At 40.5% G+C, this 144,179-nt stretch overlaps 3 protein-coding genes and 1 non-coding gene across 10 annotated transcripts; 1 reads left to right on the forward strand and 3 right to left on the reverse strand.

The window, feature by feature from the left end:
* Positions 1 to 4,473: 4,473 nt before the first annotated feature.
* On the reverse strand, positions 4,474 to 4,545 carry TRNAP-UGG (transfer RNA proline (anticodon UGG)). Its single transcript has one exon. It is a non-coding gene; the product is annotated as a tRNA-Pro (tRNA).
* Positions 4,546 to 8,749: 4,204 nt separating this feature from the next.
* On the forward strand, positions 8,750 to 10,889 carry LOC104609716 (LIM domain-containing protein WLIM1-like). Its single transcript, XM_010276087.3, has 5 exons — positions 8,750 to 9,207; positions 9,736 to 9,832; positions 9,946 to 9,989; positions 10,130 to 10,219; positions 10,343 to 10,889. Exons 1-5 carry the CDS (start codon positions 9,073 to 9,075, stop codon positions 10,535 to 10,537), a joined length of 561 nt encoding a protein of 186 aa, XP_010274389.1. The 5' UTR covers positions 8,750 to 9,072; the 3' UTR covers positions 10,538 to 10,889.
* Positions 10,890 to 13,460: 2,571 nt separating this feature from the next.
* MEE13 (myosin heavy chain-like protein) lies at positions 13,461 to 98,529 on the reverse strand. Of its 4 annotated transcripts, none has more exons than XM_010276089.3 (18): positions 98,012 to 98,529; positions 82,468 to 82,530; positions 70,015 to 70,108; positions 69,792 to 69,900; positions 69,661 to 69,699; positions 58,251 to 58,334; positions 58,027 to 58,088; positions 57,800 to 57,902; positions 56,215 to 56,364; positions 47,529 to 47,597; positions 47,382 to 47,438; positions 47,035 to 47,298; positions 29,732 to 29,815; positions 29,491 to 29,601; positions 18,893 to 18,963; positions 16,407 to 16,631; positions 14,672 to 14,765; positions 13,461 to 13,941 (listed from the first exon to the last, which is right to left on the reverse strand). In XM_010276089.3, exons 2-18 carry the CDS (start codon positions 82,526 to 82,528, stop codon positions 13,648 to 13,650), a joined length of 1,971 nt encoding a protein of 656 aa, XP_010274391.1. In that variant the 5' UTR covers positions 82,529 to 82,530; positions 98,012 to 98,529; the 3' UTR covers positions 13,461 to 13,647. The 4 variants fall into 4 exon arrangements, with proteins under 4 accessions (XP_010274391.1, XP_010274390.1, XP_010274392.1 ...); XM_010276088.3 differs by lacking the exon at positions 98,012 to 98,529 and adding an exon at positions 83,320 to 83,540; XM_010276090.2 differs by lacking the exon at positions 98,012 to 98,529 and adding an exon at positions 83,320 to 83,534 and having other exon boundaries at positions 69,792 to 69,881.
* Positions 98,530 to 113,454: 14,925 nt separating this feature from the next.
* On the reverse strand, positions 113,455 to 137,135 carry LOC104609718 (telomere repeat-binding factor 1-like). Of its 4 annotated transcripts, none has more exons than XM_010276092.2 (8): positions 136,520 to 137,135; positions 135,294 to 136,262; positions 134,289 to 134,484; positions 133,820 to 134,043; positions 124,625 to 124,709; positions 121,986 to 122,069; positions 117,757 to 118,107; positions 113,455 to 113,702 (listed from the first exon to the last, which is right to left on the reverse strand). In XM_010276092.2, the coding sequence occupies exons 3-8, from the start codon at positions 134,436 to 134,438 to the stop codon at positions 113,685 to 113,687; spliced, it is 912 nt and encodes a 303-aa protein (XP_010274394.1). In that variant the 5' UTR covers positions 134,439 to 134,484; positions 135,294 to 136,262; positions 136,520 to 137,135; the 3' UTR covers positions 113,455 to 113,684. The 4 variants fall into 4 exon arrangements, with proteins under 4 accessions (XP_010274394.1, XP_010274393.1, XP_088750274.1 ...); XM_010276091.3 differs by having other exon boundaries at positions 135,321 to 136,262; positions 136,520 to 137,134; XM_088894148.1 differs by lacking the exons at positions 135,294 to 136,262; positions 136,520 to 137,135 and adding an exon at positions 134,951 to 135,191.
* Positions 137,136 to 144,179: the final 7,044 nt, after the last annotated feature.

Below are 144,179 nucleotides of genomic sequence, written 5' to 3' on the forward strand. Positions count from 1 at the left end.
TAAAAGTATTATAAAATATAAATAATTAATTATTATTTAAAAATTTAGAAATATAAAACAATTGTATACTCTTATGAGTTTTATTGTTTAGCTTTCCTTAACAAATCTCGTACATTGCACGGGTCCCGCTAGTATGTATATAAAATTTGCATACATATTTATACACACACAAATATATATACATCAAATTACAGTGCTAAGCTTGAATTGGAAAGAGCAAACTTAATCTCGAGTTCCGTTGGATCAACCATAAACCCAACTCAACCTACTCGACTTACACCCCTAAATCATGTCATAGTCGAATGCAGGGATATCTTATCTCACCACTCCTCTTTCTCGGTACATCATGTCCTTTAGAAATCATGCTACTCAGCACGACATGGACTTACTTTGTCTTAGATTTGTACTTGATCTCAAATTCCAGATTTTTTTGACTCGGAACCTCTCGCACCCAAAGCGAGAATCATACCAGTAGGCCAAATGCCCATTCAATTAATTTTTTTTTTTTTTTTTATGTTGAGGATAATCTTAATTAACATACTGCATTTCTTTCCCTTTACGTTGACTTAGGCCTTAAATAATGAAATGAATTAAGATTATCCTTATGATTTAGTTAATTGAATAAGTACTATTTGATTGTTGTCTAACCATATTCGTACTGTTTGTGACAATTGACCAAGTCTTCCTTGTCACTAACGTATGTTAAATGGAAAAATGAAAAAGAGAATTTTACCTATTATTTTTTTTCAAATTTTCAAAATAAAACATCAATTTCAATAGATTAAAACCACTGTGATTTGAGAAAATGCTCAACACCCATATGAATCACCCAGGAGCATTCAACTCATCCGAAATCGCGGTCCCCGTGAGTGCCTCCGCAAACCCAACTACAAAAATCTTCCTGTTTAAAGAAATGTCCCAAACCAATCGAGCATGCTGTGTACACAAACAGATTGACAGACCTTCAACCCGCCAACGGCTTCACCCTCGTCAGATGCAGGTTAAAGTGCGGATCATCCCATCTGCAATGGGAGCTTCAGTAGATGCATTTGGGGATTTACAGCATGGCAACATCTAGCCAGTAGGGGGAGGTGGGATTTCCGACAATGGAAGCAGCTGTGGGATCTCTCAGCTTGTCATTGGGTTCTACTGGTATGAATAGCCGGTGGTATTTAGGAAAATACCAGAGAAGATATACAAAAGAAATCTCTCAAAATCTTAAAGGCGAAAGAGAAGAGTTAAACCAATGGATCTATGCGCTGGATGTTCAAATATCTTGGCTTAACCGGCGATGTTTGTGGGCGGCGAAATCTACTAATTTCTGGGCGGCGATGTTTTCTCCAGAGAAACAATCAATTTGACCTCAATGGCATGCGTAACCGGCACCGGTGTTCAGGTGCCTAGAAACCCAGAAATACTTACCGACACTGTAATCGGTCACCAAAAACCCACCAACGGGAGAGAGAGAGAGATTGGGTTGTGCGGGGTGTGTTGCACTCTGTTCATCAACAAAGTTGGCTTGCATGGAATGGATAACTTGATCACGATTGTTATATACACAGTAGCTGGTTGAATAAATGATCTTTGACCTGTTACGGACGGCGATGGCCCTCACTGTGTGACGCAAAAACTCGGTTTGAAGCCCGAAATGTTTGAGAACGTTGGATGGGTGAAGCCGGAAACTAAAGATAACCCTTTTAAACCCCAGCTCGGCGACTCCAGTGAGGATAAGGCGGGATCTGCTGGAAGAGTTCCATTGGGTGGTGACGAAACAGAGGAGAGGGAACGGAAGGGATGAGAGAGAGAGAGAGAGAAGCCGAAGGTGGAGACGGTGAAGAAGGTGGAGGGATGAAGGGAAAGGGAGAGGGAGAAGGGTAAATTTGGGTTTTTAAAGAAATTTACTGTCACCTGTGTACAGGTTTTGATGAAATATTAAGGGAGGTAACGGTTAGGGTAGAGTTAGTCGATTGTTAAAAATATTAAAGAGTCGTTTGATTGTACTTTTCAAAGGTGTGAATCTGAAAATGCTGCTTTTCAGATATCACCCTTGTTTAGTTTTACCTCTTAAACATAGGTGGCATTTGATAAATCTGAAAATTCATATTTGAAAAGTTAAAAAGATATTAAATGTGTCTGAAATCTAAAAGGAGGTATAGTTGCTTTTCTACATTTTAGAAGATCTAAATCCATGAGTTTGTTTGTTTTGGATCAACCTTTTACCATATGAAATTTATTGATTTTACTATTTTACCCCTAAAATATACAATTTGAAAATGTTGAATTCAATTTACATTATCTCATAAAAAATAATTTCCAACCTCAAAATAATATTGAAACAATATAAATAAAAAATAATAAATTAATAAATGAAACAATTAAAATTAAAAAATAAATAATGATTATAAAAATATTAAAATAATTAATACTAATTAATAATTTACACAAATAAAAATAAATGAAATAATTAAAAATTATTAGTTAATAAAAATAATTAATAATTAATAAATAACACAAGTAAATTTAAAAAAACTATTAAAATAATTAATAAAAACATTATTATTATTCACTGAAGCATTGAACCACCACTACTGCTTGTTGCAGCGGTGGTGGCGATGGTGGGAAGATAGGGGAGGGAGGGAGAGAGAGAGAGAGAGAGAGGGAGAGAGGGAGAGAAAGAGAAGATAGGGGGAGAGAGAGAGCTACTGTTGGGGGGAGAGAGAGAAGACAGCGGCGGTGGCAATGGTGGGGATACAGGGGAGAGAGAGAGAGAGAGCAAGCGAGCGAGAGAAGACAGGGAAGGAGAGAGAGAGAGAGAGGGAGGGAGGGAGAGCGAGAGAAAACGGGAGGGGAGAGAGCCGCGACTACAAGTTGCAGCGGCGGTGGCGGGAATACAAGGGGCGAAGAGAGAGAGAGATAAAGAGAGAGAGAGAGAGAGAGGCGAGAGAAGACATGGGAGAGAAAGCCGCCGCTACAAGTTGTGGTGGCGGTGGCGGGAATACAAGGGGCAAAGAGAGAGAGAGAGAGAGAGAGAGAGAAGACAAGGGAGAGAGAGAGCCATCGCTGCAATAGGAAGACAGGGCGGAGAGAGAGACCGAGAGAGAGAGAGAGAGGTTGAATGTTTTATATTTCTAGGTTTCGGGTATCAACGGTAACTCGGGTCGTTTACGAAAAATTGTAAGGATATTTTGGACATTAGGCCGGCTCTGATACACATCTGAACGCATTAAGAGCCAACCCAAGGTCTGTGATTTTCAGACCTGAAAATTAGTTTCAAACCCAGTTTAAGAGGTACAACCAAACAAGGGGTGAGGTCTAAAAAGTAGCATTTTTAGATTCAGACCTCTAAAAAGTGCAATCAAATGACACCATAGTCTGAATCTTATATTCAGATCTGAAAATAATAGACCTTGGGCCGGCTCTTAATGCGCTCAGATGCGTTTCAAAGCCGGTGCAAGGTCGAATCTACCCTTCTATTTTTTAGAAATGACGCATGTTACCCTTGATTATCCCCAAATCCAAAAAACCTAATCATTTTGCAAGGAGGAAGAATGCTTCTCTCACTCTCGCTCAAGGAGGAAGAACGCCTCTCTCTCTCTCTCTCAAAATTACCCCTCTTTCTCTCTCTCTCTCTCCCCTGTCTTCTCTCTCTCACTTTCTCTCTCTCTCTCTCCCTCCCCTGTGTTCCCACCACCGCTGCAAGTTGCAGCGGCAACTCTCTCTCTCCCCTATGTTTTCACCACCACTACAACATGCAGCAGTGGTGGTTCAATGAGTAAAAATATTTAATTATAAATTATTTTTATTAATTATTAATTATTTTAATATTTTTATTAAACATTAATTATTTTTTATTAAATTTACTTGTATTATTAATTATTTTTATTAAATAGTAAATTTTAATTATTTCATTAATTTTTATTTGTTAAATTATTAATTATTTTAATATTTTTATAGTCATTAATTTTTTTTTTAATTTTAATTGTTTCATTTATTAATTAGTAATTATTAATTTTTTATTTTTTATTTGTATTGTTTCAATATTATTTTGATGTTGAAAATTATTTTCTTTGAGATAATGCAAATTGAACTCAACATTTACAAATAGTACATTGTAAGGGTAAAATAGTAAAATCAGTAAATTTCAAATGGTAAAGGGTTGATCCAACACAAACAAACTTATGGATTCAGATCCTCTAAAAAGAAAAAAAGCATATATGCCTCTTTTCAGATTTCAGACACTTAATATCTCTTTTAACTTTTCATATCTGAATTTTAGATTTATCAAAATGCTACATTAATCAATTAATTAAACCATAAGAATAGTTTAAGAAATTTATTCAAGAATAGTTATGACCATCATGTCGTGCCCCATTGAAAAATTATAGTTTATATGAGAGGGCATTTGACAAATGGTTTGGTAGGAATAGTTGATGGGGAAGTAGATCCCAAGTGCATACAAACTCTCAACAAAAAGGGGCATTCCGAGAATCGAACTCGAGACCTCTCGCACCCAAAGCGAGAATCATACCACTAGACCAAATGCCCAGTTTATATGCAATGTTTTTATATCGTTATTAAGATGGGCTTAGGCTGACATCAAACCGATCAGCTCTTCATATCACTGGTTTAACGATTCAATTGACAAGTTAAACACTGATTACACAAATACATAAAGTTGGTCACACCTGGCAACCCTCGAGGATGAAGAGGTACAATCCGATCTGTCTTTTACTAAAACACCCCTTATGATTTCATGGATTTATTAAATAAAACCTACACTATTGTTTGTGTCTTACTAAAACACTCCTTATAGTTTGCAATTGATTTATTTAGGTCCCGTTTGGTTCGTAGGAATAGGGGTCCGGAATTGGAATCGAAATGGGCTATTCCGGTTCCAACTGTTTGGTTGGGTGGAATCAGAATCTCATTCCCATTCCTTCTGGAATGGCATTCTCCCATTTGAGGGAATGGCCATTCCCTACCCCTCCCTTGGGAATGAAATCTCTTTCTTGTTGATTTCAATTCTCATTCCCATTCTTGTCTGAAGTCAATAGACTATGGGAATAGACCATTCAAATTCCGATTCCAACTGCGAACCAAACTGACCCTTAATTGACCTTCTATTAGATAACAATGGAAAATGACAATTGTGACCTTAATGCCTATTTGAATAAAATTAATCGAAAGAAAATAAAAATAAAATACCATTTTTGCCCTTAATAAGACATAAGAAATCACTCTATTTGGTTCTATTTAGTCAATTTTGTTTTTTTGTATGAAGAAGTGTTAAGGGTGCTTTTGAAATAAATAATCATGGGTCCATGCCCTTGAACATTTTTTCACTCAGTTTAGGTGATTATACTTTTATTTTCAGATGGCAAAACAAACACTTCTTAGTAAAAGATCGATTAAGTAAATAGGTTGCAAAGTATAAGAGGTATTTTAGTAAAATAAAAAGTATAGGATAGATTTAGTAAATCTATGAAACTACAGGGGGCGTTTTAATAAATGACCCAATAAAGAATAATAATGTATCCTATCCATTAGTAAAATTAGTAATAATGGGAGTATAAATCAGGGTGTATCTAGTATTTGGGGCTAAGATTTAATGAATGTAACCTCTTATGTCACCTTAGCTTAATAATTCATAAATGAAAGAGAGTTCGAAAAGGATGTTTTTCATATAAAAGTACTGAAACATGATGGGCAAAACTGATGGATGCATCGGGAGTCTTCCGTGACATGTGGATACCATTTCACTTAAATGGAAAATTCTATAAAACAATATGAGCTTATTTTTTATGTATGGAGCTGAATGTTGGGCAATCAAAAAGTAGCATGTACAAAAGATGAATGTGGAGTAGAAATGGACCAGGTTCAATCCAATTCAATAAATATTTTGGACCGGTCTAATTCAATGTCTGGAGTTGGATCATCTAATTTGTTCAAAATTATTTTAATTTAGAGTAGTTCTGACCCAAACGGCCAAATCTGGTCCATTGACACCTATATATTCTTATGTTCTATCAATGGACCAGATGATATTGGCTCAATCCAACCCAATTCAATATAAATTCATTACAGATGGACCGGGTCCAATCCAATCCAATAAATACTTTGGAACATTAAGTCTGGACTGGTCCAATTCAATGTCTTTTTTTGGTCTGTTCAATCTGTCCAAATTGATTTTGGTTTGGATGGGGTCCAATCCAAAACCGGTCCATTGACACCCCTGCATATGGATGAGTGGTAAAAGTAGGAATGATGGGATTAAAAATGAAGTCATATGAAGAAACTTAGGAATAGCTCCAATGGATGATAAAATGAAAGTAAATTGAGATAGTTTGATCACATGCATAGATGACTATATACAACACCCGTTAGAAAAAGTGATATGCTATAAACCAATAAGGACTTAAGAAAAAAAATAAGAAATTATTTAAGTACAATTTAAGAATAAATATGACATTGAACATAATGGAATTGTGAATTGTGAATATGACATGATGATGATGATGATAGAGTAAATTTGATCTGAATGATGTACAAATTTACTAAAGCATCATAGCTTGGTCTCATAAAGTCATTTTCAAGCCATTATATTCATGATATACAATAACACTTTCATTATAAGTTTATTTTATTAATAACATAATATTCTGCTAATTATAGTTTAATTTATTATTGGTATTGGATATCCTGATCTGAACCCAATGGATATGTTTTGTATGAAAATATGAATTTTAATAAATAAAATTTAGATCCAGATATATCAATTCGATCTGAACTGTTTGTGGCCTTATCACTTCTAAGTCATTTCCCATATCCAGATTGAAGAATGACAAGCCACCAATCCACCATAAAAACCTAGAAACTCACTGCATGTGAATTTAGGGAAGGAGCGGACAGAGCTTCTCATTGGAAGGCAAATGGGACACAGGACTTAATCAAGTTTCCTCTAATCTCTTGGAGAAAAAAATGTTCTTTCTAATCCTCGTGGGTTTGATGTTTCAATGTCAATGTCAATAGTTGTACCACTTGGGCTCCCACAATCCCACTCTAGTTACCAACTCATATTCATGAGGTTCGAATCGGACTCAAAATAGGTAATCCAATCCAGAGTTTGGGTAAGGATTGGGCCTTGGATTTTATTGAAATTGAACATATTGAGCCCAACTTGTAATACATGCAATTGTTATGTCGGGGCTAATTGGGCCCACAAGATATGACCCATCTTGAGGAATTGACATTCGATTGGGCCATTGGACATGGACCATATTGTCCCCAACTTACCGATTCAATTTAGGCACATATGATGTTTGTGGGTCCCGCAACCGAGAGAGAGAGAGATGTGTGTGGCCCCAACATCACATGTGCGGTTATTAATTTGATTAAAACCGTTTTAACTACTGTTATCGTGAATAGTGAAAGGAATGGTCAGACCGTCCGGTCTGATTCCATTGCATATATAAATAAGGAAAAAATGGAGAGCGAGAAGAGTTTGAACTCAAAAGAAAAACGGTGGAAATTGAGAATTTGAGAGAGAGAGAGAGAGAGAGGGGGGGGGGGGGGGGGGGAGGGGGACAGGGGCGTTGATATCTTTTTTGTCTGAATTCTGAAAAGCAGGGGAATCCTGAATCCATTTGTGGTGATCCATAAGTTACGCGACAACACCAGCCATTTCCTCCAACCTTATTACATATTTGAATAAAATTACAAAGACCAGATAGATTATAGATACCCTCATTTTGGTTAAAATATCTTTATATCACATGATATGTTCAGTCTCTCATAACCTTTCTAATCATGTCATGTATTCATATCTTTTTAAGGACCAAACTGCTCTTTCTAATCAAATCTTCATACACTTCAATCTAGTATTTTACATTTTTAGTTTATTGGTGTCTATGACATTTTTTTTAAACTGACACTTAAGGTGATAAATTTCTTTTGATTGTTGGTCATTCTATTTTTTTTTTTTTTTTTTTTTTGGAGGGTGTTAGGCGAGGACAGACAGTGTCGGAGATATACAAATGGTGAAATGGGGGCATAATTATAACCGCATGAGGGAGCTATTATTTGAAGAATGAATATTCCGTATATACAATGTTTTAAAAATCGATCATGGAATCGTTTTGGCCATCAGTTTTTGGATTGATGGTTTAACCGTTCGGTTTTAACAAAAAAATTGTAAAAATTAAAAAAATAATTAAAATAAAAAATGATAAAAAACTGTTGAATGGGTCAATGATTTGACCATCTGAGTCAATGAATCGTTAACCAATTTAATTTAAAGGTTTTTAACTATGAACTGGATTTGAGGTAAAACAGAACCAATTGCCTAAATGATTCTCGGGCCTAACAGTTGGACTGTTCGAATCAACCACGAGTATATATATGTAAAATGTTGAGGGTACTTATGTCATTCTACATTTGTCATCAAGAGACTAAAAGTGTTGCCCAGAATTCTTGAGTTCATATATATAATTTCAGAGGCATTTGTATGATTTCTTTTCAGGCATGTGATTTTCTCTGATCAAACAGAAACAGGAACAGACAGGGCCTCTACAAACTACTCGGTCGTCATGCAAGTCTGAGTGAATCCTATTGACTTTGACTTGGCCAAAATTCCACGCTTACATCCTTGAACCGAAAATGCCAAATCCACGGTATCGGATGACTAAAAATCATTTGGTACGGTACATGGCGATGTACAAAGAGGGGAAGCCAACTAACCAGATATCAGAGATTAGAAGGGGAGGACTGAGGAGGGGGGGCTGCTGTAAATTCGGAAAGGACAAAATGATTGATGGATTTGTGAAATGTGAAGTGAAGTGGCGGTAGCTCCTTAAATTTATGATCTATAATTTCGCTTTGGTCGTCCGCAACTTTCTGCAACCCACGTTTCTCCTTGAGTTGGCTTTTTTTTCTTTTTCCTTAACCATCTATCTCCCTCTCTCTTTCCTCCGTTTTTTGTTGGAGACGGGAGAGTTAGAGAGTTGAGAGAGAGAGCGAGAGATCTGGTCGTGGGAAATTCGGTTGTTCTTGCTGTGTGTGGAGGATAGAAGCAGCATGTCGTTTGCAGGAACAACCCAGAAGTGCCAAGCCTGTAATAAAACAGTTCATCTGGTGGATCAGCTGACCGCTGATAACCGTATCTTCCATAAGTCCTGCTTCCGGTGTCATCACTGCAATGGCACCCTCAAGGTATATATATATATATATATATGTTTTTACCATAATTTCCTTCAGCTCAGTTTGGAAGGAGTACAAATGCAAATATGTAGAATGCAAAACCTTGTATTTTGTATTATTTTATATGTATTTGCATTCTAGATATTTGTATTTTCACTCCTTCCAAACTGAGCCGAATCTTTTCATTCCACCACTACTAGTGCAAATGCATCCTAGCTAACATCTGTTTCAATTCATTAATTTGTTCCTTTTCATTTTGTTGTTGTCTTTGTTGTTCAAAGAACATTATTTCAATCTATTTCTTCCTCAAGCGTCCCCATCAGCTAGTGTTAATTAATGTTGGGTCTCTGGTCTGTATTGTAGACCATGTATCTATCTATCTATCTATAAAAAATAATGATGGGTGAAATCTCTGGTTTCTACGTGCATTACGGTTCCTGAATTGAACATGTACAACTCCTCAGAAAAGTAGAAACAAAAAAAGCAAATCACCGTTAATGTTGCTATTAACTCTCATTTGTTGATTCTTAACTAATGCAGCTTGGCAACTTTAGTTCCTTTGAGGGGGTTCTGTATTGTAGACCGCATTATGATCAACTTTTCAAGAGAACCGGCAGGTTGGACAAGAGTTTTGAAGGTAATAGCCAGAAAACCTTGATATCAAAATGATCAACTCATTACGACCTCCATATTCCCATTTTCTAAGACTAGACCTTTTTTTTTTTTTTTTGTTTTTGAATGTTGTTTCAGGAGCACCAAAAGTTGCGAAATCAGAGAAACCTGTTGACAGCCAGGTAATCTACCTACAGTCTAGGGTGCATTATATGTACCAGTTCAACAGATGTTAATTAGTATAGATTTCCACGTTTAGAGTTGATTTGAGATAACAGTTTCCAAGTATCTTGACATATATATATTGGTTTGGCTTGAACAGAGTGTTGGCTCGAATAGGGTTTCAAATATGTTTGGAGGCACCCAAGAAAAATGTGTGGGGTGTAAGAAGACTGTATATCCGCTTGAAAAGGTAAATTAAGATATATAAGATAGTATTCCTTTTACCTTCAAATTAGTTGAAAGAGGTAGATATGACATTGCAATTGCATAGAATAAGAATAAGCAGGGTGTAGTTGTTTAATTCTACATACAGGTAACGGTGGATGGAAATGTCTACCATAAGATCTGTTTCAGATGCGTACGTGGAGGCTGTGTTCTTAGCACATCCAGCTACATTGCACACGAGGGTAAACTCTACTGCAGGCACCATCACACCCAGCTATTCAAGGAGAAAGGCAATTACAGCCAACTTGAAAATGACAAAGGCAGTAAGGAGCCAGCAACTTGAAAAGCAACATACAACTTCCGTTGAAGCTAGTCGCTGCTGAATCATCATCTTCTTTTCATTTAAGTCTCATTTTGGTCTCCCTTCTCCATTATTGCTTCACTCACTTAATCTTTTTCTTTCCCTATAGTCAAATGAATTTCAATTCTACGCTTATTTTCCTGTATTTGTTTTTTTTTTTTCTTTTATGTTTTCTCCTTGGGTTTCTTTCACAGTTTCACATTGTGGAAGCCAAGTTAAGAGATGGGTTTGGCCCATTTTCTTGTCATCATAATATGGAAAGTTTTATTATGAAATATTTCCATTAATTTCTTGACAGGTCTCTAGATTTTTAATAAAGATGAGTGGTCCGAAATGGCTTAATTTGTATAATCTCGTCCCCCCATCTTCTCGGTCTCTTCTATTCATTAGTTTGTTTCTTGGTAAAAATCAATGACCTGGGTCAATCAAGAACCATTTTTTGTCATTAATTAATACGATCAGAAATGATTTTGTTATCTTTAACTTATAGTAAATGACTAATTGCATAGAGATGAAAGCAAATGAAGGCAGCACAGTTGCTAGCTGATAACTCCCTGTACCAACCTTCAACTCTGCCCTCTATCCAAGGAAAACATCTTATAAGCACCTTAAACTACTTGCGGCTTGTGACTGGATTATGAATTGTTGCAAATACTACTACTAACTATCACTCCTGGGTAGAATAGCATGAATGGCATGGTTGGACTCAGTTTGGAAAGAGTACAAATACAAGTACTTATATACAGTGCGTACTGTATATGTTGTATTGTAAACCTTGTATTTGCACTGGGCATGTTTGTATTTGTACTCTTTCCAAATTAAGCCTAGGCTCAATATGAAAAGAGTACAAATACATATAATATAATTCTACTACAAGATTTTGCACTCTACATATTTATATTTATATTTATATTCCTTCAAAACTGAGCCTATAGTTACAGTTTATAAACCTACAACAACAAGATGCAACCGCTTTGAAGAATATGGGTATTTAGAATTTAGCTTATCGGAAAGGCTTCTGCTGGAAAACGATGGAGGTTTTATATTAGATGGTCGGAACGTATATCCATATTCGATACACAATTCTATTCGCTAGACTTTAGAATCGAGCTGCGATTAATTTTAGCTAGTCAATAATCTAAATTATATGGAACTTACCATATTGAAACATTATCCTAGTTGAGTCTAATAACTGCCAAGTTTATTGAAAAAATTTTGCTCCTCTTCAAGCTCTATTTTCATTCATGCAAACTTTTCTGCTCAATCACCTAAATTCTCTGACAAGTTCTTGGACTTGGAGGATTAGTAAAATGTTGATATTTTTAAAGAAAAAAGAGCCTTGACTTTACTTTTTTTCTTTCTTTTATAAATTTCAGAGAAATCATTATGAAGAAAAGTTTGAAGAGCTTTGATTTTATTATAGGCATAGCTCATGAATCTGATGACCTGACCAATAAGATATTAAGATTTGTGGGCCGCGCATACAACTAACAACTTGATTATATAGAAAATTCATTAGATGGAAATAGAATGGGACAAAGTTTTCCTTGTACCTATTAATAGAAATGCCTTGTAGCTAAATATGCTTTGCAGTCCAAAATGAACAATTGCAGTTTGGAACTCAGACTGAAGAGAAGTTTGAATTATTACTATAGGTCCGAATCTGAAGCCCTGCATGCCCAGGATCCTAGGCCAATTAGACAGAGAGCGTGGGAATTAATGGGACAAATCAGGATCTTTTAACAACCCAGTCATTTTTCGGGTAGCTGAACACTTTTTTCGTCTTGCACTTTTCCCATGCAGCTCTAGGATTTGTATTTCTTATGTTCCGTCAAAGGCAGTATTCTTGATATGGAAAAGATTGAGAAGAAGGGAGCAAAGACACTCCGGATTGTGTGCTATGCTCAACAAGCACAGAGACAGCAAACCATTTGTTTATACATTTCAATTATCTAAAATTTTTGGAATGCAAGTATGATTAACTGATTTACATGTGGAAGTTTCTTTCTCAGATATGCCGCACTTGTTTGCACTGTATTTGTCGTGCACTTCCATTCAGTCTGTGATAGGTGTGGTCTCAACTCTCATGTAAGGGGGTGCTCTATTTTCTTGTCTGTCCATTCACATGGCTTCAGTTCAGCCTTCAAGAAAATACCACACATTTCCTTTCTCAATTTGATAGTATTTTCGTGAGCTCTTACTCTTGATATATTGTCAGCAATTGAAAATTGAAAATGTCCAGTGCCTCGGTGTGTACGGGTACCGATCCTTCTATGATCACTCTTGGCCACACCATATATAGTAATGAAAATACAATATTTGTTAAAAAATAAATAAAAGTTTTGGAAGGTCCCATGAGCAACTAGAGCTCAGCTAGAGATAGCTGAAGAAAGGAGAATGGGTGGGGGGTCGTAGGGGAGGTCTTCTTCCTCGATGATTTGGGTTTCTCACCGCAATGATGTGGAAGGTCTGCACAAAGCTTCTGTACTTCCTAACTTATTAAAAAATGTTAAAAACTGTTTCTGTACAATAGTAGGGCGTTCTCCAGACTATGAGTCATGACACAGAGCAAGGACACATAATCACGATAATAAATGGGCAAGAGCATAAAGACTTGCAATTTTAACAGGAAGCAATGGCAACTGTGTTTGAATTACATGGCCCCATGAAATGAAAAAACCTGACTCTGCCCCTGCCAAATTATTCCTTTGCTCAGTTTGGAAGGATTACAAATACAAATGTGTAGAGCGCAAAACCTTGTATTTTGTATTATTATGTATATATTTGCATTATACATATTTGTATTTGTACACTTTCCAAACTGAGGCTCAAGTCGCCCTTATTTTCGTCAAATTACAAAGGTTAAGGAGGAAGGAAGAAAAGCTCATAGTGAATACACACGAGGGATAACTAATTTCCCCAATATTTTATTTAATACAAAGGTGTTATATACAAATATAAGACAACACTGAACCATTTACATTACTTTGTATTGATAATTACTAACTAGACATTTGATGTTGCTGATCCACAATAAAACAATGCTTAAAAGGCAGGATAGCTATATGGATCCTGATCATGAACCTGTCATATTAATCATTTCCGTTACTCTCCTTAAGATTCTGGCATGCCAGTATCAGGAGCTCCACCATCTCCAATCCAGCAGCAGAAACAGAATCAACCTTCTCACTCCAAGAGTCCCCAGAACCATCGCATGACACATCATTGCTATTTCCACCATGTGTTCCAGGGTCAGCATCAGCTGACCAGCTAATTGGAAGAGAGCTACTAAGAGCAGTCTTCATAAGTTTAGCCTCGGCAATAATTTCATCCAGGGCTTTAGGTGTACTGGTAACAGGATCTTGGAATGTTGCAGGGTCTTTAACCTAAAATGAATTTTGGAGGAACAAAACCTGTTAGTGAGCAGCAGCTTCTAAAGAGAAAATTATTAAAGTATGGCAAATATTTTGATCTCTAGTGAAGGATTAGCTAGTTGCTAGCTTGCAAACAGGGGAGACACCACAATAAAATTTATTCTAAAAACCAAGATGCTATAGTGTTAAGGTAGAACAAACCCAAAACCAAAATCGATTGGCAAATATTAGAGAACACAAAACTCAAAATAAAGGAACTCAAGAAAAGCACACAGATTTATGTGCTTCAGCTTATAGCCTATGCCCACGGGTGAAGGAGGAACAGAAATCCACCATGAAAACAGCAACAAAGAATACAAAATTGTGCAAGCACTCTCTCTCTTTCTCTCAAAAACCTAAACCCCTATACACATGAATTCTCTCTAACAGGCTTTTCCCCTCTATTTTCTCATGCAAGCCAGAGAGAGAAAAGAGAAAAGCCCCAACAACATAACATAACGTATTTGGGTCAGACTCATGCAGGTTGGGACATGGATCAAGCCACAACAAAGAAATCAAGGTTCAATTCAACATATAGCAATAGTAATAAAACAAGAGCTTATTGAGAATAATAAAAACACTGAACAGGATCCCGGAACAATGGGTCCTATAGGAGGATAAAACAATTTTACAATTTAATGAAGGGGAAGTAAAGGACCACTACCACTATCACCGAGTATTCTTAATAAGTGTAGAAGATGACCTTTAAAAGTGAGATACGGAGTCTGTGAATCAAAGAAGTCAGGTGATCCATACTTTCTAAGCTTTCTTTAAGGCTTGCATTTTCAACCTTGATCCTGTAACACGGACAACAGAGAATGAGCAAAACTAAGTTTTGCATGGAATTTTTTTTTTTCCTTTTGCTTCTTTCCTCCCTCGTAAATAATCAAGGAGTGCATGAAACAAACATATATTATCCTCATATTAAAAAGGTTGGGCACATTATTGGAGAAACCTTATAAAAAGGAGAGAAGTTAAATGATACAGGAATAATCCATGTTTAAAATGATTTTGGTTCTGAAATTCAGTGCCAAAGAATTGTTAAAAAAATAAAAAGCCTTGAGAAACAAGAAATAACAAAAGATTAGTGAAAAAACAATTTGCCCGAATGAACATAGACAAAAAGAAATGTTTGTACATGTGCTAGGCAACTGCATCAAAACGATCTTTTTTTTCTTAGTCTGATTATGATACTGGAAAGGCAGAATATCTAAAAAACTGACAACCAATCAACCTGTACCATAGAAGTGGTAAACAATCAGCATGTATGCATCAAAATTCTCCCACGAGGGGGGGGGGTCTGATTGGTCAAGTTCTTCCAGTATCATACCATTCTGGCATCATAGAAATTGCCCTAATATTTAATATACATCTTAAAATTTCCCTTTGATCAATCTTCTTTCTACCTCTTCTCTTACCTGCATAAAAGCAATAAGAGGACCTAGTATTGCTGTGGACTAGTGTTGAAAGGAAAACAAGGATATTGGGAAGAAAAGTAACAATGTTAGTATTTGGATTGATCTCACAGTGGTGAGAGTAGCATATTGGGACCATACATAGGAACTTAAGAGTTGATAAATAGATGCAGCTTGCAGGAAGGTGATTCTAGATTGTTTACAACCTGATAATGAAAGATAAAACTAAATTCTGTTGGCTGCTCTTCAGGTAATCCAGGGTCATCTGGTGTGAAAGGTGTATTTTAGAGATTGTAATGGATCCATTGTTACAGTTAACACCAGAGCAATAGGGGATGGAAATTCAGTAAGAGCTAGATCCTTTCTTTATTACAAGGCCTCATACTTCATCTGTTGCAGAGTGGAATATCTTAGAATTAGAAGGGGCCTTTAAAGTTCTTATTAGATGAATAATAACCAACTCTGAGGCCCCTTGGACCCTATGGCATCAGGAGTGAAAAATAAAAGCCCCAGGTGGCTGGGTATAAACCAACTCTGCGGACTCTATGGCATCACAGAGGTAAGTTTCAAGAACATTCAATGACACAAGGGAAGAGTAGGAAGACAATCCCTCGAGTGGAGCTCCAGGCCATCAAGCCCCAGGTATAACTTTATAAGCCAAAATGCTAGATTTAAAGTTTTCCATTAACTACAAGTCAGCATTTGCTGCTCTAGTTTCAGGTGTTCCCTAATGTTTTTCTTCCATCATTGATAGAATTGTTATGATCTTGTTTAAATAATTAAAAAAAAATTATGGAATAGGTTAAAGGACTTTTTATCAGATCAAATTCAACTCTCCTATATGAGATTGTTGATATCATCAACTATCAAGGTTTCAACATAGTTTTTATGTTTTGGTTTCAAAGTTCAAAGCTAAAAGAATGTTTTTTGAAAACAAGGAACTCTACACAAAAATTTGGTAATAATAACAACACATCATGCATTTTCTAGCAGCCATCATAAACCATTGATACTTCCCCAGACCTTGCAAAATCCACAGCTTGGTTAGATCTTTTATTGGTGAAAATGCCTTGATTATTTATGCTATCATCGGCTTCATTTCCACTTGCTTCAAGTCTACCAACCCAACGGCGCAGATATGTTTTCTTCAACAAGTTTCTCAATCTTCCATCTTTTTCATGAGTAGCAATGCTTCTGTGTCCAATGTTAGCCAAATGACTTCCCTGATTCATTTCATGACTGATGTTTCTGCATGAATGCATTACACAATAGAAGCATCACAAACAAAGGCAAGAACAGTAAACTCCATAGCTTACAAATGCAATGCTTATCATTCAAAATTTTAATGGAAGAATAAAATCATGAAAAAGAAAGAAAGAAATAGGGGGAAAAAAGAAGAAGTCCAAATATGCGAATAAAGATAGTATCTCAGAATGTAATTCTACCATGCAAGTTGGGGAGATATTTCATGTAAGATAAATAGGAAATGTTTAGAACAAAGAAACAGTTAATTTTGATTCCCACTACAAAGGATGGTATGATGGCAGACAGGGTCTTCTGTGAATTTTATGTTTTTACCAAGTAATTAGAAAGTATTCCTTAGCTTTGATGTCAGAATATGTAATACTTAACCTCCCAAATATAATGAGGAGGTTATCATTGTCATTCTGGTTTTTTGTCATTTCTCGCTCCTTTCTCCTCTCCAACTTCCTTTCAAGTCATCATCTCAGGGCAGGAAAAAAACAGAAGATGCTATCCATACATACAGGGGTGTCTGTGCACACGTAGAGATAGAAGGAAGACAGACAGATGTATCAACCAGCTACAGTTTCTCCTTTGTTTTAGGTACTCTACGACATCATGTTTCAAGCTATCTTTTTTTTTTTATACATAAAATTCACTTTTATTATCAATGAGAAATAAAAATTACAAGCAACCCATTGAGAGGCACAAGATTCTTCCTCTCCCTACAAGAAAGTTAAAACATTACATTTTAGCCCAATACAAACAAGTCCTAGTCACCCCTTGCTTAACTAAAGTATCCACCATCCCATTAGCTGATCTTCTCATCCATTGTATCCTCAAATTCATCCATCTAGTGAGCCATTTAAACTTTTTCATCTTATTCCTAAAGCACCAAATTATGGATTCTTGTATAAAGTTCATGCATGCATGACAATTTTATACAAAATCAGCAAGAGGTAATGGGCTGGGCCAGGCTGGGCTTTGGGCCTATAACTTCAACTATGAAATATTAAATGTATAATATAAAACATTGATATATTTGAAGTTACAAATAAAGTTTATGTTATACTTTATAATAATATGAAATAACACATACATATATATTATAATAATATAACAATAATTGTGGACCGGATGCCTAGACACAGAACCTAGGCCCAAGCCCAGAAACTTCTGAGTTGAGCTACAAATGATTACCCCTAGCAAGAGGCAATTAGTTGCATCCTGATTTCTCAAGGATAATCTTCCCCATTCAATTTAGTAGGATTTTTTTCTTGATTCTCCCCAATATCTTTGCCCTACAAGAAAATAATATATTAAGTAGCTGATTATCTTCAAAAAAAAATTGTGTTAAAAACTTTCCTTCAAGGTAATTACTACATTTAATGACATTATGTATAATGTTTTCCCATATCCACTCCTTTATTGAACCTTTAATAAGTGTATACTATGATTTAATATATAAATTTTCAAAACAAAAAGGATCCACATGCCGTACTCATGGAGAGCTTAAGATCCACTTGTTAAATTGATCTAATTTGATCTGTGATTATTTCAGTTCCACTTTGAAATTTGAACAGATGAAGGGGAAAAAGTTATAAAATAAATAAAAAAAACACTGTGGTCATTATGCTTGCAATTAAATAAAAAGGTCAACAGTGTCCCCATTGTGTCAGAAATATTCAGAGCCTTGTATTCAACTAGAAAACACCAAAGCCAATAAACACTTGGGGGAGGAAATCTTTTACGTCCATTTTTTTTTCACCTGGACTTGATTCAGTGAGAAAATCTCACTTAATCATGATAATGCAATTATTTAAGGAAACTCTCAAATAATCAATAAAATTTTGCTCAAATTTCCAAAAAATGTCATAATTGCAATTCAAAAAAGAAAGTCTCAGGTCTACTTGTCAAAGAAGAAATGAAAGAGAAAGCCTCAATTGAGCTGCATTGACTGTTTATAAGCATCCAAAAACTTGGAGAAGTTGAAGACAAAAATGCAGAGTTTAAAACAGTAGAATGACAAAATCAATCAAGGTAAGTTATTCATTGTTTTAAGTTCAATGACACAAATCATCCAAATCATGTTGTTGCTCTCTTCTTATGGTTATCAATTCATTTCAAATTATAACAGAATTTGTCAACACACATCACTTCTAGGAGCCACAAAGTTGTTTTGTTATAAAGATGAAAGGATTACAACTGGCTAATAGAACTAAACACATACAATAGTGTCATATTCCTAAACAGAAAAAGATACATACTCCTGAAGTAGTTGATATTCCTGCCTCAATTGAGCCAACTCCATAAGAGCCTTCACCTTCTCATTAGTCACCTGGATCAATCAATTAGGTGCTCATCAAATAGAAGATCCAGTTAACCAACTGGAAATGGTGGTTCTGTAGGGTTACATTTTTAACATCCAAGGCATAAGCAACAGGCAATTTGAACCTCTGTGCATAAAAATTACATAAATAGCATAAAGCAACTAACATGTTAAATGTGAAAAAGAACAAGACTAAACTTATTCATTTTTTGATTGGTAATTAAAAAGTTTCGTAGGAATGTAGGATAACCATAGGAATGATGAACAAAAAGAGGAAGAATAGTTATTATCTAAGTGATAATGTGATATACGATTTTATGAAATGTGACACAAAAATAAACAAAATATATCAATGCATCACTAGATCCTTCCTCCAACCTGTTGTGCTATCAATTTGAGACCTTGAATAACAGCCAACATTTCTGCTCTCAGAGAATTACCAACACATAAAGCTCCTGAAGAGCTTAGCAGAATGTCTCTTCCCTTGTCCCCACCATCCTTCCCATCTCCGAATCACCTGGGTTGCCCAAACAGCAACCATCAAAGTTGAACTTTTTTCTTCCAGCTTTTGGAGGTAGTCAATTTATGGCCACCAGAGGTTTCCAATTCAATACATTAGCCACAATATGCCACCCCCTTAACAGGTCACCATTTTGAATCCTTGAAACTCCTTACGCACCAACACCTAGTATGCAATTTTCACTTTAATCAGCTCAATTAATATTTCCACCTCAAGTTCTTTATTTTCAAACAACCTTGCATTTATTTGCCCATATTCTCTGTAGCAATGTTTTCAACCCGTCGTTGACCCAGTCGGTCGAACTGTTCGAACCGTCACCCGGTCAAGATTCCGGGTCCGATTCAGTCAAGACCCGCTAGACGGTCAAAAACTATTGACTTGGTCAAGAACCATTCAACCCGGCAGCTTCGACCGTTGACCCGTTCGACCCAATGACCAAGTCACGGGTTGCACACTCAATGCATGCAAACTTTCAGAGGCCATAACTTTGCACTCCAATGTCTAATTGGGGTGATTTTTTTTTTTTTATTTTGGGTAACTTTTCGAAGTCAATGCATCCCAAGGGGCCATAGACGCCTTACCCCACTGTTTTCATGAAAAAAAACCCTTTTTTTACCTCAAATTGCAATTTTAATATTTTTTATAAATAAAAAAATTAAAAGCTGAATTAAAAAACATAAATTAAATATAAAATAATACATACAACATATCTAAAACATATTTATACATTATTTATTGCTAAAACATATATTTATACACATATATACATATAATACACATATATATATGTATATAAATATATATACTTAATACATATATGCACTGACGTGGCACGGTCTGAACCATTCGACCTGGATAGTCGAACCGTTGACCTGTGACCTGGAGGAAAAAACGGTTCGACCTCCGGGTAGGTTTTTAAAACATTGCTTTGTAGAATCGCAGCCTTAGCACTATGCCATATGAAGTCATTTGTAGGAACCTAGGAGTAGATAGGTGATAAAATGAGAGAAAAATAGACTAAGATGAGCTGGTAACGTGCATAGAAGACCATCAATATCACCAGTTAGAAGAAGTGATTTGTTACAAGTTAAAGGGGCTAGAAGGGCTAGGGGTAGACCAAAAAGGACATGGGTATAAATAGTAAGCAATGATTTAAGCACTCATAATTTAACAGTAGATATGGCATTAAATAGAATGGATTGGTGAAACAAGATTCATATAGCCGACCCCAAATAGTTGGGATAAGGCATAGATGATGATGATAATGACGATGTTGATCTCAAAAAATCTTGTGAGAAGAGATCCACACCTAGCAAGAAGGGACAAGCTAGAAAAAGATGATTAGAACTTTCTCCACTCTGAAGACAAAGAACGTACACATGCAAGGATAGTACTATGACTTTATTTTCCTTTGGAGTCTGTCACAAGTATTGGTGATTTGCAAGGAGGCTTCCCAATAGAAAACCTTAACTTTCAAAGGTGAAGTACCAATCCAAATTGCTTACCATGGGAAAAGAAGAAAGAGAAGATTGAGAGTTGGTGAATTCTAGTTGTTTAAGGAATGAAGGAATTGAAAAAAGTGCCACTACGACAAGAAGCCCACAGCTTTTCATAACCCCAAAAAAGAAGGAAAATAGAGCTCAATTTTTGGATAAGGTCCATAGATTCAGATACTTCCCTCTCTTCCAAAACTCTCCTCAACCCAGGGTTCTAAGAAAGATTTCCATCAACTAAGGATACCAAGTCCACAATATATTCATTTTTAAGCAAGGAGAGATTGGACAATCTAGGATAGGATTGGAAAAAAGGTGAGTCTCCCCAATAAAGATCTTCTCAAAACTTCACCTTTCCCATTTGAGGATCATATCTAATGTGCCAAGAGAAAATAGTTAGATGCCCTTGGGAATCTAGAGATACCTAATTCCCAACTATTAGAATTCAAACCATAAATTTTCTTGATAACCAAATGCCACAAAGCAATGTTGGAAGACTTGGACTGAAAACAGAATCAGAAAACTTGGCAGGTCACAAAGTTGAACAGTTTGACCACAACTCATAAATAATATAATAATAAATTTTATGATTTTTACCATGTGTCTAAGAGGTGGTCAAATGGTTAAGGTGTTGTATTTTGATACAACTGCCCAAAAGGCATGTAGGACATTGGTAGTATATTAACTCACATGACCAAGAGGTTTCAAGTTCAAATCTTCCTATTGGCATTTTGAAGTTTGTAACAATTTAGTGACCCAAGCTGGAAAGCTCCTAGGTCTCACAGTTGGACTGACCAGTCCAATCCAAGTCTTACAACACTGCCATAGGTTTTTTTTCCCCTTGGGAGAATCTCATAATTCAATGTACATATGTTGTTATGCTGTCTGCAAGTAATACTTTCTAGTCCCCTATAAAACAGAGAGACCCACAATCCCCACATAGAAGTTAACCCTTCTATGCAACAACTTTCTAGCTTCATTCTTTGCTTGAACTAAAGCACCAATCAGCATTTGCCTCCTCAACAAAATTGGGGGGCGGGGTGATTAGAGGTAAGTTTGCATGCTTCTATAACTTGATAGGTCCAGAAATAGAACCAAGCAATAATGACTTCTGACCAATAACCTTAATCAGCAAGATGGAGGTTGTAGATGCAGCAGCAAAGTACGTTTAGTGGGGAAGATGGAGGTTGCACTGCATGTGAGAAAGATGGGGAAGATGGAGGAAAGAATGAACATGTTGAAGGCGAGCTTGGTTGGAAGAGTGGTTGGGAAAGACATGGAGGTGGTCCAAGCAAAGAAAGTTGGAAAACTGGGTGGTATTGGAGTGGGGGAAGGTAAAAAAATAATGGGGGTTAGGAAGCTGAGTGGAGGTCTACTGTTCATATTTCATAATGGACAATTGGAGTGGGTCTTAGAGTCAGAAACATCAAAGAATAGAGATATCAACCTAAGACTAGACTGGTGGTTCCTAGCAACAGGGGAAATTTCTGCTAGAAGGTGGAGGCATGCGGTTTGGATTGGGGTGGTTGGCATCCCTCTGCACGCATGGAGCATCTTAGCCTTTAAAGAAATTGAAAACCATTGCAATTGATTCCTAAAGTTTGACAAGAAAAACAGGACTTGGGAGAAGTTGGGCCTGGTGAGGATAATGATTGAGGTGGTGGAGACATCTACTACCCAAATGTGATGGTTCTGGTTTTTGCGAGGGAGAAATATATTTGAGGTGGTGGAGACATCTACTTCCTCAATTCCTCGATTTTATCAGGTATGAAGTTTGTTCTGGCAACTCTGTCCATTTTTAGGAGGATATTTGGGTAGGAGACACACCTTTAAAGGATCTGTTCCCTTCACTATTTTCTGTTTCTTTGTACAAAAAAGAGGTGGTCTCAAAATTTGTCTCACCTTTGGGAACACCCTTAGATCCTACTTGGGATTTTGGGTTTCGTAGAGGACTTAGGGATGATGAAATTGAATCTCTTTCTGTTTTGCTTGGTTGTCTTAAGCAGGTTTGTTTGGATCCCTCCAAGCCAGATAAGAGGGTTGGACTCCTAGACCCAATGGAACCTTCACTTGTGCTTCTTTCTTCAAGTCCATCTCTCAACTTTCTACTCACCAACCCTTTTTGTCAAAAGAAATTTGGTGCAGGCTAGTTCCCCAAAAAATTATGGCGTTTTGTTGGGAAGTATTCCATGAGAAAGTAAACACTCTAGATAACCTACAAAAGAGAAGACCTTTCCTTTGTATTTCTCCTAATTGGTGTATCCTCTGTAGAGCTCACGATGAGGATTGTTACCACCTATTAATATCTTGTCCCTTTTCTGCAGACCTTTGGGCTTGGCTACTTTCGTTGTTTGGGAGTAGTTGGAGTCTACCAGCAGAAATTTACATGCTCTTCAACCATTCTACTTTTTATTGGAGATGTGCTCGTGCTGCCTTGATTTGGACTCTTTGGGAAGAAAGGAATATTAGAATTTTTCAAGAAAAGGAAAGGAGCAGTCAAGAATTGAAAGACTGTGTGTTAAATAGGGCAATACCTTGGAAATCTTTCATCAATTCTCCTTTAATGACCTTTGGAGAAATTGGTCAGCAGTAGCGAGGTGTTCATCTCTAAAGGACAAATCAATTACAAGCTGGTCTCCTCCATCCGAAGGCTCACTAAAGTTGAACTTTGATGGAAGTAGCATGGGTAATCCAGGATTATCCGGAATGGGGGGTGCTTTGAGAAATGAGAAGGGAGAGATTTTGTTGCTCTACTCAGGTCCCTTGGGAATTGGAGACTCCATCAGGGCAGAACTTTTAGCTGCTGTACAAGGGGTGCAATTTGCAAACCAGCCAGGGGTACAACACCTAACAATCGAGGGGTGGGGAGATCAGCAAATACTTTGTCAGATGTGTTAGCTAAGCAAGGGGTAAATAGGGAAGAATTGTTTTGGGCTCAGTTGTGATTCTTGCTTTTCTTTCCTAGTTTACTTGTAAGATTCAAGGAGGGGCTGCAGCTCGCGCCTCTCCCTGGGATGTTGTATGAACTCTCTAAATCTGCTTCTGAATTAATAAATTTATTATCGTTCATCAAAAAAATATATTTGAGAATCATAATAGAAGGTGAAGATGGGGCATTTCCCTTTCGAGGAATGGAAGGGAGGATTGGAGTGGAGTCGGAGAAAAGGAGGACGAAGTAATAGGAAAGGAGGCAGTGGAGAGGAAGTCAAATAATTTTCGATGAAAGAAGAGGGTGAGGTGGCTGTTTTGAAGGGTGGAAAAGCTGACATGGAGGTAATTGGGTACAGTGGGTCAATGGATGGAAGGCATGTGGCAAATGATTTGGGTTTAGATTTGGAAGTTCAAGAGTCGGGTGAAGAGGTGGGGAAAAAAGATAGGGAACAAGTGTTAACCAATGATCTTAAAGAAAAGGGGAGGAGTGGGGTCCACTTTTTTAAGAATTTGTGCAAGGATTTTAAAGCGAGAAACCGATGAAGAAGGTTGTAAGTGGTAAAGGGCATTTTTGGAAAGTTGAAGCAAGGAGTAATGGGATCTAGAGTCCAAAGAGTTAGAAAGTTTTGAAAAAAGAGGGGAAGTTAAGAAGACCAATGGATATGGATTGTAACAAGGTCTGAGAAAGGATAAAAGATCTCAGTCATAGAAGAAAGAAGATCGAAGGTGCTTGCAGAGTTGCAGCTGCTTCCCCTCAAAGTGAAGATGTTCATCAGGTTGGAAACACAGACCCTGAGGCGGAGATGAGTTCATGGGCAGTTGGCAAGGAAGACCAAAATCAAGAACATAGTAAAGCAATCCAAGGTAGAATGTGAAAGACTTCCGCCTGGTGAAAAATCTCTCGAGATAGTTGCATAGCTGAATTCGTAGGTAAGTCCCAATCCTTCTCTTTCTTTGCCTTCCAACAAGGAGGGGAGGACAGGAGCAGGGGTGATGAAGAGAGCATTTTTTTTTTTAAGAATAAAAGTAAAATTTTATCAAAACAAAAACAGTTAACAAGCTGTACATGTGTCAAGATAACACCCTAAATCAAAGCAAACATACATCAAAAACTTCAGTTCAGATTGAACTGATTCACATTACAAGTTTGAATCTCTAAAATGTCCCAAATATTATCAGCAAAGTATGAAGGTCTGGTTTGCTCAAATTCTGGAAGAGAAATGACCCAGCTTGTCATGAGTTTGCCAACTGAAGCCACAATCTCTTCAGTGCTTCTTTCCTTTCTTTCAAACAGCCTCTTGTTTCTTTTTTTTTTTCTCTTTTGATTAGCAACACAAAAAGATTCATTAGATTAATGTGTACAACAAGAAGTTGTGGGTAGACATAAAGTCCACCTAAACCCCACTAATTACAATACAGACCCAAGCTTAACCCAACAAAGAAATTCATTAGTTACAAACAAGCCCCAAAAGGACCTAAGGGATATCCCACTAGCTACAACATAGCCCAGAACATAGATTGCCTTTGGACTCCTTGCTTAGCTAGACCATCAGCCATGCTATTAGTTGACCTCCTAATCCATCTTATGTGAATTTCCATATCTTTGGAAACCTGCTTAAAGCGCCTGAACTCATTTCTTAATCTCCAGATTGCTCCTTCCTGTTTTTTCAGCCAGTTTACAATGACTTTTGAGTCCCCTTCAATAATCAACCTGTCAATCCCCAACTCTTTAGCTTTCTCAACACCAAACACTGCTGCCTTCAATTTTGAATTCACCACATCACCATGTTGAGTAGGGCCTGAGAACATGGCAATGATATTTCCATTCTCCTACCTTATTACCCCACCAATTCCCAATGGGCCAGGGTTTCCCAAACAGCTCCCATCAAAGTTTAGTTTCTTTCACCCAACATCTGGAGGGGACCAAAATTCAGTTACCTTAGGACTTCTAGAAGCCATATTTGCAATTGTTCCACATGATCTGAAGAAATCTTCTGTCTTAAAATCTGCAAATATTTTTCAAAGTTTTCACTCAATGTGCCACCCTTATAGTTATCACTTCAATCACAGCATCTCTACCTCTTTCCTAATCATCAAATATCCTTAGATTTCTTTCCTCCCAGATTGTCCAGGCCACTGCTGCTCTAGTGCATTTTTCCATCACTTTTCCTCTCCTCTTAGAACACCTGAAAATGTTGGAGCTGAAAAGATCTTCTAGATTAGCAGGAGGATTCCAGCTGCAACCAAACAGAGAGGAAAACCACTCCCAAATAGAATTAGCAAAAGGTAGGAGATAAAGAGGTGAAGAGCAGTCTCACCATTCAGCTTACATAAGGAGCACCAGTTTGGGGACAAGCATCACTTTGGTCTTTCTCTCTGAAGCAAGTCATAAGTATTGATGGAACCATGGAATACTTCCCAACAGAAAGCACTGACTTTAAGAGGAATGGGCCAAAACCAAATCTCCTTAACAGGGAAAGAAGGAGAGGAGGTGGCAACAAGAGAGTTCAAGAAAGATTTGCAAGAAAAAGAACCTCACTCATTGAGGGCCCAAACTCTAGAATCTGAAACACTATCCCCCAAAATTACTGAATTCAACAGGTTAACCAAGGTAGAGACACTAGAGATTTCAGATTCTCTTAGATTTCTAATAAAGCCCAAATTCCAACTCAAGTTTGAAGAGGAAGAAGAAAAGCTGATAAAATCACTAATAGGTTTACCCTTGAGTCTGGAGAGAGCAAAGAGGGAAGGGAAGACCTCTGACAAGGGGGAGTCCCCAATCCAGATGTTCTCCCAGAATCTGATTTTCTGACCCAAGCCAAATCATACCTTATATGGGGAAGAAACAAAGGAAGAACGTCGTGGATGGCCTTCCAGGGTGCAGCCAAGGTAGCTCTCTGCAGGCAGCCCACATTCCAACCATTGCTTGATTGCCCATGGATACTTGGAATAACTCTAGTCCACAATTTCTCATTTTCTTTGGGGAACCTCCAGAACCACTTACTCAACAGAGCCACATTCTTCAGTTTTGCATTTCCAATTCCCAAACCCCCTTCTCCTTTCAATTGCTTCACCTTCTCCCACCTAATCAAATGATCCTTTTTCCCTTCCCCAGGCTCCCACAAAAAATCCCTCATAATTTTCTCAATTCTTCTTACCACAGCTTGGGGCATTCTAAAGACCAATATGTAGTAGACTGGAAGATTTGCCAAGGTGGATTTGATCAAAGTGATTCTCCCTCACAAAGAGATATAATTCCTCATCCAACTTGCCAATCTTTTTTCAAACCTTTCAACTACTGGATCCTAAAAACTGACTGATCGAGGGTTTCCACCAAGGGGCAATCCCAGATAGCACAAAGGCCAATCTCCAGTCTCACACCCCAACAATGCAGTCAAATCTCTCAACTCACTCTCTTCCAAATTGATGCCAACCACTAGACTCTTAGACTAGTTAATTCTCAAGTTGGAGATCCTTTCAAACAAGTTCACAACTAATTTTAGGTTTTCCACATCTTCACTGCTCTCCCCTTCATAGAAAATCAAGGTATCATCTGCAAACTGTAAATGTAAGACCAAAACTCTATCTCTCCCAACTGACCAACCTTTGATCAATTGCATAGAGTTAGCCTTTGAAATCAGTTTACTCAATACCTCAGCTACCAAAGTAAAAAGAAAGGGAGAGAGTGGGTCTCCTTGTCTAAGGTCTCTAGTCCCTTCAATGAAATCAACTCCAGTGCCATTCTTCTTAAAACGGTGCTCCCCTCTCTCATTTCCCAATACCAAGGAGACTTCATCCAAAATAGACAAATTATTGATCAAATTCTAATTACAAGTGAGTGTTTGGAGGCTCAAAAAAGGTTAAAGAGGAAGGGAGTGGCAATCAAATTGGACTTGGAAAAAGCCTATGATCTTGTAGACTGGGATTTTTTAATCACTATAATGAGAAGGTGTGTCTTTGGGGACTTATGGTGTAAGTGGACCAAAGGATGCCTGTAAACAAGTCACTACTCTGTTTTAGTGAATGGCACTGCAGCTGATTGGAGTTTTGAAGGGACTAGAGGCCTTTGCATGACCAAGATCTGGAGGAATGTGTTCTATTGCTGAACAGATTGGAGCAGACCAAAATTTCTAAGGGGCCTTCGTCCAAGATAGAGTTTTGGTCTATCTTGGAGACCCACTCTCCAAGATTCTAGTCTGCTCCAATCTGTTCAGCAATAGAACACATTCCTCCAGCTCTTGGTCATGCAAAAGTGCTCCAATCTGTTCAGCAATAGAACACATTCCTCTAGCTCTTGGTCATGCAAAAGTCTTCTAAACTTGGGAGTTAGGACTCCAAACCACCTTGTCACCACTAACTTCATAACATTGGGCCACAGAAACCTGATGATCTATCAGCCTAGATGATACGCTTGAGAGATAGCATAAAGTCGAAGAGGAAGACATCTGGCGAAGATGATAAGCTTGAGAGGTAGCATAGAGTTCATAACAAGAAGAGGAGGATTTCGATTCAGGGGAGTGGAGGGGGCTTGACAAGAAGAGGGGGAGAAAATAAGGGAGGAAGGGGAGACGACAAAGGGTCTTGAAGAAGGGGACTTGACAAATAGTGAGCACACTAGTGAGGGGAGAGTGAAAATTAAATAGCTAGTGGATAGGCAGGTGGAAGTTGGGAAATCACTTGGTTTATTTTTCCCGGGTGGGGAGAGTGTGGTTATAAGGGCAATTGAGCACTTTGAAAGGAGCAGGAGGGAAGAATATAATAAGAAGAAAGTTGCAGGGGAAGGGGGAGAGGTGTGGACACTAGTGAGGGGAGAGTGAAAATTGAACAGCTAGTGGATAGGCAGGTGGCGGTTGGGAAATCACTTGGTTTATTTTTCCTAGGTGGGGAGAGACTGGTTAGAAGGGCAATTGAGCACTTTGAAAGCAGCAAGAGGGAAGAATATGATAAGAATAAAAAGTTGCAGGGGAAGGGGGAGAGGTGTGGGAGGAAGGGGAAAGGCAAGAAGAAGCCTAGTAGAGGAGGAGTGAAGGGAGAAGTTCGAAGGTGCAAAGGGGGGGGGGGGTTGAATGCGAGGATGAAGTTGCCATCTTGGAACGTCGTCAAGGCTTTGAGAGAAGGAAGAAGTTTTGGCTGAGGAATATATTGAGAAAGTTTAATCCATATGTGGTGTTACCACAAGAAATGGAATTGGGATGGAGAGGCTGGTGGCAGTCATTGGCAAAGATTTACCAGATTGGGTCTTGGTTTTACCAGAACTTGATCAAGTCAATAAAGAGGACTTAGGGGACAGACTTGGGGAAATTGTAGGACTGCAAATTTGTAACTTGGATGATATGTTTTGATTTTCTCCTTGCTTATGTTATGTGTTACGTGTCAATACCTGACAAGATTGTTCCGCTTTTTTCCTTTTAATGAAATTCTTTTTAAATTTACTATAAAAAGTTAAAGTAGTTTAACTAAATAAAAGCATACCAAACCAAATCTCTGTTAAAAGATTTTTTATTAGCCAAAAATAAAAATTAAGACAAGAAGATATCCAGTGAGGATCTCTATGGAGTTGAAGTGCATAAGATAACAGTCAACTGAATTTACTTGTAATAAGTTTCTCTGAAGCTCCTCTATCTTCTTCTGGAGAGCTACATTTACATTCCTCTCCAATAAATGCCTTTCTTCCTGTTGAGATAGAAGCAATAGTGCAGCAACCTGATACAATGGGAATATAAAATCCACTGAAATTGGAATCTTTATATGTGCACAACCAAGCCATATGCATTAATTGTTGAACAAAACCAAGAGATAGCCAAACAGAAGGACAAGGAAAGGCATGTTAAACCTTCTCTCTAAGTGCCTGTGCAAGAGCATCTGAGGTATTAAGTGTCTCATCAGCTACAATGTTTGCTTCAACTAGACCTTTCTTCTGCAAAACACTAAGAATATCTAAAAAACTTAAAATAAAAAAGAAAGCTCAGTTTAAGAGCCAACTGAAGGGGAAAAAGAGTTCAGCTTCCTTCTGAAACAATTCCTCTTGTCAATGCTAGTTCATTGTTAATTTCATAACAGATATTATGAATACAGAATCATAAATGTACATGATAGAGGTATTAGACAATTGACGCAGTTTAAGATTTACTCTTTTATTGCAGTAATAACTGAATAATATCGTGATTGAATTATTTTTTGTAATAAATATGAAAATTTATTAATAGGAGAGACAAAGTACATCAAAAAAGGGTTATGAGAGATCACCAATATACAATCCAAGAACATGAGAAAAAAAGAAACAAAAAATCAGATACAAGACATCAGCTTCTTGAATCCAGATCAAATAGTGATCAAAAACCATTTCCAAATGCTTCTTTTGAAATCCCTTCAAATTCTGGTAAGATGATAATCCAATTGATAATCGTTCTTCCACAAGTCATAGCAATTTTGTTCCGTTCCTCTAGCTTTGACTTCAAAAGATTCTTCTTTTTCTCTCCTTCCAGACTTCCCAACAAATGGCAAAAGGTACACAACTCCACACAATCTTTGCCTTGGTATTCCCTCCTAATGTAGGTCAATGAGCAAAAATTCCTCCCAAGGATCTTAGTTCACAAATATCAATATCAAAGAGATGAAAAAAGAATCCTCAAATATACCTTGAGTAGCAACAACTAGACCTATTCATGGGCCAAGTAGCACAACACGCTCACCCGTCTTGGCCCGTTCTTTATCAGGTTTAGACAAAATTTTAGACCCACGAGCTCAGGCTTTCTCAAATAAGCCTGGCCCTTTCTTTTAATGAATTTAACTTATTCTTCAAAAAAAATAATATTATATATAATAAAAATATATTAATAATATACAATAAATATATAATATTAGTTTTATTAAATTATTACCAAACTAATATATTAGTAGTTTATTAAATTACATCATAGGTGTTTACATTCATCCTTGAAGAGTAGAATAAGAAGAGAAGAAAGGTTTGAAAGAAATGGATGGCTCAATCTAACCAATCCCTCAACTATCTTTTATATTAGGGCATTAAGAAAGAAAATACAATGACAAATCTGCCCTTGATTAGTAGGCAGCGGGCAAAATAAGAAATACAAATATAAACCCAAGCCCATTAGGCCCAATAAGGAAGAAATAGAGATAACTAACATAGTATAAACATAAGAGGGCCCAAGCCCATCATAATGTTAGTCTCCACAACATTCCCCCTCAGGTTGAGCATGGATATCTATCATGCCCATCTTGCACAACAGCTCCATAAATCTTGACTTCATAAGCAAGCCCTCTGTAGACCTGTTCATGGTCTGGGTAGCCCAACAGGCTGGCCCGATCTAAGTCGGGCTTGGACAGGATTTCAAGCCCATGGGCTAGGGCTCGGGCCTAAAATATCAGGCCTGGCCTTTTTTGGGCCAGGGTCATGCTTTCTCAAAAAAGCCCGGCCCGAGCCCAACTTGATAATGTATTATATAATAAAAAATAGGAAAATTGTCTAAAACTCACCATGAGTTTTCAACATTTCTCTTAAACTCACCACAATTTTTCAAAATGTCTAAAACTCACCATGTCAATAAGTTTTTATTTTCCAAAACTCAACTTTCGTGAGTGCACTGTTAATGCTTCTTAACAGAGGAATCCATGTCAGCATAAATAACAATTTTCATGACCAAATTACCCTTGAATGGTGAGTTAGAGGAAAAATGGTCTTTTTCAGTTTTCAATTTTCTTGTTTTCTTTGCATTTTTAGTGTTTTGTTATAATTTCTATTTTTTTACAATTTTTCTATTTTCTACAATCTATAAATTTTCCTGTATTTGTGTTATTTATTTACAATTTCTATGTTTTTCTATAATTTTTGGTGTTTTTCTACAATCTTTATTTTCTTATTTTGTTTTTTCAATTTCTATAGTTTCTATAATTTGAAAATAATTTTTTATTTTGTTTGCAATTTCTATAAAATTTTATACTTTTTGTAATTTCTATGTTTTTATGTATTTTATATTTGAAAATATTTTTTTTGAACTTTTTCCTTTTGTCATGTCTATATATTAAAATGGTAATATATTAACACCTGTTAATTTATTTTGTATATATTTTATATTTTTCTATGAAGGTTAAAATGGTAATATATTAACACTGTTAGTCTGTTTAACGTCAAATTAGTGACATGGTGAGTTTTAGACATTTTGAAAAGTTGTGGTGAATTTAAGTGAGAAGCTGAAAACTCATGGTGAGTTTTAGACAATATCTTTTATATAATAAAAAAGCATATATAAATATACATATATATAATATTTTTTTCTTTATTTTTCTTCTCTTTTTTCAAGTAATAATGAGATCTTTCATTATTTTTTTAGGTTTTGAGGTCTTTTAATATAAATAAAATAGTTTTTAATTGAATTAAAAAGGAAAAAAATCTTTTTCCCAAATTTCTAGTCGGGCTCGGGCTTAGGCCTGAGCATATTCTATTAGTGTATAGGCAAACCCCGCCTGGCCCGTGAACAGGTCTAGCCCTCTAGTGAAACCATCAACTAGTTGTCTTATTGATGGCACATAAGGGATATAGAGGTCTCCAGAGACAATCCTTTCATGTACAAAGTTTCTATCGATCTCGATATGTTTTGTCCTATTTGTAGTGTTGATTCAAACCTGATTGTCACAATAAATCTTTAGGGTCCAGTTACTTCTATAACCAACTCTCGTAGAAGAATCCTAAGCCAAAGTACTTCAGCAACTCTATGAACCATATCCCTATATTCAGATTCAGCACTTTTGCGAATTTGCCACATCTTTTTTTTTTCTTTTTCTTCTCCAAGTGACTAAATTACCACCCACAAAAGTGCAATATCTAGATGTAGACCTCCCATCTCCTCAGGAACTTGCCCAATCAACATTAGTGCATGCTTTAACCTCTATTTTGTCATGCTTCTTAAACAATAATCCCTTCCCTAGACATGAATTGAGATATATCAAGATTCTTTATACTGCTTTCATATGTGAAACTTGTGGAACATGCATAAATTGGCTAACTACATGGACAGAATATGCAGTGTCCGGTTTGGTGAGAGATAGATAGAGCAATTTTCCAACCGGCTACTAATATCTTTCTCTTTCAGGATAAGGCTCTTCATCACCTTCTAGCAATCCGTGGTTTTGTTCTATAGGAATGTCAATAGGTTTGGCCCCTTCTCTGTCTCCTTAAGCAAATCTAGGGCATACTTCCTCTAACAAATATAGATCCATTCTTTGGATCTAGCCACTTCTATTCCCAAAAAGTATCTTAGGGGTCCCAAATCCTTTATTTCAAAATTTGAGGCTAAGAAACCTTTCAACTCCATAATCTCCTTTGCATCATTTCCAATAACCACCATATCATCAACATAAACAATTAATGTTGTCAATTTTTCATCATTTCTTTTATAAAATAAGGTGTGATCAACACTACTCTGTCAATATCCTATAGCCTTCATTGCTCTGCATAATCTCTCAAACCATGCTCTTGGGGATTGTTTGAATCCATACAAGGCCCTTTTGAGTTTACACATCTTCCCTCTCATGTCATACCCTAGAGGAAAGTCCATATAAACTTCTCCCTGCAAGTCCCCATTTAGAAAGGCATTATTGGCATCCAATTGATGTAGTTCCCCAAAAAAGTTGGCTGCTAGAGATAGTAACACCCTAATAGTCTCTTTATAAAGCATTGTTTAGAAATCAGGTGGTGCCTAATTCAATCAAAGTTATTTGGGGGAAGCATGTTCTTCCAAGAGTGGAGGCATTTTCTTGGCTGATATCAATGGACTATATTCTCACTCAAGATAATTTGAAGAAAAGGAGCTTTCAATTCCCTAGTAGATGCATGTTGTAAAAGGGTGATGAGAACATGCATTTTCTGGTTCAATGTGGCTATGTAAGAGGTATTTGGGCCTACTTCAAGCTCTTCAATATGGCTGGGTGGGTGCCCAATGATTACGAGGAAATCTTTGGAAGCTAGCCAAGAGTGCATGGGAACACCAAAGCAAAAAATTATATGGAGTTATATTCCCTTTGTTGTGTGTTATCTTTGTGGAAAAAATGAAAAGCAATGAAGAGTTAGGCACATTGATCAGCTCAAGGATTATCAGCTGGGTGTTACTTCTAGAATTTGAAGCCCTTAATAAAGAAAATTTTGCAACTGACTTTTGGTGTACTTTGAATGCTTAATATTGGTAGTTGGATTTGTTTTAGTTGTTGGGATACAAATTGTATGTTGGTTGGTGACTCCTGGTCACCGAGGAGTTTCCTTGTAGTCAATACCTTCCTTTTGGGTAAACCCCTTCGCAATCAGCCTAGCTTTGTATCTTTCAATCAAACCCATCAGCTTTTTCTTTGATTATATACACCCACTTACACCCCATTGTGTTCTTCCTATCTAATAGACCCACTAGCTCCCAAGTATTTTCTTTCAATAATGCTCTCATTTCTTCATCTATAGCTTCCTTCCATTTGGGGTTAACACCAACCTCTGAGAACCTAAGAGTAGAGACAAAAGACAAAGCACAAACAAAAGAGTGATACCACAAAGCAATAACAAGATCCGAATCAAAACTAGAGGTAGTAGGAAAAGCCACACTTTGGTTGGCCTCAGGAGCACCCAATTAGTTGCAGTCATAAACTAACAAGCTTCTCTTTCTTTTCCTTCAATAAACACTAACATCATAACTAGTGATTTAAAAGGTGTGCCTAGGTGCACAAGCGAGGTGCATTTTAGGGTAGGCACCTTGCCCAGGTCCTAGGCCCAACCCTTTCAAAAGGCGCACGCCTGGTGCGCCTCAACCCAGGCTCCACTCCGGCTCGCTCGCTCACCTCCGCTTCAACAAGACCCCCCCCCCTTTTAACTAGTGATATGCATCTTCATTCTTCTTAATATAAAATATTTTTATTAAAAATAAAGAAAAATGAGATCCTTCTTCTTCCTCCTCATCCCCCCCCCCACCCTCCTTAAGTAGGCTTACGCCTCTTTGTGTTCGGGAGGCTTACGCCTCATGCCTCAAGGTAGTGGAACGCCTCGCATCATGCCTCCGCGTTTTAAAACATTGCTCTCAATTGACAAATGACCAAATATGCCATGCCAAAGATAGTAGCACTAGACTCCTTGCATTTGCATTCACCGCTATGACTTGTTGAAGCTTTAAGAGTTGAATTGATATCTTCATTGAGATAGTAGAGACCGCCGGCCTCAAGACCACTCCTTGAAGTTGTATTCATCTAATTACACATTTGTGATTTGAAGAATAGGAAAACTAGGGCTCTCCATGTTAAAGAAACCCTCACTTGATTGATTCTCTTTTAGAAGTTAACTGACTAGAATTCGAGGACATGATGCACTCTTGCTGACTTGAAACTCACCCAGGAACGGCAAATACAATCAGTACCTTTCGGCCTATAAGTTGGGAAACCACTCCCAAAAGACAGCTCGAGAATGTGAAGAAAAACTTGGGCCACAAGGCCTGCAACACTAATCAAACACCTAGTCTGCAACTCCTATACTACCAACAGCAATGCACTTCTTGACTTGCAAGTTGCAACCTGTTACAGTTCAGCCTCTAAATACTTTAAGAAATAGGTCAACAAGCAATCCTTCAACTTCAGCCATATAGAACTCAGCACAGGGGAAAACCCTAGGAAGAAACTAGCTTTGGAGTACAACGAGAAAAACTAGGGTTTCTTTGACAACCCTAAGCAGAAATAATAGAAACAAGAAGGATGAAACTGCAAAAGGATCAGCTTTTGAACCAGTAGAAATTATAGTATCAATGCTCTGGTACCATGTTTACATTCAGCCTTAAAACAAGAAGAAGAAGGTTTGAAGGAAATGGGTGGCTAAATCTAACCAGCCCCTCAACTATCTTTTATATATTAGGGCATTAAGAAAGAAAATACAATGACAAATCTACCCTTGATTAGTAGGCAGCAAGAAACTTAAGAAATACCCAGGCCCATTAGGCCCAATAAGGAAAACATAAGAGGGCCCAAGCCCAACATAATGTTAGGATCCACAACAGTAAGTAGGACTTTTTATGTCCAGACTAGGCTTCAAGATCGAGCTCAAGATCTAGGCCCAACGGTTGGGCCGGGCTTGGGTTCAGGCCTGGACATTTTCTGTTAATAAAGAGGCAAAGCCCAACCTGGCCCTACCTGTGAATAAGTCTAGCAGCAATCAAAGCAAAGATAACTCTCCACCTCTGTTTCCACCTACTTGTAGAGAAGACAGGGAGTCTCCACCTCCATTTCTGCCTACTCATAGAGAAGATAGGGAGCTTCGGAATCGAAAAAGAAGAGCATAGGAGCTCAACCATCAACTCTCTCTCTCATACACACACACATTAACTCTCACTCTCACTCTCACTCTCACACACACCTCTCTTGCACATGCACTGCCCTCATACAGCCATTACACCTAATCCAAATGAAACAAGTCTGATTTGAAATCAAATAAGCTGATATCCATTCAATAGCGAAAGATGGCTCTCACTTACACAACTACTGCTGTCATTGGTCAAATCTGCACAAAACCTAGCCAGGCCCCTCATCTCCAAATGCCATGTCGGACTAGCTGGATTAGATCCAACAATTGAATGTTGGGATTGAAGCTTGAACTCCCTTGACTCCCCGCCCAACACTATGTTCACACCATCTACGGCAGCACCAATCTCAAATACACCACCGTTTCATTGGCCCCAACATATTAGTCACATCAATGGAAAACGAGGGAGGCAACAAGGAAGAGGCTGTGTTTTGGCTACCCCATGTCTTGGAATTTCAGCCGATGTTCCATTTCCTGCCCCTGAAATTTGGTCTATAAGATCTGCTCGACAAGGTGGTGTTACTTTTGGAGCCCCACCACAACTTGACTTTCAGTAATGACCACAATGATGGTGTCATCAACATATGCTTGTGATCATGATGTTAGAATGCTCTATCAGTTTCTATATTTTTCTACAAATTTTGTTATTTTTGGGGTGCAACTTTTTTCTTTTTGAAATTTTTATGAAGTTTCCTTTTTTGCATTTTTTATTTCTCTAGCTGATATATATATATATATATATATCATTTTATGTGTTCTATGCAATTTGTGCTATCATTTTTTTCTGCATTTTCTATTTTTGTCTGAAATATATATTTTTGCAAAATTTATTATTTTCTGTGTTGGGTGCAAATTCAGCTATTTTCTGGCTGTAATATATATTTTTCTTTTGAAAATTTACGTTCTTCTGCAATTTCTGTTTTTTGGATGAAACATATAGAAAGTTTGTATCCTTTTCTATGTTTTTCACAATATCTTTTTTATATGAAATATATAAATTTATTTATTTTTTTAATCAATTTCTATGCTTTTCTGCAACTTTTGCTTTTTCTTTTTCTGAAATACGAATAATTTTGACTTTTTATCAATTCCTATGTTGGTCAATTTCGGGTTACAGGTTGACCCAACCCGGTTTTGCAACATGGCAGCCAGAAAAAGGGACAAAAAGCTTGTTCTCTCAAATCAGAATTTTTTGTGTAGAGAGACGGGGTCGAATGGGCCCCAGTGCATTATTACCTTGTTATTAGTGCTTCTTACATGTTTTGTTTGATAATGAGCCTTTTCTTTATGGGCCTGTTAATCTTTTTTTATTTCCTTGAAGTATGTTAATAAGCTGGCTGCCCACATAAGGGCAGACTTGAAATTAGTTCAGGTTAAGTGAGATTAATAAAAAGATAGAGAGGTAGGAAAGAAGTCATTGGACTCTCTTCTCCTCCTTCATCTTCTTCTTCCATTTCTGTTGTTTTCTTCTTCTCCTTTTCTCTTTTACTTGCTATAATCAGAGATTATTCGTCAGATTTGGTGTACTGAATCACATCTTTTTGGTATATGACTTGACCGAACCTGTCTGGTTATGGCATTTGAAATAAAAAAAAAGTAAAAAAATGTTGAGTGTGGGTAAGAGGGTCAAAATGGGTAGAGTGGGTTCCAACCCACTAATATGCAATTTGTCTGGATTGCAAATGGGTGTGGGTCATTAACAATGTTTAGAAACAGAACTAGACCGGCCGTTGTGCGTGACCTGAGACACTGGCCAATTTGGCCATGCCCTAGAAACCAAAATTGATAGAAAACCGGTCTAAACCAGCTGAGCGGCCGGTTAAATCAAAGAACAGTGAACTGATCCCGGTTTCATAAAACCACCCGGTCACTAAATGAGATGAAATTTCAAAATGGCAATGGCAAGACTTGAACCCATGATCTTTTAGTCATTGTATTGCCTTGTCACTTTTGATCCATTTCTTCATTTGTGTTCATTTATGCTTCTTTAATGGATATATTGCTTTCATTCACACATATTTTAAAAAAATGTAAGTGGAGAGGCTTGAACCCTAGTCATTTGCTTTAAAAATTAAGGAATTAGCCATCTATCTAATATCATTTGTAAAATTATTTATATAGAATATTCATGTGACCTACAAAATATACATGTATATGCCATATCACCACGGTTGAACCTCTCCCTTTTCCAATTCTATGCCTGGTCCAGTTCTCTAACATTGGTCATTAATGGGTGGATTGGTACTCAACCCGCACCCAACCCAACCCACCCATTTGCCACCCCAATTGTGTTTAATTAACCATCACAAAGAAATAAAACAAAGGCTGGAAAAGAAAAAGAAAATACAAGAAACAGCAAAAAAAAACATGGCGAAGACACCACAAACAAAAATCCCAAGTCCTAATAACCTTTATGCCTTATCTAATTAAGCCTAATACCCAAGAGCTGACCAACCACATCAAGACACCCAACCATAACCCCCCAAACCAAGGGAGCTAACCAGAAATACTGCAAAAAGATTCAAATAAACGTCTCTAGGTCCCAAACATTTATAGAAAGAAATTTCCTTCTAGTAATTTGTCCCTAGGTTCCTTTTATTTGCCTAGGGGAGCATAATGGTGGAAAAACTAATGATTTGATTCATAAAGAACATAACTCATAATGTCAGAGGGAGACTCTCAGATTGCCATTAACTGGATACAAAATTTTGAAAGGCATTCGCAGGCAAAGCTCATTCTGTAAGATGCACCTTTCCTGAACTTAGTGCACCTCAACTGCCTTGTTGCTATTTTTTGATGAACTAACCTTGCATCTGATATTGAATAAATAATTTATTACAATGCAGATACTATGACACTTGGAGTTTAAACTTTAAACAAAATAGCCTATGTAGGACTAGAATGTACCTTTGTGTTCACAACATGACACTTTAACCAATTGAGCTAATGGGCTTTTTGAAGTTCTTTCTTCAGAGTATAGATGCACATATTCTTGTATGTTAAGTTTTTTGATCAATAAGAGAATGTAAGTTTTTCATATTCTCTTTTTTTTTCAAAGTAGTGTCTCACTTCTTTCATCCGTGCACCTTGCACATTAGGTTCTGGTTCTGGTTCTGGGAACCCCTTTTCACATCTAAAAGATTGTCTGAATAGGAAGTTCTTCTTCTAAAGATCCTTGGATATCAGGTCATACATCAGAGAGGCTAGATTTGCATATTCTTGTATGTTAAGTTTTTTATATTCTCTTTTTTTTTTCTAAATGGTTCCTCACTTTTTTTCAGTCGTGCATCTTGCCTTGCACCTTGCACCTTAGGCTCTAGGAACCCCTTACACTTTAGTTGCTCTCTTCACTTTTAAAAGAATGGCTGAATAGGAGGTTCTTCTTCTAATGATCCTTCGATACCAGCTCACCACATCAGAGAGGCTAGATACTTTAGCTTCAGGATTGAACATCTCAAGCAGATGGATTCCATGGTTGAACAACTTAGTGAATGATTGCCTCACTAGATGTGATTTTTCAAAGAAAGTTTGCTTGGGATCTTATCTTATTGGTCTAAAGTATGCAATTTATATTTGATTTCAGAAGACAACATCAAGGTATCAGTTTTCCACCATGCCTAAAACAAACTAAAACAAGAAAGTAAATGCATGCATAATACATCAAAAAGGTAACAATCATCTAGACAGCCATGTTTGATTATGTGAATAAACCCTAGTTGATTCTAGGTCAAAGTAGAGAAGAAGAAAGAAGAAAGAAAAGAGAAAGAAGAAGAAGAAGGAGAGAAGAAGAGTGTTCGGCCAGACTAGAGAGAATGTGAAAAAATCACTCTCCTAGCCGACCCACTTGAATTTTATTCATAAAACTTAGAGTTACAAGAAAGACAATTTTGTCCCTCATAGAAGATGGGACACATAACTTAAACTCAGATACAATAGACCTTTCACTTTCAAGAAGATACACCAGAATGACCAAAATACCCCTGACTCGAGCATTCTAACACTCCCCCTCAAGCTGGAGAGTATATATCATATAGTCCCAGCTTGTTACAAATGTAATCTATTCTTCCCCGAGACAATCATTTTGTGAAGAGATCTGCCCACTGATTTCCTAAGCTCACATGAGATGTAGTTATTACCCCACTTATCACTTTCTCTCTCACAAAGTGACAATCCACCTCAATATGTTTAGTTCTTTCATGCAAGACGGGATTGGATAAGATGTGAACAGTAGCTTGGTTATCACAGTATAGTTTCATGGGTTTGTCAATTGAGAAACCCATCTCCTGTAGGAAGTTCTTCAGCCATACTAGTTCACATGTGGTATGGGCCATAGCCCTGTACTCTGCTTTTGCACTACTTCTTGCCACCACTGTTTGCTTCTTGCTCTTCCAAGTTACAAGATTGCCACCCAGGAAGGTACAATACCCTGTGGTTGACCTCCTGTCTGATATAGAGCCAGCCCAATCAGCATCTATGTACCCTACTATCTCAAGAGTTCCTCCCTTTTGGTATAACAAACCACGACCTGGAGCACCCTTTAGGTACCTAACAATTCTCAGAACAGCTTCCCAGTGAGGAACCCGGGGATGTTGCATAAATTGACTCACCACACTCACAGCAAATAATATATCTAGTCGGGTAATGGTCAGGTAGTTCAACTTTCCCACCAACCTTCTGTATCTTCCAGGATCATCAAACTCTTCACCTGCATCCACACTTAACTTGGCATTGAGTTCTATAGGAGTCTCTGCTAGTTTAGCACCTAACAACCCTGTTTCTTCAAATAGATCAAGAACATATTTTCTCTAACAGGTTGATCCTCTGTTTTGACCTCGCAACCTCTATTCCTAGGAAATACTTTAGCTTCCCCAGATCTTTCGTATTGAAGTGGTCCTGTAAGAATTTTTTCAACCTATCAATTCCATTGCTGTCACTTCCAGTTATGACAATATCATCCACATACACGACTAGCAAGATTTTCCCATCCTTTGAGTTATAGCTTAACACAAAATGATCAACCTGACACTGTTTCATCCCAAAGGCCTTCACCACTTCACTGAACCTGCCAAACCATGCACGTGGAGATTGTTTCAATCCATAGATTGCCTTTTTGAGCCTGCACACCTTACCAGCCTCCCCCTGAGCAACAAACCCTGGTGGTTGCTCCATATACACCTCCTCGACAAGATCACCATGTAGGAAGGCATTTTTATGTCAAGTTGTACGAGAGGCCAATCATACATAGTAGCTAATGAGATCAACACCCGAACTAAACCAATTTTAGCCACAGGAGAGAATGTCTCCATATAGTCCACACCATATAACTGAGAATAGCCCTTGGCCACTAACCGTGCCTTCAATCGTTCCACACTGCCATCAGGAAGATGCTTCACTGTATAGACCCATTTACACCCAATAGTGTGCTTACTAGGAGGAAGGGTGGTGAGTTCCCACGTGTGATTATATTGTAGAGCAGAGAGTTCTTCTTCCATGGCTTGCCGCCAACCTGGGGAGGTAAGGGCTTCCTGTACAGTCTTGGGAATGGGAACCGATGAGAGTAATGATATAAACTTGCAATGAGAAGCAAAAGGGTGAGCAATGGAAACATAGCCCGAAATGGGATGAGAAGTACAAGTACGTTTACCTTTCCGCAAAGCAATAGGGAGATCAAGATCTAAGGGAGAATGAGCAGTAGCAGGATCTATCGACAGGTGCTGAAGTGGAGGAGGGGCCGAAGCACTTCTGTGGGTATACACTTGAGTAATTGGCGGCCTCTCTGTAGTAATAGGCATATGATGTGCATCTACAGTAGGAATGGGAGCTACGGGAAGAGGGTCCACAACCGGTACAGGAAGAGGAACCACAGAGGGAGAAGAAGAGACCCCGGCATTTGAGAAAAATGGAACTGATTCAAAGAAGGTGACATCAGAGCACACAAACGATTTATGAAATTTTGGGTTATAACACTTATACCCTTTCTGAGTCCTCGAGTAGCCAAGAAAAATACACTTCGTAACTCGAGCATCTAGCTTGTCTACTCCAGACCCCAAGTGTTGAACAAAACAAACACAGCGAAAGACTCTTGGGGTGAGAGGAAATGGAGACAAAGTGGGAAACAACACGGAGAAAGGAGATTGACTTCCAAGGATTGACATGGGCATCCAATTTATCAGAAAACAAGATGTAAGAACAACATCACTCCAAAAATGCTTTGGGACATGCATATTGATCATCAAGGACTGAGCAGTTTCAAGAAGATGTCTATTTTTCCGTTCAGCTACACCGTTTTGTTGCGGGGTGTAGGCACAAGAAGTTTGATGAATTATTCCATGATGTTCTAGGTATTGTTGAAATGGTGAGGAGATGTATTCTTTGGCATTATCGGAGCAAAGTATTTTCATATGAACATCAAATTGAGTGCGTATTTCAGCATGAAATTTCTGAAAAATAGAGAACAATTCACTACGGTCTTTCATAAGATAGATCCATGTCATCCTTGAAAAGTCATCAACAAAGATTACAAAATACTTAAACCCATTGTATGACACCACTTTAACTGGACCCCATACATCAGAATGAACTAAAGCAAAAGGACTTGAGACACGACTATCAATTCTTGGACTAAATGAGACTCGATGATGTTTTCCCAACTGACATGACTCACAATCTAATGATGAAAGATGACTCAAGGAAGGAACTAGTAGCTTCAAAGCCTTGAGGGATGACCAAATCTGCAGTGCCATTGGAGAGGAGTAAGAGATGACTGAAAAGCCACTGGGGGGCCACCACCATCAAGGTAATACAAACCACCTGCTTCATGCCCTCCACCAATCTTCTTCCTCGTCTTGAGATCTTGAAACACACAAGAAGAAGGATAGAAGGTTACAGAACAATTAAGGGACTTAGTTAATCTACTAACAGACATAAGGTTAAAAGGGAACTTAGGAACATATAAAACAGATGCTAAAGACAAGGAGGAGAGATCAACATCACCAACACCACAAATAGGAGATGTAGAACCATTAGCAAGTGTAACTGTTTGAGATGTGGAAGAGCGAGAAAGGGAAGAAAATACATCAAGAGTCCCAGACATATGGTCCGAGGCTCCAGAATCAATGATCCAGGGTGAGGCTTTGGAAGCTAAGCAAGTCATACCTGAATGGGCAAGTGTAGTTGTGTTATGCTGAGATGTTTGAAGGAACTGCTCATATACTGCCCATGGTACACTCATCATTTCCTGCCCGGAAGCACACGCGGGTGTGGAGGGGGTTGGGGCAGTTTGCTGGCTTTCAGTAATTGTGCTACTACTCTTAGATGTAGCATGGTTAGCCCAAGTGTTGGGTGGACCATGCAAATCATAGCAGAAATTAACTGTGTGCCCCTCTAAGCCACAATGTGTACATTTTCACTGAGCAGTACTCCTTCCTTTTCCACGGCCTCCCCCTGACTCTCGGCCTCCAGTCCAACCACTAGCCCAGTTAAATATGTGTCCACCACGGTTGCTTGAAGGGCCACTGCTGCCACCACCACTTCTACTTCCACGGCCACTTCCTTTAGTCACTACCAAACCAGATCTATCAGAGAAGGAAGAATGTTCCACCGGCTCAATGGATGTCCTCTTAAGACGGGCAAAAACTTCTTCAAGTGAGGGGAGAGATGATCCCCACAATATCTGTGCTCTGACAGGCTCATACTTGGCCTTCAAGCCCACAAGAAACCTAGTCACATCAAGTTGTTCACGTTGTTGTTGTTGCATCTGGACATCTGATGTTAGAGGGTGATACACATTGAGTTCATTACGAATGTTCCTCAAACTTGCATGGTACTCTTCCAAGCTTTGTCTCCCTTGCTTCAAATTGAAGTACTCCTGGTATAACTGATAGACCCTAGTTGTATTGTCTTGTCCAAAGTACAGCTTCTTAGCATGATCCCAGATTTCCTTAATTGTATCTAGGAACATGAAGTTCACACTAATCTTTGGTTCCATGCTGTTCTAGAGCCATGTCATTATCTGTGCATCTTCTTGTTCCCAGTCACTGAACCCAGGGGAATCAGAGGAAGGTTTCTCCTCTCTTACATGTTTTACCTTCCTCTTGGCCTTCAAGAACACCTCCACAGATTTTGCCCATGGTACATAATTCTCACCATTCAACTTGATGGATGTCATTTGAACACTTAGATAGTCTGGAGAAAGCATGACACCTGTTTTGTTATCATTCCCATTTTCAAATGAAGCCATCTTAATTATTTCACCTTCAAATACACAACACAACCTCACACTCTTTCACAAGGCTTATCTCACTTATAACACCACTAACTCCAGCTTCTTTAAATACACATTACACACCACACACTAAGGCTGAAATCACTCAGTCTTCACATCAAACACCTGGGCTGCACACTGCAGAACCATTCACCATCAACACACTGAGACGGAAATCACTCAGTCTTCACATCAAACACTTGGGCTGCACACTGCAGAACTGATTACACACAAGGTCCAGGAGATCAACTTTTAAATATTTAGAAACATAGATACACCAATCACCATGACACAACCACCACCAATCTACTGCTATTGTGAACTTCAGCAGTCGACAACTCTTCTTTCAGCATACATATGAAGAGAAATGCAGAGGAACACGACTGAAATGCATATCAGTCACACCGAACATCACCACAACCAACTTTTGAAGCAAAAAGAAAACATTCACAGTCCCTTACTTGGACAAGCAACAGTAGTGCTCATACCTGTCCACATTCAGCCCTCTTCGATACTGAATAGAGGGTTTAATATACCACTCCAACGACCACCACAGCAACGACCGGAGGCATTCTCACCTCCAGGCCCACAAAACGACAGCTCCTTTTCAGCCCCTTATCGAACCTCCACTCAGGTCAGTCGGAAAAGAAGAAGATGACTGTGAAGGTTGGCGGCGAACCCAGAAAGAGAACAGCAGCAAGAAAGAAGTGAGGATACGACCTTACAGCTCTGATACCATGTGAATAAACCCTAGTTGATTCTAGGTCAAAGTAGAGAAGAAGAAAGAAGAAAGAAAAGAGAAAGAAGAAGGAGAGAAGAAGAGTGTTCGGCCAGACTAGAGAGAATGTGAAAAAATCACTCTCCTAGCCGACCCACTTGAATTTTATTCATAAAACTTAGAGTTACAAGAAAGACAATTTTATCCCTCATAGAAGATGGGACACATAACTTAAACTCAGATACAATAGACCTTTCACTTTCAAGAAGATACACTAGAATGACCAAAATACCCCTGACTCGAGCATTCTAACAGATTACATACCACCAATCATCTTATATCTAAGGGGACACCATTAGACCACCTGTATTATTTTATTTATGTGGTTTAGAGAGCGAATTCAAAATTTATTGATTCATTACAGTTTTATTTTTTATATTTGGATCCATTTTCTTCAGCTATTCAAACAGAACTTGGTGGTTTCCAAAAATCCTCCTAATCAAATTTCATCATGGACAGTAAGTGGTTTTTCCCAGCAAGGAAGAATCCCATGGAATCTGCTGCATTTGCACTACAGTGGTCAATATGGACGGAAGAGAACAGCAGATTTTTTTATAGAAAACAAGCTACAAAGGAAGCTGTTATAGGGAAATTAAAGGAACCCTGCCATGGGTTAGCATTCTCAAACAATTTTCTGGTTTCAAACAGGATGGCTTTAAAAGGCACTGGGAACAGATTTTTTTTCTTCCTTTGCTGCATAAAGGTCATGTTCTTGTATTGATAAATCTTGGTTATAGATGGCATCCCTGTTGATTTTCATGCTTTAGTTGTAGGGAACCTCTCCCTCTTTTTTTGATCAATATATTTTTTATCAATAGAATCTCTCCCTCTTTTATTAATACAAATTTCATTTATCAAAAAAATACATAAAAAGTAGCAATATCTGCATGCTATATAATTTTTTAATGTCCTCTAAAAAATCTGCTAATTAAATATTTTTATATGTTTTAGCCTACTATTAGTTATAATAGTAGACATTTCTACATTTAATGAGCTACATGCATATGCTGAAACATAGGAAAAGCACAATTTTCAGAATCATCTAATACTCTTCAAATCAACAATTACCCACTATTAGTATACTCAAGTCTTTTTATGCTGCCATGATTAGATGCCAGATCAAGGAAACTGATATTAACAGTTTGTGGGGAGATAGGATCATGGACTCAAAGTCTTCATGATCAATAATAGACATATAAGTTCTGAGGAGACTCACAAATCATAGATTTGCTTCAGGACCTTTCTTTTCTATGAGTTTTGATCAAGTTCAGAAGAATGTTAATTCCTAGATTGTTCTGATGGCCTTACCCCAGCTAAGCCCTCCAAAACCTGATCAACACTTGATATTTGTTATCCAATCATTTGTACCACACTATCTATCATTTCATGCACATATAGTGTGCAAAATCATCCAACTTTAGATGTTGAATCACTTGGAACTTCCTTTTTTCACTTGCCTATATGTTTAAGTTCAAGGAAGAAATAAGTTAACTTAAACTGTTCTCAAAGCATCAATTGATTGATTAAAGGTCTGTTTTTCTCTTTTGTTGCTCATTCATCTTAAGATGATCGGAGGACACATGATATTGTCCCAGAGGTTCAAATACAACCTTCTGTTTGAGGATGTCCCTCCACAATTATATAATAATGTTTCTCTTGAGAAAAAGGATAGATAAAGTAAAATTATCAAATTTGCAACCAAAAGGAAAAAATGGATAAACAAGAAAAATTAGCAATGTGGGGCCTGTTCTAACAAACCTCAGCCACAACATTGGGGTGAGCATCATTAGTTATATGAACATCTCGATATTCAATGTCATCGAACCTTTCATCTCTCCTGGGAGACTCAAAAGTTTGAATGCTGCTCATGTGAAATTGGCTCAGCTCTGCTTTTACCATATCAATCATTGAAGTAAACTGAGCATTTTCTTTCTCAAGTAAATTCTTAATGTCAAATCGGTGCAGAGTGTAAAAATGGCGCAACTCTGATATTCTTTTCATAATCACGTCATCCGAAAGAATCTGCATTCAAGTAAACAAGACACAAGATTAAGCAAAAGAAAGAGAGATTCAATTATAAACTTAAGATACCATTATGTTCTTACCCTCTTCTTTTCCAATTTGTGGATTTTCTTCTTTAGGTGATCTTCAATCTCCAATCCCTAAATACCAGTTATATTATCTTAGTATTGATAAGCCAGCCCATGAAAAAGAAATTATCACCCATGTTCTTTTGAAGAATAGATCCATACCACTCGAAGCTTGTTTTGAAGATTATCCACTGAGCATCTTAATCTTTCCAGCTCTTCTTCTAAAGCACCCTGCATTGCAAGTCACTTTAAGTGCAGACAGAAAATAACAGAATGAAAGAGCTGCTTCATCATCACTTACAATGTCTCCTTTTCTTCATCAGTGCCAAATTCATTACAATCAGAAAAGAGTTTAACGTTAGTTGTGAACAAAAAGGTTTTGTTAGGACAAGTCCTTGATAGTGTGGAATAGCAAGAGGGGATCTATGTGGATAACCTCAAATAGTTTGGCTAAGGCAACAGTTAGTTGAGTTGCGCACAGAAGGGGAAATCATACATATAAGTAACTTTTATAATCTCAAAATGCTGAGTGCATTACCAAATATTAATAGCAAACAAACCTAAAAACAATACCATGGTAAAAGCAATAAAACAACATATGACAAAAACTTATTGTATATAAGTTGACTGGCTTCAGAAAGAGGAGATGTCAAGCTGAATTGGGTTAAGAGAGATGCCAACTCCATGGCTGATGCTTAAGCTAAACAAAGGGTGGGAAGAAACTCTAATTTTTTGGCTATATTGTAATTCATTTTATGGCTTCTATATGGGGGAGTTAAGAGAGTTTTTCTCCTCCTTTTTGTATCTTCCTTTGGCTTAATAATTAATGAACTTCGGTTATTGATCTATATATATAGACCAAGAAAGACATGGACTAATGTATTAAGAAATTATTTAAGTACTCATAGTCTAACAATAGATATGGTACTAAAGTCTAAACATAATAAAATGGTGAAACAGGATTCATGTAGCCAAATCCATATAGTTGAGACAAGGCTTAGATGATAATGAGGAGGATGAGGATATAATATATCTTTAAATGAAAGAAAGAGCATCCACACATCCTATAAAGAAATTATGCTTTTTTCAAATTACCATTTTATACAATTATCTCTCTCCAAAATATGATAGGATATGGATGCACTTATTGGGACAAAGGACATTGATGTGATAACCAATTACTAGCTTGACACAGTAATACTTGTATCATTGTGCTCAATTCTAGACGCTCCAATATGATGACATATTGTACAGGAGATGGGCCGAATGGCCCAGAGACTGACATTTCATGTTATGTTATGTTTCTCTCTGTTATGGGCCTTATTCTGGGCCCATACTCTGTAATGTTCTGTTTTTTGTATTTTCCTGCCCACTCAAGGGCCTCTCTGTAATTTGTCAAAGATTAACTTCTTAATAAGATGTTTAGAGTGTTAGAGAGAGGTTATGTTCGAACCTCTTACTCTCTAACACTCATTGCCGCCAGCTCTCTCTTCTCTTCTTCTCTTGTTTGTTTATTTTCTGGTTTGCATCTAATCTCAAACAGTTCCATACATCAAGTGGATTGTTTTTCAACTTGGTATCAGAGCGGGCCATTGCTTGGCGTGTCCCTCATGTGGTTCTAGTTCAGCCAACTGCATGAGGAGGTTCTAGGGCTGAAAGTTTACAGTCATCCGCCTGGTTCTTGGAGGTCATTGGAGGGTGCCCAAGTTTCTACACACTTGGAGAAGGGTTCGGTGACCAGGAAGAATCAGAGAGCAAGGTGTTCGGCCTGATTTGAAATCAGAGAAAAGGATTTCGAAGTTATCTCAGAGAACAAGTGTTCGGCCTGGTTTGAAGTTCAAACCAGAGACTCTCTTACTGTAAGTTTTTTCTCAGTCCTTTGTTGGGTTGTTTTTTGTTGTTTGGGAGGACTGTTAAAGCATTCAAAGCCCACCTCCATTCAGCCCAATGTTGCTGGACTGATTCTACTCAGAAATTTCTGGGTTATTTTGGAAGTGCTATTCAGCTGATTATTGGACTGCCAAGCTGCTGAAACTAATCTAAACTAAGTGGTACTAGTCTCATCTTCATCCCAGCCTCTTCTTGGACCTATACTGAACACTTTGAAGTGGTTTCTTCTAGTTAACAGTAGGTTGTTAACTACTGCACACTGAGTGTTCGACAAAAGGTCTCTTAAGGGCTGTGGCCTTTTTTTTCTTCTCTTTGAGACAACAGTTGTTGGGAACCTGAAATACCTTGTGATTGGAGGTTTGTTGGGTGTCCTTTGAAGGCTGAAACAGTATAGAAAGAGCTACCGCCGAGCTGGACTGTCACAGTTATCAAGATTGAACTGATTCTGTGAGCTAATTGTTGTTGCCTATTCAGCTCAAACTAAGCTCATCAAGACCCCCAGTACTTTGGGAAACCTATTAAAATCCTAATTGGAGCCTTTACATGATGGATTTCTCAAACCTTGAAAACAAGAATGCTGTTGAATATGGACAGATTTTGGGAACCCCAGCCGATTCTATGCTGATTGTAACTACAGTTAAACTTCATGGGACCAACTACTTGGCTTGGTCACAATCAGTGAAAATCCATATTTGTAGCAAAGTAAAATGGGGTTTTATTTCTGAGAGCAAGAAAGCTCCTTCAGAGGATGATCCATCTTATGAGAGATGGGTGCAAGAAAACTACACAGTGATTGGGTGGCTTGTGAACTCAATGCAGCCACAGATTAGTCAGCATTAAAGCTCCTTCAGAGGATGATCCATTTTATGAGAGATGGGTGCAAGAAAACTACACAGTGATTGGGTGGCTTGTGAACTCAATGCAGCCACAGATTAGTCAGCATTATCTGTGGATGAACTCGACTAAAGAAATCTGGGATAGTGTTGCAGAAACTTACTCCCAAAAGTTGAATGTTGCTAAAGCCTACAAACTGAGAAGTGATGTGAAGAATCTAAGACAGGGGGAGAAGTCACTTGCAGCATACTTCTCAACCCTAAAATCTCTATGGCAAGAGATTGATTTGATAGAGGCTGTGACATGGGATACCCCTAAGGATGCTGGCACATACAGGAAATTGGTTGAAAGGAATAGGGTCTTTGAGTTCTTGACAGGGCTGAATTCTGAATATGACATTACAAAGCAAAACATCTTGTCCAAGGAAGATGTTTCATTGTCTCAAGCATATGCTTTGGTCAGCAGTGAAGAAAGTAGGAGGCAAGTGTAGGTTCAAGGAGTCAGTATCAATGATCATTTTGCAAATATGGGAATTAAACCCAAAGGGGTTACAGGAGCTCCTAGTGGCACAAGAAAGAAGGAGATGGTGTGTGAATATTGCAAGAAGCCGAAACACACCAAGGACAAGTGCTGGAAATTGCATCCCAGTCTTGTCCCTATCCGATTCCAGATGAAGAATGATAGTAGAAAGACAAGAAGTGCACATGTAGCCAGAAATACAGATATAGAGGTTGAGACAGCCAGTGCACAATTGGCAGCCATGAAAACTGAATATGAGAAGTTTGGAAAGATGATCAGCTAGCTTGAAGGTGTAACTTCATCATCCAACCCTTCTGGAAGTCCAGCCACCACCGCATTTGCTCACTCAGGTATAAGGGCTTCTGCTAACCATGCATCCACCTCAGGTAATCCCAAGACCCCTTGGATCATAGACTCAGGTGCTTCTGATCACATGACCAACCTCTCCACTTTGTTTGTTTCATATGATTTGCTTCCTGGTCGTGACAAAATCACCTTAGCTGATGGTTCTCTTGCCCCTATTTCTGGCAAGGGAACTGTCAAGCCTACAGACTCCTTACTCTTATCTTCCACTCTTCATGTACCTAAATTAAATACCAACTTATTATCTGTAAGTAGCTTGACCAAGTCATTGAATTGTTGTGTAACCTTTTTCCCTTCTCACTGTGTGTTTCAGGACCTGAAGTCTCGGAAGGTGATTGGGAGTGGCCATGAAGCGAATGGAATATACTTGCTCGACACCCCTGGCCAATGCTTTGATCATCCCAAGAATGTTGCTTTTGGTTCTACCTTTTTAGAGTCTGTCAGTCAAATTATGTTGAGTCATTGTCGGTTGGGTCATTTACCTTTTTCTGCTTTAAGTCATTTGCTTCCCAAACTGTTTAAGGGAGTCAGTGTGTCCAGTCTCAATTGTGAGTCATGTCAGTTGTCAAAGCATTGTAGAAACAATTACCCTATGAGCAATAAAAGATCCTCTTTTCCTTTTCATATTGTACACTCTGATGTGTGGGGACCTTACCACTTATCCTCTATGGGGGGTTACAGATATTTTATCTTGTTTATTGATGACTTTTCTAGATTCACTTGGATATACTTAATGAAATCTCAGGATGAAGTCCCGAGACTTGTGAGGCAATTTCATGAGCTTGTTTTAACTCAATTTGATACCAGAATTAAGGTTTTCAGATCTGATAATGCAAAAGAGTATTTTGAGAAGAGTTTATCCTTGTATCTCTCTGACATCGGGGTTATTCACCAAAGCTCCTGTATTAGAACCCCTAAACAAAATGGAGTTGCTGAGAGGAAAAATAGACATATTGTTGAAGTTGCAAGGAGCCTTTTGTTTGCCTCACATGTTCCCACAAGATTTTGGGGTGATGTTGTACTTACTGCTACCTATCTCATAAATCGTATGCCATCCAGGGTTTTAGGGTTTAAATCCCCCTTCAGTCTTCTTCATCCAGACAAGGATCTCTTCCCAATTCCTCTTCGTGTGTTTGGTTGTACCTGTTATGTTCACATTCCAAGTGTGCAGAGACATAAGTTTGAACCAAAAGCCCACAAATGCATCTTCCTTGGTTACTCCCCCACACAAAAGGGTTATTGTTGTTTTGATCCAAAGACTGGCACCCAACATGTCTCTATGGATGTTACCTTTGATGAACTTTCTCCTTTTTATGGTTCCTCTCAAGAAGGACATTGTCAACAGGGAGAGAGTCTGTCACAAGTCTTTGCTCTTCCTCTTCCTGTCCCAGTTGAGTCTCTTGACAAACCTGTATCCTCACCAAATGAATCAAAGGAGGATCAGCCACTTCATTCCTCTTGTCCTAGTGCCCCTATTTCTTTACCTCCTCGTCCTACCCATGATCCCAAAGTGTATCAAAGGCAGAGATCCAGGAATGAGCAAGTAGTTTCCCTTACAACAGATGAGGCTCATACATTCCCAATCACAGATGAGATAACAAGTACTGCTTCAGCTCCCTTGGAATCATCCTTCCCAGATCTTGATGTCCCCATTGCTGTTAGGAAAGGAAAGCGGAAGTGTACTGCACACTGCATTTCCAAACACCTTTCTTATGACGTACTTTCTCCTTCATACTATGCCTACCTCTCTTCAGTTGCTTCTAACCCCATTCCTAGGTCTGTATCAGAAGCTCTTGGGATTCCAGAATGAAGAGATGCCATGCAGACTGAAATGGATGCTCTACATGAAAATGGTACTTGGGAGGTGGTGGATTTGCCTGAAGGGAAGGATCCAGTTGGATGCAAGTGGGTTTTTACCCTTAAATACAGGGCTGATGGGACTATTGAGAGGTACAAGGCCAGACTTGTTGCAAAAGGCTACACACAGACATATGGGATTGACTACCTGGAGACTTTTGCCCCTGTTGCTAAGATGACATCTATAAGGGTTCTTTTATCTCTGGCAGCTCACTTTGATTGGCCTCTCTATCAGTTAGATGTAAAGAATGCATTTCTGAATGGCGACTTACATGAGGAGGTCTACATGTGTCTTCCTCCAGGAATGTATGGGAAAGATATGCAAGGAAAGGTATGTAAACTGAAGAAATCTCTTTATGGCCTCAAACAATCTCCTAGAGCCTGGTTTGAGAGATTTAGAGCTGCACTTGTTAAATTCGGCTATGTTCTGACACAGTCAGATCATACTCTTTTTGTGAAGAAAAGTGGATCTCTAGCAGTGTATCTCATTGTGTATGTTGATGACATTATAGTGACTAGTGATGATGCCTCAGGCATTCTGGCCCTTAAGTCTTTCCTCCGTACAAAATTTGAGATTAAGGATCTGGGGGAGTTGAGATACTTCCTTGGCATAGAAGTTGCCAGATCCAAGGATGGGATTCTTATTTCCCAGAGGAAATATGTCCTTGATTTGTTGTCTAAAACTGGAAAAATGGGTGCAAGACCAGCTGCAACTCCTATTGATATGAGTCACAAACTTTCAGCTTCGGATGGAACTTTATTGGAAGACAAAGGGGTCTTTCAGAGACTTCTTGGGAAGCTTCTGTACCTGTGCATGACTAGGCCAGATATTGCGTATGCTGTCAGTTGCATTAGCCAGTTCATGCATGCTCCTAGAGATACCCATATGGCAACAGTAGAACGGATTTTGTGCTATCTGAAAGGCTCTCCAGGAAAAGGAATTCTATTTACCAAGCATGGTCATCTGAAACTTGAAGCCTATATTAATGCTGATTGGGCTGGAAATATTGATGATAGATCTACTTCAGGGTATTGCAGTCTGGTGGCTGGTAATGTTGTCTCTTGGAGGAGTAAGAAACAATCAGTTGTGGCCCGATCCTCCACAGAAGCAGAATATAGAGCCATGGCACATGGAGTCTCAGAATTGTTGTGGCTAAGGTCCTTAATGGAAGAACTTGGGATTGATCATGACAAACCCATGATGTTGTACTGTGATAATCAGGCTGCCATCAACATTGCTCACAACCCGGTACAACATGATAGAACCAAACATATTGAGAATGATAGACACTTTATTCGAGAAAGAGTCTCCTCCGGTGAAGTGTGTCTTCCATTCATTACTTCTGAAGGACAATTGGCAGATTTCCTCACCAAGGGCATTTCCAAGGCAAGGCTTCAACATGACACTGGCAAGCTGGGCATGATTAACATCTATGCTCAGCTTGAGGGGGAGTGTAGAGGAGATGGGCCGAATGGCCCATAGACTGTCATTTCATGTTATGTTATGTTTCTCTCTGTTATGGGCCTTGTTTTGGGCCCATACTCTGTAATGTTCTGTTTTTTGTATTTTCCTGCCCACTCAAGGGCCTCTCTGTAATTTGTCAAAGATTAACTTCTTAATAAGATGTTTAGAGTGTTAGAGAGAAGTTATGTTCGAACCTCTTACTCTCTAACACTCATTGCCGCCAGCTCTCTCTTCTCTTCCTCTCTTGTTTGTTTATTTTCTGGTTTGCATCTAATCTCAAACAGTTCCATACATCAAGTGGACTGTTTTTCAACTCATATCAACCTTGGGTTCAAGTTCAATGGAATTCCAGTAATTCATCCATTATCACATAAGAACCACCCTCAACCTCCACTTTCACAATCTCAAAGGAGAAAAGAATTGAGGCCATAAAGGAGGGGCATGTGCTTTGCAAGAATACAATCACTATGCCAAATCAGACCCAAATGTACCACGACAATTCTCTCTTTAAGGTGTGCTTCTTGCAACTTGAAGATTTTTATTGTGGATTGAAGTTGAGATTGGATAACATGTTCTCATACTTCAGAGAATGATGGATCTTACTTCCTTTAAGTGGGCTTAGAAAGCTTGATCAAAAGAAGAACCTTGTAAAACTCCAAAGAGTTTTGTAGATTTTCTTGAGAGAATGATGTGTATTTCTCTCTTGGCCAAAAGCCTTTTTTCCTTCACCAAGTCTTCTGACCAAAGTCCAAGGTTCAAAGTATCAATACCATACACCCCATATTGGGCATATCACACCATATCTTTGGGTTACTAATACACTAAATTGAGGGAGTTAGAACATATGGCCAGTTTTAGAGGTTAATACCCCTCTTAGAGATGTCTTGACTCAATCCTTGAACCTTGGTTATTTTTCCAAGTATTTTTGGCTATTTGAAACTCCGAGCATATCAATACTTTGAACCATGCAAAAGTCCCCTACCTCTTGACAGGAGCATGCATTTATAGATTGTATGGTCCAACCTTTTCATGCCCTTGATTGGAGATTTTATTAGCCCTTGTTGCATCTTCTAGAGAATAGGGTGTTGGCCAATTACCATTTATAGGGAGAATAACATTTCATCAAATATTCTCTTGTCAATCATTAACTAAATGTGAGATATGTCTTAGTTGATTGGAGATTTGATTAGTTCTAGTTACCTTTTGTAGGGAGGAGAATGTTGGCAATTTTCCATTTATGGAGAAAATAATATCACATCAATTATTCTCTTTTTCCATCATTGATTAGTTGGATTTAATTCCATAATCCATTAGAGACTTGAAATTTGAATCGTACTAAGGTCCCATGTGGGCCCCCTTTCAGTGCCAATGGATTTCTAGGGTGGGGCCCAAATAGAAATGAATCGTACTAAGGTTCATTTGTGAATTTGAGCTTATGGGACAGGGCCTTTAAATCCCATGAAAATTTTAATGTCTACACAGCCATCAAAACCAAGTTCAGTGGCTCCTTTGAAAAGCATGGAAGAACACTACAAATGAACTGTCTTCATATCCTTGAGCCAACAATAACTAACTACAATTAATACCAAAAAATTTGGAACTAATATTCTGTAAGATCTCTCTAGAAATTTAATTATAAAAAAATGCCATATCCATGATTTACTGATCTTGTGAATTTTAAGTTATTAAGTTTCAATTGCTTCAGAGGTTTTAAACATATCTGGTCATCAAATGCATTTGATTCAACAAATACCACATTGCACACCCTATCAATTTTGAAAGTGTATAATTCTACACTGTTTAAAACTTTACAAGGATTTAGATGTAGAAAAATTATAAGCTGGGTTCTTATAAAACACAACACCAAGAAGTGAAAGACTATAATAAGATAAAGCAAAGACAATAGGTTTCCAAACTCACGATATATTTAGAGGTGGAAGCTATCCTACTATCATCAAAACTCCACATTTCTGTAGGATCTTGTAAAAGACAAGCACATTTGTCATCCCAATTCCTATCCTCATAGCCACCCAAAGTGCTTTCTCTGATCTCATAGAACTTATTAATAACCTGAAAACATAAATTAGTCCACAATAACTTACAGAAGATGGATGCTCAGCATGAACATATCAGATAAAAAAGTTCAGGTCCTTCAGGAAGATAAAGGATCTCATTAATTGGTGTCTATACTAAATCAGCTACATTATATCTGAAATAATAATGAGAAGGTAATGTAAGAAAAAGAAGATTTACACAACTGACCTCATCTTTTCCTTCTTTGCTACAATAAAGTGAATACATTTTCATACAAGTGCTTTGGGAGTTCTGAGCCCTTCCTAGCATTGGAGGAGTCCTTAGAAATGAGGAGTGAAAAATCATTGTGATCTATTCAGGCCCAATTGGAGTATGTGATTCATTGAGGCTGAAATTCTGGCAGTCTTGGAAGGGATTCAAGGAATTGAATATCCAAAAGTTGGCAATTGAAGGAGACTCAAAGCTGGTGATAAATTGGCTTTGAAAGGATGAGGAGGATGGATGGCGGTGCTACATCTATGAGAAAAGGAAAGTTATGAGGTTATTACGGGGGGTGGAGGTGACTTTTAATTGAGTGAGAAGAGAAGCCAATGCATTTGCTGACACACTTACTAAACAAGGGGTGGAAGGAACAATTTCTTTTGGGCTATGTTAAAATTTGGATCTTCCTTGGGGAGGGCTAAGAGAGCTTTTCCCTCCCTTCTTTGTACTTAATTGTTCATTATTAATGAAATTGCTTTTGTTATTGATAAAAAAAAAAAAAAAGATCTGAGCCCTTCCTAAGAAAGGGTGATGTAGGCATGAAAGCAAGGGAAGAATCCATGGAGAAAGAAACCAGTCTTCTCCCAATTCCTCATCAAATGGAAATTTTGTAATTTTTAGGTGCTTTGGAATTCAATATTCTTGAACCATTGCAGAGGGAAGATGGACCCCTTTGAGGTGGAGGCAAAGGAGCTGGCTTTTGTGGTTTTTGTTTCCTGTAATGTTTATCTTGGAATGGCACTAGTTCTGGAAACAACTAATATGTAACATTAACTAACAGTGAGTGAGGGGAGTGAAAATAAATCTGCAACCAAATGATATACCACGAAAGAATATAGTCATAAGTCATAACAGGCTTCCAGTTTGTGATAGTCATGGTTACGTTACATGCCAGGTCTTGATAAGAATACCACAAAAAATTTAACCAAAAAAAAGCACATGCAATAGGAAAAAGAGATGCAATTTCATGACTTAAAGATGAATTCAAACAAAGAGTTATAAATACAGAGTAACATAAATTGATTGTTAGAACTTAAAGCATCCAATTGGAAGTAGAAACATAATTTACACTTACAGTGATTAGAAGTAGAAACAAATTAGCCAAGACCCATATAATTATGCATGTTTAAATACATAGGTATATATATTAAAATAAATGAGAATTTTGGAAAGATAAATCATTAAGTACAAGATGGATTCATGCATGTACCTTTTTGAAATTTTCATTCTGGTCCTTTAGCATTGCTAAATCCACCTGTAATGTAGAACTAAGTTTTCTTTCTTCAAGGCATTCTGAAGTAAGCTCCTCTAACCTGCCACAAGTACAAATTCACAAGAAAAATCAGATACTTCACAATGGGCATGTCTTTTCACTCTTATAGACATCAAAGCAGGAATCAAATTGACAAGAAAAGAGTTGCAATGCTGTCAAACAACCTTCTCTGGAAATCATTTAATTTCTGTGACATAAGCTCCTCCTTTTCCTTAGCCTTCTCAGCCTATCATAGACCACAAGAAAGCTTCTATAACCTTTCATGAAATGAGTGCATGGATTCATCACTTCTTTTATTTTAAATGTAATATAAGTACTTATAAGTTACACTCATAAACACCATGGGCTCTATTACGTAATACATAGAAGTTACATAAAAGTGTTATACCTCCACCAGAGAATGGTCCCTCTCAGCAAATGCAGCAGCAACACAACCTTGAAAAAATTTAACCTGCTTTTCTGCTTCCATATTCTGAAATGAAAGGATGAAACCAATAACTGACTATGGGCAAACTACTTAACTGAAGCTTAATGAAAGGCTAACAATGAATGGAAACATAATTTCTCCATCAAATACCATGAACTAGAAAATCTATTGAGTCAGATATCTTAGGTGTTAAGTAAAGAACCATAATTTAACACTACACATCCACATGAAATAATTAAATTTTTTTTTGAGCTGCTTTCCTTTTGTATGTTGAGCATTTTGAAAGAAGGAATTAGTTGGGCAGCTGCACCTTCTTGGGGGTCTGCTGGAGGCATAGTGATTATGTGGAAAAGTGATGTGTTAGAAGGATTGGAATAGCTAATAGGCCAGTTCTCAGTGTCTCTGAAATTTAAGCAGGTGGAGGATGGTTTTGAATGGGCTTTAACAAATGTTTACGGCCCTAATGATTACAGGGAGAGGAAGAAACTGTGGGCAGAGTTGGGTGACATTAGGGGTTTGTGGGAAGGACCTTTGTGTCTAGGAGGTGATTTCAATGTAATCAGATTCCTGGAAGAAACAAATAGTCCTAGACAGAGGGTGACCACAAGCATGAGGAATTTCAATCGGCTTGTACATGCCTTCGAACTGAAAGAGATCCCTTTTGCTCATAGTAACTTTACCTGGTCTAATCCCCAAGTGAACCCCATTTGCTCCAAGCTGGATATATTCCTTTTTTCAGCTGACTAGGAAGAACATTGGGAGAGCTTGACTTTGAGGGCCCTCACAAAGGTGGCTTGTGATCATTGGACTATCATGATTAGTAAAGAAAAGTTGGAAAATGCTGGGCCTGCTCCACTCAGATTTGAAAACATGTAGCTGCACCATCCTGGGTTTATTAAGAAAGTTAGAGATTGGTGGTTGCAAAGCAATCCAACAATGAACTGGAAGGGTATGAGGTTCCATAAGGAACTTCAATACCTAAAGAACAAAATTAAGGAATGGAACCTCATAGAGTTCGGAAAACTTGAAGAAAAGAAGCAAAATGTGATTCATCAGTTGGAGGATGTAGACTTGAAAGAATTAAGGGGGTGTCTTGAAGAGGGGGATAAGGAGAAAAGGTGGAGATTGAGAAAACGGATGGAGGATTGCTTACACAAGGAGAAAATTAATTAGCGACATAAGTCTAGATGTAAATGGCTAAAGGAGGGAAATAGGAATACTAAGTTCTTTCATGTTGTAGCAAATGGCAGAAGGAGAAAAATTTTCATCTCCAAATTAGAAGTTTGGGTCAACCTTATCCCATCAAAATGAGATTGTTGGGGCTTTTGTGAATCATTTTAAATCTATCTTTACAAGTCCCCTAAGTGAGAGGGTATGGATTGAAGCTTTGGAATGGCCAAGGTTAAGGGTAGAGGATAAGGAGTGGTTGGAGAGAAGGTTTGAGTTGGAAGAAGTGTTTTCTATGGATAGATCAAAAGCACCATGTCCAAATGGTTTTGTGATGGTTTTTTATCATGATTGTTGGGAGATTTTGAAGGACTTAATGTCAATGTTTGAAGAGTTTCACAAAAGAGGAGTGATTAACCCAGGACTGATCTCCACTTTCTTAGCTTTGATTCCCAAGAAGAGAGAATCTAATCACCCGAGAGACTATAGACCAATCAGCTTGGTGAATAGTTTGTACAAGATTATTGCGAAGGTGTTCTCTTTAAGGATTAGACAGGTGCTCCCTTTTATTATAGCTCACAACAAAGGAGCTTTTGTGAGGGAAAGGCAGATAACTGATCAGATTCTTATAGCTAATGAGAGTGTGGAGGATCTTAAGAAATCAGAAAAAAAGGGGTTGGTCTGCAAATTAGATCTTGAAAAAGTTTATGACCTGGTAGATTGGTCCTTTTTGTTGGAGGTGACGATAAGCTTTGGGTTTGAAGATAAATAGTGCAAATGGGTGTTGGGGTGTGTTTGAACCTGCCACTACTCGATTCTAGTTAATGGGACAGGGTAGATTTTTTTCCAGCTTCAAGAGGTATAAGACAAGGAGACCCCCTTTCTCCTTTCCTGTTTACTTCGATTGCGGAGGGCCTGGGGAGTTTGATCTCTAGAGCAAATTCTAGGAATTTAATAAGAGGGTGGATGGTAGGTAGGGAGGACATACCCCTTACATGAAATTTGTAGATGATACGATTTTATGTGAAGGAGGGGATTGGAATTGGGTTAGGAATTTGAAGCTTATTATACAACTTTTTGAGCAATTGTCTAATTTGAAACTTGAAAGTTAACTTTGAGAAAAGTTGTATAGTGGGAGTCAATATGAAGGAAAGGGAGATACTTGAATATGCAGACATTATGAAGTGTGTAGTGCCTGATTGGCCTTTGAATTGCCTAAGTTTGCTTCTAGAGGACAATCCTTAGAAAGAAAGCTTTTGGGACCCAGTAGTGGAGAGAGTTGGGAAGAGACTTGCCTCTTGGAAGAAGAATTACTTATCTCTTGGAGGAATAATCACCCTAATTAGGTCTACACTTGCTAACTTGCCTGTTTATTATCTGTCGGTTTTCAAGATCCCAATTGTAGCGGCTAGTAAGTTGGAAAAGCTAATGAAAGACTTTTTATGGGAACCGGGGGAGGAGAAAAAAGACCATAGGGTTGGACGGAGGTAGTGAATAGAGGTAAGAAGTATGGTGGTCTTGGCATTGGGAATATCAGGAAGAGGAACTTGGCTCTCTTAGGGAGGAAATGGTTGTGGAGATTCCCCATTGAGAAAGAGAAATTGTGGGCTAAGATTGTAGCTAGTATCCATGGGCTTGTGGATAATGGCTGGATGTTGGGACTCTAGCTAGGAGCACAAGAGCTTCACCTTGGAAAGCAATTCGGGCTATCTTGCCTCTGTTCTCTCCCTGGATCAGGTATGATTTACATTCACGTAACATCATCAAATTTAAGGAACAGGTTTGGGTTGGAGATTCCCCTTTGAAAGACCAATTTCCAACTTTATTTGCTATTTCTTCTTTTAAAAATGAACCTATTTCTACTTTTCTTGTGCCTTCTAAATCGATTTCAGGCTATGAGTGGAACTTGAGTTTAAGAAGAGCTATTAAAGACAGAGTTGGACAGTATTATGGCTCTCTTGGGCATCCTTGATGGGATTTGTCTAGACCTCTCACAGTTAGATAGTAGAATTTGGACCCCATCTCCCGCAGGATCCTTCACTTGTGCCTCCTTTTTTAAGACACTTACTCAACCAGTTGACATTTCTGGTTTGTCTTTCCCTGTTAAGGAAGTCTGGTGTCAGCTTATTCCTCCAAATGTTGAGAGTTTCTGTTGGGAAGCGTTTCTAGAAAGAATCACATCCAAATGTTGAGAGTTTCTGTTGGGAAGCGTTTCTAGAAAGAATCACAGGTGATTTTCTTCAAAGAGAGAGACCTAATAGGCATTTATCTCCTCATTGGTGTGCTCTCTATAAGGCTGATGGTGAGTCCAGTTACCGCTTATTAATTTCCTGTCAATTTGCAAAAAGTATTTGGGAATGGTTCACTTCTTTATTTGGGTGCAGTTGGAATTCCCTTCTGAATGTGCAAAGCCTATTTACTTCTTCTTCCTTCAGCTGGCCAACAAAAAGATGAAAGGTTATGTTGAGATGTGTTAGGGATGCTGTATGCTGGTCTATTTGGGAGGAAAGAAACTTAAGATTTTTTTCTGATAAGGAGAGAAGTCTATAAAGTGTCATAGAAGTGATCCACATAAGGGCAATACACTGGCTGAAATCTTTGCAGTTGCTCACAGACTTCTCAGTGAATGATCTGCTAGGAAATTGGAAGGAAGTTGCGAAGTCAGTCCCATTTAAGTTGACTTCAAGTCCATCATGGAATCCCCCCCCCCTCCTCATGGTTTCATCAAACTGAATTTCGATGGTAGCAGTTTGAATAATCCAGGGCCATCTGGCATTGGGGGAGTGTTAAGGAATGAACAAGAGAAGATAATAGCCATGTTTTCTGGCCCCAATTGGAGTAGGAGACTCCCTTAGGGCCGAGGTAATGGCAATCATGGAAGGGGTACAAAGAGCAAGGGACCTGAATATCAATAAGCTGGTCATAGAAGGTGATTCTGAGATAGTAGTGGGCTGGTTAAAGGAAGACAAGATTGGGCTTTGGAACTACAACAATGAGAAGAGGAATTTTAAGTGGCTGACTAAGGACATTGATGTAAAGTGTATTTGGGTAAAGAGAAGTGCCAATTCATTTGCCGATGGATTAGCTAGGCAAGGGGTGCAAAGGGATGTTATTTTCTCGGCTCATTTGTAACTGTTTTTCTCTCCTTGATTGCTTATTCTGAAAACTAGGAGAGCTAAGATGTTTTATCTCCCCTAATATGTATTCTAATCTCTTATTTTAAGGAAATGCTTCCTATTATTGACCAAAAAAAGAAGGAAATAGAAGAATTTTTTATGGAAAATGAAAAATAATTAAAGGTTTCATGACCACATGATGTGGGAAAACATGAGTTACAAATGAACCCAGAACTTTTTTAAAGCATTGTATTAGAGAGAAAAAATAACAACACTCAAGTTCAACAAGAGACTGTACATTGGGGAATTTATAAAAAGTATCACTGTAATCAGTAATCTAGTTACAGAACAAAAAAAAACCTGAATTAAAAAAGGAGTTGCAAGATCTTCCTCTGAACAAGCAATGTAAGGCCAGCCATTACAAGAACATTCCTTTAATCTTCTTTTTTATTATCATTAATAAACAAAACTTTTATTAATTAATCATAACATACACAGATTACGATGATGAGATCAGCAGCTAGCCTCAGCTAACCACCCGTGAAACCCTTTGGTCACATCAGGATACATAACCCCAAAAAATCTGTTCTTTTGTTGCCCCTTGTTTTTTTGATAAATGATTAATAATTTAGTGATATCAAGAGCTTAAATCAGTACAAGCATCCCTTTGAGAGGCACGAGTTGTGACCTACCCCAAATTTAGAACAAAAGAAACAGATTAAAAGCAAATTACAGCTGAGCCCAATATAGAGTATCCCTGCTTGTCCCTTGTTTAGCAAGACAATCAGCTAAAGAATTTGCTGATCTTCTGACCCAGTGTATGCATACATTCATGTCCCTCATACACTATTTTAATTTTTAATTTCATCTCTGTAGTATCAAGGAACAGAATCCGGGTTTTGTAGCCATCCCACCACCACACCACCTTGGAATCTCCTTCTATTATCAAATTTACTATGCTAAACTGGTGAGCAATCTGAATTCCTTGTAATGCAGCAAGCAGTTCTGCCCTAGCAGACTCTCCTTCCCCCACCAGGTCCTGAGAAAAGTGCCAAGATGTTCCCATCCTTGTTCCTCACCACCCCACCTACACCGGACCGGCCTGGATTCCTTGACTGCTTCCATCAAAATTCAGTTTTAAGCACTCTTCTGGAGGTGGTGTCCAATCTAAATGTGTTCTAACCTTCTGAGAACTGCTATTTGCCATCTCCCTCCAGTTTCTCCAAAAATCAGCAAAGGAAAACTGATGAAAATGGTCCACAATTTTTAACCATCTGCCAAACAGTTAGACTTATGCACCCAAAAAGCCTTAGCCCCCAATTCTTGCATTGGAGTTCTAGTTTCCCTCAACATATGTTTTTACTTCCACAATCCTTCTTGCCCTGTTCGCAGCCAGCCTATTACAACCCTCAAATCCCCTTCTATAATTATGTTCCTGTGGTCCAATTGCTTCACTTTTTGAAGTCCAAACATTCCTTTAATCTTCTTAGTAAGCAATGTCTCCTTGCTTGCTTTGTTGTCAAACATACGAGCATGCCCCCCCTCCCCCAAGATAGACCAGAACATTGATGCAGGTTCATTCCCCAGATTACCTTACCTCCTCTGTTCAAGCCTCTCAGGCTTCCAAGAATTGTTTTACAGTTTCTGGAAAGCAAACTTGTATGACAATAACTCCTAGAACCCTCTTGCAAATATTGGAAACAAAGCTGCAGTGAAAGAAAAGGATGATCTGCTGGCTCTAACGATTGTCAGTTTGTTACAGAGGATGTAATTCAAATTGTCCGGCATCCCTCTTTTTATCAAACTTTCTGATGTTAGGCATCTGGCAAGCACTGCCACCCACAGAAAAAAGGAAAATCTTTGATGACACAGCAGCACTCCACACTCTTGAACTCAGAAATCTGCCTTTTCCCTTGGGTAGTATTAGCTTCTTCTCTGAAGGCAAGCTTCCCAGACAACTAAGAACCTCCTTGAACTTTTTTTATGAATAAAGAAAAAGTTTTATTATTTCATAACTTAATAAAAAGCTTTAAGCTCATACAATAGCCCTTGGTGAGGCACGAGCTGCAGCCTCTCCCAACTGATTACAAGGAAATTAGAAAGAAGAAAGAACAAGCATTACAGCTGAGCCCAAAACAAGACTTCCCTCTTTGGAGTCCCCTTCAATCAGTAGCTGCCCTACACCTAGTTGATTTGCAAATTGCACTCCTTGTAGGATGCTAGTAATTCTGCCCTGACTGAACCCCTAAATCCCAAAAGACCTGAGTGTTAGACAGTTGTATGCCCTTAGCTCCAATCAGAATGATGTACATTATGAATTTATTGTAAATGAATAAAGTACATATTTGATTCATGTTCCTGTAGTGTGTTTCTGTATAATACCCTTAAACTGGACACTTATGAGACTCGTGTTAGTTTAGAATGTTCACAGTCGTTGGATAAGTCTGGGGAGATTTATCCTACCAAGGCTGACACTGGTGTGCTGCCAAATGTTGGGGTGGCCTGTCTCAGCCGCCAGGGTGAAACCCAAGGCACATGCAATATAGGATTAATTGAATCTTTGAACCGGACCAGATTTCCATTATTGCCCTGGACCTTGGAGATTGATGGGCAAAACTAGAAAGTTACACCTGACCCCTAGACTCGATTATGATACTGCACTATGTGTCGGATTGGACTGTCTTTGATATGCCAATCAGTGAGATCCTTAGCAGGGGTCAAAACCTGGGTATGTTGGGACAGTCTGAGAATTCATCTGAGTGGGTGATCATAGTGACAGGATCAGCCCCTTTGTCGGACAAAGGTAACGATCGAGGATGCACTCTCTCTGATGGAAACCAAGACTGCCGGCAACCGATTTCAATCGTTGATATTTGTTTTGCAAAATATATTTTATAATATAAAAGTATATATATTATGGTTTCCAAACGTTTGCAAAAGGATTTAATTCCCGGGATCCATGTGAGTAGAAAGTGCAACAATGTTCCTTGCAACCGAGGGAGAGGTCCTCTCTTGTCGGGTAGTGTTTGATCATTATGGGCTGAGAGGTTAAGTGTAAGACCATTGAGGGTAATACCTGATGGGCTAATCTTGCATCTTCCCACAGTCCCTGGTAGGGCTGTTCATAAGAATGCCCAACCCCACCAAACCGACAAACCCGGACCGACCCAACCCGAGTCGGCCGGGTTTTCATTTGTACTGGTCGGTTTCGGGTTGGGCACATACAAAAACCGATATCTCGGGTCGATTTCGGTTTTCACATAAGAAAACAAAAACCGACCCGACCCGAACCGAACTAGTCTTTCTTCTACTAGTTTGGTAGTTCCTACTTCCTAGTTTGAATAGTTTCCTAATTCCTACTAGTCTTCTAGACTTCTACTAGAAATAGAAGGCCCATTAGGCAATTACAATTAGAATTCAATTAATTAGGTGTCCTTTTTTAGTTTGTTACCTAGATTAGGCAATTACAATTAGAATTCAATTAATTAGGTGTCCATTTTTAGTTTTTTACCTAGATTAGGCAAGTACAATTAGAATTCCTACTAGAACTAGAAGGTCCATTAGGCAATTACAATTAAAATTCCTAGTTTCCTACTAGTCTTCTAATTCCACTTTTGTCTTCTCTTAAAATCTTCTATTCTCTAACTTAACTTGGTTGGTCCGCCCCCCTCAACTCAAGTCCTCAACTCAAGTCCTCAACTCAAGTCCTTAACTAATTCAGAGTTTATTCGGCTTTGTACAGGAGCAAAACCCAAACCGACCCAACCCGACTCAAACCGACCAGGTCGGTTTGGCCTATCAGTGGGTCGGTTTCGGTTCCCACCTCTGGTAAGCCGACTAGGTCGGGTCGGTTGGGAAAATCCCATGAAACCGACCCAACCCGACCCGTGAACACCCCTAGTCCCTGGGTGTTACAAGGTGGCTTGGCCCAGGGACCACTTAGGGTAAGTGTTGGGCCCATAGAGCCCATGTGATGGGTTTCAGGGGGTGTATTGTCCATAACAGTGTATTCGGCCAGGCCTTGTAACAAAGGTTGGGCTGAACCCATGTGGCTGATGTGTAGATCAATGTTTGGGTCCCACGCCATACAAGGAAGTCCAATTGGGTAGCAGTTTGGAAGGCTAAGTGAGCACATAACCCTTTTGGGCCTAAAGCCCATTTCGAACTGGGCTGATTAGATCAGTTAAATGAGGGGTGAATTCTGATATTAGATTAGCAGATAGGATTGGGTCTTAACCCTATCCACTCAGAGAGTCCAGATCTGAATCACATTCAGATCTGGAAACCTCCTAATAGGATTAGGAGGGGGCTGATCTAATCTGCAGATAAGATAAGGGTTTACCCTTATCACTTAAAGGGAATTCTGATCCAAATATGATTTGGATCAGCAACTCCTAATGGGATTAGGAGCTGATCCCTTTAAGGTTATAAAAGGAGGAGGGGGCGGCAGCCTTTAGAAGATATTCAGATATTCACATTATGTCTTCAGAGCTGAAATCACAGAAGAGAGTATTCAGCATCACTGCGCTAAATCTCTCTTGCCGCCTCCTTCCTGTCACCGCCATATCTGCCAGTTCGATCTCCTCTTGTCAGTAAGAGTGATCAAGATTGGATCTTGATATCAGTCCTTTGTGAAAGGGCTGATTGGAAAAGTGCTCACGTACCGTCCAGCTGATACTTGCGAAGGATCTGGTTCTTTTTGAAGAACGCTACGGATTCTGCTCCATCCTGCACTGCGCCATCTTCAATGGGAGCAGTCTTTGGTTCCTTCCTTGGGCGTGAACACCTCCATTGGGAGATACTATTTCTCTGTATCAGGTATATCCCTCTCCTACTGCTTTTGTTCAGATCTGGTTCGTTTCTTGGTTCAAGATTGATCCTTGAAAAATATGATTTTTCTAAAACAGGGAATACGATTCCCAGTAGGATGGAGAGATTTTTTAAATTCGCCCATTCTATTCCGCAAGATTCGGGTGTCCATACGATGGATCTCTCCTCCCTTCACTGAGTAGAGGAGTACAATCTCTCCAAGCTCGTTTCCCAACACGCCCCCCATTCCAGAGCGTCCTGGATTACCTTGGCTGCTCCCATCAAAATTCAGCTTCAGTGAGCTTTCATGCAGTGGGATTCATCTTGTAGTTTCCCTAGCCTTACTGGATGAACACCTTGCACTGCTAACCAATTTCTCCATAAATCTGTAAAGGAAAATTGATGGAATGGTTCCATGGTCTTTAACAAACGTATTGCCCTATTCAACACACAATCCTTTAAATCCTGACTATTCCTCTCCTTCTCTTGAACTTTCACACACCCAAATTCTTTTCCCCCTCTAATTTCTTTTCAAGTTGGCATTGTGAAGTGTTTGCAACATCCCTGCTAATGATTCCACTTGCCAATCTTCCAGAATTTTTGAAAGTACATAGATCCTCTGGTTGGGGTGTTATATCATCACCCCTTCCCCTATTTTATAATTTGTACTGTCATTTTATCTTAGTGAAACTTATTTGCATTTACCATCAAAAAAGAAAGAAATATGAGAAAACAAATTGATCTAACAGATCCATTTCTAGGATGAAGGCCCTAGAATTCTAACACAAAATTTCACCTGACAATAGGCATATTATTGTAGTGCGCCATTGCCCTGCCAGTCACATTTACTATAGAATCCCCCCTCCAAGTTCAACTACTAAGTTAAACTTTGATTGATGATCAAGGTTACTTGGACCTTCTTTGTAGAGCAATGGAAAGTTTTTTTTTTTTTTTGATAATCAAGGGAAAGATAAATTTTACTAATTAAAAGTACATCTAAGTCTGTGCTTCAGAGTCATATTAAGCACTTATTGGGCTTACTGCTTATTACTTATTATAAGCCAAAAGCACCCAAAAAATTATGAATTAGCGTTTGGTAAAATAAAGCCCAAAAAGCACTTTTCACATCAAAGATCCTGTCTAGAAAGCCAAAAATTTTGGGCTTTTGCCTTCTTACATTTTGGAGAAGCCCTTTTATAAAGAACAAGCCCATTTATTACATCACACCAAATGTTCAAATGTGCTTATCTAAATAAGCACTTATTCAAAAAGTTCTTCTTTAAAAGCCTATTTAGAAAGGGAAAGCATTCCCAAACACAGCCTAAGAAGGTGATGAGATGTTCAAATGCGCTTATCTAAATAAGCACTTATTCAAAAAGTGCTTCTTTAAAAGCCCATTTAGAAAGGGAAAGCATTCCAAACACAGCCTAAGAAGGTGATGAGATGCCACCCTCATACATTACCCCAAAAACAAAAATTGAGCATCCTAAACATCATCAACAATAACAACCAAAAATTTTGGGCTTTTGGCTTCTTACACATTGGAGAAGCCCTTTTATAAAGAACAAGCCCATTTAGAACATCACACCAAATGTTCAAATGAGTTTATCTAAATAAGCACTTATTCAAAAAGTGCTTCTTTAAAAGCCCATTTAGAAAGGGAAAGCATTCCCAAACACAGCCTAAGAAGGTATTGAGATGCCACCCTCATACATTACCCCAAAAGCAAAAATTGAGTATCCTAAACATCATCAACAATAACATGAAAAAGAGACCAACATTTGCTCCAAATGATGCCCAATTAACACCCTCAAATCATAAATGTGCCTAAAGCAAGTCCATAGTGAAATAACCAATATCAGCTACCATTCTTCTACCATTATTTTTTTTCTGTCAAAAGTTTTCCTACTTCCTTCCATCCAATACAGGCTGCAAAGACACAATGCTCCAACACATCTTTGCTTCCTTTCCACCAGAAAAATGAGGCCACTTAGAAAAGATTTCACATGGATGAATGGGTCTAAACATAGGTTTCTAAATAGAACACTTTTCTAATTGCACAAGTTCTGCTTTTATTTTTGGTATTCCTTGGCACATATTAACATTTGATGAAATAAGATGAAGCATGATAAAATTTTGCTTACTAATAAAGAACTAAAGAAGTCAAAAAAATAATCACTAAATGCACTAATTCACTTTTCACTACTTCGGAGAAAAGGTGCAGGGCATTGTGGATAACTCAAACCTTTACTTAATAGAAATCAAAGAGAAGCAATTACCTTTGAGACCTCTGCACTATGTAAATCTGCTAGCTGGCTCTGAAGACAGCAAAGCAAACAAAATGAAATGTCCAAAAAAGAGAAATAGGGAAAGGGCTTATATAATGTGAACAATGGAGTCAAAACCTCACCTTGATACGATATGCTTCTGATAGCTCCTCTTGAAGGTTTAGATTATCTCTTGTAGCAGCAGCCAACTTCTTCTTCAAGTTCTCAATCTCCTGCTCCAAGGCAGATGTCCTAATAGGGCTTTAATTTGACTATAAAAATGCTTTGTGGTTCATTCAAAAGGGGAAAAAAGATGAAATTGAAAAGATTACAACACTGAAACTTATGAACAAGCAAATCAGAAACCTTTGAAAATGCATCTTAGTAGCAATAACGAGGTAGCTGGGTCCAGCTTGCTGCAGGCACAATTGTTCAATATCTTTACGCAATTCATCACGCTCTGCAAGATAGACGTAATATTTTGATAAGCATTGTTATTGAATTATGGCCATGAAATCGCAGTGCATGGCATCTAGGGAGTGCTACTTGTCTTTTTGCATCATAGCCTTGTGCATATATAGGAAATAGCAACAGTTAGTTATTTTCTGTGGTAATGCTGTCCAGTTTTGGGAAGACGATTGGATCGAAAACACCCCTCTAAAGGAACTTTTCCCTTTGTTATTTTCTGTTTCATTGTATAAAAAAAGAGGTGGTCTAAATTTATCTCATCTTCAAGAACACCGATCACTCCTACTTGGGATTTCAGTTATCGTAGGGGATTAAGGGATGAGGAAATTGACTCCCTCTCTGACATGCTTTGTTTTCTTAATCAGGTTTTGTTTAGATCCTTCCAAGCCAGACAAAAGGGTGTAGGCTCCTAGACCCAAAGGGACCTTTACTTGTGCTTCTTACTTCAAATCCACTTCTCATTCCTCTGTCCAACAGCCTTTTCCCTCAAAGGAAATTTGGTGCAGGTCGGTTCCCCCAAACGTTATGGCTTTTTGTTGGGAAGTGTATTATGGAAAAGTAAACACTCTAGATAACCTACAAAAGCATAGACCCTTCTTTTGTATTTCCCCCAACTGGTGTACCCTCTGTAGAGCTCATAGGGAGGATTGTTATCATCTACTTGTCCATTCTCTGCAAATTTATGGGCTTGGCTACTCTCGTTTTTTGGCGGTAATTGGAGCTTGCCAACAGAAATCTGCATGATCTTTTTTTTTATCAGTGAAATCTGCATGATCTTTGAATGGTCTAGTTTCCCTTGGCCTACAAAAAGAGGGAGAATTATGCGGAGATGTGCTCGAGCTGCATTGATTTGGACTTTATGGAAAGAAAGGAATGGTGGAATATTTCAAGAGAAGGAAAGGGGCAAGCAGGAACTGAAGGACTGTGTGTTGAATAGGACAATGCTGTGGCTGAAGACTTCGGAAAGTTTCCATCAATTCTCATATGATGACCTTTGGAAAAACTGGGCAGCAGTAGCCAGGTGTTCTTCCATTAAAAATAAGACTCTTACAAGATGGTCTCCTCCATCTGAAGGCTCATTAAAACTGAACTTCGATGGAAGTAGCTTAGGTAATCCAGGGTTATCTAGAATGGGGGGCATCCTGAGGAATGAGTTTGGAGAGGTGGTACTGCTCTACTCAGGTCCTTTAGGAGTTGGAAATTCTATTAGGGCAGAGCTATTAGCTGCTGTACAAGGGGTGCAATTTGGAAACCAATTGGGGGTAGAGCAATTAATCATTGAAGGGGAATCCAAGGTGGTGGTGGGCTGGCTGAAAAACCCCGAGGATACTATATGGTTTTACGAGAATGAAATTAAGTGTTTGTGCTGTTCAGCCGAACTGAGAAAAGAGGAATGTTTGTTCTGTAGCTACAGTAGTTCGAACCAGGAGAAAAGAATAAGAAGAAGAAGAAGAAGAAGAAGATGAAGAGAACAGTCAAGCATGATAGGATAAACCCTATCAGTCGACCCTTAATATGGATTAGCCTCTAATTAGTAGTACAAAGACTAAACTGCCCCCACTTAAGTATGGGACAGGAAGTCACTATTAAGACTGCCACATAAGCATATAACTTAATAGAAATAAAATGACTAATCTACCCTTATTCGGCTAGCTCTAACACTCCCCCTCAAGCTGGAAAATATATGTCATATAATACCAGCTTGTTACATATATAGTTCACTCTCCCTAAGCTTAAGCCTTTTGTAAACAAATCTGCCCACTAATCACCTGAGCCCACATGTTCTGTGCTTATCTCTCCAATAAGGACCTTCTCCCTCACAAAGTGGCAATCAATCTCTCTGTGCTTTGTTCTCTCATGAAAAACAAGGTTGGATGAGATGTGGAGTGCAGCTTGATTGTCACAGTACAATTTCATAGGTCTATCCATGGAGAACCCGATTTCTTGTAGGAGATTCCTCAGCCATACTAATTCACATGTAGTGTGTACCATGGCTCTGTATTCGGCTTCAGCACTGCTCCTTGCCGCAACCGTCTGCTTCTTACTCTTCCATGTCACAAGATTTCCTCCAAAAAATGTGTAGTAACCTATAGTATATCTTCTATCAAACACAGAGCCTGCCCAATCTGCATCTGTATACCCAATTACTTCAAGTTTTCCTCCTGGTTTCTACAACAACCCACGGCCTAGAGCTCCCTTCAGGTACCTTACAATTCTAAGAACTGCATCCCAGTGAGGTATCCGAGGGTTCGGCATAAATTGGCTCACCACACTGACTGCAAAGGAGATGTCTGGTCTCGTGATAGTCAAATAGTTCAGCTTCCCCACTAGTCGTCTATACCTTCCAGGATCATCAAATATTTCCCTTGAATCACTGCTCAACTTAGCATTTGGTTCCATGGGAGTTTCAGTTGGTTTTGCACCTAACAGTCATGTTTCATCCAGCAAATCAAGAACATATTTTCTTTGGCACAGGTTTACACCTTGTCTTGATCTAGCAACTTCTATACCCAAGAAATACTTCAATGTCCCAAGGTCTTTTGTTTGAAAATGATTTTGCAGAAAGACCTCTAGTTTATCGATCCCCAATTTGTCACTACCAGTTATGACAATATCATCCACATAGATCACTAATAAAATCTTTCCGGCTTCTGAATCATAGCTAAACACCAAGTGGTCAACCTGGCATTGTTTCATTCCAAAGCTCTTCACCACTTCACTAAACTTCCCAAACCAAGCACGAGGCGATTGTTTCAACCCATAAATTGCCTTTTTCAGTTTGCACACCTTACCATCCTCCCCCTGAGCAACAAACCCAGGTGGTTGCTCCATATATACCTCCTCCATAAGGTCACCATGAAGGAAGGCATTTTTAATGTCACGTTGAAACAAGGGCCAATCATACATAACTGCCAGGGAAATTAAGACATGGACAGAGCCAATCTTAGCCACTGGAGAGAAGGTCTCCATATAGCCCACTCCATACACCTGTGAATAACCTTTAGCAACAAGTTTGGCCTTCAAACGCTCCACACTACCATCTGGCAAGTATTTAACAGTATACACCCATTTACAACCCACAACATGCTTACCAGGTGGAAGAGTAGTGAGCTCCCACGTGTGAGTATGCTGAAGGGCAGAGAGTTCCTCCTCCAATGCCTGCCGCCACCCAGGTGAGCTAAGAGCCTCTCGAACATTCTTAGGTATAGAAATAGATGACAATAGTAAAACAAACAAGCAATGTGAAGCGGAAAGGCAAGATACTGAAACAAAATTGGAAATAGGATGGAGGGTACAACTACATTTACCTTTTCGTAAAGCAATGGGAAGATCAAGTCCTGAAGGTTCAGGGACAGGAGCAACAACAAGATCCGCAGACAAGGTAGAAGCTGGAGGAGAAGCCGGTGTTTGTCGACGAGTATACAGGTGCCGGATCGGTGGTCGTTCAGTAGGGAGCTGCATAGGAGGAGGTGAAGGGTCAACCCCAACTAGAACACCTGGAACAGGATCACTGACTGGAAGAGGAAGAGGAAGAGGAAGAGGAAGCAAAGGTGGAGACACGGATACATCAGGTCCCGAGAAGAAGGGGACAGACTCAAAAAATGTGACATCAGGACAAACATAACACTTCCGAGTAATGGGATTGTAACACTTGTACCCTTTCTGAGTCTGAGAGTAGCCAAGAAAACACACTTAATAGAGCATGCATACAGCTTGTCTATTCCAAAACTCAGATTGTGAACAAAGCACACACAGCCAAAGATACGAGGTGTTAATGGAAAGGGAGACAAGGTGGGGAACAAGATAGAGAAGGGAGACCGACCATGAAGAATGAAGGAGGGCACCCGATTAATAAGGAAACACGCAGTAAGTACAGCATCACTCCAAAATCGTTTAGGAACACTCATATGATGAAGAATAGACCGAGCGGTTTCAAGGAGATGACGATTTTTTCGTTCAGCCACCCCATTTTGTTGAGGAGTGGATGCACATGAAGTTTGATGAATGATGCCATGTTGTTCTAAATACTGTTGAAAGGAAGTAAGAAAGTATTCACAACCGTTATCTGAACGAAGAACTTTGATTGGAACACCAAATTGTGTACGTATTTCAGCATGGAATTTTTGAAAAATGGAAAATAATTCACTCTTTTCTTTCATTAAATAAATCCATGTCATCCTTGAACAATCATCAATAAAAGTGACAAAATACTTGTAACCATTATAAGACTATTTTAATCGGGCCCCAAACATCTGAATGGACCAAAGCAAAAGGACTCAACATACAACTCTCAACTCTAGGACTGAAGGGAACACGACGATGTTTCCCATACTGACATGACTCACACTGTAAAGACAACAAATGACTCAAAGACGGGACCAGTATCTTGAGTGCCTTGAGAGATGGATGTCCTAGTCGACAATGCCACTGTAGAGGAGTGAGTGAAGTCTGAAGTGCAACTGACGATCCACCACCGTCAAGGTAATACAATCCACCAGCCTCATGCCCCCCACCAATCTTCTTCCCCGTCTTGAGATCCTGAAAAACACAAAAGGAAGGGAAAAATGTAATAGAGCAATTAAGAGTCTTGGTTAATTTACTAACAAAAATAAGATTGAATGGAAACTTAGGGACATATAGAACAGATGATAAAGAAAGAGAAGCTATGTCAACATTACCAACACCACAGATGGGAGAAGAGGAACCGTTGGCAAGGGTAACAGTTTGAGATGTGGAAGTTTCAAAGAGGGAAGAGAACACACCTGGAGTCCCGGTCATGTGATCCGAGGCTCCAGAGTCAATAATCTAGGGAGAGGGTTTGGATGACAGACAAACTATTCCTAAGTGGGCAAGAGTGGCAGTAGTATGTTGTGAAGTAGTCTGGAGGAACCACTCATACTCATCACGCGGTACACTCACCATCTCCTTCCCGGAAACAAATGTAGATGTGGAAGGAGTTAGATCTGCCTGTTGGTTATCACTGACATCAACCCCACCAGCCACTGCATGATTGGCCCATGTAGAAAAAGGGCCATGGAGATCATAACAGAAATTCACCGAATGTTCGTCCCTACCACAATGGGTACACTTCCTTGTAGAGTTACTTTTTCCTTTACCACGGCCTCCCCCTAAGTCACGACCTCCTCGGGAGGCATGTCCTCCCCCTTTAGTACCATGTCCACCTCCTCTGGCTATCACAAATGTTGATCTGTTAGACTGTGTGGGATTCTCTGTAGGCCCCAAATAAATCCTACGAAGTCGTGCAAACACTTCCTCAAGTGTAGGAAGAGTAGAGCCCCCTAATATTTGGGCCCTAACTGGTTCATATTCTGATTTCAACCCCACTAAAAACCTAGTGACATCTAGTTGTTCCCTCTGTTGTTGCTGAACCTTAACATCTGGAGTGAGAGGATGATAGACATTGAGTTCATTTCTGAGGTTCTTCATAATGGCATAGTACTCTTCTAGGGTTTTATTCCCTTGCTGCAGATCGAAATACTCCTAATAGAGCTGACATACCCTTGTAGTATTATCCTGCCCAGAATAAAGCTTCTTGGCATGTTCCCATATGTCCTTAGTTGTATCTAAGAACATAAAGTTGGCACCTATTTTGGGTTCCATACTATTCCATAACCATGTCATGATTTGGGCATCTTCTCGTTCCCAGTCATCAAACCCTGAAGAGTTAGCAGGTGGTTTATCTTCCTTCACATGCTTCACTTTCCTCTTTGCCTTGAGAAGAACTTCCACTGACTTGGCCCATGGTACATAGTTCTCACCATTAAGTTTAATGGAGGTCATTTGGACATTTAAAAAATCAAAGGAAATCATGACACTCAATTTCTGGTCACCACTCACATCTCCCATCGAAGCCATTCCAGTCTACAAAGTTGGTTCTGCCCGTCACACAAAAAAAAAACAGTTCCAACCACTGCACTACAGTTCGTTAGCTACCACACAAGCACACTTGTAATCACCAAGTACTGGCCTTAGCATACATTCGGCCACTTCAACCACCACTGTACTGCTAACATGCAGATTTAAAACCACAAAGAATCCCTCTTGAAACTGCTCATTAGAGGGTTCAAACCACCACCACTGCACCTACTCAACCACCACAGCTGTCACACCCATGGTGACAGCACTCTACACGAAAAAAAAAAACTTTTCTTTCTGGTCACTCGACTGTTGTTCTCTTTCCCTGTCACAGAAGTCCAACCTCTGAACGCTAGAAGTTGCCACAGGAATCTGGGTAGTGCTGCAGTCTGCTACCCCAGATTACTCGCACCAAAGAAAAACGAAAAAAAAAAGAACTGAGAAATATATGTTGAGGAAGTTGTAATCGACTGCTGCCAACCTAGCTCTGATACCATGTTTGTGCTGTTCAGCCGAACTGAGAAAAGATGAATGTTTGTTCTGTAGCTACAGTAGTTCGAACCAGAAGAAAAGAAGAAGATGAAGAGAACAGTCAAACATGATAGGATAAACCCTATCAGTCGACCCTTAATATGGATTAGCCTCTAATTAGTAGTACAAAGACTAAACTGCCCCCACTTAAGTATGGGATAGGAAGTCACTATTAAGACTGCCACATAAACATATAACTTAACAGAAATAAAATGACTAATCTACCCTTATTCAGCTAGCTCTAACATTAAGAAATTTAATTGGCTGACAAGGAATATGCTGGTTTCCATATAGTGGGTGGGGAGATCAGCAAATGCTATGGCTGATGTGTTAGCCAAACAAGGGGCAAATATGGAAGAATTATTTTGGGCTCAGCTGTGATTTATGTAATTTATTACTAGCTTACTTGTGTACTATTGGGAGAGGTTGTAGCTCACACCTCTCCATGGGATGTTTTATGAAATTACAATTCTAAAGCAGTTTCTGAATTAATTAAACTTCTATTATTCATCAAAAAAAAAATAGCAACAATTAGTTCAATTGGCTGAACAAGGCTTTGCATTATATTTTATAATTCTTTATCACTGATCAGAGGTTGTCAGTAATACTTGTGATTTGCTTCAGAGGAAAAGACCAAACTGGTGTTTGTCCCCAAGTTGGTGCTTCTTATGTAAGTTATTTGGTGAGACTGTTTTTCACCTCTTAGTTTCCTGTCCTTTTGCTCTCTCTATTTGGGAGTGGTTTTCTTCTCTCTTTGGTTGTAGATGGGACCCCCTGATAGCTTGGAGGGACTATTTATCTCTCCTGCTTTTACGTGTTCTAAAAGAAGAGGTAGGATTTTGGGGAGATGCACTAGGGCAGCAGTGGTTTGGACAGTTCAGGAAGAAAGGAATCTAAAAATCTTTGAAGAGAAGGAAAGAAGGAAGCTGTAATAGAGATAATAACCCAAAGGGTGGCTCATTGGGTCAAAACCTTCAAGCTCTTTGCAGATTTTAAAGTTGAAGACTTTCTCAATTCATGGGGTTCAATTGCTGTTTCATCCCCTAGAAAACAAAGAATAACAGAGGTCTGGTCACGCCCCATGTGATGGTAGTTGTATTGGCAATCCTGGCCCATCGGATATCAGTGGGGTAATTAGAGAAGATAATGGAAGCATCCTAGCATTGTATTTAGGTCCAGTTCAGAAAGGTGATGTAGTGAGATCAGAATAATTGGCAACAGTTTATGGGGTGAAGAAGGCTAAAGAAATGGGGATTGAGAGACTAATCATTGAAGGGGATTCAAAAGTAGTTGTTGGGCTGGCTGAAAAAAGAGGAAGGAGTAATTTGGCAGCTAAGGATGAATTTTTTTGGATCAACTCAGCTAAGGAATGAATTCAGGCACTTCAAACAAGTTTCTAGAGATATGCTTATCCAAATAAGATGGATTAGAAGATCTGCAAACAGCATGGAAGATGGCCTAGCTAAACAAGGAATTCAGAGACAAACCATGTTTTGGGCTCATCTGTAAATTTGGGATGACTTTTTGGGTTTGATGTTTTTTCAGAACCTCTTGTTGTATACTTCTCTAATTTAATGAATTAATTTTTCTGTTGCTGATCAAAAAAAAAATCCAAGTATTCATTATATTTTTCATATGTTGATACAGTACAAACCACAGAGTAACAATATTTATTTATCCAACCAAAATTGTGCATTGGCTGGATGCAAGTTAGCTTTCAGCTACCAAGTACACTAAACTTTCCACCTGACTTTTTGAGTTAAAGAAACTTTGTGTATGTGCCCCTAGGGTAGCTATCAAGGTGCACTGAGCTATCAGACTGTACCTCCAAGATAGGTATTTGGTCAGTTAATATAAACTACTGGTTGTGTCATATCAGGTGGGAAATCTAATATCCTACAAAAGGTTAAGGCACCATCAAGTCCTACCTCAACTCTGAAATATCAATGAATGTGTCATGAAAGAAAATTCCCTCTTCAAGGAATGCCTACACCTAACACCCATTCTGCAAGAAGGAATGAAAATTCTAAAATATATTTCAATGCTTTGTGAAAAAAATATATAAATTCATGTCATTTAGAATACCTAGAGCTAAGGGCTGTTGGATGAGGGCAACCAAAACACCAACCAACAGAGTCCAACATTTTTGGTTGAGCTTGCATGACATTTTGATTTTTTTTTACAGTAAAAGTATACCTTTTTACACAGTTTCTGTTGGATATATGTGTATGTGTGTGTGTGTTTTTCATAAGCACATACCTCTTTCAGAAATCAATGAAGTGATAAATTATTGAGTAATTTGCCTCATAACCCTTGAGTGATTCTAAGTGTTCATTGATTGATTTTAGGATTCTTCTCTCCTCTTTCTATTGTCTACATTTGTGATCACAAGTTGCAACCACTGAAGTGTCAAGTAAAAGAAAAGAGATTAATAAATCAAAAAGAAAATAGGAAGAAGAAATAGAGAAAAACACCAAGATTTAACGTGGTTTGGCTTGGTAGCCTCCACCCATAGAAAGATAGGAAAAATATCCACGACGAGAACAAGAGATACATGACTAACTGATGCAGTAGGGCTGGAACTAACTAACACAAGACAGAAAGAGAGAGGAAGGGAGAGTAGAAAGGGTAGAGAAAGAGAAATCCCAAGGAATCACAACAAGGGGTCCTAGAATCTCTAGGGTTTGTAGGAATCACTCCATACAGCAAGAGAGCTCTTGAAATTTTCATTCATTTATTCATTAGCTTCAAAAGGAAGAGAGTACATCTATTTATAGAGTGACTTGTGTGGCCCGGAACACTGTTCACTATAATTACAAAAAGTGCCACTCTTTGTCTTGTGCATCAAGAAACACAATAACTTTCTATCTACAAATGCAAATAAACTGAAAATTGAAAGATAAGCCCTACTAAACTAGAGGAACAAGATGTTATAGCCCAGGCCCCACACAGAACTAGTTAAAATTGTGAAAATACCCATATTGTCCAAGTATACAAAACTATAGAAAATTTAAGAAAATTCCAAATTTCATTCTTCATCTCCTGCATTACTAACCTCTCTACAGACTCACAACAAGATATCCACTCTCACTAAACCCTAATCCCACACAATCAATGGCTTAAATAAGCAAAAGACCCAATTATATCAGAATTTCACACAGGCCCCTCTTCCTCTCATAAATACATGCAAGCCCCCAAAATTTACCAACATTACAAATATACCCATGTAACCTCCAATATGAAGATTATCAAATTCTGAAGTTCAAAACATGTTTGAACAATCTCTAAAGGCTCAATCTAGCAAAGATCAGTTTCCTTCAGATTCTCCAACTCCCCCACCAACTTTTCTCGATCTTACCAATGAGAGAAACCTGTTACTCTCCATCACCCATCCTAGTGTGGTGGGAAACCCATTCTAAACCAGTCATCCTCTATTATTTATCACCTCAAAACCCGTCTATGTGCTAGATTCAAGGCGGATACGTGCCCGCCTCTCCCCCATTCCCCTGTATTCTCCCATCTCCACCATTGTCGATGCAAATGACTACAAACGTAGCCAACGGGACAATTCCATCAGTTGATGTTATGAATCACAGAGATTTGAATCGACTGATGTTAATGGGTAAAATAGTATTTTCATCTTTTCATTAACAGATGTTAATGGCAAGGGAGGTTTTAGACAATTGTTAGAAAGAGTAGGGATACTCTAAGACAATATGTAAACAATAAGAGTAGAGTTAGGGGCCCTTTGGCAAGTCTTTTTGGGAATATCTTTTGGTAGCTCTGACATTCAAAAGACACATTGAGCTTTTGCATTAAGATCTGAGCAGCCTGAAACCCGTTGGTTAAGGCATGTCTTTTTGCGCGTCTTTCCACATGAAGACGAATAGAAAAAAAAATGCAAAAGCTCCAATTGGAGCTTCCCGAAAATCGCCCGTTTTGGGCTTCTCACGTCTTTTCGGCGCATCGGCTTTTGGCAGCTATATCTACCACGAACTAAACGGGAAAAGACCGAAACGCGGTCTGACAGGATAGCAAATAGCCGACAGGCCACGTGGAAAGATGCATCAAACAGGGCCTTAGTCAATTAGCTAAACCATAAGGGTAGTTTAAGAAATTTACCCTAAAATTAATCTTTCATTGCTGATCAAAGAAAAGACAAGAAGGTCAAACTATGAGAGACAAGGAGGGTTGGAGGGGACCAAGGACCATATATTTTATATAATATATAATATGTAACATTTAATATAATGACTTCACAAGAATATTATGGTAAAATGCCCCACACCACTTATTATATGCCCCACTTATTGTGTTTTAGTGCTTTGTTTCTGCATAAACATAACTATGATATTCTGGGTAACTGGCCAAATTTATCAAGTCCTTTGGCTTTCTGGTTACCTAGGCAATCCAAATGTCTACCTATTGCCTAATTGACAGACTACACAGGTCACTAGACCTTGTTTGCCACCCTGGGCTTTTTCCAGTCCCTTCAGTTCTTCTTTTTCTTTTTTCTTTTTTGTGCTGAAAGAAGAAAAGTAACTGACATCATTTTAAAATCGACAAACCAATTTGGCTAGACAAAGTGAATTTTCAAAGTTTGAGTCCTACCCTCTAACCATGGAACCTAGTTCCAGAATCCCCTAATAGATGATGCATCCAACCTATCATTTGTTTCCTAAAGTAAAACAAGGAAAAACTTGTTTGCAGCTGACACTCTTCTTCTCCTGCACCACTACACCCATCCCCCATGTAACTAAACAATGGATCAGGATTTCATGGGTTCTCTAAACCATCATATATTGACCTCTCTTGCTGATCACAGTTAATTGCTCATAACCCCATGGTAAAGTGGAATAACACTAATACACACATATGCACGTCTTCTTGGACATTATTTCTCATGGGTGTATAAGGTAGTCAATTCGATCCACTAAAGCAATGTTTTAAAATTTTTTAACAATAATATTTTCACTGTTTCATTTTTATCATGAAAGAAGGCGTATAAAATTTCCAGCCTCAATCCACATGAAATTGCTATATTAATATAAATACATATATATATATATATAGATGCAAATAAGATAGTAGATGCTTGATCAAATTAATAGAACCTAGTATATTAACTGGCCAAATTTATCAAGTCCTTTGGCTTTCTGGTTACCTAGGCAATCCAAATGTCTACCTATTGCCTAATTGACAGACTACACAGGTCACTAGACCTTGTTTGCCACCCTGGGCTTCTTCCAGTCCCTTAAGTTTTTCTTTTTCTTTTTTCTTTTTTGTGCTGAAAGAAGAAAAGTAACTGACATCATTTTAAAATCGACAAACCAATTTGGCTAGTCAAAGTTAATTTTCAAAGTTTGAGTCTTACCCTCTAACCATGGAACCTAGTTCCAGAATCCCCTAATAGATGATGCATCCAACCTATCATTTGTTTCCTAAAGTAAAACAAGGAAAAACTTGTTTGCAGCTGACACTCTTCTGCTCCTGCACCACTACACCCATCCCCCATGTAACTAAACAATGGATCAGGATTTCATGGGTTCTCTAAACCATCATATATTGACCTCTCTTGCTGATCACAGTTAATTGCTCATAACCCCATGGTAAAGTGGAATAACACTAATACACACATATGCACGTCTTCTTGGACATTATTTCTCATGGGTGTATAAGGTAGTCAATTCGATCCACTAAAGCAATGTTTTAAAATTTTTTAACAATAATATTTTCGCTGTTTCATTTTTATCATGAAAGAAGGCATATAAAATTTCCAGCCTCAATCCACATGATATTGCTATATTAATACAAATACATATATATATATATAGATGTAAATAAGATAGTAGATGCTTGATCAAATTAATAGAACCTAGTATACTTCATATCAAACACATTAAAGCAACGTAAAGTTTTGCACACAAATAATAAGATTCTTACCATGTTCCAACTGTTGAATACGGCCAATCAAGGATTCACTGTTGTCCACATTTTCATCCATGCCTGAAGAAGAAAATGTAAGCCTAAGAAAAAGGCAAAAACTAATTTTTAAAAATGAAGTATTGTGTTACATCAAATTCCTCTAGATAGAAATGCATTTCTGAATTTAAATTCAAATAATAGCACATCGCCATACTGATCACTGGTTTATAAAAAACACACAAAATACCAGTTACAAATCCAAAAGAAATCAAAAGCAGCAATCACCAGCCATACATCAAAACAATCTGCATAGATAACTCATGAATGGACAATGATGATCACGCTTGATCACCTTCTAGGAAATATTCAATGAGTAAAATTCAACTATTCAAGGTTAGGCTGGAACGACTCAGACAGATATGTTGAAAACAACCTCAAACTGAATGGAAACTAAGTTTCTCCTTTGTCCTTCCAAGTTCCAACTCCTCCAACAAGTACAGTGCCAAGCCAAAATCTAACAAAATTTGTTGGAATTTTCAAAAAAAAAATGATAGGAATTTCTATACGTTGTAAACCATAAAATTTTATCGATCGCATTTATTAGCAAACCAAGAAAGAGGAGGTTGAAAGATATTAACCATCCCAAATTTACGTAAAATTAAAACAGAAAATGAATTTAACTGAAGATAGGGAATAGAGTCAAAAAGCTTTCTGCATCGGGAAGCAATCGAGCAATTCGTATTAGAGAGCGTAAAAGAACCCTAGAATTTGATTCCAATGAAGTACTGATTCAGCCAAAAGAAAATAACAACGAAATAGATCTCCAAACGATAGAATTCGATTACTAAGTTTCAGAATAAACGTGCAAACCTGAAACGAGTTTGGAACCCTAGTAAAACCAAACCGAAACAACTAACAAAAGAGACGGATGGAGGCATTATCGTCCTGGAGATTATTTTTTGTGAAGGCGACTTCAGTGTTTATAGATGACAAAGCCATCGTGACGACCGCCTTTATCTCCGGCTGCGATTCCCGCGAGAGAACTCAAATAACCGGAGCGAACTTGCTGAAAGGAGGTTAGGTTTTTTAACTGCCAATCGTATATGGGCAATTCACATTCAATAATGTGGCCATGTGGGCCCACTAATTACGTTACTTTGAACTCCTCGAGGGAAAATTCGATTAGTGTTATGTACTTTGGTCTAGTCCCATTTTGATTCCCAAACTTTAAAATGTGACAATTTAGTATACAAATTTTTAAAACGTGGCAATCTAGCCGTTAACCGTTAATCAGTCGTTAAGTGGTATTTGAAAAAGACATAAATGCCCTTCAAATATTATCTAATTTTCTTTATCAACCATCCAAACATTGACAAAAAATTAACAATCTCAAATCTTTGCCTCTTCTATTCAAGAAAGTTGGGGTCACCAGAATGCCCACACAAACGTAACCCCAACTCTAAGGGCATTTGTGTCTTGAATGGAATAGGCAAGGATTTGGGACTATTATTTTTTTTCTTGTCTGCTTAGATGGTTGATAAAGAAAATTAAATAATACTTGAAGGGCATTTGTGTCTTTTTTATATGTCATTTAACGATAGGTTAACATCTGATTAACGACAAGTACTAGATTATCATGTTTTGAAAGTTCAGGTACTAAATTGTTGTATTTTAAAGTTCGGGGACCAAAGTGGCACTACGCCCAAAGTACATGGTACTAATGGAGAATTTTCCCTATCTATAATACTATCGAATTTGTGTCTTTAATGGAACAGGTAAGGATTTGGGACTGTAATTTATTTTTTTATTTTTTGTCTGTTTAGATGGTTGATAAAGAAAATTAAATAACACTTGAAGGGCATTTATATCTTTTTCAAATGTCACTTAACGGTAGGTTAACATCTGATTAACGACAAGTACTGCATTGTCACGTTTTGAAAGTTCAGGTACTAAATTGTTGCATTTTTAAGTTCAAAGACCAAAGTGGCACTAGGCCCAAAGTACATGTACTAATGGGGAATTTCCCTATCTGTTATCAATGGTTAATGGTGAATTCGAGTCGAGCCGAGCCGAATAGTACGAGGCTTGCATTCGGCTCGAACTCGAGCTCGAGCTCGGTTCGAGCCATAACCTTGAGCTCGAGCTCGGCTCGAGTCAAAAATTCATAAGCTCGAGCTCGATTTTGAGAAAAGAATATTCTATAAAAATAAAAATCATATATAAAAATATTATTTTATTTGATATTTAAAAATTAAGAATTATAATATATATTTATTTTCTATAATATATATTATTTTCTATAATATATATATATAGATATATATATTCAAGCCAGCTCGCAAGCTCACGAGCTAAACTCTAGTAGGCTTGAGCTCGGCTCGTTTATTGATCGAGCCAGTGAATTGGGCTCGAGTTCGAGCAACTCGTAAAAAGCTCGACTCGTTGCCACCCCTATCTGTGGTAGTATAATATATCTATATTAGTACAATACTATCAAATTGTGAGGCCACAAAATATATTCTGAATTCTCGTTTTTTATCCCATTTAATTTTTATGTTCAATTATTAATTTACATGGCTTAACGATTAATTTCTACTCTGACAAATCACAGTTCTTTATTTTGATTTTGATTATTAATAGATGTCCACCCAAACCATAAACAACTTAAAACAAAAGGGTAAATTTCTTAAGTTACCCTTATGGTGTAGCTAATTGGTTAAATGTACTCTTATTATTTGAAAATTGATTGATGTTATCCATATTATTTTTGACAATTGTCTAGCTCTACTATTAGTTCGTTAATATTCCATTAAAACAAGTACACATGTAACACCACGTGGCCACTTTAATTTTTTTAAAATCCAATATTACCCTCGTCCCCGTCCTCCTCCGACCTCTCTTTATCTTCCTCGACTGTCTCCATCAACACCAGATCGCTGTCAGTTTCAAACCTCACAAACTGAAAAGGGCTTCAGAGAGACAGTGGTGGTCGTCGTTGTTGTTGCCCGCGATTTCTTCAACAGGTCACCTCCTTGTATTATTTCTGATCTGAACCCAGATCTAAGATTGGTTCGTTTTTCTCCTCAAGGCAGGTGGCTTGTGCAGTGGAGGGGAAGGCAGGCGGTGATTTCTTCAACCGCCACTGCAATCTCTCTCATCTGGTTTCCTCTGTCACTATTGAACTGCTCGGGACCCAACTAGCGGTGACTTGAAATGCTCGGGACCCAACTAGCGGTGACCTGCGACTATTCTAGTAGTACGAGTAAAAGTCTCTGAGATGCCATTCATCTTAAGATGTCTCCTTCGTCTCCATTTTTGCTTAGACATTCCTCAAAACTCCCCCACCAAAATAGAACAAAACTTTGTTTTTATGAATTTCTCAGTTTTCAACAACGATGTTGAAGCTCGAGATCCAAATCAAATGTTATAAAATAGAAAGAGAGAACTGACATAGAACTCTTTTAAGCAAAAATCCTGAGATTCAACCCAATCAAAAAAAATCACGAGCATTAGTTGAATAGAAGATGAACTACCCAATTTTGCAGCCGCTTGGACGAAAAGGGAAAAACCTTACCAAATCTGGAAATTCAGACGAAGATTTAAATATTTCTGTTGGATTTTGATCTCATAAAAGATTAAATCCAATGGGTTTGATTGGTCAATTACATGAGAAATTGCACATGCACACTTGATTGAAAAATCAGTTTTTTCTCTTAGAAAAAACCCAGTTTTTAACTTGTCCCACATTAGAAAATTATAAGTTTTGTTTTCAGTATTTCAATAGGAGCTGATTTACACTCCTTAGAATTAGTAGAGAGTATGGGGATTCGATACCGCAACGCACGCGCACGCATGTGTGCGGCGCAATGAGGCGCTTTAGAGGCGCACTTTGCTCGCACTTGGTTTTGGTGCGTTACTGACCGTTGATCACCGTTGATGAGATCAACGGTCACGATTCGATCGGGTGTGATCAAGAAGCACAATTCAAAGTTAACAGTCACTAACTGTTAACTACTTTTTAAACAAATTGTGACTGTTCAATGTGCCTTCTCTAAACCAGCACCTACCTTTTCTTCATACCTCTTCACAAATTATTTAAGAAGCATGAATCAGACTCCAAAACACACAATTTTGAAATTCACTCTCTCTCTCTCTTTCTCAGTCCAGTCTGCTACAATCTCACAGAATGTTTCTTTGGAGACTCTTCAACTTTGCTGGTTGCAGATTCTCGCCCAAGGCTCTGTTGTATCCTGGGAACGAATTTGCCTGTAACCCAACAGCAAACTCAGTAAAACTGAGTGGGGACAAATAACGTTCTAAAGACAATGTCTTCAGACGCGCCTTAGAGCTTCTCCTCCAAAGTTATAGTGACCCCATTTTCTTCAACAATTTCCAATAAAAAGGAATAAAAAAACATTTTTGACCTAATTTCGTTGGACAACAAATGTAAACCCTTTCAAGTTCAAGAGAAATTTAAATGAAGAATTCAAAACACAAGAAGAAGCCAATTTAATTGGAGAGAGAGATTGGTATCGACAACAAGAGAATTAGAGTTCTAATCAGAGAGAGAGAGAGAGAGAGGAGGGGGAGGAAATGAGTTCGGACAAACTTGTACAGCTAACATCTCCGGCCCTACTCACTCCCTATTCCAGTATAATCAGCACTGCATAAGGAAGACGGTTGAACAAACTTGTTTCTTTGGATAAGATTGGTAACGGTGACACTTTGATCTATCACCCTAGAATGCAAGTTGATTCCTATCAAGCAGTTCTCCTTGAATCATATGACTCCTAGAACGACTCCTTGACCTTGCCCTTGACGGATACCTCGAGGGAGACATGTTGTCCCTGCTATAAGGTGAATGGGAGTGGGAATACCTTGATTATTTGGAGCACGACATCATAGTGCATAATCAAATAGTTTAGTTTTAGTCCCAGAAAAGATAGCTTTCCCGACGGGCAAGAAGGGACGTAGCGATGGCGACAGTGAAAAGAGAGAATGAGAGAAAGACAGAGGAGAGAGAACTGTTTGGATTTAATGGAAGGGTAAAATTGAGATTTCAGCCATTTTTTTTAATATTTAATTGTAATGATAATTTTTTTAAATAGTAGGGGTAGTGTTAGACAATAGTCAAATAGTAGGGGTATACTTAGTCAATTAGCTAAACCATAAGGGCAATTTAAGAAATTTATCCACTAAACATAAACCCTAATAGAATACACAAACGAACCTTGATTTATTGGTGACTTATATTATATCTTCACCCAAATAGCACTCTATATTCAACACCTAAAAAACTTCATCTGAGACTTGTTAAGCTTTCTCTGGTTGGTAAAATGATATCTATGATTTGTCACAATGATGTCTTCATTTCTTCATCTCTATTAGATTATACTTGGGTTCATGAATGATTCGATAATGCCCTCATTTCTTTTTCATCAAATCCTCAATCAACTCCTATCCCTATTTTCAAGTCAAGTTGGGTTACATTAGCTTTGGATTCAAGAATAATTTAGAAATGCCTTCATTCTTTTAATGCTAATTGGATCCCCAATCAACTCTACTTATCCCTATTTTTCATGTCAGGTTGGGTTAGATTAGCTTTGGGTTCCTCTCATTAACATCCATAAAACTTTAAGTATGTTGATAGGTTTATCTTCCTTTAGTACTAGCTTAACCCAACTAGATGTGATTCAGTCCATTAAAAGAACAATAAATATTTCAGATTATAAGAGAAAAGAAGAAGAATAAGAAGAAAATGATGGAGAAGAAGGGAGAAAGGAGGAGTTCGAATAATCTCCTCTCTCTCCACACTAATTCTTTTATTAACCTTCATTAACTAGGCTACTTATAAGTTTGCCCTTAAGTGAGCGGCCAACTAAGCAAGAACTTAAAAGAACTTATAAAAGAGGTTAACATACAAAATAATAACATACTACTTAAACATAAAAATAGATATTAGGGCCCATTCGGCCTAGTCTCTCTACACTACCCCTCAAGCTAAGCATAAATGTCAATTATGTCCAACTTGCTTATATAGTGTGTCAGCTTCCCTTTGTTAAATAGTGTGTTTCTGTGTAATACCTTTAAACTAGACACATATGAGACTCGTGTTAGTTTAGAATCTTCACAGCCGTTGGATAGATCTAGGGAGATTTATCCTACCAAGGTTGACACTGATGTGCCACCAAGTTGGTTGGTGGCTTGTCTCAGTTGCCAGGGTGAGACCTGAGGTACATGCAGTGTGGGTTTTTTTGAAACCTTGAACCGGACTAAAATTCTAGTATTGCCCTGGACCTTGGAGATAGATGGGCAAAACTGGAATGTTACACCTGACCCCTAGATTCGATTATGATACCACACTATGTGTTGTATTGGGCTGTCTTTGATATGTCAATCAGTGAGATCCTTAGAGGGGGTCAAAACCTGGGTATGTTGGGACAGTTCGAGAATTCATCTGAGTGGGTGATCATAGTGACATGATCAGCCCCTTTGTCGGACAAAGTGAATGATCGGGGATGCACTCTCTTTGATGGAAACCAAAACTACCGGCAGTCGATTTCAACCGTTGAAATTTGTTTTGCAAAATATATTTAGATATATATATATATATATATATATTATGATTTCAAAATGTTTGCAAAATGTTTTAATTCCCGGGATCCATGTGAGTAGAGAGTGCAACACTGTACCTTGCAGCCGAGGGAGATGTCCTCTCTTGTCGGGCAGTGTTTGATCACTATAGGCAGAGAGGTTAAGTGTAAGATCATTGAGGGTAATACCTGATGGGCTAATCTTGCATCTCCTCACAGTCCTTGGGTTTTTATAAGGTGGCTTGACCCAATGACCATTTAGTGTAAATGTTGGGCCCATTAAGAGCCCATGGTGATGGACTCGGGTTCACTGTCTCCTATAGTGAATTCGGCCAAGCCTTGTAACAGAGGTTGGGCTGAACCCATGTGGCTGATGTGTAGATCAATGTTTCGGTCCCATACAATACAAGGATATCCAACTGGGCAGCAATTTGGAGGGTAAGTGAGCACATAGACTTAATAGGCCTAAAGCTCAATTCGAACTGGTTTAATGAGATTAATTAAAGATGGGCGGTTCTGGGATTTAGATCAACAGATAGGATAAGGGATTGTCCCTATCCACTCAGAGAGTCTAGATCTAAATAACGATTTGGATCAGGAAACTCCTAATTAGATTAAGAGGGCTAATTTTTATCTATAGATAAGATAAGGGATTATCCTTATCTCTTAAAGAGAGTCCAGATCCAAATACAAGATTTGGATTAGAAAACTCTTAATGGGATTAGGAGAATCTCTCTTTAAGGCTATAAATAGAGGAGCTGGGCGAACCTCCAGTTCATCCATCAGTCTACTGATTTAAGAGAGATGACAACATACAGTTTGACTACTTCTGTCTTCTGCTCTTGCTCTCTCCTACTCCTGCCGCCATACCAGTTCGATCTCCACCTGTGGAAGCGATCAAGAACAGTTTTGATATTACCTTTTGGTAGAAAAGGTAATTTGAAGTCATGTCCACTAGCCCTCCATCAGATTCTTGCTAAAGAATCAGGTTCTTGCTGAAGAGTCATCCTGTTGATTCTGCTTCATCCTGCACCGTATCATCTTCAGTGGAAGTAGTCTTTGGATCTATACTTGGGCGTGAACACCTTCATTGGAGGTAATTGTTACTTCGTATCAAGTATAACCTTCCACTCCCTTTTGGTTTCAGATCTGGTCTGGTTTAGGTTCAAGATTAATCATTGAAAATGCAGTTTTCTAAAATAGGGAATGTGATTCCCATGTGGGAGAGAGAAATTTTTGAAATTGCGCCCAACCTTCCTGTAGGGTTCGGCCATCCATATGATGGATCTCTCATCCCTTCACCCTTTTGGAAAACCTTTGGTCAAAACATCAGCCAACTGCTCTTCTAAAGAGATAAATGGTAAGCAAGCCTCCCCTGAAGCAACTCTCTCCCGTATAAAATGTCTTATCAGCCTCTATGTGCTTAGTTCTATCATATTAAACAGGATTATGTGCAATGTTGATAGCTGCCTGGTTGTCTAGTAGAGCATCATTGGTTTCTCATAGTCAATACCCAACTCTTCCGAAAGAGATCTCTACCACAGTAATTCTAATACTCCATGTGCAATTGCCCTGTACTCTACTTCAACTGAGGAAATAACACTCACTGCATAGGAAATATCTAGCCGAGTCATATAGAGATATAACAACATCCCTAGCAGTCTCTAAAGCACTCCCATATCAGACAACAGTTCACCATCAGTTGCAGAGAGCTTATGATTGAGGTGTATATGGGTGGAAGCCAGTTTAGCACCAAGTTTACCAATCTCTACAAGGAGGTCAAAAACACACTTACGTTGAGAAATAAAGATACCATCCTTAGATCTAATAACTTCAATTCCCAAGAAATATTTGAGATCCCCCATATCCTTGATATCAAATTTAGAGTTAAGAAATATTTTGAGCTTAATCACCTCCTAGGTGTCATTACCCATAACCACAATGTCATCAACATAAACAATCAGAAAAGTTACTAGGGAGTTACTTCTTTTCAAAAACAAAGTATGGTCAGATTGAGTTTGTATGTAACCAAAAGAGACAAGGGCAATTCTGAATCTCTCAAATCATGCCCGATGAGACTGTTTGAGACCATAAATGGATTTTTGCAATTTACACACCTTCCCTTGCATTTCCTTTTCATACACCTCTGGAGGCAAAGACATATAGACCTCTTCATGTAGGTCTCCATTCAAGAAGGTACTTTTAACATCAAACTAGTGGAGGGGCCAATCAAAAGTAGTAGATAGAGACAACAAGATTCGAACTGAAGTCATCTTAGCCACAGGAGCAAAAGTCTCAAGATAATCAATACCATACATCTGAGTGTAGCCTTTAGCAACCAATCTAGCCTTAAATCTCTCAATAGTGCCATTTAAATGATACTTAATAGTGAAAATCTATTTACAATCCACCGGTTACTTCCCTTCAGGTAAATCCACAATATCCTAAGTATGGTTCTTATGCAAAGCATCTAGTTCAACCATCATAGCATCCCTCCATTCAGGTTTGGATGGGATTCTAGCATAAACATGGAAATCACATGGGTAGAAATCGAGGCAAGAAAATAGTAATATGTAAGGGATAGAAGGCTATAAGACAGGTTTTTGGAGATATAATGTGTTGTACACTTCCACTTGCCTTTGCGAAGGGCAATAGAAAGGTTAAGGTTTGGGAAGGTAGAACAAGGGTCAGATGAAGGCTGACTTGTTTCCCCAGAAGTGATGGAAGGTGCTAGAGGCTCAGTTGAAGAAGTGGAAACAACTTGCCCATGTCGGAATTTTTGTCTTTGGTATCACCTTTGGACAATAGGATGTGAGGGAAACCTAGGAGGATGATCTAGAGGAGGAGGAGGAAGAATAGGAACATGAGAGGTAGAACTAGTGGAAGGAGAATCAACAGAAGAATATGGCTCAACAAAAGACTCAAAAGGAACAGGAAGAGGAACAACTGGGAACATAGCAAATGGCCTCTCAGAATGCCCCCCCTTAAGAGAAACACCAAAAAAAGGACTAGACTCAACAAATGTGACATCCCTAGACACAAAATGAGTGCCACGAACCAGATCAAAACAACAATATCCCTTCTATGTAGAGGCATATCCTAAGAACACACAATTATGTGCCTTAGACTCAAATTTGTCTTTGATGATTATGAACATGTACATAGCAAGTGCACCCAAAAACTCGGAGAGGAAGAGAAAAGAAATCATCATCCAAAAAGAGAAGGCTAAATGGGGTTTTAAAACCCAAAACCCCAAAAGGCATATGGTTAATCAAATATGTGGCAGTAAGAACATCTCCCTAGAATTTGATAGGAACATGTGATGCAAACAAGAGGTATCTAACAACCTTAACTACATGGCGGTTCTTCATTTTTTCCACTCCATTCTGTTGTGGAGTATAGGAACAAGAACTCTGATGAATAACCCCAAAGGTCTCAAAGTATGATGAAAGGTTCTTCTCAAAATATTTCTTAAAATTATCAGAGCGAAATATTTTAACCCGGATATTAAACCGAGTAAAAACAAGTTCATGAAACATTTGCACAATGGCAGGAACTCTTCATCATGAGATTTTATGAGGTAAATCCAAGTATAACAAGAATAATCATCAATAAAGAAGATAAAATACTTGTAACCCCCATAGTAGATAGATGATATGGCCCACACACATCGAAGTGCACAATATGAAAATGAAGAAATAGATCTTTTATTGCTTATTGAATAAGAATGTTTACAATGCTTTGCGAGTTCACATGATTCACAATGAAGACTTGATAGAGACATTCCCTTGAACATATCAGGAAACAAATGACTCAAAGTAGAAAAAGATAAATGACCAAACCGTAAATGGCATAACATGATTCTATTAAAAGACTCTAATGAAACAAACTCCAAGGCTACTCCATTAGGTGGTCCATGACTCCTATCAGGTGTGTTTATTAAGTATATTTCATTCGCTTCATGACCACTCCCAATTGTCCTCTGACATGTTAGGTCCTAAAAAACACAATGGGTAGGAAAAATGGTTATGCTATAGTTCATAGATTTAATCAAGCTACTAACAAATAAAATATTAGTATTAAGTTTGGGGAAATGAAGAACAGAGGATAAGACAAGGGTGTTAGAGGCCTTGGTATCCCTTTGCCAGAGATGGGAGCAAGAGACCTAATAGCAAGGGTTATCTTCTTTCTACCATAGAAGATTTGATATGAACAAAAGATGTTAGATAAACTAGCCATATGGTTTGATGCACTAGAATCAATAATCTAAGGGATTTTATGATTATTTGAATTAGTAGCATGATTTGTAGAAGCACAAGTACCTAAGTGAGCAAATACGGATGAAGAGGTGTTGCTGGAAGGGTTGGATGCTAAGATAGTGGTTTCCAAGTGATTCAAAAATCTCCCATACTTTTCAAACTCTACCTTTATTGTTGTTAGTTACTCTATAGCTAATTTTTCTTCACTTTCCCTATTTTCTCCTTTAGGCACTGTGGCAACATTATCATTCTTAGGCTTTTTAGTTTGACCATTTTTCTTAAAATTAATGTTATTGTTGTTATTTTGAAACTTGTCTGGGAGAAGATCTGTTCTAACAAGTGTCCTTAGTATGCCTTGGTTTCTTGTAGTATTCACATATCATTTCTTTCTTCTCAGTCGAACCCTTTGGCTTTATTTTAGCATGAGCAAAGTGTTCTATAGGTGGACTCTATAACTGTACCCGTTGCCTACTTTCCTCACTACTTACCATAGCATATGCCTAAGCAAGAGTGACCTCATCCTTGGCCAGAATATTCTGCCTAATAATGTCAAGTTCAGGGTTGAGTCCTGTAAGATACTCAAACACCCTATTTCGTTCCACGAATTTTCTAAATGTCTCTGCATCCTTGGTGCTCTCTCATACCACTGTTTCCATAACATCAATCTCCTACCATAGGGACTTCAACATTAAGTAGTAGACAATTTTACTCTCTTCTCCCCCTGTTTCAATTTTCACATCATTCTTTAGCTTGTAGGCCCTTGCAACATTCAACTTCTGAGAATATGTTTTTATAACACTATCCCAAATCTCCTTAGCTGAAGTCATCCAAAGATAATGTTGACTTAGGTGAGGCTGCATAGAATTAACTAACCATCCAATCATTGTGTAATTCTCTTGCATTCACTTCTCATATGTAGGATCGGTCTGTCAATTTTTCCTTACTGCCTATGAGAAACCTCAGTTTACCTCTACTACAGACATAAATCTTTATAGATCGTGCCCAGGCCAAATAATTGGTTCCATCCAGTTTGATTGTAGTCACTCTTGTCAAAAGGGAATCTACTAGACCAACCCCAACACCAAGATATGCCTCATATCACTTCCAAACTGCTCCATTGACTAAACGAAAATAAAAAAACAATGTTTTCAATCTTTATACACCTAACTGAGGTCAGTTAAACACCTAAATGACCCAAAACTAAGGTTTCATTGCACCAACTTCCAGGGAGAGAGAGAAGAAGCAGCCACTCCTACCAGAGCTTCCCAAACCTCTTTCAATTGTAATTGCCCACTTCTAGAGATCAAAAGGAGTCATCCAAGCCTTGACTGCCACAACCAAACAATCTCTTTGACATGTAACTGGAAACTCTTTAGTCGACTAGGGTTTTGGGCAAAAAATCAGCAGCCCCACTTTCTTGGCAGTCTATAACCATACTCTAACTCTCCAAACTCTCTGCCAACTAGGCAAAAAAGTTCTCTGAATAGTCAACAATTTATCTCTTCATAAACTCTTCTAAATGAATGGTGCATGAGAAAAGAAAAGAAAACCAAAAGAGGAGGAAGACCTGCTCTAATACCAAGATGTGATTCAATCCAATAAAAGAATAGTAAAATATTTCAGATTATAAGAGAAGAAGAAGAAGAAAATGATGGATAAGGGAGAAAGGAGGAGTTCGAATAATTTCCTCTCTCCCCACACTAATTCTTTTATTAATCTTCATTAACTAGGTTAATTACAAGTTTGCCCTTAAGTGGGCGGCTAGCTAAGCAAGAACTTAAAAGAACTTATAAAAGAGGTTAACAAACCCATTAACATACAAAATAAATAGCATACTACTTAAACATAAAAACGGATACTAGGGCCCATTCGGCCAGTCTCTCTACACAACTATTTGGGGTTGGCTCTAATTAAGTGGTCTTCCCTAACTTTTTATGACCATTAATGAGGCCATTTCCTTCTTGTGGATTGCTAATTATTTTGATTATTCTCTTTATTATGAAAACCTTATTAGTTTCAATTTTGATTAAGCATTATAGTACTCTACATGAATGTTGGGAATAAAGCATTCATAAAAGCCATAGTACTTCATATACAACATCAAATTTCTATATAAGATAAAGAGTTTATCAAATATATATATATATATATATATATATATATATATATTAATACGATTGGTGTGCTCTCTCCTTGCAGCAAATAGAATCTACTCGTGCGAGTAGATTGAGAGTTGCACGTGAGAGCAATCCAATCGTGTTAAGACTTAAGTTCCTTTCGAATCACATGTGATTTCCCTTTCGAGTTTTCCTGTTTTGACTTTCCCTTGGTCTCGTGCTTTTGCCGTTTTTTCCTCTGTCGCCGCTGTCGGAAGGAGAGCCCGCCATTGCCAAGGAGAACGAAGGTCTTCCCGTTTTTCTCTCTTCCTCATGAAAGCAAATCCAGTTCTCTCTGTCGTTTTTTTTTTTTTTTTGGGGGGGGGGGAGGGGGAGGGGGAAGGTTTCAGCCTGAAACCACATGCAAAAGATTTGGCGTTTGCTGTTTTTTCCTCTAATGCTACTGTTGGATGGCCGAACCCTACAGGAAGGTTGGGCGAAATTTCAAAATTTTCTCTCCTATTTGGGAATCGCATTCCCTTATTTTAGAAAACTGTCTTTTCAATGATCATTTTGAACCAAACCGGATCAGATCTGAAACCAAAAGGGAGGAGAGGGATATACCTGATACAGAGTAATAGTAACTCCCAAAGAAGGTGTTCACGCCCAAGGAGAAGACTAAAAACTGTTTCCTCTAAAGATAACATAGTGTGAGGTGAAGCAGAACCAGTAGGACAACTCTTCAACAAGAACCAGATTCTTCAGCAAGAATGGGGTAGAGGGCTGGTGAGCACGAATTCAGATTGCTTCTTCTACTAAGAAGCAATATCAAGAACAATTCTTGATCACTCCCATAAGTGGAAATTGAACTGGGTAGGGGCTGCAAGAACATGGAAGAACTCTGCAGATTGTTGTATCTTGTCTGATGTCTTTTTCATGTTCGCCCTGTTCTCTTATTTATAGTCTTAAAGAGTCAACCTCCTAATCTGATTACGAGTTTCCTGATCCAAATCTTTATTTGGATCTGGACTCTTTAAGTGATAAGGATAATCCATTATCTTATCTACAGTTTAAGATCAGTTTGATCCTAATCAAATTAGGAGTTTCCTGATCCAAACCTTTATTTGGATCTGGACTCTTTAAGTGGATAAGACTTATCCTCTTATCCTTATTTGCTGATTCAAACCCAAACTTGCTCCTATTTAATTAATCTAATTAACCCAGTTTGAAATTGGGCTTTAGGCCCATTAAGTTTATGTGCTCACTTAACCTCTTAACCTGCTGGACAGTTGGCTCTCCTTGTATGGCGTGAGACCCAAACATTGATCTACACATAAGCCATATGGGTTCAGTTCAGTCTTTGTTACAAGGCCTGACCAAATTCACTTTAGAAGACAGTGAATCCCTGAGTCCATCACCATGGACTCTTAATGGGCCCAACATTTACACTAAATGGTCCTTGTGTCCAACCACCTTACGAAAATCCAAGGGCTGTTGACAGATGCAAGATTAGCCCATCAAACATTACCCTAAATGGTCTTACACTTAACCTCTCAGTCCATAATGATCAAACACTGTACGACAAAAGATGACATCTCCCTTTTGCAGACATTTTGAAACCATAATATATGTGTATGTATATCTTTATATAAACATATTTTGCAAAAACAAATTTCAACGGTTGAAATCAACTGGCGACAGTTTAGGTTTCCATCAGAGAGAGTGCATCCCCGATCATTCACTTTGTTCGACAAAGGGGTTGATCCTGTCACTATGATCACCCACTCAGATGAATTCTCGGATTGTCCCAACATACCCAGGTTTTGACCCCTCTCCAAGGATCTCACTGATTGACATATCAAAACAGTCTGATCCGACACCTAGTCCAGTACCATAATCTAATCTAAGAGTCAGGTGTAACATTCCAGTTTTGCCAATTTATCTGCAAGGTCCAGAGCAATACTAGAATTTCAGTCTAGTTCAGGGCTTCAAGAAAAATTACACTGCTTGTACCTCAAGTCTCACCCTGACAGGTGAAACAAGCCACCCCGACCAACTTGGCGGTACATCAGTGTCAGCCTTAGCAGGATAAATCTCCCCAGATTTATCCAACAGTTATAAAGATTCTAAACTAACACGAGTCTCATAAGTATCTAGCTTAAGGGTATTACACAGAAACACACACCACAATGACATGAATCAATTATGTACTTTATTCATTTACAATAAATGTCAAAAGATACATCAATCTGATTGGAACTAAAGGCATAACTATCTAACAACAAATTCAACACCTCATACGTCTCCAAAAGTGATGATTTGGGTGTGTGAGTAGATTGAGAGTCGCACGTGACAGCAATCCAATCGTGTTAAGACTTAAGTTCCTTTCGAATCACATGTGCTTTCCAGAGCCCGCTATTGCCAAGGAGAACGAAGGAGGTCTTCCCGTTTTTCTCTCTTCCTCGTAAAGGCAAATCTAAGTTCTCTCTCCTGTTTCTGGTTTTTTTTTTTTGAGGGGGGGGAGGGGAGGTTTCAGCCTGAAACCACATGCAAAATATTTGATGTTTACAATAGATCGCAAAAAGGAAAAAAAGGAAGAAAAGAAAAAGCTTACTGGAAAATTCAACACCTCAGACGTCTCCAGAAGTGATGATTTGGGTGTTCACTATTGTTCTCTTTCTTCTCCATCAACCGATCAAAACGAGAGATCTTTCATTTCTTTCTATGGTTTCTTGGTTGCTACTGTCCCTTCTGCTGTTAGTTGATTTTTCTCCCCCCTCTGTCCCTTTGCGTCTGTGTTCTTTGTCTTGCGTAGTAAGATAAGAAAAGAGAGAAAGAAAAGAGCTACCTAGATTTGTTACTGGCAAATTCAACACCTCAGACGTCTCCGGAAGTGATGATTTGGGTGTTCTCCTTTGTTCTCTTTCTTCTCAATCAACCGATCAAAACGAGAGATCTTTCATTTCTTTCTCTGGTTGCTTCGTTGCCATTGTCCCTTTTGCTGTTAGTTGATTTCTCTCCCCCCTGTCCCATTGTGTTTGTGTTCTCTGTCTTGCGCAATAAGATAGGAAAAGAGAGAGAAAAGAGCTACCTAGATTTGTGTGAACATGAAGAGAGGGGTTCGAGGGAGAAGAGAACAAGTTGGAGGTTCTTTAAAATGGTTAACCGGCGATCAACGGTTAACAGTACATACGGAACATCCAATGGCTAGTGGCAATGAATGCAGGAGCCAGGTGGCGACGACTTGGTCCAACAATCCGATCGACGCTTTCATACATACGCAGGGTTGAACTGTTTTTTAACCATTGAACCGGATCGGTTCGAAGCATGAAGTATGAACGCTCCCCAACTGGTTCCAATAATCCGGTTACACATGGGTTTGATCATGGCGTAAAATTGGAAAAATGAGTCTCACTCGTGTGCATGTGATTCCTTATTTCCTTTCCTCCATGATCCAACCTATTTGAAGATTTTCATTTTTCATTTTCTTTTACCTTCCACTTTCCCCTACAACCTTTCTGCTAGTATATGCATTGTTATGACTAATGGTGTATCATGGTTATTATAACGTTTTCTTATTATAAACCATTTTATCAATGGTTGACTTCATTAATTAACATTATAAAAGCTTAATTATCCTTCTTTTCATTCAAGCTTTGAACCAAGAATGCTTGATAAAAAGATGGACGACTAAACAAACATATTTTTGATTTCAATGTTGTCCATCATGTGTTATAACTTAAGAACAATGTTTCAACTAGATAACTGAATTGAAATGGTGTTCTCATATGTAATAACCTTGTTTAGAAACAACTTTTGAACTATATTCTACTAATGTGTATGGTTATTCATTACATATCATATTTAACCTCCTCTTAATCGTGTGCAATGCCATAACTGAATAAATGCAATAATATTTTGCAAAGATATGCCTCGGCCACCACAAAATAGGAGTAAATAGAAGCAATTGGTTGTGGTTGCTATCTCTATTTACTATTATATGTTAGTGGAATTATTTTTTTAGTTGTCTTGATTATTCATGTCATTGCAACTAGGAGTAGGAGGATGAAAACTAGGGTATTAAGCATTGACAGTGAGGATGATATTGAGATTGAGTCAATCAAACCATAAGACTATGGTCATGGTTTTCCACCACGCATGTGTACACTATACAAGAATAAATAAAAACTATATTAGGTTATGTGATTTGCTTAAAAGTATACGAAAGTTAATGAGCACTAAAAAAATGAGAGTAGAGGAAATGGTTTTGCATGCTTCCTAAACATTTTGGCACATGACTTCAAGAACAGAAAGTAGCGATGGAACTTTAGAAAGTCTAGGTTGTTTATAAGCAAGTACATCAAGATGGTGTTAAATGTTTTATTAGTTTGCATGGAGTGCTGCTTAAAAATCCAAAACCTATGCATATTGTGGAAAATCGACTTGGAGTGAGGACGGTTTAAAATATGGAGTGGAGTCACCACCTAAAATTTTCAGAAATGGGAATTTAGGAAAACTCAGAATTTTGCAAGAAAAATATTTTTTTTTTCTTGGTGACTCATAACCTGTTGAAGACAAAATTCTTAGGGTCCGGGGACCAAGGTGGGTGTGAGAAGGTGTTAGGCACCCCACACATGCCTAGTTAAACCAGCCTCTACTTTACCATTGTACCAAGAATGATTTTACAACTTTGGGCTTAAAACAAGCAGTTATTTTATCCATCAAGAGAAAAGTCAAACTCTAAGTCCAGGTTGAAATCTCCTATCACTACTATAGGGGTATTTCCATTATTAAATTCAACAAAATAATCTTTTAGGGATTTCCAAAATTTAGATCTTATGCTCTTTTGAGGTTTTCCATAAATAAAACAAAGGAACCAGAGAGTTTCTGGGAGAAAAGAATTGACACTAATGAACATGTACCTATGGGACTTCTTGAGGATTTGGATATCTAGGTTTCATTTCCAGAACAGGGCCAGCCCCCCAGCTAGACCTGAAGCATCCATTAAACAGGCATTTGGGTAATTTGTTCTCTTTTGCAAATATTCCTGATGATGCACAATCTGGCCGGTCTTAGCTGTCGATGATCTTGCCTCTGAACTGAGTAACAGGGACCTGAAACGGAAGGAGAAGAGAAGCTCCGGGGAGAACCCGGCGTAAGGGCTCCGAAGCTCAAGTTAGAATCCTTCAAAGGCAAGATAAACTAGATAGCGCGAAAGTTAGCATACCTCATTCTTGGGGGGTAGAAGCCTTTTATAACCACCTCGCGCACTCACTTCCAGGCCTCCGTCAGGTCGGGCATGATTACTTCTGAACTCCTGCCAGTTCGGGTGTCATTTCCTCTGGCCGGACAGAACCGCCACTGTTCCTTTTGTTGGAGCCGTCTCTGCGGCTAGTGACAACGGTTGCAGGTGGCGGTGGTAGGAAGCCGTTTGAAATGCGGCTGTCAGGCGTCAGATCCCAAATCAGTCAGGTGCGTCACCCTTGGATACGGACGTCCTTGGTGTCGGGTACGTTTGGCTGCCCTGGTGCTTTGGAAGTGAAGTGTTGGAGTGGTGAGCGAGGTGTCTTGAGTTCGGTTTGGAGTGTTCCGAGCTGCCATGGGCCAGCTCGGGTCAACTTTGTGAGGCTTGGGGCCCAGTATTGTTCGGGCTCCTTGCAAGGAGCTCGGGTTCTCAGTAGGGAGCTCGCTCTTACTAGGGAGCTCGGACTCCCAGTAGGGAGCTTGTTCTTAATAGGGAGCTCGGGCTCCTAGTAGGGAGCTCGGACTTAGGGAGCTCGGGTTCTTAGGGAGCTCGGACCTTTAACAGGGAGCTCGCTCTTAACAAGGAGCTCGGGCTCCTAGTAGGGAGCTCGGACATAGGGAGCTCGGACCTTTAACAGGGAGCTCGCTCTTAACAAGGAGCTCGGACTAAGTACAGCGGTCTGGAGTTCGGGCTCGGTAGTGAGTTCGGACTTGCTTCCGATGTTCGCTTTGGGCGCTCTACTGTTCCGAGCTGCTTGCCTTTGCCACGTGTCGGGCGATCGCGAGGTCGGGCCAAATTTCCCTTCATCAATTTCCCCCCACTCCCTGCGACAATGGTCCCGTCTTGGCGCGGGGAGTTTGCAAGGTAGCAGGAGGGTTTTGGTCCGTGCTGAGCGCGCTTGCTCTAATTTGATTTTCAAAACAGGGTGCACATTTGGGAGTCGTGACGGCAGTTGTCCGGGAGTTGCGCTGCAGACGTTTTTATTGCGAGGAGCCGTGCGCCGATACCCCGTCAGTTTCGGGAAGACACGTGCCGACACCTGTCCCCTAACAAGACGTGCGCGACGCTCCGTCAGTTTCGGAAAGACGTGCGTTGATTAGTCTTGGAAGACGTGCGGCTTAGCACGACTGTGGGCTGTTGGATTGGCTTCGATCTGGGCCGTCGCTTTCCGGCCGCTGTGGATATAAATAGTGTGCGGGGGGGGGGGCGTCCTTGCAATTGTTGTACATCTTGAGCTCGCGCCTAAGTTTCAGCTCGCGTCCAGGCTTTTCAGCTCGCGTCCCAGGTTTCCTTGCTTGTTCGAGCTCTCGCGGTCTGCTTCAGTCTTCTTCCCGGGTGAGTGTTTTTGGAATCCCGTTCCGTTTCCCGATGTCTGGTTTGGGGGGTTCAGACTGTTCAAGCGGGTCTGATGTAGGTTCTACGAACCAGTTTGCGTCTCCCGGTAGTTCAAGTGAGCCCGATGTAGGTCCTGAGGAAGGGGTCGGGCCTACAGCCCGAGGTGCTTCGGGTAGGTCGGCGTCCACCTCCTGTCGTGGCCGGGTTGTAGATCAGTTCGGCCCTTCGACTATGACGCCTGAGGAACTTCAAACCCTCGTAGACTACTACGACTTGCCCAGTGAGTACGGTTACTTTATCCCTACGGGCAGCTTCCCTTGGGAACACTGTCCTGATGAGATCGTGATTTTCCGGGAACAGCTCGCCGCGGGGCTGTGACTGCCCTTCCACCCTCTTCTTGTTGAGGTCCTAAACCACTTTGGCGTGTCGGTCGGCCAGCTTCACCCGAACTTCATTAGGAACTTAGTGGGAACGATCTCTTTATTTTGCGACGAGAACTTTCCTCTGGATCTGGAGATTTTCTCTTCCATTTTAATGCTGAAAAAGCAAGTGGGTCCCCTTCCTGGGCGTAGGCGGACATACTACCTGTCCCCTCGCCCGGGCTTCAAGCTCTTACACGGACTCCCCAATAAGGTCCCGGCGTGGAAGCGGGACTACTTCGGGGTGCGAAGTGCGCTGGGGTGGCCGTTTCAGACCGGCTGGGGGATGGCCGCTCCTGATTCCGGCATCACACTTGATGAGGAGACGGCGAAGGGCCTCCGGCAATGGGCGCGGCTTGGGCTGGATTGCCAATGGTATCTGATGGAGGCCAAGCTTATTGCTGCGGGCCTGAGTTCGGGTAGGTTCTTTCCCCAGTGATCCTGTCTTGCTCTTCTTTTACGTGTCTTACTGATGCCGAACTCCTTTTCGCAGGTACAATGGATTCTCGAGGGACCCGAGGTGGGCACTTGTTCGAGGGCATGAAGAGGAGAAAGCGGGTGGCTAAGCGAGCTCGCGCCGAGCCATCCCGGGCTGCGGAGCCCGAGGTGCCGGATTATCCGGCAGAGGAGCCCGAGATGGTTCCTCCTATGCAGGAGCCGGCGGGGGCTCCTTATGCCGAAACCACACACACGGGGGCTCCCGCCTATTCCGAGTCCGCTCATATGCGAGCTGGGCCGTCGGGCTCGGAGGCCCCGGGGGACTTCAGGAGCGTGCTGTCGCCTGTTCATGCTCTTCAACGGAGTAAGGAGGCGATGTTTCCCGAGGAAGTTGCGGCGTGGACCGAGCTCCCTCTGCACCAAGTGGCCTGCTGTGCCGTTACTCATGCCATGGTGGTAAGTGATCCCTTCTTTAGAGCTCGGCTTTTATTCTTTTATTCATTTCTTTGATCCCGTTTTCCTTTGATAGGTGAACTCTTCCATTCACGCCTTGGCGAACCAGGTGGAGAAATGCTTGAGGCAGGCACGAGCTGCCGAGGAGGCTGCTCGGACTGCCGAGGAGAATGCTCGTGCTGCTGATGCTGCTACTCGCCTTGCGCGGTCTAGGCAGGCGAGGTCTCAGAGGGATGCCGAGGCCATGGGAGTGGTGGTGCAGCGTATGGCAGAAATGAAGCTGGACCTGGAGCACCAGGTTGAGTATCTTCAGGAGGATATCAGGGAGAGGACTCAGATCTTCTCTCAAGGCATCGAAGATGCGAAGAAGAAGGCTGTCAGCGATTACATTGCTTCGCCGGATTTCGATGACCTGATGGTAGACTCCTACAGGAGGGGTTTCAAGCTAAGTCGGTGGATGATCCGGAATACGTACCCCGACCTCGATACTAGCGCCATATCCACTTCGCGCATCACTCGAGAGATGGCTAATGCTGCGGATGCCGAACCGGACTCCGAGGGGGAGGCAGGTCCTTCGGGCGCTGTCGAAGTGGCTTCTGATAATGACAAAGTGGCCCCTGGCTTGTGAAATGAAATGTACACTTCATTTTTTTTTTGAATGTGCACATCTATTTTGAAATGAAATGGCTTTTTGTTCATGTACTGGTTGTCCTGTCATCGAGCTATATTTTTTGCCGAACTGACCATTTCGGTCCTTCAGTTCGTTTTCTGATATGAAATGTCTTCGGGGTACTTGGTGGCCTATAGGTAGTACCTTCTCAAGTTGACAACGTTCCATGCTCGGGGTACTTGTTTTCCTTCTAGGGTTCCGAGCTCGTATGCTCCCCCACTGAGTGCTTTCTTTACTCTGTAGGCACCTTCCCAGTTTGGTCCAAGTTTCCCTACACCGGGTTCGGGCACCATGACCTTACGGAGAACCAGGTCGCCGACGCGGAAGTTCCTCTTTTTTACTCGCGCGTTATAATACCGAGCTACCTTTTGTTGGTAGGCCGCAGTTCAGATGTGTGCGAGGTCTCTCACTTCGTCCAATAGGTCGAGGTTGGTGCGTAACTCGCCCTCGTTTGTTTGTTGGTCGTACGCTTCTAGCCGCAATGTAGATACTTCGATTTCCGCCGGGATTACTGCCTCGGTGCCGTATGTGAGGTTAAAGGGGGTCTCACCTGTGGCAGTTTTTTCCGTGGTTCGGTGTGCCCATAGAACACTTGGTAGTTCGTCTGCCCACAAACCTTTGGCTCGGTCCAATCGCGCTTTCAGTCCGCGGAGGATGGTTCTATTCATTACTTCTGTTTGGCCATTTGTCTGTGGGTGTGCGACCGATGTGAAATTCTGACTAATTCCCATACTTCGGCACCATTCTTGGAACTTGATATCTTCGAACTGTTTGCCGTTGTCGGAGATCAGTACCCGAGGTAGCCCGAAACGACATACGATGTTCTTCCAGAAGAAGTTTTGTATGTTTTGGGCTGTAACTATTGCCAGGGGTTCGGCTTCTATCCACTTAGTGAAATAATCTACTGCCACCACTAGGAATTTTATTGCGCCTGTCGCTGGTGGGAATGGCCCCAGGAGGTCGATCCCCCATTGGGTGAAGGGCCATGGGCTGGTGAGGTATTTGAGGTCGGCGGCGGGCTGATGGTGGATGCTGGCGTGCTTCTGACACTTATCGCATTTTCTGACGAGCTCGATTGCCTCTGTCTTCATCGTTGGCCAGTAATATCCTTGTCGAAGTGCCTTTTGGGCGAGGGATCTGCCCCCCAGGTGTCCGCCGCACAAGCCTTCATGGATGTCGTGGAGTACCAGCTCGGCTTCGGCTGGGCGCAAGCATCGCAGATAGGGGAGCGTGTAGGATCGTCGGTATAACCGTTCGTCTATCATGACGTATTTGGCTGCCTGGCGCTGCACCCTCCTGGCTGCGTTGCGGTCCTCGGGGAGGGTTCCGTCTAACAGGAAGCTCGCGAGTGGGTCGATCCAGCTCGGCTCTGCTTCGGTGACGGGAGCGACCTCTTCTGCCCCACCGAGAATGCTGGGCCGAGGTAAGTCCTCTACGTACACGGTTCTCCTGGCGTTGTGGCTCGTGCTAGCCAGTCGGGACAGGGCGTCGGCCTCAGCCTCAGCATTCTCTGACCTCGGGATTTGCTTAATGAAGTGTGACTGGAAGTTGAGCAGAGCTTCCCTTACTTTAGCTAAGTACGCAATCATAGTGAGCTCGCGTGCTTCGTACTCGCCTGTAACTTGGTTGACCACGAGCTGGGAATCATTGCAGATAACCATGTGCTTTGCTCCGACCTCGTGCGCTAGGTTTAGCCCGGCAATCAGTGCCTCGTACTCCGCCTCGTTGTTGGATGCCACGAACTCAAAGCGTAGTGCGTATTCCAGTTTTGTTCCGCTCGGTCCGCGTAGCACTATTCCAGCCCCGCTGCCTTGTTGGTTCGAGGAGCCATCTACGTGAAGGATCCAGGGCTCCTCCTCCCAGTTCGCGCTTGGTCTAGCCAGGAGGGATGCCACACTGGCTGCTACTTCACGGGGTTCGGACTCGTTTGGCTTGGGAGCTCCGAGTTCGCCCGAACTGGGGATCTCAGGCTCGACCGGCTCAGGGGCTTCGAGGCTAAACGTGCATTCTGCGATAAAATCTGCCAAGGCTTGGGCCTTGATGGCAGTTCTTGGCTTGTACTGGAGATCGTACTCGCTGAGTTCGATGACCCACTTCGTCAGCCGGCCAGAGACCTCGGGTTTGAGTAAAACTTGTCTCAGAGGTTTGTCGGTCAGGACGATGACGGTGTGGGCCTGGAAGTACGGGCGGAGTTTTCGTGCTGCTACCACCAGGGCATACGCTAGCTTTTCTATCTGCGGGTACCTTGTCTCTGCTCCCTGCAAGATTTTACTAACATAATATATGGGTCGTTGGACCCGGTCTGCCTCCTTTACTAGTACCGAACTGACCACCTCGTCGCTAGCCGAGAGGTACAGCTCTAAGACTTCGCCTTCCTCGGGCCGAGCTAAGGTTGGCACACTGGCGAGGTAGCCTTTTAGCTCGTCAAACGCGAGCTGACAGTCTTGGGTCCATTCGAACCCTTTGCCTTTGATTGCTTTGAAGAAGGGTAGGCAGCGATCTGCCGACTTGGACATGAAGCGGCTTAGAGCGGCTATGCGGCCATTTAGCCTCTGGACTTCTTTTATTTTCCGAGGTGGTCTCATATCTAGGATGGCTTTTATTTTGTCTGGGTTGGCCTCGATGCCGCGTCGATTGACAACGTAGCCCAGGAACTTGCCCGAGGTGACGCCAAAGACACATTTGTTGGGGTTCAATTTCATGTTATACTGACGTAGGATTTGGAAGACAGAATTTAAGTCTTGTATTAATTCTTGTGAAAACTGTGTTTTGACGACCATGTCGTCTACATAGCACTCTATCTTTGTGCCGATCAGGGGCCGAAACAGCCTATTTACAAGTCTTTGGAAGGTCACCCCGGCGTTTTTTAACTCGAAGGGCATGACCTTGTAACAGTATAGACCGAACTCGGTTATGAAGCTGGTTTTTTCCTCGTCGGATTGGTCCATCCGGATTTGGTTGTAGCCTGAGTAGGCATCCAGGAAGCTTAGCAATTCATGTCCCGAGGTCGCGTCCACTAGGCGGTCGATCCTAGGAAGGGGGAAGCAGTCTTTCGGGCAAGCTCGGTTCAGGTCGGTGTAGTCGACGCACATGCGCCACTTGCCGTTCACCTTTTTCACCAGCACAGGGTTGGCCACCCAGCTCGGGTAATGGACTTCCCTTATAAAGTCTGCCGCGAGGAGCTTTTCGACTTCCTCATCGACCGCTTTCCAGCGCTCCGGGGCTAAGTTCCGTTTCTTCTGTCTAACGGGTCTGACTAAAGGGTCAGTGTTAAGTTTGTGAGTTATAAGACTAGGGTCAATACCGGGCATATCGGCCGCGGACCATGCAAAAATATCTAAATTTTGGAGTAAAAAACTTACCAGTTCGGTCCGTAGAGGTTCCTTGACAGAAGCACCAATCTGGAGTGCGCGAGCTGGGTCCGTAGGTGAGGTCAGGATCGCGACTGTTTCTTCTCTTGGCGAGGCTCGTTCTTCACCTTGCTTCGTAGGCCGCTCCAGATCGAGGTCGCCGGCCGGCTTGGACTTGCCCTTTAGGGCGGCAACGTAGCACTTGCGGGACTCGAGTTGGTCACCCCGCACTACCCCCACACCGAAGTCCGTAGGGAACTTCATGGCCAAATAGTAGGTGGAGACCACCGCCCGCAGGATATGCGTGATTGGCCGTCCAATTATGGCATTGTATGGGGAGGGGGTCGCGACCACCAGGAAGTCGTGGTTGAGTCTGACCGCACAAGGCCACGTGCCGACTTCCACAAGCACCGTTATCTTTCCAAGGGGCCTGACTTCCTCCCCGCTGAAGCCCACCAGGGGAGTGCTTGCAGGTTTTAGTTCGCTCCTTGGCAGCTGTAGCCGATCAAACGCCGACTTGAAGAGGATGTCCGCCGAGCTGCCGGAATCTACGAGCACGCGCCTAACTTCGAAGTCGCTGATCCTGAGTTTAATGACAAGTGCATCGTCGTGAGGGTAGCGAACTCCCCGCGCGTCGTCTTCTATGAAGAGGATCGGCTCCTCGGTCTTCGGCCTCTTCGGGGGGTTCCGCTCCTCGAGGACCGTTTCGCGAATTGAGGTCCGGGCTGCCGCTGATGTGCATCCCGCCACCACTGAACCTCCCACAATTACATGGATGGTTCCCCGAACTGGCCTTTCTGCCGGAGGCTGTCGCTGCATCGGTTCGGCAGGCCTGCTGCTAGTCTCCAGGGCGTCTTTTAAGTGTTCGCCCGGCTGATCCACTTTATTGCTATTATTGTTGTGCTGTACAAAGTTTCTTAAGTATCTGCGATGGATGAGCCCCTCTATCTCGTCTCGGAGGTTATTGCACTGTTCGGTACTGTGACCGTGGTCCCTATGGAAACTACAATACAAATTCTTGTTTCTTTCGTTCGGATTTCCCTTTAGGCGAGGTGGCCATTTCACGTATGGGGCGTCCTTGATCGTCATTAGGATCTCAGTCCGTCTCGTGTTCAGGGGCGTGTAATCCGTCCGAACTGGCAGGGGAGCTCGGAACGACTGGTTCAGTTTTGGGTCCCGGGCCGGGTTTCTTCGGTCGGCCGAGCTAGAGGGCTCGCCGTCCCTCTTTCTTTTCTCGTTTCCGCCCTCGGTTCGCTGGTTGATTTCCTCCTCCGTTCTCATGAACTTGTCCGCGAGCTTAAGGAACTCGGCCACGGTCGCGGGCTGGTTGGCTACCATGTGCCATTTGAACTCCTTGTGCGTCACCCCTCTTTTTGCTGCGGCGAGCTGCACCGCGGGATCTAACCGCGGTATCTGTAAGCATGCCTTGTTGAATCGCTTGATGTAGCCCCGTATGGGTTCTCCTTCACTCTGGACTACCGCGAAGATGCTTTCCTCTGCTCTGGGGCACCTTTTGCTGGTGACAAAGTGTGTAGTGAAGACCTGCACGAACTGAGCCCAACACTTTATCGATCCGGGGGCCAGGTTCCTGTACCAAGTGTGGGCTACCCCCTTGAGGGTGGTGGTGAAGGCCACACACATGCATGATTCGCTGGCTCTGGCGAGGTGCATTTGGGACTGGAAAGCGTCCACGTGGTCGTTGGGGTCGAAGGACCCGTCATACTTGTCTAGGGGCGGGAGCTTGAAATCTCTGGGCAAGGGGACTGCCAGGAGTTCTGAGGCGAGGGGGGAAGGAACTGAGAGAATCGGGGCGACTCCTACCTCGTCCGAGCTCGTCTTGCCTTTGCCTCTGAGCTCGGATAAGACGCGGGTGGCGGTTCGTCGACTTCGACGGTGCCTTCGCTACTGAGTGGGCCTTGTACTGGCGCTGCTGGCCTCCGTGTTGCCGAGCTCGATGGGCTCGGAGTGCTGGTAGTCTGCTGCTGCCAGTGCGCCGAATCGGTTTTCCACCAGTGGGGACTCCGGTTTGGAGACCCGAGGTGCCGACCTTGCGGGCGAGGTTCCTGATCCGCCTGCGAGCCGCGAGGCGGGGATGACTTTTCTTTCTCTCCGGCCTGGGGACGAGGCCTGGCTGTTTGGGGGATTATGGGGCCTAGAGGCCTTTCCTTGGTGGAGGCGCCCATCCTGCGGAGAGGCCTTGACTGGCTTCGGGGCAGGGTGGCGAGGTGGAAGTAGTGGTTGGTTCGGTGTCAGTTGGGGGAACTGCTATTGATAGTGGTATTGGGAGAGGTTGTGCAACACTTGGTGCTGGTGAAGCTGGTGTTGCTGGAACTGCTGCATCTGGGCTTGCATTGCCCGCATGCATTGCATTAAGTCGTCCAACCGATTTTGGCTAGCTGCCAGGGGGACGGCGGTTGGTTCAGTGAAGGTAGTCTCGATGGGAAGAGGGAAGGGGATGTTTGCGGAAGGTAGGCTTACAGGCGCCACTACTTGTGGCGTAGTCAGATTGGGGATTCCATCCACCGAGAGGGGGATGGTGAACTGCCCGACACACACCACGGGAACTTGGGGTTGTTCCCCGATGGTGTTTGTCTCTGTGCCACGTCCGGCGTTGCTGGATGAGGCCATGAGTGTTGAGTTTCTCAGAGAAGAAGAAAAGGGTATGAAAGTTTTGGAGGGAGGCCTTTTGAAGCGTTCGCACAGACGGCGCCAATTGATGATGCACAATCTGGCCGGTCTTAGTTGTCGATGATCTTGCCTCTGAACTGAGTAACAGGGACCTGAAACGGAAGGAGAAGAGAAGCTCCGGGGAGAACCCGGCATAAGGGCTCCGAAGCTCAAGTTAAAATCCTTCAAAGGCAAGATAAACCAGATAGCGCAAAAGTTAGCATACCTCGTTCCTGGGGGGTAGAAGCCTTTTATAACCACCTCGCGCACTCACTTCCAGGCCTCCGTCAGGTCGGGCATGATTACTTCTGAACTCCTGCCAGTTCGGGTGTCATTTCCTCTGGCCGGATAGAACCGCCACTGCGGCTAGTGACGACAGTTGCAGGTGGCGGTGGCAGGAAGCCGTTTGAAATGTGGCTGTCAGGCGTCAGATCCCAAATCAGTTAGGTGCGTCGCCCTTGGATATGGACGTCTTTGGTGTCGGGTACGTTTGGCTGGCCTGGTGCTTTGGAAGTGAAGTGTTGGAGTGGTGAGCGAGGTGTCTTGAGTTCGGTTTGGAGTGTTCCGAGCTGCCATGGGCCAGCTCGGGGCAGCTTTGTGAGGCTTGGGGCCCAGTATTGTTCGGGCTCCTTGCAGGGAGCTCGGGTTCTCAGTAGGGAGCTCGGACTCCCAGTAGGGAGCTTGTTCTTAATAGGGAGCTCGGATTTTAGGGAGCTCGGGTTCTTACTTAGGGAGCTCGGACCCTTAATAGGGAGCTCGCTCTTAACAGGGAGCTCGGGCTCCTAGTAGGGAGCTCGGACTTAGGGAGCTCGGGTTCTTAGGGAGCTCGCTCTTAACAAGGAGCTCGGGCTCCTAGTAAGGAGCTCGGACTTAGGGAGCTTGGGTTCTTAGGGAGCTCGGACCTTTAACAGGGAGCTCGCTCTTAACAAGGAGCTCGGACTAAGTACATCGGTCTGGAGTTCGGGCTCGGTAGTGAGTTCGGACTTGCTTCCGATGTTCGCTTTGGGCGCTATACTGTTCCGAGCTGCTTGCCTTTGCCACATGTCGGGCGATCGCGAGGGCGGGCCAAATTTCCCTTCATCAATTCCATTTTTCCAGATTGGACTTTAGTTTCAAAAAGGAATAACATATCAGGGGAACTATTCTTAACAAAGTTCAAGAAATTTAAGTTAAAAGATTTCCTGCAGATACCACAACAGTTCCAACACAAAAGCAGACATGCCAGTGTTTTTGGTGTTGAAATGGATTACCTCTTTGGAGTCCTCTCGAGAGTTTGCATTGGAACGCCTTCTATGATTATGGATTTAATGGTATGAGGGCTTCTTGAGTGATGGGGGTGTCATGATTCAAAGCCGCCAAATGAGGGCTTCTTGGGCCTAGACTCCTAGAGTTGGTAGATCTGCCAAGGTCCCAGGCCCTAAGGTTTCTCCCCTCTCCTAGTGACGGTTACCCCAATCATCTCGCATGAGGTTTCTCCCTCTTCTTCTATCTTCCTCCTCTTGCCGGTGATGAGCTTGTTCATGCTGGATAAACTCACCAAAGTCCGGAAGACGCCAGTCGGCTCTCAAGGATGTTTCAACCTTAATCCAGGGCCCTGAGATGGGAAATTCATGGGCCGCAAAACGAAGAAATTTTCATGGTTGGCCGGGTGATAGCTTGCATGGGTGCAACGGCAATGGCCATGATCAACACGACCACAGAGGTAACAAACACCAGGGAGACTCTCATAACGATAAATGGTCCATATTGTTGGAGTAACAAAACCACCAACCTTTCAGACAGAGGTAGTTGTCATGGATCTCCACAGCTTTACAATCAAGATAAGCAACACCTATCTGTTGAGCTCTTTCTATGTTTATCATTTCAAAGGGGAGACTGGACTTGCATCCAAACCTCAGCCTTTGTGATGACCGAATCCCTCTGGTCTCTTCTTTCCCTCCATTCGTCTAGCATGAGCCATTGGCCAAAAACATACCAGAGTCCATTATTCCTAACATTATCGTAGTCGTCCTGGTATCTGAACGTAAACCTGTAGTAGCCTCTACTTAAGGGTTGCACCATTAGACTACTTTCATTTACCCCCCAACTTCCGTGAACTCTATTGATGAGGTCATGCATGGGTATGGTGGCTCTAGGAAAAACTCTCCCTATCATGCACAAATGCCAGATGCTTCTGGTTTCCTCTGTTATACTTCTGGAAAAGTCAAAGATGTCTACATTCTGGCTATCATTGCATTGGAGGAGTTGAGAAAAGGCAGAATCAAGATTCTGATAGTCCTCATTTCCTCCCTCATTATGTTTTTGGTTCTCTGGATTCATCCTAAAGGGTGAGAAGAAGGTTAGAAAAACTTTTAAGAAGAGAAACAAAACCCTCAAAAGAGGTAAGAAAACCCAAAATGGGTAGAGATGACAAATCTGATGAAGACGAACAACAACAAACGAGAAAGAGAGGGAAGAGAGAACTTCCTACAAACTTCCTATCAATATAGGCCATGTTCTAGAGTGAAGGTTAGGAACTAAACAAAGGCAGTGGCGTAGGAAGAAATTTAATTTTTTTACAATTGCCCGGTTGCCCCCAGTCAAATGAAATAGCAAGGGGTCAAATAAAATTTGATTTCTTAAATTAGGCCCTTTTGTTTTCATGATTCTAAAAGGCCTAAACTAAAGGTGTGCCCCCACTGATCAAATGTCATTGATCTGCCACTGAAAAAAGGGAGATGGTTGACATGCATTTAATACTTGGTTTTCGGACTAAAATCTAGGGCAAGATACGTCATTATTACCACCTAAGGGCTAAAAACTGACAGGGAAAAGAATTAAAAGGAACCTACGTAAAACTTAAAAGCCATCAGAGATAAGAAATGCAGAAGATCAGGAGGATACTCGCTTTCCTGGTTCTGAATTTCTGATTTCTCCGAGGAATCATTGCTTGAATGCTTCCAGAAACGTGCACCTTTTACATCAGCTTGTTTGCAACGATCTCTTGCATTCCAGAAGCTGCTGTCATTCACCTTCTGGACGAGCGTCGACAAGAACTCTTAAGAAGCAGTCTGAAGAAGCATCTCTCAATCACCTTTTTTACACTCATTCTACCTTGGCTCTGCTAAATAGAGCATCTCTCATTCCCACTAACAAGGTTGAAAATCATAAGTGGGTTCTGGCCTTCGTGGGTTTAGTCAATGTCATACCTTACCTGGGTGGCTGGGTCATTTTACAGCGTAAAAGAACACGGGAAGCACACTTACCCGGGCAAGTGTAGTCCCCAATTTATATGGAGAGAGAATAATTGATTCTTAAGCCCTCTTACAAACCCAACCCATTAATCCAAATATTAGGCATTTAGGCAATAGGGCTCAGGTTAGCCAGATTTCATCTACGCTGTACCTCAATTAATTTCAGATTCAATAGACGTATCAGTTTAAAACAAAGCCCCCCTCCTCCTGGCCCAGAGAGTGAGAGAGATGTTAGAAACATGGACTGTTTGTCAAAGAAAATGATTTAGATATTTTTGTTTCATCACCATAGACAAATTCTGAATACTTACTAACCATTATACAAGCAAACTGCATGCTACCATTACAAAATCAAGCCTTACATATTTACATACATGTTTACAGAAACATAGAGAAATGTTGATGTCGGTCCAAGTCAAGATGTTCTCCAAGCTTGGATGGATTTTCATGAATTCCTGATAGCCGATTTGTGAGGTTTCAGTATGCAGAGATCGTCTACAAAAGGAGAATACATATGGAGTTAAAAGACAGAAAAATAATGACATGGAGATAATAACAAGAGAATTGCTACTTCCATGTTGAAATCTACAACAACAATCAGGTAGCATGATATTTTTCATTATGTCAATGATAAGGCAACCCTGTCTACCAAATAGAAACTACATGGTACTCAGATTGTCTGGAAGCAAAACTGATGCGACCGGTTCCGGTCACATCATTTTTTTCGTGATGTGTCAATTTTTTGGCTAAGTACCTCGTCATCTTGTCTGCTCCCAGTGGCCTGTGACTCAGGGGCAGAAGTGGAGCTCCCTGGTGACGAGCCGCCTGGTGGCGAGCTACCTTGATGAGCTGCTTAGAGGTGAGCTACCTTGATGAGCTGCCTGGTGGTGAACCACCTTGATGAGCTGCTTGGAGGTGAGCTACCTTGAGCTTTGTTGCTCTTTTAGAGGCCTGTAAGGAACCAAATGTCAAAGGACCCGGGGTGGCTAACCCAGCGAGGTCACTCTGATGGCTAAGTTAGCACTTAGTAAAGAGCTTGAAGAATTATATTAGAGAATGAGAGAGCTAGAGAGCAGGGGTTACCACCTCTTCCTTCAGCCTCTTTTCGCATACCTTTGCCCCTGGGGGGTGAGGTCTTTATATACTGGAATCCTCATGGGCTAGGTGGAGCAGTTCCTGGATCCCAACTGCGATGGGATTGGCTTGCGTGTTAGGTGGGTGAAATGCCATCAAACGGTAAAACTGTCCCTTCTCGTCAAAACCGGGGAGTGGGTGAGCTAATATTCTGTTACAAGTCACAATCCCGTAAAATGTGGGGTACGGTGGTGAGCTCCTCGCGATTGTCAGGTTGGCGCTTGTGTCAGGCCGCCAGGTCGCGTCAGGGCCAGGCTGCCAGCTCGTGCCAGGGCCAGGCCGCCAGCTCGTGCCAGGGCCAGGCTGCCAGGTCGTGCCAAGGCCAGGCCGCGCCAGGGCCAGGCTGCCAGCTCGCGCTTGTGCCAGGTTGCCTGGTGGGACACCATCAACTTAGCAAAGGCAAGTTGTTGTCCGGGTGTCACCTAGTCGTTCTGAGGTGCCAGGCTACACAATGGCGAGCTGCCTAGTGGCGAGCTGCCTGTGTGTTGCATGTAGCGAGCTGCCTGTGAGTGTTGCATGATGGCGAGTTGCCTAGTGGCGAGCTGCCTGTGAGTGCTGCACTTAGTTGGCATGAGGTGCCAGGTGTCACAATGTCATTGGAGGGCCAAACCCGTCCTCATCATTTGCCCCCCACTCCCGAGATGAAAGCAACTCGGTGAAGGGAGTAGATTTCTCCTTTTGGCCCATAATTCAACGAGCTCATAAGCGCTGATTCAGTTTCTTAAGTTCTGGGAGCTGCTTGGAAGCGAGCTGCTCGTAAGGTGCTGAGGTCTCTGCCGGTTCGGTACTTTAGCCCTTAGGCTTTGGGAGCGACTTGTAGTCCACTCTCCTTGACTTTGCCCATGCCGACGAGGCGGCTGGGTCTTGTGCAGTATTGTTGCCCATGCCGTAGAGGCGACTGGGTCTTTCAGCAGTAGTGTGGTCCTTAGGCTTCGGGAAGCGACTCGTAGTCCACTCCTGAACTTTGCCCATGCCGTAGAGGCAACTGGGTCTTAAACAGTAGTGTTGCCCATGCCGTAGAGGCGACTAGGTCTTTCAGCAGTAATGTTGCCCATGCCGTAGAGGCGACTGGGTCTTTCAGCAGTAGTGTGGCCCTTAGGCTTTGGGAGGGACCCGTAGTCCACTCTTGTACTTTGCCCATGCCAGAGAGGCGACTGGGTCTTTCAACAGTATTGTGGCCCTTAGGCTTTAGGAGGGACCCGTAGTCCACTCTTGTACTTTGCCCATGCCGGAGAGGCGACTGGGTCTTTCAGCAGTATTGTGGCCCTTAGGTTTTGGAAGGGACCCGTAGTCCACTCTTGAGCTTTGCCCATGCCGTAGAGGCGAGTGGGTCTTATTGTAGCATCGAGGTCTCTGCCTGTGAGGTGCCGAGCTGGACTGATGAGCTTTGTTGCTCTTTAGAGACCTACAAGGAACTAAATGTAGAGGACCCGGGGTGGCTAACCCGACGAGGTCACTCCGATGGCTAAGTTAGTACTCTCATAGTAGACTGTGAGCTAGAAATCACAATCTGAGAGCTAGAGCTTGTTTACTTGTTTCTGAGGCTGGTGCCTTTTTAGTTCGTAAGTTCGTGCCTGGGCCAGGCCGCCAGGTCGACGCTCGTGCCAGGTCGTGCCAGGCCGTGCGCAGGCCGCACCAGGCCGCCGGGTGGGCGTCTTAGAGCTACTTAGTTTGTTAGCTCCCTACACGGTCTTTGAGTTCATAAAAAATGGAAACTATAAAAGCGAGAGCTTCAGTTTCAAAAAAGGTGAGGACTTAGCTTTCTGGGAGAAGAGGACTTAGCTTTTTGTAAGATAAGAACTTAGCTTTTGTAGGATGAGAACTTGGCTTTTCGTAGTGTGTTCCCACAGACGACGCCAAATGATGCGACCGTTTCCGGTCACGTATCATTTTTTTCGTGATGTGTCAATTTTTTGGCTAAGTACCTCGTCATCTCGTCTGCTCCCAGTGGCCAGTGACTCAGGGGCTGAAGTGGAGCTCCCTGGTGACGAGCCGCCTGGTGGCGAGCTACCTTGATGAGTTGCTTGGAGGTGAGCTACCTTGATGAGTTGCCTGGTGGTGAGCCACCTTGATGAGCTACTTGGAGGTGAGCTACCTTGAGCTTTGTTGCTCTTTTAGAGGCCTGCAAGGAACCAAATGTCAGAGGACCCGGGGTGGCTAACCCGGCGAGGTCACTCCGATGGCTAAGCTAGCACTTAGTAAAGAGAGCTTGAAGAATGATATTAGAGAAATAGAGAGCTAGAGAGTAGGGGTTACCACCTCTTCCTTCAACCTCTTTTCGCATACCTTTGCCCTTGGGAGGTGAGGTCTTTATATACTGGAGTCCTCGTGGGCCAGGCTGCCAGCTCGTGCCAGGGCCAGGTCGCGCCAGTGCCAGGCCACGCCTGTGCCAGGCTGCCTGATGGGACACCATCAACTTACCAAAGGCAAGTTGTCGTCTGGGCGTCACCTAGTTGTTCTGAGGTGCCAGGCTACACAATGGCGAGCTGCCTAGTGGTGAGCTGCCTGTGTGTTGCATGTGGCGAACTGCCTAGTGGCGAGCTGCCTGTGGCGAGCTGCCTAGTGGCGAGCTGCCTGTGGCGAGCTGCCTAGTGGCGAGCTGCCTGTGAGTGTTGCATGATGGCGAGCTGCCTAGTGGCGAGCTGCCTGCGAAGTGCTGCATGGTGGCGAGCTGCCTAGTGGCGAGCTGCTTGTGAGTGCTGCATTTAGTTGGCATGAGGTGTCAAGTGTCACAATGTCATTGGAGGGCCAAATCCGCCCTCATCAAAAACTATTAAAAATTTTGATGCAGCAGCCATCTAAGGCCATGTCTGGTTTGAAGGAAAAGGTAGGGAAAGGAAGGGAAAGGTAGGAAATAGTGATCATAAGCTGGCTGAAGCAAGAGGACAAGATCCCGTGATAGTTCAAAAATGAGTTTAGAAAATTCAAAAGATTTTCAAAAACACGCTGATGGTTTGGCAGTGGGTACCCAGATCAGCAAACTGCATTGCCGATCATTTAGCCAAGCAAGGGGTTAATAGAGGGAATAGCTTTGGGGCTTCTTTGTAATATAAGACTACTCTCTGATGCTGTTCTTGTCTTCTGGGGTAGCGGAGGCTACTCAAGTTGTAATTTTATTATCTAATCAATAAAGCTTTGTTCTTGTTGCTGATAAAAAAAGGTAGGAAAAACCATACAATCCTTGTACGGGTTTGTACAGCATACAAGCCAACCATGGTTAAATATGTCCTCTAATGATACTATTTATCACCTCAAAAAGGACAGAACAAAAAAACGTTTGGTTTTAAACAGGCAAGAAATCTCATAAATGATAAAATAAGTTTGTGTGTAGAAGGACCAACATTGTAAGTACATGCAATTACAGAGAAAAAAGACCACTCAGCATGCATGCTTATGTAGATGGAGACAGTCTTACCATCTTTGAAGCATTTCTGCCTTTCAATGTCATCATTGCTGCTTCAGCAAAAGCTTGGGCTGCTTCTGCATCGGCTTCTGCTGCCTCTGCCTCCCTTGCTGCCTCCTCAGCTTCTGCAATGGCTGCCTCTGCTTCTGCAACAGCTCGAGCTGCAGCTATAGCAGCCTCCTCTGCTGTCATACTTCTCATCTTAGATAGATCTGCATCAATTTGGGATTTGGAAAATAATTTGATATCATCCTTTTCATCTCTTGAAGAATCCCTCTGCCTTCCCTCCAGGAGTAGCACCCCGGAGCTTCTTCTTCTGTCTGAGAAAGCTGACCTTGGAGCAATCCTGTACTTACGCTTTACCTATCACGACAATAGCAACTCTTGGGTTATGAATTCCATCCCACTGCTTTTCTGAAAGCAATACTTTAAAAAAGGGTGGACACATGAAGCAGGTGTTAGGATCTTCTAACATGAAAGGCATAAGCCTCAAGATCTGAGATTTAAACCAAATTACATCTAAACCTTTCAAGAAAACATGAAAATAAATGACAAAGTATAAAACTATGCACAAAAGTACCATATTAAAAAAAATCTGAAAACATTTTTGAAAATCCGTCAAAATTTAGATCTTAATGAAAAAGAAAAAAAAAACACTGTTAAAAAATACTGAAGATATAAACAAATTACAAATATCCCCTCACCCCAAGGGAAAAACTTAGAATTAGTCCCCTGAGAGTCAGCAGACAGCAGATCAAAAGAGAACCATGATCCATAATATTATCTACTGGAAAGGCAAATGCTATCCTTGCCAAAAGAAAACGAAAAGAATTTTCCGAATTTCCCATCAAACAAACTAATGGGACAACCAAGGAACAAGTGATACCACAAATTCCTATGACTTTTGGATTAGAATGCCTCCATTATTTAGTTGGTTGATTGTGAAAATTTTATATTCCTAACAATCCCAAATACAATCAGCATCCATAGAACTCTGAAGCCCCCTATCCAGAGCCATATAGAAAGATTGCAAGACAAAAAGGTTCCTTCCAATGATCTCATTTCTTTAATCAGGCCAATGATCTCACAATCTCTCTATAAAAAGTGGTCTTGTAAAAAGTGAGGGGCCAAAAAAAATTCTGCTTCTTTGGAAGAAAAATCATTATTAGCCTCCCAACTTGAGAAAGGCTTTGTAAAATAGGGGAAAAGAAGGCTGAATCCAAACCACTCCAATTATTCTCCTAGAATTTAAGTGTTTGGCCATCTCCCTCTTTGGAGCCTGTAAGAGTAGCATATTCTTTATACTTTTTCATGCTACCTATCAAAAGGGGCAATTGCTTGATGTAATAATAAAACTCAGGCTGACAAACATGAGCCTCCAGTTTAAAGTCTGAGAGCAGCCACCAAGAACACAGATAGCTGGGACTAACATTGGGTAATGGCCTTTGTTTATGATGCTTCTTGAAACTAACACGATAGGATAAAGAAACAGGTTCTGAAGTCCAAACACAGTTTTGCCATATCTGGCAGCAATGGTCCTCCCCCATAAAGCCTTCTTTTCTCTATGGAATCTTCAAAGCCATTTCCCTAGAAGAGCCTTTTATTCATAAGATCCATCATTCTCAAGCCCAAACCACAAAGAGGCCTAAGGCGACAAACCCACTTCCACTTAAAGGGCCAATATCCAATGTTGATTCCGGACAACCAGGGTCTTGGGAGAGGTGGACTGGATAAGAACCTAACCTCCAACATTTTTTGCATGAAGTGGCTGCTCTCAGACTTGAGCCCTCATTCTCTGACAAACCCACTTCCACTAAACCAGAGAAAATCATCTTTTATCCCCTCTACCATTCCTCAAGACTATATTTTTTTACAACCTCTTAGCAACTGAGGCCATGTGACCATATATCTTGAACTTGGCAAAAGGTGAGAGAGAGAGTGATGCAAAGGAACTCACATCATAGATGACTTTGTACTATGTGACTATATATCTTGAGCTGCTTCTCATGAATTCCCCCAGTGGTTCAGCGGAATGCAAAATCTAAAAGAAGTAAATAGGATTCTTTTTTATACAATCAGATTTGTCTCTGCTATATGAAAGAATGATGCAGTGAATAATAGCCATCTGTTGGATGGGAAGCCCTCAGGTTCAACTGTTAAATCCCCTAGTCCATATCAGTCCTATAACCTACCTTGAATTGATATTTCTCTGAGTGACGTAAGTTGCTGGAAACTAGGAATTTTCTACATACCTAACTGCTTGGAAAAGGGAGAAACATTAGGGATCATGCATAGGTTCTTAAGCTAAAAATCAAGGGTTGAGAAATAAAAAGTGCAAGTCCTTTGGGTCCCAACCATGTTCTCACATGGAAGATTCTTGGATCAAATTTGTGACTGTATAACATAAACGGAAAAGCCTATAGCACTTCTGCCGATCTCTATGATAGTACATGATAGAACATTTGGTAGGATTTGTCTTCTGATTATTGGGAAAAAATGATGATTGAGGGAGGGGCCAGCTCTATGGAGCTGCTGGTTGTATCTCTTAAATTAACTTCTTTTAATTTATTAAAATGTTTTGTAGCCAGTCTGGTCCAGCTTTCTTCTTTTCAAAGTATCTCTTAACATGGAAGCTAATTTGTCCAAACCACACCATCCATCAGATTAGTAACCCTTTGATTCACCATGTAGACAGTGCCCTTGTTATGTTATGCCTATATCCTATCATGTACAGTACTTTGGTCTGTAAGTGGAACACAACAATATCTTTTTTCTATAAAAGAAACTAGTTAAACAGTTCCACTCTCTTTAGCTGATTGGCTTGGGCTTCTAATGTTAAATTGTTCCATATAAAGCAAACACAAGGAGGCAAAATGCATGGTCCACTTGGACCTTTCTCTCCCAGACAAAAAGTTTGGGCTCACTATTCAACAATCTAGCAGCACATTTTAGTGAAGGCTTTTTCTTTCTTCAACATGTGGGGTGGGAAATGCACATGCACCAAATAATGCTAAACCAACTCTAATTGGAGATTGTTTTAAATTTTAATGAGGTGGTTTTCCAGTGTTTTCCATCCTTAAAAATTGAGAAAAAATTGATGCCTCTAGCAAGTATACTTCCTCACATTAATTGCCCATCAAGATGCTTGAAGGGGTGCTTCCAGCATCTAGTTGATGTTTCATGGTCACTATTATCCTCACCTCTTAGGCACCCCTTTAAACTTTTTACAAAAAAAAGGTCCTCAGAATTTCATTGTCATTTTAAGGCTTTCAACTAATCTTCCCAATAAAGCAGTCACTGTTTTCAATGAACATGATGGGATACTGCCCACCACAGAGGTCCCTTCAAGGGGGACCTAACCTCCTAAAGAAAGGGGATAAGGAAGAAGATAATGAATGAGACTAATCTCTTATTGCATGCTATTTATAGCTTATATAAGGATCCATGTATGGCATGCATGGTCGATGTTCACAACTGACGTGGCTTCCTAGTGTATAATTGTGTATATAGCGAATTGGAGGGCAACCAGCTTCATGTCCATGGCCAGCTGATGCTGGCAGGGGCTGGACACTAACTCGGGCAGTATTTGGAGTGCAGGCTGAGGTATGGGCTAGAGGCCTATCAGAACAAGACAAACCATATCAACCAGCATGTTTTATCATGTTTAGGTTGACCCCCTCTTTCCAATAATGTCATTGTTTCTAATGTTATCCTTCCTATTCTTGCCACTCCATCACAGCATCTTAACTCACCTATGCCCATTCTATGTGCCTGTCTTGATTGCCCAATGTTCTGTCCCACAGCAAGTAGCTGATCTGATCTTATGGTGCTCCATGAAATTCTCCCATCAGTTTGAAAACTACTCACACATTACACAACAGATCAACATATTAAAAGTTAAAAAGAAACTGGGCAACATTTGGGATTTGTACAATTTATATCTTTTCTCCATATAGTTAGCAAAAACATGTCAGGTGAACGATACACATATTAACATACATGGAATTGCTGTTGCTTAGAACCTGCTCAAACCAAGGGTTGTTGTATTTGATTGACAATCAAGATACTGTATAACTTTTCACGTACATTCACAAATCACAAGAAACTAATTCTGAGACTGCATTGCTGTCAACCATCTAAAGAAGCCCCAGAGTTAAAATAGTGCCCAAGCAAACATTTCCCCACTCATGATGGCCAATCAATTTCACTAGAATCACTCAGAATTCTGGTGCCTTAATTACCTTAATCAATTTCCCACTTGCTGTCAAAAACTTCAATTTCGCTGACAATAGCCTTTTGAAGTTTGGAGGTGCCCAGCACTGGTCCTATGTAAGGAAAAACAAGAAAAGTTAGAAATACCAAACATAATGAAGATGATAAGCAACATTTCATCTTTTCAAAGAACTAGAAAATGTGCATGTGCTTTGCATGTGGCAGTTTTAGATGATGATGATGATAATAACTAGTAAGAATATGTGTCCAAGTTTTTCCACAATTTTGTATATTTCTGTGTATAAAAGTATTTCTTATTTATCACACTCATTTTTGTTTAATGTGATGAATATATAATATTAGCAACGTGCCCAAATGTTTTCTACAAGGTTTCTGTACTTTTCATTTGTTTCTGTATTTTTATCTTTTTAATTTTTATTATTTAATTATGACATCAAGGGTTAACACATTTGACCGAAAATGTTGAATTATTGATCTGCCACTCAAACAGAATAAAACAATTTCATTTTTGGGTCGGTTTTAAATTTTGTATTTCATTTCCAATGTCAATATTCAACAAAAACAATTATTGGTTATCACACTATTTTTTCTTTAATACGATTAATATAAAATATTAGAGATGTGTCCAAACGTTTTCTACAAAAGTTCTGTATTTTTTTATTTTTTATGTTTGTATCTTTTCTTTTATTTTTATTATATAATTATGCATAAATTGTTAACACATTGGACCCAAAAGGTTGAGTTACTGCCTTTCACTGAACAGGAAAACAATTTCATTTTTGGGTCGCTTTTAAATTTTGTATTTCATTTCCATCAACAATAAAAGTAATTCTTGTTTATCACACTTATTTTTCTTTAATATGGTTAATAAAAATATGTTGAATGTGCCCAAATTTTTCTATAGTTTCTTTTTTATTTTTTCAATTTTTGTATTTATTTCTAAAAAGTCTTGTTATTTAACTATGACATCATGGGTTGACCCATTTGACCCAGATGGTTGAATTTCTTACCCACTACCTGATGGAAGAATAGTTTTGTTCTTGGGTCAGTTTTAAAAAACATGCATTTTAAAACCTAACTTTTTTACTTGCTCCTCCTTTACTTGCTAGTTTTGTTCTTGGCCTCTTTACTTTCTCCTCCTTTAAACACCTAGCTTCTTCTAACACTCAAGGAGTGAACTTCCTAGTGAAATAAATTTGGAGTAAGCCTATCCCTTCTAAAATTCAAGCTTTCTAGTGGCAAATTGTTCTTGGTAAGGTAAATACTTGTGATATGTGGCAGAAAAGAAAGCTGTCTGCCTGCCTTTCTCCTCACTTGTGCTTCTTGTGTAGGGGCAGTGGTAAGATCCTTTCTCATTTACTAATCTCTTGTTCCTTTGTGACTAAAATCTGGGAATTCTTCAGTTCTTTGACTTCTTTCTTTGGGTGTAGGTGGGACTCCCCTCATGATGTGGTGGGTCTGTTCAATCCTAATTTCTTGAGGCAATCAAAGAAAAGGGGAAAACGTTGTGGAAATCCACAAAGGCAGCAGTTTGTTGGGTGGTGTGGGAAGAGAGAAATAATAGAATATTCTTGGAGAAGAGCAGGACTCTAGAGGAAGTGATTGATGGTATAAAGATAAAGGTAACCTTTTGGGTTAAGACTTTAGACATCTTCAACTCCTCAATAACTGACTTTTCAAGGGCTTGGGCTGAAACAGCACAATCTTCAAGAGTACAGAACAGAGTCAGATTGGATTGGAAACCCCCAACAGACAATAGAGTAAAATTGAATTTTGATGGGAGCTTCCTTGGCAACCCGGGTATGGCTGGAATAGGAGGGGTCTTCAGATATCCAGAGAAGAAAATTATGGCAATGTTCTCAGGGCCAATTGGGTGGGGAAATTCCTTGAAGGCTGAACTGATGGCCCTATTGCAAGTTCTTAGACTAGCTAAACAGTTGGGACTCAGAATGGTTGAGGCAGAAGGAGACTCATAGGTTGTTACATCTTGGGCAAAATTCAACAGGCATATTCCTTGGACCCTTCAGCATCTGCTGAAAGAAGCGGAAAAGATTGCAAGAGAAATAAAGGTTGAATTCAAATGGGTTAGGAGTGCAAACGGGTTAGCTGACTCATTAGCCAAACAAGGGGTTATGAGACAGCATTTATTTTGGGCATCCTTGTAACTTGGGCTTGCAAGAGGGGATTGACACTTCGCTGATAAAAAAACATGCATTTTATATTGTTTAAAGTATTGAATTTAGATTTTGTTAGTAGAATTTATTGGTTAGAAAAAAAACCATAAATATAGGATTTAATGGGAGAGAGTGGGAGTTAATACCTAAATATAAAACTTAATGAGAGAGAATTGAATGAGGTGAAAAGTAGTAGTTCAAATGCCCTCAAAATTAGAGAGGGGCCAAATTCAAAGATAGGGGTATTTTAATCCAAAAGAAAATTGTCACATCATTTGTACTTTAATAATAGAACATTGGTTATGGCCTTCCTGAGATGGGGATCCATAGTAAGCTTGACCAAATGCTAAAATGAAAAAGAAAGAGGGGGAGACTGATTTACATGTAATGTGAAAATATCAGCAGTTTGACTAGTTCAACATTTATTTCCGCAGAAAATTTTAGATTTTCAAGTTACATATTCACAGAAGTACCTCAATATATAAAGCAATAGAAGTCTTGTTAGAACCACTAGGCTCCTTCAAATTGGTTATAGCTTCCAATATAAGATTGTCCAACCTACAATCACGAAAGGGAAGTCTAACATATCAAGCGCTGACTCGAATGCATACAAGTTACAAAATGCATTTGAACAATGAAGAATCATGTGGTATGGCAAAATTATTTCATAGATAAATATAACATTCTTCACAAAAATCAACATTAAATGGATAATGTGGGAAAGATGTCCTATATAACACATCAAGTGACCATGAATCCATACAAGTCAAAGAAATGTGTACAAGAAGTAACCACCATGAGTAGACTCATAACTGAAATAGATAAAACTGATTGTACCATAGCATCCTCTTAATATTCACAGTAATGTGAACATTAATACTAAAACATACACCTTGAATAGGAAAAAAGAAAAATGGTATGCATAATTTATAGTGAAGCAGTAGCCTGTATGATGACGTACAATGAATGTAATCCTGCAACACTTCCAAGTAAATCTAGAACTGCAAACAGAATGCATGAAAAGAATCTATTGCAGGTATTGTTCATTATTTTACTAAAGGAAAGGTGTAAAAAAGAAGTCAGAGAATCATAAGAACATTATTGGATGTCTTCTTCCTACCCTTTTCTTTATGGGTAAAATTGTTTCTGGGAGTAATTAGGGTGCTTTAAGCAGTGCTTTCTCTGTGCTTTCTTTTGGCATCTCCTTATTCTCTCTCTTCTTTTGATATTCTAATGTCACTTTTGCCCCCCACAGGGGCAGGGTGCTATATGCTAGACCTAGTTAGCGGGTTAGCAGTGTTAGCGACAGGGTGCACATGGACCTCACTGGCAATGTGGAGAACCTGCCTATCTGCAGGTTAAAACCAGCACCTCCTTGTTATGATAGATGCCCTACAACCAACACAACCATAAGTGGATTAGCTCCTTACACAGTTTCTCACTGTAAGTTCTTTCATGCTGTGGCCAATGGGAGAAGGAAGAATTTGATAGCTAAGTTGGAGATTGATGGAGTGGAAGTAAACTCTCAAGATGAGATAGCTAGTTGCTTTGTTGTTCACTTCAAATCGATTTTGCAAAGGCCACTAGATAGTCGAGTGAGAGTGGATGATTTGGATTGGCCAAGATTGAATGAAACAGATTTGGCTTGGCTAGAAAGGAATTTTGAGGAAGAGGGAGATCAGAAGAGCTATTTTTTCTATGGATAGATCTAAGGCTCCAGGACTTGATGGCTTCACTATGGATTTTTATCAAGATTGTTGGGATATAATTAAGGAAGAACTAATAGAACTCTTTAGAGAATTTGAGGACAATCATGTGATTAGTCTTGGAGTGAATACCACTCTTATAGCTCTGGTTCCCAAAAAGGTTGATGCTAAACATCCCAAAGATTTTAGGTCGACCAGTTTGGTGACTAGTATCTATAAGATCTTGGCAAAAATGCTCTCTTTGAGGATCAAAGCAGTTCTTTCTCCTCTTATCAGTCAAGCCCCAAGGAGCCTTTGTACAAGGTAGACATATTATAGATCATATCCTTATTGCAAATGAATGCGTGGAGAAGATGAGGAGATCAGGTAATCGGGGTTTCATATGCAAATTGGATCTGAAAAATGCTTACGATTTAGTGGATTGGAGCTTCCTACTAGAGGTCTTAAGGAAATGTGGTTTTGGGGATAAATGGTGTAATTGGGTAAGTGGCTACCTAAAATCTTGTCACTACTCAGTTTTAGTCAATGGAGTGGTAAAAGATTTCTTTCCAGCTGGTAGAGGCCTAAGACAAGGTGATCCACTCTCACCCTTCCTCTTTACCTGTGTTGTAGACGTGCTTAGTAGATTGATCACAATAGCAGATGGGGAAGATTTAATAAGGGGTTGGAGATTAGGCAGAAGGAGCATTCCAACGACCCACCTCCAATTTGCTGATGATATAATAATCTTTTGTGAAGGGAATGAATTGAGAAGGGTAAGGAACCTTAAGAATCTAATAAATCTCTTTGAAAGTGTCCAATTTGAAGATCAATTTTGGAAAAAGTTGTGTGGTTGGATTAAATTTGGAGGATAGGGAGGTAGTCTATTGAAGGTTGCATAGATTGTTCCACATTTGAGTGGCCTTTGACCTATTTAGGTCTTCCCCTAGGTGCTAACCCTAAAGAGAGTCGGTTTTGGGTTCCTATTGTGGAAAAATTTGAAAAACGGTTGGCGGCTTGGAAAAAGAATTACATCTCTATAGGGGGCAGAGTGACTTTGATTAGGGCTACTCTTGCAAACCTTCCAGCCTACTTCCTATCAGTCTTTAGGATTCCTACAAGGGAGGCTAAGAAATTAGAAAAGGCAATGATAAATTTCTTGTGGGAACCGGGGGGAGTGAAAAAGGACCACTTGATTAGATGGTAAGTACTTAGTCGAAGCAAGGAAGAAGGGGGCCTGGGGATAGGGAACTTAGTTCGTAGGGATGAAGCTCTACTAGGACAGCAGTTGTGGAGATGGCCCTTGGAGAGGGAGATGTTATGGCATGAGGTGGTGGCTAGCATTCATGGTTGCTCAGAGGATGGTTGGGATGCTGGCCTGCTGGGGTATCTCGTCAAGCAACTCTCTCAACACCTTGGAAGGTTATACACAACATTCTCCCCGGTTTCCTCAGTTTGGTCAGGTATGAAGCTTGCTCTGGTTCTTTAGTTCTTTTTTGGGAAGACACTTGGGTGGGTAACCAACCCTCAAAGATCTCTTACCCTCTCTCTACTCTCTTTCACTTTACAAAAAAGAGACAGTAGCTAAGTTTCTTCCTAACCCGGTTTCTCCTTTATCTTTGTCTTGGGATTTTGGCTTTCGTAGGGGGTTAAGGGATGAAGAATCCTCTTGTGTTTCTGAGTTACTAATATTACTTGAGTCTATTTGCCTGGATCCTACTAAACCTGACAGAAGAATTTGGACCCCTATTCCAAAAGGCTCCTTTACTTGTGCCTCTTTCTTCAAATCCCTTTGCTTCAATTCTACCCCTAGGGAATTTCCTGTTAAAGAAATTTGGGCTAGACTGATCCCCCCTAAAATTGCTATCTTTTGTTGGGAAGTGTACCATGGTAAGATCAATACTTTGGAAAATCTGCAAAAGAAGAAACCTTACTTATGTCTTTCTCCTAACTGGTGTTTTCTTTGTAAATCTCAAAATGAGGATTGTTACCACTTACTAATATCTTGTCCTTTTTCTATAGCTTTATGGAATTGGACTTTTGGTTTGTTTGGATGTAGGTGGAACCTGCCATCTGATGTAAGTTTGTTGTTTAATTCTTCTTATTTCGGGTGGCACACACGAAGAGGGAGAATTATGTGAGAATGTATCAGAGCAGCTCTTGTGTGAACTATTTGGGAAGAAAAGAATACAAGAATATTCCTAGAAAAGGAAAGGAATCTCCCTGAAGTGCAGAATTGCATATTGACAAAGGCAATCCATTGGCTTAAAACTTTGGACTTCTTTGTTGATTTTTCCTTTGATGATATTTGGAGGAATTGGCTAACAGTGGCTAATACTTCTTCTAGGAGGCTTAGAAGAGTGGTAGAATGGACACCTCCTTCAAAGGGTGTCATTAAGCTGAACTTTGATGGGAGTAGTCAGGGTAATCTAGGACCTTCAGGTATAGGAGGGGTCCTAAGAAATAAGGATAGCAATGAGGACCAGTGGGAGTAGGTGACTCCATAAGAGCAGAGATACTAGCTGCTGTACAAGGGATTCAGATTGCAAACCAGATTGGGGTGGATCATCTTTTAATTGAAGGTAACTCACAGGTGGTGGTGGGATGGCTCCTGAACCCACATTCTGCCATTTGGAGTTATAGAGACCTTAAAAAAGTGAATTGGCTGACTAGAAACATGACTGTTAGTGTCCAATGGGTGAGCAGATCGGCAAATGCTATAGCTGATTCATTAGCCAAACAAGGGGTTTCTCGGGAGAGTCTTTTTTGGACTACCTTGTAGCTTTTTCAAAATATTTTTAAGAATTTTCTTTTGGCTTTTCTGAAGAGGTCGCACCTCGTGCCTCTTCTTGGGTCGCTTGTATCTCCTATGTTCTGTGATTAATAAATTTCTTCATTTATAAAAAAAAAAAAAGATTTATAGTACTATTTAAGCCTCTTCAGCTACCTTGGTGGTGCCCTATTTTTGTTTTAATAAAATACCTTCTTTCAAAAAATTCATTGGATCATGTTTACTATAAATTGAAAGAGGAGAACATTATCAGGCTTAATACCATTCCTTCAGCTGGAAGGTTCCAATGTTGGTCCAAATTGACAAGTCATGGTATGGGGAAATAAAAACTCTACCAGTGGATTAGAATATTGTCAAAATCCAGAAGGTTGTGTTTGTAATTGTAGCTTTCAGGGTGGGATTCAAAGAGGAGAATTTTGACGACAACTTTTGTTTGTTGATATTAGATAGAGGGGTGGAATAAAAAACTGATTAATTTTCAAGGTCCAAATTCCACCAATTTGAGAATAATATGAAATCATTAAGAGTGTGGAGGGAGGGAAAACACAATTATTTTGGTATCTGTTTTTTGGCAGTTTCGAAATTTTTAAAGAGTAACCATTATGGAATCCTTATCATGAAAGGAGCCCATAAATTTGTATTATTTCTAGATATTCTCATGCTGCACAAAGAATCCTTCCCCTCCCCCCCCCCTTCCGTATTGCAATTCATGCAGGTATAAGTTCTCACCTTTGATGTCTAGATATCCCCTTGCAAAGGGCCATGAATAAAGGGACAAAAAGATTCACTCAATACAAGCACATGAGACTCATGGAAACCAATAAGAAATACTGGTAGGATATCAATTAGGAAAATAAAAGAAAACCCAACCAAAATTTTACTATTTATGTCCCAAAAATAAGACAAAAATATCAATGATGTTGAGAGGTGTGAATAGAAACCTAAGGAGCAATGAATTATAATCCAACAGGTGAAGTGAACCAGAGGCAAGGGAAAGAGAAATCAGACCTTTTACCACTAAGAATGAGAAGCCTGGTTTCCAGATATGACATAAGACACATTCTAACTTTGAAAAGGGTAAACATTCTTTTAAACAAATGCTGAAATAAACGTGAACCTTGCCTTATAACCATGTCACTAGGTCAAAACTCAAAACAAAGGCTGGTCATGGCTGAGAATTATTACATTTTTAAGAGTCCCAAGCCCAAGGCATAGCCTCATGCAGTTGAGAAAATCAGGGCTGAACTGTTTGTTGGGGGCCCAAATGTTAGCCCCCTACACATCATGCCACTACCCTGCAGTAGGCAACAGTTGACATTGTGTAAATTTTTAATCAGTATTAGCAATATATAATAATGTAAACTGAGAGGAAGATGTAGTAGAGAAGCAAGGAATAGGTAAATTATTTTAATAAATTGTATCAAGGTGAAGCCTATTACAGTGCCTGCATGGCAAGGCATTTTCTGAGGGTGCCCTTATATCATGCCACTTTTGCATACATGTTTGGTGCCCTCTTAGGCAAGGAAAATGGCAAAATGGATAGCTTATCTGTTAGACAGTTTTGTATGCCCTTAGCTTCAATCAGAATGATGTACTTTATGAGTTTATTGTAAATGAATAAAGATACATATTTGATTCATGTTCCCTTGATATGTTTCTATGTAATACCCTTAAACTGGACACTTAATGAGACTCGTGTTAGTTTAGAATGTTCACAGCCAGTGGGTCGGTCTGGGGAGACCTATCCTGACAAGGCTGACACTGTAGTGCCACCAAGTCGGTTGGGGTGGCTTGTCTCAGCTGCCAGGGTGAGACCCTAGGCACATACAGTGTAGGATTAATTGAATCTTTGAACTGGACCAGATTTCCAGTATTGCCCTGGACCTTGGAGATTGATGGGCAAAACTGGAAAGTTACACCCGACCCCTAGACTCGATTATGATACTACACTAGGTGTCGGATTGGGCTGTCTTTGATGAACCAATCAGTGAGATCCTTAGCGGGGGTCAAAACCTGGGTATGTTGGGACAGTCTGAGAATTCATCTGAGTGAGTGATCATAGTGACAGGATCAGCCCCTTTGTCGGACAAAGGTAATGATCGGGGATGCACTCTCACTGATGGAAACCAAGACTGCCGGCAGCCGATTTCAACCGTTGAGATTTGTTTTGCAAAATATATTTTATATAAGATATAAAAGTATATATGTATGGTTTCTAAATTGTTTGCAAGAAGGTTTTAATTCCCGGGATCCATATAAGTGGAGAGTGCAACACTGTTCCTTGCAGCCGAGGGAGAGGTCCTCTCTTGTCGGGCAGTGTATGATCATTATGGGCTGAGAGGTTAAATGTAAGACCATTGAGGATAATGCCTGATGGGCTAATCTTGCATCTGCCCACAGTCCCTGGGTGTTACAAGGTGGCTTGGCCCAGGGACCACTTAGTGTAAGTGTTGGGCCCATAGAGCTCATTTGATGGGTTTCAGGGGGTACACTGTCTTCAGCAGTGCATTCGGCCAGGCCTTATAACAAAGGCTGGGCTGAACCCATGTGGCTGATGTGTAGATCAATGCTTGGGTCCCACGCCATACAAGGAAGCCCAACTGGGTAGCAATTTGGAAGGTTTTTTGAGTACATAACCTTAATGGGCCTTAAGCCCATTTCGAACTGGGCTGATTTGATCAGTCATCTAAAGGGGGCGAATTCTGAAGTGGGTCAGCTAAAAGGATTGGGCTTAGACCCTATCCACTCAGAGAGTCCAAGATCTAAATAAGATTTAGATATGGAAACCTCCTAATTAGATTAGGAGACAGCTGATCTGATCTGCAGATAAGATAAGGATTATCCCTTATCTCTAAGGGACTTCTAACCCAAATATAATTTGGATTAGCAACTCCTAATCTGATTAGGAGCTGATCCCTTTAAGATTATAAAAGGGGAAGGGGGCGGCAGCCTTGAAAGAACACACAACAAGATCAACAGCATTCTTCTCTTTGAAGAAAGAGAGATTGAGAGATTTCTATATACTGCGAATTCTCTCCTGCCGCCACCTTCCTGCTATTGCCATTCCTTCAGTTTGATCTCCAGTTCTAGGGAGCAATCAAGATTGGATCTTGATTTCAATCTTTTGTGAAAAGATTGGTTGGAGCTGTACTCAAGTCGTCCAGTTGATCCTTACGAAGGATCAAGTTCTTTTGAAGAACGTTGTTGATTCTACTCCACCCTGCACTGCGCCATCTTCAGTGGGAGCAGTCTTTGGATCCTTCCTTGGGCGTGAACACCTCCATTGGGAGATATTACTTCTCTGTATCAGGTATAATCCTCTCCCACTCCTTTTGGTTCAGATCTGGTTCAGTTCATGGTTCAAGATTGATCCTTGAAAATATGATTTTCTAAATAGGGAATACGATTCCCAGTTGAAGGGAGAGATAAAATTTTTGAAATTCGCCCTTTATTCCGCAATCTTTGGGCGTCCATAGGATGGATCTCTCATCCCTTCATTATCATATGTTATATACTATGTTGCATTTTACTTGTGCTCTATGATACATAAAATCATATAGTACATATGTTAGTATGCTGTTTATTACTTATTTGCTTAGATTCTTGCTGCAATACTTCCTTGTATGGATGCTATTATTTCTTTAATTGCTTCAATTCAGTGTATTGTGCTTAGGTTAATCATGTGTAGTTGTTGCTTTGCTTATTTGTTTGGATTGTTGCCATTTGAAAATTCAAGATTTTCATGTCTTTGCTTTGCTGAATGGAATTGATTATATTGTGTATATAATGTTAATATGTATGATTAAAAATGACATTTGTGTAGTCAGCCATGCACAACCCTTGCACAATGATGCACGGCATAGGGCACCATCTGCAGTCAGGTGTGCATGTCCCTTGCACCATGACACAAGACATGGACACTGTGTGCAGTCAGGTGTGCACAACATGGGGCACCATGTGCACAAAGTATCTAGATATGCAAATTCCATTATTGGTAGCATGTCAACATGGATCACATCCAATAAATTATAGTTTTTTTATAAAAACTTACCACCTAATCTGCTCCTTGGTGCTTGCCTAAGTACTTAAATGAAGCTTAGATGACAAGGCAGTACCCTATTGCCTAATATCACTTTGCAGCCTTGATACCATCAAGATTCTAATGATTAACTAACCCTCTTAAGTCTTCCAAAATTATTGTGTTAACATTTCCAGTGTAAAATTGGTGAAAAAGAAGCAAATTGTTCAAGTTGCATTTCATAACGAACTTGCATGATCAAGAAAGGGGGTTTATGAAAGGTTCAAAATTTCGTATCGGGCGTATCGTATCACATCTTTTGGGTCCCGATACGCTTGTTTCCAGGTGTTTCGGGACCCTACTCTTTTTCAATAAAAAAACATGTTTTTAACTCCCAAAAACTAAATTTTGAAAAAAAAATAGCTAAAAAAACGTGCTTCCATGTGTTTCTAAGTTCCGATACGTCTCTGCCAATACACAGAGGCATATCGAAATTTTAAACCTTAGGTTTATCATGCCTATGAAGGAAAAAAAAGGAAAAAAGAAAGGGGTTATCAAATGCATCCTCATACATCGAGGTCAGTCTTATAAATAATTCATATTTTAAGGATGGATGGAGAATAATGCAGATACCTACCTCAACTCAGTCAATATGAGGTTGGCTTGCAAATGCCTACCTCAAAAACCAAAATGCAGAAGAAGGTATAAGAAACAAAATCTAGCTTAGACTTGGTATAGGAAAAATGCAGCATAAGACAAACCAAATGACTTCCCAGGTCCAATAGATCTAAATATGCCATGCAGTTCATCAACTCACACAAATGATACAATTTCTAAGCTACTTTTGGTATAGGAGTTAGAACCTTTCTTGAGTCCTTATATTCTTTTGGATTCATTTATGTAATTTCACTATTCCTCTAAGCATCAAACTTTTTTTTGTTTGAGTCAAAATCAGCCCAATCCTTCATGATTACATTTTTTTATTGGTAACACTTCATGATTACATTACCCAAAATTTTAGGAATACCAATGAATTGAGTTTAATAAAGATCAAATATAATGACCATCAACATTTATGTAGAACTGCATGAAAATGCCAACATCTAAAATTGATGGACAAAATACCATTCAGAAATAAGGTCACAATACCAAATAATGAGAAGTATATCCGTACCTTGATGATGCAGATTTTTTCAGGCCAGCAATCTGCAATGTGTCACTACCAGAGATTGCAAGAGGTTTAGCATCAACAATTTCTTCATCACTCTGAACTACTGTACTGAGTGCCATTGGGTTACGATCGTGTTTTGGGATCTGTTGGCTCCTTTTGAGTGCTAATCTAGCCTTCTCCCTGGATCCCCACCCATTTGCCATGACACACATATTCCTCCACTTGTCCTATGCAATATCAAACAAGAGATATTAACCAATGCTATAAAATCCAAATAAAGGTGGGTGGAACATATACACTAAATGCATTAACTCATTTCAATATGAAACTTATGTTTTTGCTATGTTGTACTATCAAAATGTCTAGAAACTCCACATAACCTAATCATGCACTATGTTATCAAATTGGAAATCCATTGAGTGCCCTTTATGGGTGCACTAGCTTCACTGTTTCGGGTGAAAATGATAAATACCTTCAGATCCACATTTGAACGCAAAGCCAATACGCCACTGAATTCTGGGTCTTTCAGTATTGTGCGCCATTTGCCTGCTCCATGTTTCTTAATCCCAGCCTTAAGAGCAGCTTCTTCTTCTGAGGTCCACTTCTGCTTTGGAGCACCCATCAAGAGGAGCCCCAAAGTCTTCCAAGAAGAATTTAAGGAGCTAAACCTAGATGTGTTGTAAGACACAAACAAGAAATAATAAGAAAGTGGCAGAATACCAACATATAGTTTATCCCAAAACCTCCACAAAGTAAATGATTCTATGAAATCAACAAACATGAATCGAGCATGATCAAGATCAATTTTAAACTTCTAACCAGAAAATCTAGTAAAAGAGAAAAGGCATAAAAATAACACGACGATAACGACAATGTCATTAAAGCAGATTTTAAGCGCATATATTTTTATAGTAAAAAATTATTAAAAAGAAAAGATAGAAAAGGATTACAAAGCCAGGTGGATAAGATGTCACCCCCAAACAAAAAAGATCACTCCCTATACCCATACTCCTAACAAAACATGATTCTACTAAAAGCATCCCCAATTAACTGATTGGCAAAAACCAAAATGGAATTCTGTACCGAGAACACAAAACAAAGAACCAGGACCTTCAATTAAGATGCAAATACAACCTCCTCTCTTCTCAGCATCAATCACTTCAAAGGCAAACACATCCCTCATACAATTAATACTTGACGTTCTCAAAATGAGAGAGAAAGAGGGAGGGCGGGGGAAGGAGGGAGATATAGAATGCGTCGAAGGGGGGAGGTATGAAAAACAAGTTAGAGATGAAGATGGACTGATGGAATGCGAAAACTCGAAAGAAGATTTCGGAAATCTGCCGGTATAGAAACCTTCAAACAATCAAAATAAAACAATATAAAATCTTCTGTAACAGAATGTTAATCGCCAAAAAAAAAATAATAACAAATAGCCAAACCAATGAAAATACAAATTAAATAAGGGATAAAATACCAGAAAGCTATATCCAGAAATAATCACCTGACTCAAGAGGATGCGGAGCTCCTCTGCTATATTCCTTTTTATCTTGAATAAATCTTTCTGAGAGAGGGACGTCCAGTAAAAGGTTCCACGATGTAATAATAACGACAACTTAGATTGGGAATTCTCTCTCTTCCCATTTCTCTCCTTCCACCCATTGTTTCAGCGGATTAAGATAAAAAGAAAATAAAAGAGTGAGAGACATAATTTTACCAGGCATCCATCGTCTATCATCCAACAGCAATGAAGTACTCACATGAACTGTCACGTGCCCAAGCTAAAATATAATTTTTTTGAAGGATAGTGTTCCGCCAACTGTCAAGTTAAATTATGGCTGCTCTCTCTCCTCCCGTTGGTCCACCGGCTTGCCTTTGAAGTTTGAACCTTGGCCTGTGAAGATTTCCTGTCTTCTGCTGGTATTACCTTTCGTTTTCTTATTCCATGCAAACATCTTAAACATCTTTCCAAACCTTACCGTCCTCTTGTTCTCTTCAACCACCATGTAAGCTTACCGTGTTAACCTGGTTTTCCGCATATTCTCTGGTCCCCTTTTTTTCTCCATTTCGTCTTTCTTGCTTTCTTTTTCTGGTGGTCTGGTTCCTTGTCTCGACATGCATGGAGCAAGACAACGACGGAATCATGGAGTAATATTGGATAAACTCATAGACACGCCCTCCATCGTATGTATGTCTTTTCCCGAATGCCTGTCAACCATAATAGTCTCAAGAATATGCTCAGACAAACCTGGAATCGTTCAGGCATGCATATCAGTGACAAAATAGATGATCGTTTTCTTATCTTGACAAGGAGATGGAGCTACGACGGTTTCATGAAGCCATGAAGGAAATCCGGCGGCCCGTTAAGATGGGGGGAGTTTTGGGTCCAACTTCATCAATGGTACAGGCACACTTTTATGAAAAATTAAATACATAGCGGTGCAACCTGCGCGGGACCAGCCCGAAATTTTACACGGGCGTTTGGGTTAATAGCATATAAGGGCAATTTTTGTAAAAAATTCAAAAACAGGTTAACTTTTTAAAAATAAATCTAAATGCTGTAATTACATGAACCAACGACAATAATGAAAAATAAGGACTTCAAGAACCTGACATTTTCAATTTGTTTGATAAATCTAAATGTTGTAATTATATGAACCAATGACAATAATGAAAAAGAAGGACTTCAATAGTAAACATTACATTTATAGATTCCCTAGTTGCTCTTGTCAAGTTCCTCTCCTCCGATTTTTCTCCTATTCGAATTATCACTTCTCCCTTGCTTTCCTCTTTGAATAATGATTCCTCTAGTTGCTCTGTTGAAGTTGTGCGTACTCAAAGGGAATCACAACATCCATTTATATACATTTCCAAATGTAACTGAACTCCCCAATCGTGACCGAAGAACCTTCGAGGTTATGGGAATAAAAACCTTCTTTCGTTGGAGTTAATGGGAGGTGAATTTGTGCAAAAGCATAAATGGATTGAGCAAAGTGGGAGATGAATTCCTAAAAAATGCAAAAGTGGATTAGATTTAGGGCAAAGTGGAAGATGAATTTGTAGAAATCGATTAAATTCTAAGTTTTCTTTCTCAAATGAAACAGATTAGTGGGAGACTTTGTGGGAGATAGGGTCTTCTTTTTCAGTTCTGAGAGAGAAACTGAATGGGTGAGGGTTTGAGGGAGAAAGAGCTATAGCGATATTCGGAAGTAGTGGGAGACAAGGTCTTCTTTCTGGGTTTTGAGAGAGAAACCGATTGGGTGAGGGCCTAAGGGAAAAAGATCTACAGTGATATTCGGAAGTAGTGGGAGACAAGGTCTTCATTCTCGGTTCTGAGAGAGAAACTGATTGAGTGAGGGTCTGGAGAAACAACTACACTAATATTCAAAAATTTATAAATTTTCCCTTAAATTGCTAACTACGTGGTTAGACAAATATGGGTAATACAGGTCCAATTAAAATTCTAGAAAATGGGGCTATTCGCTCTTTTATTAGTATATATATTAAAGGGAAAGGGGTGGTCTTCCCTTTCACCAAATGGTAGTATTTTCCTTTTATATATAAAAGATTCTTCATTGAAACATAAGGTTTAACCATTCTGGTCACTGATTTTTGGGTTAATGGTTCGACTGCTTGGTTCAAACGGATAGTCCATTCTGACAACAAAACTTTAAAAAATAAAAAGACGACAAAAAACCATTGAACAAGTCAACGGGTCGACTGTTCGACCGCTTGGATCAATGGGTCGCTGATCGATTCAATAGTTTTGGCCAGGGACCGGGGTTGGGATAAAACAGAACCGGTTACCTAGACAGTTCTCAATTAAAAAAATAAAAAATGCCAAAAAACTTTGAATGGGTCAATGAGTCGTTGACCAATTCAACCCATTTTGGCCAGGGACCGGAATTGGGGTAAAATGGAACCGGTTGCCAGGACGGTTCCTATGCTGAAATGTTTGTCTGTCCAGGTCAACAGCGGTTCGAAAACCATGGTTTTTATGTTTTTGGATTTTCACTATTCAAATGTTTCTTTTATTGTGGGCTTTATTCGAGCATGTGTGGTATGATCCTTTTTTTTCATTTTCTGTTTTTTTTTTTTTTGTGTTTGGTCTTCTTCTTCAAGATCCTCCAAAATAGTCCAGGGTTTACCACCATTTTATTTCTTCCTTTTTGTTTTTCATTGGGTTTTCTTGTGCAATGTTTTTTTTTATTTTCTTACAAGATGATCTGCTTTGCCTCTTTCTTTGGTTGCATGTGTGTTTAGCTCCATGTCAAAGCTGAACTTTGGACTCGGTTTTTCAATTTTTTTCCTTGGTTTTTTCAGTTTGGTGGATTTACTACCAAATTTTTTCTATGTTTAAGGTCACTTTGGATTTATCTTTCAAGGTTTTGGAATCCCTTGCAATGTCCACCCTTCCCATGACTATGACTACAAAGTTATTTCGTCTAATTATTGACATCTAAAAAAATGACTTAGAAACGGAACCGTTCTACACACTTGTTTCTAGGTCAATGGTTCAACCGTTTAGTTTGAACGGATGGACCGTTCTGACAACAAAAATAAATAAAAAAATGGCCAAAACCATTGAATGGGTCGACGATTCGACAACCTAGGCCAATAGGTAATTGATTGATTCAACGATTTTTGGCTAGGGACCGGGTTTGGGGTAAAATGGAACCAGTTGCCTGGACGGTTCCCAAGCTGAACAGTCCTACCATTCGGATCAACTAGGAGTTCTTGATGTGAAACAATGGACAACTATGAAGTAGAACTCAGAACTGTCACTATATGATCATGTTCTTTTGTATGAGATGCTTTGCTAAAGCAATATTTAAAAAAATGAACACATGATGATCTCTTCTAAGTCTTTATATGAGTTTTAAGACTTGAGTACTTATAATTGCAAGTTTCTTATTAAGAAACCATTGTCTTAATGTAGCAAATAGCAATATGACAATTCCATTTTAGCACCTACGAAGCAGGGGCCCGTCTGCTAGTATAATATTGATAAGAATGAAGGAGATTGTTACACAACACTTTCCTCTTCTCTTTTCATGTTCTTCTGTTTGAAGTAAAAAAAAAAAAAAAAAAAACAAATAAATACTTTTTCATCCATTAAATATGTTATCATGGAGGAGGGAGGACAAGTTCAATTTAGGGTGAGACCATGATTCCTTGTGATGAGGAACTATAGACATGTATAGCACCATCACCTACTGAGGTTACAACCTACCTTAAGTTCCATTGTCCTTCAAATAACAATTGTTGATGCTTTTTTCCCTAAAGCTCAGTTTGGAAGGAGTACAATTACAAATATGCAGAGTGCAAAACCTATTTTGTATTATTTTATGTGTTTGCATTCTACATAATTTGTATTTGTACTCCTTCCAAACTAAGCTTAAGTTCTATTTGTTTGAAGTGTAAATTCAAATTTTACATGATGGAAAATGTGAATCGGTTTAATGATCAATGGAAATTGGGACTGGTTGATTTTGCAAATTTACACCAACCATGTTTGGTTGTCCAAGGTATAAATTAGATGGAATTATTTGTCATAAATGGAAGCTGGTTTTGGGAATGCAATGCTTGAAAGGGAGAATGAAAAGAATGTCTAAATCTCTGGGGTGACGGAGAAGCGGAGTGATGTTTGAGATGGAGCAATGTCCAAGCCACATTGGGCATTACATTCCAAACATTATAAGATTGATAAAATATCACTAGATCTATACGCTGAACCTCTGTTTAGATGATTTGTCAACAGATTTGAGATGGATTGGCAACATGCACTCAGATCTGGTGACAAACGTATAGATTTAGCTTCATTTGGTTGGAATAGTGTTTACACCTTGTTCGTCACGGGACAGTGACAATAATGCGCAATGTCTTCTATATGAGCAAACCTTTGAACCTGCAAGAAAGAGTAGAGAAAGAAAGAGAAATATCTCGTACCAGATGTTCGATGAAGAAGTAGTGAACCGGTGAGAGAGAAAAAGGCAGTTGAAATGGAGTAGATGGAGAACACAGGAGAGAGACATGAGGGTGAGAGGAGTTTTACTTCGATGATAGCGGCTGATAAGTTTTACATCGATAATTTTGATGTATATTTTACACCGATTATTAGTGTAAAAAGAATTCAAAGTGGAGTTTTACACCGATTTGCAAGGTAAAATTACACTCTTTCCAAACACATGTAAAATTGAATCTGATGTAACTGTTTTTGGTCACGTACCATTTTTTGTGATGTATAAATTTTTTTGGCTAAGTACCTCGTTATTTGACCCGGTGGTGACATGTCTTGGCGATGAACTACTTGGAGGCGAACTCCCTGGTGGAAAACTACCTGGTGGAGAGCTCCCTAGTGGCGAACTGCTTGGTGGTGAGCTCCCTGGTGGCGAGTTGCCTGGTGGCGAACTGCATGATGGCGAACTGCCTGGTGGCGAGCTGCCTGGTGGCGAACTGCCTGGTGGCGAGCTCCCTAGTGGCGAACTCCTCGGGGGAGAACAGCTTGGTGGATACGTCATTTGACTTGCTCCTAGGCGGCCTGCAACTCAGAGGATGATGGAGCTCCCTGGTGCAGCACAACCCGACTGCCCTCTGCATGAGGTGATTTCCTCTCCTTTGTAGGCGGCGGGAGCTGAGGAACCTGCGAGAACTGAATCAGAGCACCCGGGGGTATTTTCCCGGCGGGGACTCTCCGATGCCTAAGTTAGCATTTTGATTACAGAGAGCTTGGAGAGAAATGAGAGAGCTAGAGAGCAAGGGTCACCATCTTTTTTTTCTCCATCCCCCTCCCCTTTGGGGGGTGAGGTCTTTATATACCAGAGTGCTCATGGGTTAGGTGGGTGAAAAGCCTCCAAACGGTAAGACTCGTCACATCCCGTCAGAACCGGGGTACGGTGGTGAACTCCTCGAGGTCGTCAGGATGGCACTTGTGTCAGGCGGCCAGGTCGGCGCCTGCATCAGTCAGCGGATCAGTGTCTGGGCTAGGTTATCAGGTCGGCGCCTGTGCCAGTCGGCGGGTCGGTGTCTAGGCCAGGTTCTCAGGTCGACGCCTGTGTCAGTCCGCGGGTCGGTGTCTAGGTTAGGTTGTTAGGCAGGAGGTCTTCCTGCGATACGCCAAACTACTCCTGTACCGAGCTACCCAACAAGTGGCGAGCTGCCCGGGGGAGCTATGCAAAGCTGCTTGTGGCGAGCTCTACCGAGCTGCCTGGCTCCTTGGCGAGCTCTTTGGTGAGCTACCGAGCTCCTTGGCAAGCTCTTTGGTGAGCTATTTAGCTCCTTGGTGAGATACCGAGCTCGTGGGGTATGCATGCCGAGTTTATCGGTGGGCGTCTTATGGGCGGCTAGGTCGGCGAGGTCGGATCATGTGCCAGGCCGATCCAGGTAGGCCAGGTCGCGCAGGCCGCGTGCAGGCCGCCCGTATGCTGCGTGCAGGTCACGCCAGGTCGACCAGACCGGTGCCCGGGTGGGACACCAACTTGGTAAGTTGTTGCCTGGGTGTTTGCCTAGTTGCCACGAGGTGCCACGTGTCGCAATTTCACTAGAGGGCCAAATCTGCCCTCATCAATTGCCCCCCACTCCCGAGCTAAGAGTAACTCAGCAAAGGGAGTAGATTTCTTTTGGCCCGTAAGTCGACGAGATAGTAAGTGTTGATCCAATTCCTTAGGCTTTGGGAGCTACCTGTATGTGGCGAGCTGCCAGTAAGGCGAGGGGGTCTCCGCCAGTTCAGTAGTGTAGCCATTAGGCTCTGGGGCAACTTATAGTTCACTTTTGCAGATTTTGCTCCTGTTGAGGAAGCGACTCGATATTTAGCAATAGTGTGGCTCATAGGCTTTGGGAGTGATTCGTAATCTACTCTTCTTTTACTTTTGCCTGTGCCGGAGAGGCGACCGGATCTTAAGCAGTAATGTGGCCCGTAGGCTTTGGGAGTGACTCGTAGTCTACTCTTTTTTGACTTTGTCGTGTCGGAGAGGCGACCGGCTCTTAAGCAGTCATGTGGCCCGTAGGCTTTGGGAGTGACTCATAGTCTACTCTTTTTTGACTTTGCCCGTGCCGGAGAGGCGACTGGCTCTTAAGCAGTAATGTGGCCTGTAGGATTTGCCTATGAGGTGTCGAGCTATGATTGTGCTGCATCAGCTTCGTAATGCCGGTCACCCACTCATACAAGAAGCTACTAGGATCTTGACCTTCGGGGGCAGCACTACTAACTTTAGGTCGCCAACTCACACGGGAGCCTTGGAAGGCTCGATCGGTAAGGGCGCCTATGTAGTCTGTTGGCCGCCAACTACCGCGGAAGCCACGAAGAGCTCATCTTTGTAGGGGGGACCTTGCGGAGAGGACTGATGAGGCATTATATAAATTGAAAGTAAGGTTGGTAGAGCTACTTAGTCTGTTGTCTCCCTGCATAGTCTTTGAGTTCATAAAAAATGTAAACTATAAAGCGATAGATTCAATTTCTAAAAAGTGAGGACATAGCTTTGGTAAGATGAGAAACTTAGCTTTAGTAGAATGAGAACTTAGCTTTTTGTAGTGTGATCCCACAAATGGCGCCAATTGATATAACCGTTTTTTGTCACGTACCATTTTTTTGTGTTGTATAAATTTTTTTGGCTAAGTACCTCGTTATTTGACATGGTGGTGACGTGGCTTGGTGATGAGCTACTTGGTGGCGAACCGCTTGGTGGCGAACTCCCAGGTGGAGAACTGCCTAGTGGCGAGCTCCCTGGTGGCAAACTGCTTGGTGGTGAGCTCCCTGGTGGCGAGCTCCCTGGTGGCGAACTGCCTAGTGGCGAACTGCCTAGTGGTGAGCTGCCAGGTGACGAACTGCCTGGTGGCGAGTTGCTTGGTGGCGAACTGCTTGGTAGCAAACTGCCTGGTGGCGAGCTGCCTGATGGCGAACTGCTTGGTGGCGAGCTCCCTGGTGGCAAACTCCCTGGGGGAGAATTGCCTGGTGGACTCGTCATTTGACTTGCTCCTAGGCAGCCTGCAACTCAGAGGATGATGGAGATCCCTGGTGTAGCGCAACCCGACAACCCTCTGCATGAGGTGATTTCCTCTCCTTTGTAGGCGGCGGGAGCTGAGGAACCTGCGAGAACTGAATCAGAGGACACGGGGTATTTTCCCGGCGGGGACTCTCCGATGCCTAAGTTAGCATTTTGATTACAGAGAGATTGGTGAGAAATGAGAGAGCTAGAGAGCAGGGGCTACCATCTTTTTTTTCTCCATCCCCCTCCCCTTTAGGGGGTGAGGTCTTTATATATCGGAGTCCTCGTGGGTTAGGTGGGTGAAAAGCCTCCAAACGGTAAGACTCGTCACATCCCGTCAGAACCGGGGTACGGTGGTGAACTACTCGAGGTCGTCAGGATGGCGCTTGTGTCAGGCAGCCAGGTCGGCTCCTGAGCCAGGTTGTCCAGGCGGCGTCTGCGTCAGTTGGCGGGTCGGTGTCTGGGCCAGGTTGTCCGGTCGGCGCCTGTGTCAGTCGGCGGGTCGGTGTCTAGGCCAGGTTGTCAGGTCGGCGCCTGTGTCAACTGGCGGGTCGGTGTCTAGGCCAGGTTGTCAGGTCGGTGCCTGTTTCAACCGGCGGGTCAGTGTCTAGGCCAGGTTGTCAGGCAAGAGATCTTCCTGCGATACTCCAAACTACTCCTGTACCGAGCTACCCTACAAGTGGCGAGCTGCCCGGGGGAGCTATGTCGAGCTGGTTGTGGCGAGCTCTTCCGAGCTGCCTAGCTCCTTGGCGAGCTCTTTGGTGAGCTACCGAGCTCCTTGGTGAGATACCGAGCTCGTGGGGTATGCATGCCGAGTTTATCGGTGGGCGTCTTATGGGCGGTTAGGTCGGCCTGGACGGATCATGTGCCAGGCCGATCCAGGTCGGCCAGGTCGCGCAGGCCGCGCCAGGCCGCCAGACCGGTGCCCGGGTGGGACACCAACTTGGTAAGTTGTTTCCTGGGTGTTTGCTTATTTGTCACGAGGTGCCACGTGTCACAATTTCACTGGAGGGCCAAATCTGCCCTCATCAATTGCCCCCCACTCTCGAGCTAAGAGTAACTCAGCGAAGGGAGTAGATTTCTTTTGGCCCGTAAGTCGACGAGCTAGTAAGTGTTGATCCAATTTCTTAGGCTTTGGGAGCTACCTGTATGTGGCGAGCTGTCAGTAAGAAGAGGGGATCTCCGCCAGTTCAGTAGTGTAGCCCTTAGGCTCTGGGCAACTTATAGTTCACTTTTGCAGATTTTGCTCATGTTGAAGAAGCGACTGGATATTTAGCAATAGTGTGGCCCGTAGGCTTTGGGAGTGACTCGTAGTCTACTCTTCTTTGATTTTTGCCCGTGCCGGAGAGGCGACTGGGTCTTAAGCAGCAATGTGGCCC

This window comes from Nelumbo nucifera, chromosome 1 (assembly GCF_055504915.1).
Source record: "Nelumbo nucifera cultivar China Antique chromosome 1, China Antique-T2T, whole genome shotgun sequence".
In the NCBI taxonomy this organism is placed as follows: domain Eukaryota; kingdom Viridiplantae; phylum Streptophyta; class Magnoliopsida; order Proteales; family Nelumbonaceae; genus Nelumbo; species Nelumbo nucifera.

What these genes read in the sequence shown, in the direction of transcription:
- LOC104609716 (XM_010276087.3), top strand. Translation starts at nt 9,073, where the DNA reads ATGTCGTTTGCAGGAACAACCCAGAAGTGCCAAGCCTGTAATAAAACA. An exon ending in AGAAACCTGTTGACAGCCAG is followed by an intron (nt 9,990 to 10,129) that starts GTAATCTACCTA and finishes TGGCTTGAACAG; the next exon opens with AGTGTTGGCTCGAATAGGGT. An exon ending in CTGTATATCCGCTTGAAAAG is followed by an intron (nt 10,220 to 10,342) that starts GTAAATTAAGAT and finishes TTCTACATACAG; the next exon opens with GTAACGGTGGATGGAAATGT.
- MEE13 (XM_010276089.3), bottom strand. Translation starts at nt 82,528, where the DNA reads ATGGATGAAAATGTGGACAACAGTGAATCCTTGATTGGCCGTATTCAA. An exon ending in TTCAAAACAAGCTTCGAGTG is followed by an intron (nt 47,439 to 47,528) that starts GTATGGATCTAT and finishes ACTGGTATTTAG; the next exon opens with GGATTGGAGATTGAAGATCA. An exon ending in ACCCCAATGTTGTGGCTGAG is followed by an intron (nt 29,816 to 47,034) that starts GTTTGTTAGAAC and finishes AGTGTTTTGCAG; the next exon opens with AAGAAAGGTCTAGTTGAAGC.
- LOC104609718 (XM_010276092.2), bottom strand. Translation starts at nt 134,438, where the DNA reads ATGGGTGCTCCAAAGCAGAAGTGGACCTCAGAAGAAGAAGCTGCTCTT. An exon ending in GTTCAAATGTGGATCTGAAG is followed by an intron (nt 134,044 to 134,288) that starts GTATTTATCATT and finishes GATATTGCATAG; the next exon opens with GACAAGTGGAGGAATATGTG. An exon ending in CAAGTGGGAAATTGATTAAG is followed by an intron (nt 118,108 to 121,985) that starts GTAATTAAGGCA and finishes TTGTCGTGATAG; the next exon opens with GTAAAGCGTAAGTACAGGAT.